Genomic DNA, 120583 nt, shown 5'->3' on the forward strand with positions numbered 1-120583 from the left:
ACAACCAAGCAAACAGGGAAAAAAAGGCGGGGGGGGGGTGTTACTAATTGAAGTTGGGTTTACAACCTGAAGGCTGGAAAAGTATTTCAGGAATTACCCCCACACCTTGTAAAACTTACCACTGGTATTACTAATCGAATAATGGATCTTTTCAACCTCAAGTAGCACATAAGGTCCCTCAGCCACTAAGCATGGGTAGGCAAAGGAGCACCCCTCCATCTTAGTAGGACTGCACGCCGAGCTGCAAGGGAAACGAAAGACAGTGCGCAACGCTGTGACGAGGTCAACCGTGCATCAGACTCCCCAGTGGTACCAAAAAGTGCAACTAATGTATTAGGATCCATGTGGTATCCAAGAATTAGGGACAAGGTTTGAAATATGTCTCTCCAAAACTCTTCAAGGTTAGGACATGTCCAGAACATATGGAAGCCTCCTCACACCCACGTTTATCACAGGAGGAGTCCGCATTCGGATAAATTTGAGATAATTTGACTTTGGAAATGTGGAACCTATGTACAACCTTAAATTGTAAAAGACAGTGGTGGGCACATAAGGAGAATTAACTAACTTGAGCATTAAGTCTCTGCAGACAATGACTAATTTAAATCTTGTTCCCAGGCCATTTTAATCGGACCTATTGAAGAACCTTTCATGCTCACCAGTTTGTCATATATAAGAGAAATAAACCCTTTACATGTTGGAACTAGAGTAAGGAGCATATCCCCTGAACTTTCAGCTGGTGCTACCAGAAAGTTTGGGTACTGAGATTGGAGAAAATGTCTGATCTGCAGATATCTGAAAAAAATGTGTTTGTGGGAGATTAAAGTTTTCAGAAAGCTGAGCAAAAGATGCAAAGTTATTATCAAAGAGCACATCACTGAAACATGTAATGCCCCTATCATGCCAATCTCCAAATATAGGATTGGATAATGATAGAACACAAAATTATTGAAGTTGTCTTCAGTTTGAATTGTATTCCAATGAATTTCTTTATTCCGCACCTAGTTTTGGTTTTAGTTTAATTTGAGCTCACAATAAAAACGCTCATCAGAACTGAACCACATGAAACACCCAGAGGCTCTTCGTGAAACACCTGTGTGGAAAATGAATATTTTTTTATTCCTAAAGCTCCGATTCATGCAGAAGAGAAAAAGTAAATAAAAAACATAAAATCCCATCATAAACCAGTCTGATGGTAACAAAGGTGGTGGGCGTGTATCAGACATGTTGGACTCTGCAAATATTTGTATACATTTGTAGATGAGCACACTTTCAGTTCTTTATCAGCATTTTACACAAACATATATTCACATACTAAAGCATTTGAACATTTAATGTATATTTTTAAATCCATGTGAAGGTGATTTTAACATTGTATTTAGAATTTCCCACCAGGTAGTTTTTGTTGCTCATTTCTGGGCTCAAGAAGTTTCTCGGGTTTATTTTATAATCAGAGTTTGTCCAAATTAATGAAATCATCTTTTTAGCTCATGAATGAAAAACATTTTCCAGCCAGGACAACGAAAGTTGGCGAGTCTCTCAGAGTTCAGGTTAATGTGGAGTAAAAACAGTCAAATGTTGGAAATCAGCAGAGACCATGGACCCTCTTTATACGACCTCTCTGTGACGTCAGGCTGCTGTGGGTCAGCTTTACATGGATATACAACAACATCCAGTCTGTGACCAGAGGACATGAGGAAACTTCAGACTCAAACTACACAAGTCCTTCATACAGTCCAGGTCACAGTCTGATGATCCTTTATTCATAAAACATTATTTGTTAGTGTGAACAGTACAGGCTCACAGGGTGGAGGAGGAGGGGTGGAGGTGACTTTTCTACTTTCTTTCATTTCTTGTAAACTTTCTCAGTTCTGTTCTCATCTTATCAAACCCCTCAATGATCTTCTGACTCTGATCAGCCGAGTTGATAATGGCGTCTCTTAACTTTTGATCCTCTTCAGGGGTCACAGTGACTCTGAAGATTTGCTTGATGAGCTTTATCAGCCCATCCATATAGGCCAGCAGGATGTTCGCTTCAAACAGAAGTCCTGAACTCATCTCTTTTAGGCGAGACACTCGTCTGAGGGTCCTCTGAAGCTCCTCCACATCAGTCACAGTGTTTTCAGCCTGAGCTTCAGCTGATTTTTTCTCCAAGTCTTCACACGTCATCTTTATGTCCTCCAGATTCTTCTTCATTGGTTCAACTTTTCTCATAAATTCTTCTCCCCACCTTTCTACTTGCTCTGCATGTTTACTCTCCGACCACATTTTTGTTATGTTGGATCCAACAACAGTAGCTCCACCTCCAACAGCAGTAGCAGCTCCAACACCAGCTACAGCTAAACTCAGTCCTCCAGTGAATGGAGCTAACACGAGCCCACCTAAGATGGCTCCTGTTCCGATTCCTGCAGTAACAGCTCCTTTTTTTCTTGCTGCGTCAGTTTTTTCTTGCATTTCTTTTACTTCATTAGAAATGCTCTGAAACTCTCTCACGATCATTCTCATCTGTGATTCATTCCTGTCAAAGTGTTGGATGAATAAAAAGGCATTTTTTCTAAGCTTGTTCAGTAAATATAATGAACTCTGTGCCATTTTATAGATTTTCCTTTGTGATGTGTAGAAAGGTTTCCTCTGCACAGTCTGATGACCCACTTGACCTCTGACCTTTTGCTTTGGATTGTAAATCAAACTGAGGTCTGGAAGACTGTGGACACAAACAGAAACACGTCAAACAATTCTGACATGAACAAAGTGAGCAGCAGAACAGACCGAGTGTCTCGCACACATGTTCAGATTAAAACTCACTCTCAGCTCTTTAATGTCGTGTCACAGACTAAAGATCACATCCTGTATTCATCCTGTAAATCCTCTCAGACCTCCTAATGAACATCAGTCAGGACCCACAGCTTTAGAGCAGGAAGAGATGAAACTTTAAAACTGTGAGGACGGCCCCGTTGGTAGATATGAAGCTTTATAAATGTGTCTGCATAATAAAAAAATGTGATCTTAGTGAAAATGGACAGAATAAATATCTTTGCTCTATAAACTAAAGAGCTATATGTACAGTAATAACCTCACACGATGAGTTTATCACTGGTTTTATTTTATTTATTTATTTTGTATATATTTAATACTTTTGATAGGTTTTCCATTTCTTTTCCAGTGGTCGTCTGTTAACATGAAGGATTATTAGCTTTCAGGGCATGAAATCTCAGCCAGGGATAAATATTGTATTTTGTTACTATAGATCAGAGTTTTTGCTTGGTTTTTTTTTACATCGAGTGTCTGCAGTGTTTAACAATAAAAGCATGATTAATAAATGGTGTTCTGTCCAATAAAGCAGAGGGCTTTTGTTTGAAACAGGAACATGAAGTGTTGCATTTGTAAAAACAGTGTAATAAAGATGGAATGATAAAAGGTCACATATGTTCAGATAATGAACAAAAGCAGTGGTTTTCTCATGGATTAAAATAAACTTCAGTGATGTCTGAATTCAAACTTAATAATTTCTACTTCCTCAGATGGAGGAAGTAAAAAGTGTTGTTCTGCTGTTCTTCAGCACCACACAGTTTGTCTTTCCACCATTTTCTTGTCTAACAAACACCCCTCACACTCTTAAAGTCCTCCTCATTATTACTCCTAGCAGGTTTTCGCCTGAGGAGGTCTGTTAACATTTTTTATGAGAATTTCAGAGAAACTTTTAGTATGAAGACAGTTTGTGAATACAGATCCTGGACATGTTTCTCTGTGTGTACCTGCTCTGAGGAAAACTCACAAACAAACATGGAGTCTTTTCCTGTCCAACAGAGACTCAGTGTCAGATATGTGACTCTGTCTCTGTGGAGTATCTGCAGCTGTGACAGAAACTCATGTGGTGTTGTAAAAAGTACCAGACTTCCCTCTGAAAGAAAACTGTATCAAAATAAAAATACTCAAGGTAAAATACACATGTCGCTAAAAAAAAGTCTTTTTTTAGCGACTTTTTTTTTTTAGAAAAAAAGTCGCTAAAAAAAGACCTGAAAGCGACTTTTTTAAGGGGCCTGAAAACTCGCTAAATATAGCGACAAAGTCGCTAAGTTGGCAACACTGCTCCTACCTGCTACAATCACTATGACATAACGAGCGGATTCTCACCTTTTGGTCTGCAGAAGCTGAGAGTCTGAGCAGCTCCGACGAGCCACTCTTCAAAATGTCTGAGCAGCTGAGATGTCCTCACTCAGTCCCACCATGAGGTTTGTTTCTGAAATCACATGGTCTCCAGTTAGCGCTTTTTTAAATTAATGTGGACCAATCAGAGTCACAGATGCTGCTCACAAACAGCATGAACTCTGACATCAGAGCATCGCCTAACTTTGAGGTTAAGTTTTCTGAACCAATGAAAGTGTCAGTTTAAAGAACTCAAAATGCACATTAAATGCCTCAATTATCTTAATAGAAGAAAAAGAAGCTCAATTTTAACAGTTCACCTAAATTTCTTTAGATGATAAAAAAGTATTGCTGTATTAAATGACAGAACTCTGTCCGCACGATTATAAGAAATAAATATTTAAAAGTATAGAAAATATTGTGGCTGTTCATATCTAAGGCTGTCCTCTAATTGTAAAAGTTTTCTTCATACACAGAAAATCTTCTCTTTCTTTCTGTTTTCTTACTGGGGACCAATTTGCAAAAAAAGAAAAGAAAAAAATCTATTATATAAAATTACTGTTTCATTCTGTATTCTTCTGAAAGTTGTGAGTATGTTTAACGTAACGAGTACTTTGGAGTATTTTGAAGAACAGAAATATTTAAATTTAAAATAAATACATTAAAATACCTCTGGATGTTTTTCTCTCGTGTTATTTGTGGTGTTTAGAGGTAAAGAGAATCTGAGACAGACGCTCACTTTCACCAGTAAGATATGCTTTAGTCTCCATGAGTCCGGTTATTGATTATCTGCAGCTGGACACATCAAATGGTAAATGGCCTGTATTTATATAGCGCTTTTTTTACTAGTCCCTAAGGACCCCAAAGCGCTTTACATATCCAGTCATCCACCCATTCACACAGTGGTGATGGTAAGCTACATTGCAGCCACAGCCACCCTGGGGCGCACTGACAGAGGCGAGACTGCCGGACACTGGCGCCACCGGGCCCTCTGACCACCACCTGTAGGCAACGGGTCAAGTGTCTTGCCCAAGGACACAACGACCAAGACTGTCCGAGCCGGGGCTCGAACCGGCAACCTTCCGATTACAAGGCAAACTCCCAACTCTTGAGCCAAGATCACCCAGACATAAAGGGAGTCCTCCTGTTCTGTGTGACACTGATGGGATAATCTGTGAGGGTTTTTCTCCTGTCTGTAACGTCTGTCCTCCTCTGGGCCAGAAACCAGCGTTGGCCCTCCATGCTGAAGAAGGTTTCTATCAAAGTCTCCTCAAGCTGTAAAAAAGACATTCTTGTTTAATTTTATTCACTTTGTAAAAACACAAAATTGTTCCAGTTTATTATAAAAACCTTAATCAGAACTGAAAAATGTGAAACACTCAGATGTTGTTCATACAATATGTTTATTGATCATCATGAATCATTTTAAAGCCTCTGAAGAAGAAACAGAAGCTTTTCTAATGAAATGGAGAAATAACTGGTCAGTGTTACAGAGTTCAGTCAGTTTAAATAAGCTGCTAAGCCTCTAACATAGAATTATTTCTCTGTCTGCTCACAGTCTCCTTCTTACATCATTAAACAATAATGATGTCATCATGTATTAAACTGTTTACCAGCTCCTGGTATTTATCAAACCTGTATCTCAGATCTGCTCTGCTTCCTTCACCCACTCTGCTCCTCATCTCCTCCAGTGTCTCGACCTTCTCTTTCTCCGTTCTGATTTATTCTTCTCAAACTTCTTCACATGTTTTATTGTCTTCTGAACTTGTAGGGTGTATTCCACATAGAACTGGCTGTCTTACACACGAGCATCTGCAGAAGACTTGTTGATACAAATTGTACATTTTCCACTTTTGATTTTCTCACAGTCCCTAGGTTTCTTTGCCTTTCTGCATGGCTTGTGACAGTTCTCCTCACGCTTAGTGCACCAGGTAACTCCATAACGTTAACTCAAATCTGCGTACTCAAATATTTTTGTATCTTTGTAGAACTTAGCTTCAGGTCCTGTAGGTTGATTGTTCCCCATGTTCCTTCAGAGCTTCTTGATCCTGTTTGATTTCTGCCTGTGTCCCTCAAGCCAGGTTGATTCTGTCTTTTAGGGTTCGGGTGCTGGCAGTGCACTAAGAAATTTCGAGATCAGTCTATAGTTAACCAAGACAACTGGATCAAGTATTACAGCCAACTTAAAACCCTGCTAATGCAGATAAATTGATCAAATTTAGTATTAAAGCATTAAGTCTTGTTTGATCAGTGTTGTAACTTATGAATGGGACCTGTGCTGGCTCATGTGTTCAAACTGTTATCCATTTAAATAGTTATAACCTGTTACTCTAACGTAAATAACAAAGTCATAATAAAAGTCATCAGTTATACTTTCATGTGCCAGCAGGTTCTTATCAGTCAGTCTGAATTGCTCAACATAATATTATTATTGTAATTTTGACCTCCAGATCAGAGGTCAAATGTGACTTTTATTTTCTTCATGTCAATGACTCACACCACACGTGTAAAAATCATAGTTCCCAGGTTAAAAGTCTTTTGTCTGTTTTCTACCAATTAATGATTAAGTTGATTCATTTGGTTTATGTTGTCCTGGTAACCTGGATAAGTGACACAAAGTGGAAGGATGAAAGCAAACATGGTTGAAACACTGATGTCACCTCCAAAATGGACCCAGAATAAAACCTGCCTCACACAGAGAAAAAATATCAATCAGATTATTTCAAAGAATAAATTAAATGTTTTTAAATAAATGCTACATTTTAATATGAACTGACTTCACTCAGGAGAAAGGAGTATACATCTAGATTAGATATAACTCAAAAATGAAACCAGTTCAGTTTCTAATGCGTCTCAGCTCTAATGTAAGATCATCACATTATGCAGAGAACTCTTTTCTGTATTGTTTAAATCTGAAGCTCCTTCACAGTTTGAGCTCCTTCGGCATAAAACCAGGAAAACCAGGCAGAATATTCCAAAGTTTTATTTCTCATCCTGTTCCGACTCTGCGCTCACTGGCAAATGGCATGGGATAATGAAACAAAAGGGAGACATTTATATAGGGTGCAAAACACAATAGAAGCTAAGAGGAGCAGCGGATTAAAGAGACAGGAGGAGGTTGTTGTCAGTAGAATACGTACAGGCCACTGCTTTTTAAATGGTACTCTTTTTAGGATAGGGAAACATCCGACTGGGTTGTGTGATGGGTGCACTGATATGGAGACGGTTGAGCATGTGCTCCTTAGTTGCAGGAAGTATGCCAGTCACAGGAGGGTGATGTGGGGGGAACTGAGTGGTGGAAGGGAACTTACGTTTGAACGAGTGGTTAGAGAGTTAAGTCATGGTGAAGGGAAAGTGGTGGTTTTTCGTTTTTTGAGAAATACTGGTCTCATCAAGAGGATCTGAGGATTCAGGAATGACGGACGATTAACAGCCAGGAGGTGGCAGTAATGCAGCAGTTTTCGATGCAAGCTGCCGTTAAACTTGACTGAAGAAGAAGAATCCTCTGCGCTCACGGTTCTGTCCTGTTTCCGTCCAGCAGGTGGCGGCACTGAGCCGAAGCGGAACCTTGCTGAGCCGGCGGGATGTGTTTCCTGCCGGACTTGATTCCTCGTGGCTCCTTCGTGTGTGTTTTCTCTGCGGCTCCTCGCGGTGCCTGCTGTTTACCTGTGTCTCCGTGTCTATTCGGTGCTCTCTCAGGTGTGCTGTTCTCCGGTGAGCGGACATGCCGGCCGGCGGCAGCTCTTTGTTCTCCGGTTTCCGGGTCCTGGGACTTTATTCCAACCACGTGCCGCACGCGCTCCGGTACCACTTGAAGCACCGGGAGTCCTATGTGGTGACGGCGGTCGGCCGGAGCTTCCACACGTTCAACGTAAGAACAGCCGCACGTGCTCACACACACAGTCTCACACTCAGTCTCACACTCAGTGTAAACCTGACTAAGACCGCTCGCAGGACGGGGAAAGGCCGAAACTTTATAACCGCTTATAAACACACACGGGGTTACGGTGGCTTTACTTTAGGTTATGACGTTATTTCCACTCACCGCCCACTTTATTAGGCGCACTTTGCTGGTACCGGGTTGGGCCTCCTGCTTTAAAATATTTTGGTCCATGTTGACATGATGTCATCACTCAGCTGCTGCAGATGTGTCAGCTGCATCCATGATACAGATGTCTCAGCACGTCCCAAAGGTGCTCTATTGGATTAAGATCCGGTGACTCTGGAGCTTACTAGAGTGCCGTGAATGCACTTGCATGTTCAAGAAACCAGCTTGGTATTAAATGAGCTTCATAACCATGTTCATCAGAAGATGTTGATCCTCATCTGAGCTTCTGCGCTCCCTCTGTTTATACTCCTACTGATCTATGCTCTGATTGGTGGATTGCTGGTAGGTTTTTTTAAAGTGCACCTGCAGCCTGAACACATTTTAAGACCCAGGTTTAATCAGGGTGGTTTGTAAAGAGTTATCCTTCAGTGATATGATAATCTTGTTATGACTGAGACATACAAAGAGGATCAGCGATGAAGGTTTTATTGATACCATCAGGAGTATTGTTTTATTTGCGGATTTCTGATCAGTTTCCTGTGTGGAGTCCATCCTGAGCGCCTGTTACTCTGAAAATAACCTGAATGCTGTGGCTGATATCTGTTGATTATTGATGATCTGTATTGGTCTCCTGCAGGTGAACAGGTTGGGGATCGTTGCTGTCAGTGAGTACTTAGATTTTTATTTTATTTTATTTCTCTCTGATTGGCTCTGTTGTGATGTACTGTAATGAAATTGTGATGTTGTTGTCCAGGTAACAGCCTACCAGATGAAATCACCTGTTTGGCAGCCGACAGGATGTTGGTGTTCGCCGCCACTGGACGGCTCATCAGCGCCTTTGCCAGGAACAAAGAGGTACCAAAACTGTAGCCAAACATTATCTTTTTTTTTTTCTTAATTTTAAATTCTGGCTTTTACTTTTTTTTTTTTAGTTAAACAAATTATTTAATTTTCAAACATAAAAACAATAAAATATTTATAATGTTTGGTGCTTTTGCTTTTCTGAAATTCAAATTAGAAAACAAAATATTAAATGTTATTTAAATAACTAATTAAAAAATCTGTTTTATTTCTATTTGAATAATTTTTTTCTTTATGGTCAGATAAATTTAAATTAAATAATAAAATTAAATAATAAAAACGAGCAGAAAATAAAAATGAACCAGTAGTTTGCTCTCCGTACAGGTGGTGATGCATTACAACGGTCATGAACAGGAAGTGCGCCTGCTGCTGCCTCTGGGTGATCAGCTGATCTCTGCTGACAGCGGCGGTGATGTCATCGTGTGGGATGTCCAGAGTGGGGGTGAGTCTGAAGTGGTGTGGCTTGCCCTGCACTCACCTGCTGTAGCATACATGTGCTCTTACCCATCATGCCTCACTCTCTCTGCCTCTCAGAGGTGTACCTGCGGCTGCACTTTGACCCATCAACCTTTGACGTATCAGCCATGATGCACCCGAGCACCTACCTGAACAAGGTGCTCCTGGGGAGCTCCCAGGGTGCACTGCAGCTCTGGAACATCAAGACCAGGTGAGGGTGTAGCGCTCGACTCTGAACACTGACAGAAACACACATTCAGAAATCCCCCGAGACTGTGTCTGATTTTAGGTTTCCTTCCATGTCTCTGTGATGGTCGCTGTGTAAAACGTGCAAACTGCATACAAACACCAATGACACAACAATGACACAACTACCATCAGCATGTTCAAAGGAGCCTCGACTGTCTCAGCTTGTGGGCCTTAGTCTCTTACAAAAGTATCTTCTGCTGCAGCATGCTGTCAAAAATAAATTATTTTAAAATCGTAAAAGTTTTTTATTCTTTTATAAAAAGTGACACACGTACATGTGTTTTAAATAAATATTTAAATTGTTGATGTTAATACTGTAAGCTACATGTGTATCCATATTCCTGCGTCAGTGTTAATGTTAAAGTGATGAGGTGTTAATAAAGTTGTTTGATCCTCAGTAAGCTGCTCTTCACGTTCGCTGGCTGGTCGGCAGGAGTCACAGTTCTGCAGCAGGTCAGGAACTTCACAGACTTTTATTGTTGGAAGTAAATACACACCTGATTCTTTTATTTTGAAAGATTTGTAAATGAACACTTAACTTTCCAGAGTCCTGCGGTGGATGTGGTTGGTGTTGGCACCGCAACAGGTCGCATCATTATTCACAACATCCGACTGGACGAGACATTGATGAGCTTCACACAGGACTGGGGACCAATCACATCGCTCTCTTTCAGAACAGGTACACGTGATGATGTCATGCCCGTGGCGCTCGCTGCCATTGGCTCCGTCTCTCTTCACGTATTCACCGTATCTTTACCTCTGTCTGTCAGACGGCCCTCCCATTGTGGCGTCCGGCAGTCCTCAGGGCCACATTGCATTCTGGGATTTAGAGCGTCACCAGCTCGTCACTCAGCACAGACACGCCCACAGAACGTCCATCGCCGGGGCAACGTTCCTGCAAGGAGAGCCGATATTGGTTACCAACGGCGCCGACAACGCCATCAAGGTAAAAAACAAAACAAGCGAGAGAGATTTATGAAAACCCTTTGATAACTTTCTAATGTTTAACTTTATTTTTAAATATTAAAGAAAATTTTAAAAAACACAATCCCACTAACAAACAACAAAAACCACGACAGCAAATAAAATTAAAACAGCTAAAAGTGTAAAAACAAAATGGAATATGAAACTACAAGAATAAACAGGGTTCGTACGGGTGCTTGAAATCCTTGAAAATGCTTGCATTTCAGATGTGGTGCTTAAAAGTGCTTGAAAGTGTAACTGTATTTCATTCACCACAAACAACTATCTGATTGAATAGTTTTCTTATTAGATAGAGAAATAAAATGAGTCGCAAAATGTAAAAGCAAAATTTCCCCGCCTGGGCTGCCTTGCATCTGTTTCAACGTGTGACCCCGCCCCTCCCTCGGTCAGTCGAGGATGAGTGCGCTAACATACCTGCAGGTTGCTGTTTTAATGAGTGTTTGATGGAAAACGACAGTCGCATGATAGGTGAGTTCTAGTAAATAATTTTCCAGTATGCGTACGTTACACACGCTATTTTAATGATGATAATAATAATGGATTGGATTTATATAGCGCTTTTCTAGGCACCCAAAGCGCTTTACAATACCACTATTCATTCACTCTCACATTCATACACTGGTGGAGGCAGCTACAGTTGTAGCCACAGCCTGGGGCAGACTGACAGAAGCGAGGCTGCCATATCGCGCCATCGGCCCCTCTGGCCAACACCAGTAGGCAAGTAGGGTAAAGTGTCTTGCCCAAGGACACAACGACCAGGACAGAGAGCACGGGGATCGAACCGGCGACCTTCCGGTTACAGATGCGATTCCCAACCCCCTGAGCCACGGTCGCCCCATTTTTTAAAATTATGATTATTATTTTGCTATCAAACTCACTGGAGAAATGATTGAAATGAACTGAGTGTGATGCAGTATGGCAGCGCTATTATGGAATATGCTGTGAACTTAGCTAACGTTACTTAGCAGTGTTAATTTACTCAAGTGAAAGCTTTAAACATTAGCCCGATGCATAACTAGCTAACTTAAGGCTTTCTGATCAACCCTCTGGGGTCGACGGACCCAGAGTCTCCATTTCAACTTGGGTCGAACATGTGGACTTCAAACTATATACCAGTGTTTAAACTGTGTTGATAGGCCACGTAAAACCGATGTGTTTTGAATAAAACAGTGGCGTTTACTCTGGGAGGAAACGGTATAAACGGCGTTTTCTATGGAGAGTGCTAGCAAACACGCTTTGCTTGTGAGTGAAAAAAGAAAAAACACTTCTTCCCTATTGGTGGAAAAATGTACCATGTCGACCAATCAAAAAATGATATGGCAACATGTGGCATCTGGTTGTTTGGGAAGAGGGGGAAGTGAGAGAGCACGAGTGAGCGAAAAAGAGAGAGAGAGTTTTGATACGTGAGAGATTTGTGACGTTTTCTGTGTTTGGAGTCTCAAGTTAGTGTGTTGTCTTGTGTAGTTAGTGTGTAGTTGTTGTTTTGTTTTGTGTGCCAGTTCTACTAGTGAACGTCACAGTTGCTGCCTTAAAGCAACCAAAGGCAGATTGCAGTGTAAACGCTGAGTGACACACCTGCTGTCAGACCTGCAGGTTTGCCCTGTGCTGTTCTCATCTGTGTTATAGTGACACACGCTATTTTTTGGAGTTGCATAAATAATTTGTGTGCCTTCTTATTTGATGCAGAGCACCTGAGTTTTCTGTAAATAGTTATAATGGTTATATGAATAACGTCTGAGCCTTGGCTGCGTTTTTAGGTAAATAGTACCATATGACTTTGTTGTTTGCAAAACTTGTGCATATTTTTAAAAAATGTACAATTTCAATTTGCATTACAAGTTATGAAAATGATTCCTTAAACATGCCTGTGGTTTTTACAGTCAAAAATATCACTTTCTACTCGTATTTTAAATTATGTCTGAATTTAGATAAATTGTGCTGACACATTATGTCAAAATGAATAAATAACAGATTGGCAGGATAAACAGTTTTTAAAGGTGAAATATAGAGGCCAAATCAAAAGTAGTCAGAAACAGCCAATAGACCCCAGAGGGTTAAAGGCTAAAAGCAAAGTTGTCACCAAGTACTGTTTATATTTGTGTGTATTGCTGCAGCTTTTTTGAGTATTAACTTGGTGCCTTTGGGTGAAATAATGGTAAAATGACTGATCCATATGGTCACAAAGAATAGCCACTTGTTTCTGTGCTACCAAAGTTCCCCCGGCTTTCATTCAAAATGTGTTTATCGTCAGCACCGACACATTAATCTACTTAAACATTATAAATGTCTGCAAGCTCACACTGAGGCCTGTGGGACACTATCAGCCACTGAGACAGTACACACATTTATGTGTTTTTGTATATGAATATTTCATACTTTAAGACTGCCTGTTTATTTAAGGGAGATACAAAATACATTGGAACTGTACATAATAATATCATGGATGATAAATTAAATAGATTTTAAGTAGATGCTTGTGCATTCTTAAAGTCTTATATGTTGAATTGAACTATGTTTGTTCAAAGCCTCCCAGTCAGTGCTGTTCTCCATGCCTGTCTGACTGTACATGATGTTATTAGCACAAATTCATCATGATCATGATTCATGATCATTTAGGACTTCAGCATTAATACAGACAACAATGTAGTTAGCAATAAAACAGTTTTATTGGGAATTAACTTAAAAAACAAACAAACATCTGTCTCCTATTTTCTGTCACACAGGAAAGAAGCATCAATATCTGATGAGAAGACTTATTTATTTCTTTTTGGGGGGTTTTTCAACAGGAGAAGAACATCTCAAACAAGCTGATTCGTTCACATTTTCACATCTTAATTTTTAAGTGAAATGTGCATTTTGAGTTTATACACTATGTGTATACGGCGACCGTTTCCTTTTGCAGTATTTTTGTGTGGTGCTTTTTTACTATCTCTTAACAAAAGGTGAACAAAGGTGTTTAAGTTCACCCTGATTTGTTTTAATTTTCACATGGTCTTACTGAGGTGATGCGAGTTGTTTTTTTGTTTTTTGTTTTTTTTGGGGGGGGTTTTACGGGGGGTGGGGGGATGTGCTTAAAAAGCTTGAAAAGGGACGTTGAAAGTAGGGCTGCTCGATTATGGCAAAAATGATAATCACGATTATTTTCACTGAAATTGAGATCTCGATTATTTGATGATATTTATTTAACAATAACAATGTATTGAATAATGGCTTTAAAGATTGTCAAAAAATAATATAAAATAGTGTGAAAATACTGATAACAGTGCAAATGTTTGCAATATAAAACATAAATGAAAAATGTAAACATTATGTTTAGTGAACTTTGCAGTGTTGCTCTGTGGTGCAGCTACGACACTGTAGCAAAGTTTACACACTGTGTCTACTTGATCCACGTCTGACTCCGTGAGCCCATAATGTTTCCACACCACTGAAGTTTTTTTACCTCTCTTTTCAACCAGCGGCAGTCACTCTCCTCTCCAAATAACTTCTGCTTAGCTTTCCGAGCTTCCCTCGGGTCCTCTTAATTGTTGTGACACGTGTTCGAAACGCAGAGAGGTGCACTCGATTTGCCACACGGAGCAGCGCGAGAGTAAAGCACGAGGGAGGGGCTAATAATCGGCTCAGTCACTTTTAATGATCGTTGAAAGCCCAGATCGTAATTTAGATTAAAATTCGATTAATTGAGCAGCCCTAGTTGAAAGTGCTTAAAAAGTGCTTGAATTTGATCCTGAAAAAGGCGCATGAACCCTGAATAAAGTGATTCCATTTAAAAACAACAAAAATACAACTTTTAAAATTAACTACATATAACTAAATAATAACTAAATCTAACTAAAATCAGAGACTACGATGAATAACCCTCTGGGGTCCAGGGTATAATTGGCCATTTTTGGCTACTTTTCATTTTCTCTCCATATTTCACCTTTAAAAACTGTTCATCTTGCCTTGTTTGGTATCAGTTGGTATCAGATTGTAGAGTTATTTTTTCATTTTGACATACTGTATTAACACAGTTGATCTAAATTGAGACAAAAAACATAAAATCAGAGCAGAAAAAAGTTATAATTTTTACTGTAAAAGCCACAAACATGTTTAACTTGAAATGCAAATACAAACTGTACATTGCACAAGTTTTGCAAACAACAAAGTTATATAGTACTATTTAACTAAAAATGCAGCCAAGGCCTCAGGTGTTTGTTTGTTTTTTTTGTTTGTTTGTTTGTTTTTAAATAACCATTTAAAACTATTTAAGGAACAATCAGGTGTTTTGCATCAAATAAGAAGGGACACAAATTGTTTACTCCAAAAAATAGTTTCTGTCCACTATAAGACCGAGGAGAACACCACAGGCATAAACCCTGCAGGTCTGACAGCAGGAGGTGGATCAGCCCTCCTGTGTTTTAGCTGGAGACAGAGTTAACAATACATTCTGCCTTTGGTGGCTTTTTTGCACCAACTGTGACATTGAGCAGTATAACTGACACACAAAACAAAACAATGACTACACTACACACTAACTACAGCCTCCAAACACGCTAAATGTCACAAATCTCTCACGTATCAAAACTCGCTCTCTCTCTCTTTCTTTCGCTCTCTCTCTCTCTCTCGCCGGTGTCGCTCCTAAAACTTCCCCCTCTTCCTAAACAACCAAATGTCACATGTTGCCATAGAATTTTTTTGATTGGTTGACATGGTAAACTTTAACACCAATAGACAGGGAAGGGGTGTTTTTTTCTTTTTTACTCCCAAGCGGAGAGTGTTTGCTAGCGCTGTCCATAGAAAACACTGTTTTTACCATTTCTTCCCACTGTAAACACCACTGTTTGAAAAAAACATTGCTTGTATTTTTTATGATAACTCTAGTTTTATGTGGCCTATCAACACGATTTAAAAACTGGTATATAGTTTGAAGTCTGTGCATTCGACACAAGCTGAAACTGAGACTCTGAGTCACTGCATCTTGACCAGAGGGTTAAAACCAGAGATCAATAAACAAAAAAAGAAGTATAAACAAGAACTGCAGTAATAATAAAAACAAAGCAAAAAAAAAAAACTCCCAACAAAAGTCAGACATTGAGGAAAATATAAAAAATAACTTATATTATAAAGAAAATAATGAAAAGCAACATTCTCAATTAAATAATTACAACAAAATATAAAACAGTAGAAAACCTTTTCCCCCCTCAGGTGTGGATTTTTGATCAGGAAGGAGGCGGAGCCAGACTGTTGAGGATCCGTCAGGGACACAGCGCCCCGCCCACCACCATTCATCACCATGGCAATGACGGAAAAAACATCCTAAGTGCAGGTAAGATCAGATGATAGTATACATATTTCTTTATTTATTGTGCCATTTTTATTTTTTCTGTGTCCTCCTGTTTTGAACCCGCTGTTTATATTTTCTGATATTTTTTTAACTTCTTTATATTTATGTTTTGTGTTGCTTTTGCCCGCCCTGCAGGTCAGGATGGGACACTGCAGTCTTTCTCCACCGTCCACGAGCGCTTCAACAAGAACCTGGGTCATGGTAAGCTCAGCCCTCCCATCAGACTCTGTTCAAAAAATGTGACATTTTAGAGTCGCTTTCTCAGACTCAGTGTGTCTGTCGGCAGCCTCTCGATAACAATAACACAAAAATGATGACACAGAAAACTCAACTCTTACTGTTCGACCTATTTCCTTTATTGGCTAAGAACATCCTCCTGACTTCACCCACTGCAGTTTCATGTTGGACACTAAATGCTGCTGCTTTAATAAAAATCTTCTTTTTTTTAATTGAGTATGGTTTATATTTATTTCTTTTAGGCTCTGTTAACAAAAAAAAGGAAAAGAAGAAGAAGAAAGGACTGACGTATGAGGAACTGCGACTTCCTGCCATCACAGCGTTCTCCTCCTGTGAGCACTATGACAAGCTGTGCAGAAGTCCATACAGAAAACGTTCCATTAAAGCTGACACTGTCCTTTTTCTGTTCACAGCTGTCACTCGTCAGTCAGACTGGGACGGCATCGTCGCATGTCATCGTGATCGCCTAGCAACAACCACATGGAACTACCAGAGGTGCACGATGGGAGCACACCATCTGCAACCATCAGGCTCACGGAGGGGTGCCATTGCTACGGTAATAGCATCTTTAAACCTGTGTTTCTCTAAGCTCCTCTCCTGGATGGCTCTGAGGGTCACATGACTTCCTGTTTCTGCTCCCAGGCTGTTGACATCACTTCCTGTGGTAACTTTGTTGTAATTGGGTCATCTTGTGGCCGCGTGGACGTCTACAACCTGCAGTCCGGACTGCATCGGGGTTGCTACGGTGACGATGAGAAAGGTGTGTTCACCTTTTTTTCCTGTGATTGCAGCACTGTCTCATTTTATTAACCCAAAGCCCCCGGTAACTGCAGTTTAATCTGTCATGCTATCGAGCCTTTTATGCAAATATGAACATGTATACACAGAAATCTTAGAATCTCAGCTAAATGCTCATATAAATCATTTCTACAACTACCAAACACAGCGAAAACAAGCGATGATTAAAAGATCAGTTGCGTATTTGCTAAAAAGTCCACTAAGCACAAACAATGGAGCCCCAAACCAACCCCACTTCATGTAACACTGTAAACAATGGCTCGTTAGCTCTCAGAGACCTCGTCAATAATTGCACAACGCCTGAATAGTGCTGTCATTTTTCACTTTTTGGCTTCAGAAGCATAAATCTTTGCACAGAAGATGTTTATGTGTTGATTAATGATTTTCTGGATTAAAATGTGAACTTGGGTGTCATTTTCGAGCAGGAAGCTCAGAAAGCCCTGTAGTAACAGGTTAACCCCGATGTCTTGCTCCTCCAGCTCACAATGGTGTGGTGCGAGGCATCGCCACGGATACCCTGAACCAGCTGACCCTTACCACAGGCTCTGATTGGCTGCTGAAATTCTGGCGCTTCAAATCGAAGAAGCTGGAAGAAGAGATGAAACTAAACGCTGCGCCGGCTAGCATGAAGCTACACAGGGAAAGGTAGCTAGGAGCTAGCATGATGCTAATAAACTGCATGATTAGCTGCAGTGAATGCTAACAATTAGCATTCCCTAACACTGCTCACTCTGTTTCTCTGTTAGTGGGATGCTAGCATTAGCACTGGATGACTTCACTCTGGTGGTTGTCGACATAGAAACCAGAAGAGTCGTTAGGAAATTTGCAGGTCACCACGGCAACATCAACGACATGGTGGGTTGGATGAAGGTATTAGCATACATACACTACGTCACACAGTATGCTAACAGGAAGCTAAATGTTTTTATTCCTCAGACATTCAGCCCTGATGGCCGATGGCTGGTTACTGTGGCAATGGACTGTACCATCCGTGCCTGGGACCTCCCCTCTGGAAGGTAAGACTGAAAATTTTAATGAGTGACTGGGACAACTAATCAGAGACATTAGCTGATCATCAGATCCATCATTTTCTTCTATCCTCAGTCTAGTCGACTGTTTCCTGGTTGCCACGGCGCCAGTGAGCGTGTCCTTGTCCCCGACAGGTGACTTCCTCGCAACAGCTCACGTTGACAGTCTGGGCCTCTACCTCTGGTATGAACTAATCACAATGCAGCCTTTGCTACAGCAACCAATCAGGGGCTTTTTTTCTTATTCACAATTGGTCATATGAAAGTCCATTATCAGCCAGTCACAGTGCAATTGTCCTCCTTTAGGACCAATAAGAGCCTGTGTGGGCCTGTGGGGCTCCGCCCCCTCCCAGCTGACTACCAACCAGTTGTGGAGACTTTACCGGGCGTCACGGTGGAGGAGACAGAACAGGAGGTGAATTCTGAGGAGGAGGAGGAGGATGTCTATCAGTCAGCTGAACAACTGGGGGCGGAGCTTGTAACTTTGTCTCTGCTGCCAGAGTCTCGGTGGAAGAGTCTGCTGCACCTCGATGAAATCAAGGTGAGGAACTGTCACTTTATTAGGAACACTGTGAGCAGCTGTGGTCTTTGATTTCAAAATCATTTTAGTGGGGAGGACAAAATATAAGAACCAGTGATAGCAGTTAAAACGTGAAGTGAAATGATCACTTTTTCACTTGGGTTGTTGCCAAAAATAAAAACAACATCATAATCCTGTGAAAAAGGAACAAACCTGACTGTGATTGATTCCCAGTCCCATCTTTGTATTTATTAAATCAAATATTTATGTTTTGTTTTTTTCATGTTCAGTCTGCTTCTTTTTAAAACCTCCCTGCAGCACATACTGTTGATTCTTCCACATACCAGCTTCACCTGGGAGTGTGATGAGTCAGCTCATGAACAGATTAATTCTTTACATGATCACAAATCAGCTGATGGTCTCTAAGGATTGAGTACTGATCATGTAACAACCTCTCACCTGTGTGATTTGGTGTTTGTAGAAAAGGAATAAACCCGTGGCGGCCCCTGCTGCTCCAGCTGCTGCTCCCTTCTTCCTGCCGACAGTTCCCGGACTCACGCCTCAATTTGCGACACAAACACAAACCGAGCACGAAACACAGGTAACATATGCCTGGGACCCGCTCACATCAGGACCCGAGTATGTTTTAGTCCAAACTGAGGATGTGCACTTTAATCATGTGTAAATAAAGTCGTGTTTCCTGTGTCTCAGTCTAAGGTGCTGAACTGGGGCGTGCTCTCTCAGAGGTCAGAGTTCATCTGCACTCTGGAGTCAGCTCTCACCACGGGATCATGTGAGTTGGGACAGGATTGGCTCACCTTCATGCTTTTATTTTTTAATACTAAAATCTAAAGCTGGTATTTAATCAGAATGTCAAAATAAAAGCTGCTTACTGAGCTGACAGAAAAACAAAATTAACGATAAAGAAAGAAAACAGCTTCATTTTTTTATACCTGAGGAGAGTCTGTAATGACAGTAACTGAATCAATTATCCAGTGATTGATTAAGACGTTTTTGTGGTTTTTAGTCCATATCTGATATTGTCCGTAACATTATACTTTTGTATTTTATCAGAGTATAAATAGATGGTTTTCATCAAAGTTTGAAACACAAACCTGAGTTCTGATCAGAGATCAATACTCTCTCTGCAGTTGATCAGCCGCTGCGTCTCCTGAAGGATTGTGGGCCAGCGGCGCTCTCTGTTGAGCTCAACTCTCTGGCTCCAGAGGGGGGTGGAGCCAGAGAGCTCCTGCTAGTGTTCATTCAGATGATTGACAGCATGTTGGCCAGTGGGCGGGACTTTGACCTGGCCCACGCTTACCTGGCGCTCTTCCTAAAGGTTAGCCAATCAGAACACACTCGTCAACTGTGCCATCTTTTATTGTGGAAGTCTCTTTACGATTTCCTGCTAACTTTTTTTGTTTTGTTTTTTTTTTTAGCTCCATCTTCGCTCTTTATCACAGGACGCCACCGCCATGGAAGCTTTGAACCACCTCTTGTCCCGGTTGGAGAAAGGTTGGGCGGAGCTACAAGCATCATTTGACCAATCGTTATGTCTGCTTTCATACGCAAAGAGCGCCCTGCTGTGACACACATACATACACTTTTTGTATTCTAATAAATTTGTTTTGGATTCTTCTTCTGTGTTTTTATTTCAACCATTCAATGAATCTTCTTAATGAAAGATTTCAATGCTGATGTGCTTTTCTTCATCACTTTCCTAATGCATGATCTCAATGGCAACATCTCAAGCTAAAGGAGAATAAATGAGAGGTTTGGTGTTTGAACTACACAGTGGATGTCTGCCTTATAAAAACTACAATATCCAGAAATTGGACTACAAAATGCATACCTTACTTCACTCAAATGTTTTTACTGAGATGTTTGAGCAGTTTTTATAAGCGTGATATTCAGAGTTCAGTTGTGGGTTCATCAGCCTTTCAGGAAATAAAAAACATCATTAATGAACATCTTTGTGATCTGAGTCTGTCTCATGAACATTTCTGTGGATTATGGGATTGTATCATCTCCTATTGCAAATAGTATGTAATAATAGAATAAAATAAAAATGGTAAATGGCCTGTATTTGTATAGCGCTTTACTTAGTCCCTAAGGACCCCAAAGCACTTTACACATCCAGTCATCCACCCATTCACACACTGGTGATGGCAAGCTACATTGTAGCCACAGCTGCCCTCGGGCGCACTGACAGAGGCGAGGCTGCTGGACACTGGCGCCACCGGGCCCTCTGACCACCACCAGTAGGCAACGGGTCAAGTGTCTTGCCCAAGGACACAACGACTGAGACTGTTGGAGCCGGGGCTCGAACCGGCAACCTTCCAATTACAAGATAAACTGCCAACTCTTGAGCCACGATCGCCCGAAAACATAAACCTTTAATTGTCCCACAGGGGGAAATTTGGTTGTAACAGCAGCAAAAAAACCCAAACACATATACATACAGAACAGGACATAAAATTTTTACATATTTACACAATCTGCACTTTTTGTGTATTGTACCTCTGCATTAAAAAGTGACATGTAACTTCCAATAAGTTAGTATATATAAACTGAGAAAAGTAATGTGCAATAAAGGGAGAATAGAAGCTGCTTATGTCAGAATTTAGGATTTGAGCATCTCTGATTGAGGCTGCAGAGACTTTGAACCTCAGTTGCTCCACCCGAGAAGTGGAAGTGGCCAAGGATGTGACACCTGCTCTTCTTGTCTAGCTTTTGCTCCTTCTGATAAGCATGTTTTTTTTTTAAATGATTCCCGTTCATGCGCACATTTACCATCACGCATACATGACAGGCACCACTGACACCCGACACTTTCACACGTGAAGTACAGTTTCTTTAAACAAAATGTGTTTTCAGGTAAAGAAGGAAATCTTTTCATAGTAGTGTCAGGAACAGTGGATGAATAAACCCCTTTGAGTCTCCGCCGTGTACAAACAGAGCATGTGTCTGTATTATCAAGGACATATTTACACACATTTGAGAAGCAGTTCTACCCACCAATATTTGTATGGGAGAGTGAAAACATTCTACATTAAGAGCTCGTTCAGTCCTTTTCTGTGTAAATGCCATTATTGTTCTGGGACTAAGGGATGTTCTGATGGAGGAGTGTTGAATTTTTAAAATCCCAGATTGAAATGCTGTTGTCAGCTGTGATGCTGTAGTTGGTTAACGTTACAGCATAGTCGCTTAAATCTGAACTATAGTGTGATAAATATTTAACTTGAGTGACAGTTACAGTCACCAGGAGCTGTTCCATAAACATGTTTTCAGACCAATGAAGATGTTTTCTGTGTGTGATGGTAATATTGTTCCATATCAAACATCTGGGAGGAGAACAGCTGTGCTGGTGCAGAACACCAAAGAAAAACATCTGCACACATTGGCATTTCTGGGTAGAGCCACAGGAGTCGCCCCCTGCTGAACACTATTTTCACACATTGGGAACATAAAAAGTTTTTTACATTAGAAAAGTTTCCCGATGAACACAGAAATGTTTTAATTATTCAACAGGTTCCCAACAATCAGAGAACACCTCTGAACAATGAAACGAGCATAAAACAGAGCCACCTTTGTTTTTCTTTCAGAACGTATTAAACAAAGAATGTTACTGAACAAAGATCTGTTCCCAATGTGAGCAGGTGACAATAGCAGGTGAAAAAAGTCAAATATAACAGGGCCACCTTTACACCACGTGACTCAACGGAAGTGACGTCGTGCTGCGTAAGCTCAACCAAGCAGGAAGGAAAACAAACGGCAGTGCGCATGCGCAGCAGCAGAAGCAGGCTGGTCTGACTCTGCCAAAAGTCCGAACTTTATTTTTGTTCGATTTTAAGAAACTTTTAATTTATTTATTGTTTTTTATTCGGTTCGTTTTCGCGGGAGGCTGAGGTCACGCAGCCTCCAATGTCGTCATTGCGCACGTAAACTGCGGCACGAGACGCAGGGAGAGCGCGAGACCCGCCAGCGTTTGTACCACCCGGAAGTAAGGAAGGAAAAGTCTGAGTGGAAGTTAGTAAAGTTTGATGAATTTTCTGTCGGAGGTTCTTAGACCTGCAGCGGAAAGCATCAGGTGAGCCGGCAGGTGAAAATATTCTAAATTATTTATATTGGTCAGTTTTACTGCTGCGTGACAAGTTTGACTTAAAGAGCAGCTGTTTGGTCTCCGGAGAGCTGACGGGCAGATTTTACTGCAGGAAACGTGTGAAAGTTTCCTGTGAGCAGGAAAATTGTGAAACATCCACAGAAACCCTGGAGACTTGCGCAGTTTATCCGAGCTCGGAAACTCACCTGTTCATCACGTGCTCACCTTTTAATGTCCCACAGAGGGAATGACACTCTGCTGCTGTACACGAGACACGAGGACAGGACATAAAACCAGTGAACACATCAAACAGTACAACATAAAACACATGGGAAACCTCAGAGTTTAGACAAATAATGTAAACCTAAAGAAAAAACACACACTTAAACAAACGTAACTTTATGGGTCATGCTCTGTGAGCGCTTCAATACTGTGCTTTCTCCTTCATGTGCACTAAAAAGTGAAAAGTCTGCACATATTAAATTTCTTCAAACGCGCCTTTAAACTCGGAGTTTGGAGCCAGAGGATGTTCTCCAGATGTGCGTCACATGATGCTTCGTTTCCTGTTCGCTAGTAAAGTTTTTGGCAGGAAATTTGTGCTTTTTTTAAATGAATCAGCTTACAGAAAACACAGAAACCAGACAGCAGCTGACAACATAAAGACTAAATATAACACAGCGAGTCTCACATTTAACTCTTTCCTCCTGAAAGTGTGCTAGGAGGAACCATTGAAGCTTTTTTCTGAAACATCACATTTCAGAACAAAATGACTGGATGTGTACAAGCTACTCTGGGGCGTACAGAGGAGGGCGTCAGATGTCGACTTTATGGGAGAAAAGCTTAAAAACTTTCAAACAGCCAGGTAAACGGTCTGTAATGTGCTGTAACTCACTCTCTGCTTTGGAGTGCACAGCTGGATCCTAGAGGAGGACTTCTGAGAGTCCGGCCTGTTTTTCCTGCACTGTGATTAATGATAATATTTTGATGTAAATGTTTTTATCTGTGTAAAGGAAAATTCAAATGTCAGACAGCAGGTTGTACTTTATATTTAAAGCAGAGATACTGCGTCATTTACTAATGATTATTAATAAGGTCTCAGTTCATTTTCTGCCTGCTCAGACTCTCTCTGCTCTCCTCTGCATGTTTGCTTTTAAATGTGTAAAGAGTTAAACTTAATACTCATATCAGATGATTTTATTTAATTTAAGTTGAGTTTTTACCTCGGTTAAATTTCTTTATTACACTCTGGACTTTATCATCATCATCATCATTACTGTTTACAGCACAGTTTGTAGAACTAGTAGCAACTTCATGAAGAAAAGTTCCAAGTGTGCAAAAGTGAGTGTGTGTGTGTGTTATTTCTTGTTAATAATATCAGCAGCAGTGCAGTAACCCTCCTGAACTCTATTAATGTCTAAAAACTTAGCCTGACTCCTCCCTCAGAGCTAACCTGCTGGTTTTGAGACTGAAAACTTTGCTTTTATGGAAATGACTGATCTTCCTGGACTGAGCAGTGACACAGAAATGAAAAACAGGTTCAGGAAAAGTAAAAAAAAAAAAAAAGAAAGAAAGTTATTTCAGCAGAAACTCTGAGTTCACTGTCCTCAGGAAGGAAAGTGCTCACAGCTGCACGGACAGATGGAAACATCCAGATCTCTGAAGGTCTCCGATATTTAAAAGCCCCAGCATGTTTAAAACTGAGTTTTCTTAGATCTTCTGATCATATCTTTTATTTCTTTAAAGATTCCCCCCCCCCTTTTTTTTTAAAAGGGAAAGACTATGAAATTCATCCTGCAACATGACTGACTTCCTGTTGTATGTTATGCAAAGCAGAGGACAAGTAAAGCGAGTCAGGAGTATTGCACAGAATTCATTAACAAGTCAAAAATCGCCTCTGTGAGCTGAGCCGCTCCGTTTGATCCATGGAGGCAGCGTCACTTCCAGACTAAGAAATCATGACTGAGTGTTTTCAGATGCTATCTCGTAGCCTTAGATCTGAACACCTGCAGCTTTCATGTGATTGGTCCTTTTCTTCTTTGTATTTGTGGCCATAAACTCTTTAATTATCGGCTGATAGTCTGTCATCGGTGTCAGCCAGTCAGGAAGTATTCAGCCCTCCTGCAGGAAGAGGTCACGCCAGGTGAAGCGACTGCTTTAACCTCCAGATCTACAGAAGAACAAAAACAGGAACCATGTGTTAGACTGCCAGGTCAGCCTGGGGTTCACCTGTCAGGTGTCCTACCTGTCGGGCAGACCCTGTCCATCTGTTGTGGTCCCATTGGTCACAGGGTCTGTGGAGTCTTTAAAGAGGTCAGACAGTGAATTAACACATCAAGCCTAAAAGTAGTCTGATTACTCTGCGGCACTAACATAGAGATGATCGTAAACTTCTGGGCCGATGCAGGCGGTTAGAAGATCAGTAATTTATTTTTAGTTTGTTTATTTTAGTCCCTCTGAACTCTTGAGCAGTGAAACATTACAGAAATAAGTCCTTCAGCTCTCTGAACATTTAACCGGTGCAGCTGTGAGAGCAGACAGCTGCTGGGCACTGATAAGAAAACATCAGTCAATAATTCTGATATCAGCTCTGAAATATTTACTTTGACAAACGGACTCTGAGGTTCAAAGTCTCCGCAGTCTGTTTGTGCTGACCTGACTTTAAACTGTGTTTCCTACTCAAAACGAGCCTCGACTGCACCGCTAAGCATGAACGATCAACCTGTTGTTTTATCAGTGAAATTAAATTAAATAATTTTATTTGGTCATTTTTAATACATTTCCAGCATCGAGCTCATGAGCCTGATTATTTTTGCACATGCACATTATAAAATAAGTGTAATGTATAAAAATTATTACATGACATACAACTTACAGTTTTCCTAAAAATCAAAGCAGAAATTATTGGGAAAAAAAAAAGTTAACTGATAGAAAATGTGTTTCTTTGTTGTCATAGTGATGAAGAGGAGTCGGATGTTGGCGGTTCTGGTGGGCGGAATCTTCTGCGTGGCTGTGATGTCACTGTACCGCATGCTGGACCTCATGCAGGGGTCAGAGTCTAAGCGATATGGGGAGCCACCTGGTGGACAGGTGGATGAGGTGCGTCCATAAGAGTTTTAATTTTTTTCACAATAAGAGCCTGTGGATTTTCAAAATAGTGTCATTTGTGAGAAAGAAAATTTAAACTCTTTTTTCACATTAACTTAAATTTTCTTTTTAGCTGTGATTCTTGTCATTATTCATAATAATAATAATAATAATAATAATAAAAATAAAATTGGCCCATAATAATAACAATAATAATAATAATAATAATAATAATAAGTGGTAGTGGTAACTTTTAAAATTATATAAATATTTCATTACCAAGGAAAGAGAAACGAATTCAAACTAATTATAAAAATTGAACCAATCAGATCTCTGGGGTTTTTTAGGATTTGGCCCACCTCCAGCAGAAGATTGACGGGTTGGAGCGTCTCCTTAGCGACAACAACCGATTGGTTGCCATGCTCCGTGACACTCTGCTCCAAAGCAAAGCATCAGCGTGGAAAAGAGCCAACAACAGTATAGACTCCGCCCTCGGCAGGAGGGGTGAGGCTCTTCCTGGCTGCCGATTGGCTAAAGAGATGAAGGATGGAGTGGACGGAGTTCAGGTCTGCAAAATTTTACATTTATATTTTGTTCTGTCTCAACTTTAGAAGATTTAACTGACAACATTTACTCAAGTTTTTCAGTTTTTAATTTTTTATTACTTTTTATTTAAAGATGCTGATATCAACACTTTATCAAACGGGAACCAGCAGTTTAACGTGTGACTAACATGGCTTTGGCGTGGATCGGCTGTAATGTCAAATGAATCAAACACTTATTTAAGATAAAAATTTATTGATCTTAAAAGTATTTGACCCTGAACACAGGCAGATACAGTGGGGCAAAAAAGTATTTAGTCAGCCACCGATTGTGCAAGTTCCCCCACCTAAAATGATGACAGAGGTCAGTAATTTGCACCAGAGGTACACTTCAACTGTGAGAGACAGAATGTGAAAAAAAAAATCCATGAATTCACATGGTAGGATTTGTAAAGAATTTATTCGTAAATCAGGGTGGAAAATAAGTATTTGGTCAATAACAAAAACAACTCAATACTTTGTAACATAACCTTTGTTGGCAATAACAGAGGTCAAACGTTTACTATAGGTCTTTACCAGGTTTGCACACACACAGTAGCTGGTATTTTGGCCCATTCCTCCATGCAGATCTTCTCGAGAGCAGTGATGTTTTGGGGCTGTCGCCGAGCAACACGGACTTTCATCTCCCGCCACAGCTCTTCCATGGGGTTGAGGTCTGGAGACTGGCTAGGCCACTCCAGGACTTTCAAATGCTTCTTACGGAGCCACTCCTTTGTTGCCCGGGCGGTGTTGTTTTGGATCATTGTCATGTTGGAAGACCCAGCCTCGTTTCATCTTCAAAGTTCTCACTGATGGAAGGAGGTTTTGGCTCAAAATCTCACGATACATGGCCCCATTCATTCTGTCCTTAACACGGATCAGTCGTCCTGTCCCCTTGGCAGAAAAAACAGCCCCATAGCATGATGTTTCCACCCCCATGCTTCACAGTAGGTATGGTGTTCTTGGGATGCAACTCAGTATTCTTCTTCCTCCAAACACGACGAGTTGAGTTTATACCAAAAAGTTCTACTTTGGTTTCATCTGACCACATGACATTCTCCCAATCCTCTGCTGTATCATCCATGTGCTCTCTGGCAAACTTCAGACGGGCCTGGACATGCACTGGCTTCAGCAGCGGAACACGTCTGGCACTGCGGGATTTGATTCCCTGCCGTTGTAGTGTGTTACTGATGGTGACCTTTGTTACTTTGGTCCCAGCTCTCTGCAGGTCATTCACCAGGTCCCCCCGTGTGGTTCTGGGATCTTTGCTCACCGTTCTCATGATCATTTTGACCCCACGGGATGAGATCTTGCGTGGAGCCCCAGATCGAGGGAGATTATCAGTGGTCTTGTATGTCTTCCATTTTCTGATGATTGCTCCCACAGTTGATTTTTTCACACCAAGCTGCTTGCCTATTGTAGATTCACTCTTCCCAGTCTGGTGCAGGTCTACAATACTTTTCCTGGTGTCCTTCGAAAGCTCTTTGGTCTTGGCCATGGCGGAGTTTGGAGTCTGACTGTTTGAGGCTGTGGACAGGTGTCTTTTATACAGATGATGAGTTCAAACAGGTGCCATTCATACAGGTAACGAGTGGGGGTACAGAAAAGCTTCTTACAGAGACGTTACAGGTCTGTGAGAGCCAGAGATTTTCCTTGTTTGAGGTGACCAAATACTTATTTTCCACCCTAATTTACGAGGTTAACATGTTTAGCATGTAGCTGCTGAATAAATAAAAAAGTAAATCAATGATGTTCAGCATCCAAACACAGGCTCAGGGAATCTTTCAGAACACACTGGTGTGGATGTAAACGAGCAGCTCGCACACACTGTGTCAGTTTCATGGATGTGTTCGTGCTTCCTGTTTACCTTTGGTTCCTTGACGTCACAGTTACGTGATTCTGGTTTGGCACCTCTGGTGAATACACTGTGAAAGTTCATCCTCCTCACATACTAACACACATTCTGATCTCTGTAGATTATAATACACTAAACTATGAAAGTTACTCTGGCACACATCCAGCCTGTAAGGACAGAAATGTCCTTTTTTCACTCTCTGAATATCTAGAATAGCATCCCAGCAAATATTTTTATGCAGAGTAACGGTTGTTTGAGTGTGTCCACCTCTAGTTTGAAAAGTCATGCTAACATCAGAGGGGTTACCTCACCGTCTGCTGGACATCCTCCTTGGACTTCCTGTGTTTGAGAATTGTCTCCTTTTATTGATTAGAACAAAATTAAATAAAATAATCTTGATGAGAACAGCTTGAAGGGTTCATAGTGCTGGAGTCTGGAGACAGAGAGTTTCTCTTATTGATAAAATCATGATAAAATCATCAGATGGATACATTAATAATGATTTTATTTTTTAGTTTAAATGGGTTTCGTAAGTTTGAATGAAGAACTGAAAGTTACAATAAATATAAATATTCAAAGGAAAACGTGTGTAAATCTTTATTAACATATTCAAAGTTTTTATTAACATAGAAATAAAGTTTTAATAATAACCCCTCCTCCATCAGCTGCTGGATGTTTATGACCTCCTGCCCTTCGATAACCCCGATGGCGGTCCCTGGAAGCAGGGCTTTGAGATCACTTACAAGGGCGACGAGTGGTCGGAGCAACCTCTGGAGCTCTTCCTGATTCCACATTCACACAACGACCCTGGTGAGTGAGACTCTGAGACTCTGATGGCGTGACGGTGGCTGAACTAACACGTGGAGGTGATTTGGTTTTTTTTGTTCTTGTTGTCACAGGCTGGATAAAGACGTTCGACGCGTACTACCACGACCAGACGAGACACATCCTCGACAACATGGTGGTCAAACTGAGCGAGGACAGCAGGTACGCCCACTTCCTGTGCACTGACGCGCCTCACAGACGGCTTCCTAAACCTAACACTAAAGTCAGGTTTAATATTAAAGCAGCATTTATCAGCAGATTTGCATCTTATTATATTAATGTTTTTATTAACCACAGAGAAGGTTTAGAGGTTAAAATCAACCTTCATAACCAGGCTAGCTGAAAACAACCCCACCCAACATTCTGTTCTCTGATGGTGTAAATGTATTTATTTATGTTTTTTTTTTCTTTGGTTTTCCCACCATGACACAGAAATTAGATCATTTTAGACACCTGTTAAAAATGTTTGGAGCTTTCAGAGTTTTATAAAAAAGTATGATGTGAAGTATGAGTTTTGCCATCATCCAATGAGATCAGGAATAAAATACAGATCAGACTGACGATAAAACAACAACAATAAAACACAAAAACAAAATCATGACGTGAAACAAAGACACAGCAGCACAGACTGACGTTGGTTTGACTCTGAATAGGAAGAAATGATCTTCATATTTTTCCAAAATAAAACTTATTTACATTAAGTTCATCAGAAGTTTGATTTCTTTATCAGTTTGTGCTTCGTGATGCTGTTTATTGATCGAGTTCCTGACAGATTATCGATCATGTCATGTTTTCTGCTCCTCAGGAGGAAGTTAATCTGGGCTGAAATCAGTTATTTCTCCAAGTGGTGGAACGACATCGACGACCAGAAGAGAGCAGCAGTCAAACGGTAACTTCTCCTCAAGCTTCCTTTCATTTTCATGTTTGTTTGGGGGTTTTTTGTTTGGTTGGTTGTTGTTGTTTTTTTTCCAGTCACTTCTGAACATGTCCAGAAAAACCAAAAGTAATTATTCTTCATTTCATTTTCTGAAAATTAAACAATTAACCAATGTTGTTTAAATACCAGAAACATCTGGAAAACAGGAGGAAGCACAAAAATAAAATGAAGTGATAAACACAGGCAAGGATGTGCAGAGCTCAGGAGTCGAGCCGCAGACAGTTTTGGTTCATTGAGTCTGTATCTGATGCCATTTCCCCCCTCTCTCTAGTCTGAGCGTCTGCTTTGAGTCTCATCTCTTTATAACATGCTGCAGACACCAGCCTCCATCCAAAAACCCAGCAGTCATCATTCTCGTCCTCTCTAGCTTTTTATCAGCACTGTTCATGTGCAGCTCGTCTGTATGCTCAGTTTTTAAAATCACAGCCCATCACAGCTTCCCAAATATTTGAAGGATTCAGAAGATTTCAGTGGACATGAAGCTCAGGATCAGGACTTTCTAATATAAACATAAAGCGCTCAGCAGCAGATTAATAACAACCTCGTGCTGTGGGGCAATCCTCTCAGACCTTCTCTTTTTTGAACATTGGGTCTGTTTTCAGCAACTACTTCCTGTCTTGTGATGGCAGCTGTTAAAACAGTTTAACCCTCATCCTCTATCTTCATTAATGCTAATGTGTTAATGTTAGTCTAACCAGAGCTCTGTAGCTAACCATCAAGTAGCATAATGTCAGCTAGCATGACTTCACTGACCCTCCAGACATGGCTGCGGTGTAGTTTTCTTCCTCTTTTACAACCAGAGTGATATCAGCGCCTTTCAGTTTTGTTGAAATCCTTCAGTCAGACCGTCGTACAAGATGTCATCCTTAGATGGATGCTAACCCCAGAAAATTGTGGCTGTCTGAATGTTAAACTTTATTGTAACAGCTGGGAGGAAAAAAACAGAAGCAGACTTTATTTTTTTTAAACTATAACTAAAATTGTAAGCTGTTTCTTGCTTATTCTGAATTTTCCTTTCAGTTTAATTTCAATTTTTCTCTTATGTCATATTTCCTTTAAAAGAAAAACTTGTAAGTTTTAACCTGCTTAAATAAATGTAACTACATTCTTTCTGTTAATTTTTGTAATTAAAAAAATATATATTTTCATCATTTGAAGCCATTTTTTCCCCTGTTTTCTGTTTCCTTTCGTGTGATTGGCCAGCCTGGTGGAGGCGGGGCAGTTGGAGCTGGTAACGGGCGGCTGGGTGATGCCCGATGAGGCAAACTCTCATTACTTCGCTATGCTGGATCAGCTGATGGAGGGACACCAGTGGCTGCAGAAACACCTGGGTCACATGACTCCCCTGTTTGGCACGTTGTTGTGATGATGTGTTTCCTGTTCGCGTGCTTAACCGTGGCGTTTTCTCTGTGCAGGTGTGAAGCCGAGGAGCGGCTGGGCCATCGACCCATTTGGCCACTCCCCCTCTATGGCGTACCTGCTGAAGGGGGCGGGGCTTCACAACATGCTCATTCAGAGAGTTCACTACTCTATCAAGAAGCACTTTGCCCAGCAACAGACCCTCGAGTTTCTATGGCGACAAAGCTGGGGTAAATAATGTTTTTTCAGTGATGGAAAAATTTATCATGAACAATACAAAACATTTGGAATTTTGACAAATATTTGAAATAATAATTTAAATGATTAAATATTGTAAGTCATTTAAAAATGTGGATTAAATTCAGATTTTTATTAAATTTTTTAATTTAATGGTGTTACTGAAGAAAATATAGTCAAAAAACTTTATTAATAACCAATAAAATACCAAAAGGAAAAGGGGCAGTTAGAGTGTTTAACTCTGCCCACTTCCTGTCCATCAGACTCCTCCTCCCGTAGTGACATCACATGTCACATGATGCCCTTCTACAGCTATGATGTGCCGCACACGTGCGGTCCAAACCCAGCGGTCTGCTGTCAGTTTGACTTCCAGCGGTTGCCTGGGAGACGGACCTTCTGTCCATGGAAGATCCCACCAAAGCCAATCACAGACCAGAATGTCCATGAGAGGTGAGCAGGAAGCGGGGCCAAAGAGAATAACAATATTATTATTATTCTGTTATTATTATTATTATTATCATTAGGTGTATTATTGAATTTTGGAGCTTTCTTCTTTTTAAAAGAAGGGTTATTTTATTTTATTTTACTTTCATTTTTAAGGAATTTTCGTGATTCATTTATTTATTTACCATTCAAATTTAGGCACCTTTTAAAATTGTTTTAAACTTTTTTTTTTTTTACATTAAGCAATTTTATTGAAAATAAATTGAAATTTTTTATTCAAAACTGTTTCATGGATGTTTTATGTTTTAACATAATTTCCACCTTTTTAAGTTTTTTATTTTTCTTCCTTTGAACTTTTTTCTTGACATTTTAAATTTTGATTGCTTTTTTAATCTTTTTTAGTTTTATTTTCCTTTTCTTCTTTTAATTTTTCCTTGACATTTTCTTTTTTTTAACCTTTACTTTGAATTTCAGGTATTCTAAGTAGAGTAAAGGTTATTGTATTATCATTGTCATTTTCTAGAATGACAGTGATAATACAAATAGTTTTCTAACAAACTTCATTAATTTAACATAGCAGCTTCTCTTCTTCTTCGGTTACTTTGCTGTATTTCTGCTAGTTTTGTTGTTAATAATCACTCTGATTGATCAGAGCTTCTATTGATCCACCTGTCGTCCTCTCAGAGCGCTCCTCCTGCTGGATCAATACCGTCAGAAGTCGAGACTTTTTCGCTCATCTGTCCTTCTTGTTCCTCTTGGCGATGACTTTCGATACGTTGAGTCAAGCGAGTGGGACGTTCAGTTCAACAACTACCAGAAACTCTTTGATTACTTCAACCAGCACCCAGAGCTCCACATCAAGGTGAGCTCCCAGGACACCTGGTTCCCAGGTGGGACCAACTGATTATCAACATTTGGAGACATTATGTTGGTCTTTGCTGTTCTTGAAGAGGCCCGAGTATGCAGCCATGTGGAACTCCACGTGTGATTTTTGCCTGCTAATATTTATCATTACTGCCTGACAAATAGGTTTCTCTTTGCAAAAATGACTCAGACAAACTTGACGCAGTTCCACAGGGTCTCGATCACTTTTCTAGAATATTTTATTTTATTTTCCATTTGTTGAATGTCACACTAATATCCAGTAAATACCCATGCAAAAGAGTTTTTTAAAATTATTATTATAATGAATCAAAACTCTGGCCATTGTTGTTTCAAAAATTGATGTGATTAAAAACTATCAGTGTGTTTATGTCTCATGTGAAAAATGGCAAACACAAATATGATTCATGATATCTAAAATATTCTGAAACAACATCTGGACATACAATACAAAAGTGACAAAGAAAGCAAATGAGGTTGTTATCAGTGCAAACAGTCAAGTCAGCAACATCAGCTCTTCGCTGATCGACAGCTTTCCTCTTCTCTTATTTTCAGGCTCGTTTCGGGACGCTTTCTGATTACTTCCAGGCTCTTCATCGGCGTCTGAGCACCACGAGAACGACTCTGCCGAAGCTCCGAGGAGACTTCTTCTCGTATGCTGACCGAGACGATCACTACTGGACCGGGTACTTCACATCCCGGCCATTTTACAAACGCCTTGACAGGAAGCTGGAGGCCACGCTGAGGTACCGCCGCTCTGTGTGGTTACACGATACACATCATGATGTTGTCTTTATTTTTATGGTGACTGTCTGAGTCTTCTTTCTGTGTCAGAGCAACAGAAATCCTCTTCAGCCTGACACTGGCTGAGATGCGTCGTTCCCATAGCGATGGTCGTCTGGCTGAAAATTTTCCAGCACGTGAGTACTTCCAGTGGCTGACAACGGGGAGGCGGAACCTGGCGCTCTTCCAACACCACGACGCCGTCGCTGGCACCGAACGGGAGCATGTGGTGGTTGACTATGGTACCAGGTAGTTACTTCATGTTAGCAAAGTAGCATGTTAAGATAATCGGGAAATAAAAGCAATACATTTAACTTATTAAAAGGTCAATCAAACACAAACAGAGCATTAATCTCTGCCGTGTGAAAGAACAGCCAGGTAAACGTTGAAGTTTGCAGTAGACACATTAGCAAGGAGGGTGGAATAATAGAAGAAAATATGTACAGCACTTTCTGTAGTGAATTGCTTTTATAACTTTTTTAAACTGACAAAAATGACCTGAGAAAATACAAAATACGGTGTTTAAATAAATGATATCTAAATGATTTCATTTATTAAGGGAAAACTGCTGATCTGTTCCTGTGTTTAAAAAAAAAAAAAAAAAGAAAAAAAAAAAAGTCCCTTTTTGTTAAAAAACGAATTGTGAAATAATTGCTCCCTAAACCTAATAACTGATTCTGCCAGCCTTGGCAGCAAGAACTGGAATGTAGCATTTGAGATAAAGTCTTGTTTTTCCCTTTTATCATAAGAAGTGATAGTGTTGGCCCATTCCTCTTTGCAGAATTGTAATAATTCAGCTACACTGCAGGGTTTCCTAACATGAACGGTCACCCTAAAAATTAGATTTTGTTTTGAGTCAGAGGGGTGAGTTGCTAGCGTGTTTTGGATCATTGTCTTGCTGCATAACCCACAAATGTGTGGTTTTATTAATTACAGCAACTCGTACGGGTCCCAAAGGACCAAAGCAGCCCAGACCGTCACACTACCACCCCCATCTGTTGCTCTGATGATCTTTTTATGAAGTGCTGTTAGTTTGATGCCAGATGTAATGGAACGGAATCAAGGTGCAGCTTTTTTTCCCCCCACAGAGTATTTTCCCAGCAATCTCGGGATCATCCATATGTTTTCTGGCATATGTGAGACAAGCCTTTTTGGTAGCAGTGGTTTTCCTCTAGAATTCTCCCGTGAGATCCTTTAGCCTGCTTCAGTTTGTAAAACAGTTTCTGTTTAAGTGAGTTCTGATTCAGCAGGTCTACCAGGAGTCAGGTCTGCGAGTGGCAGTGAAACTGAGCTCAACTTTCCAAAAAATGTGCTCAATCACAGTTACTTCATAATGAAACAAGAGGGATAATTACTTTTTCACACAGGATAACATTTTTTCTTAATAAATAAAGTTATAATTTAAACAGATTCATTTTCTATTTAAACAAATTGCCTAATATCAAAATTTGTTAAACATGTAAGTGTAACAAAACTGCAAAGAAATATCAGGTATGGGGAAAAAATACCTTTTCACAGCACATCAGTGTTAGCATCACCTGTATCTGTGTATTATTTTTAGCATTAGCCTGTTTTTTTGTCTCATTTGTTTCCTCCATGCTTTCTGTTGAAGGACGGCGTCGCCACTGGCAACGGTAACAGGTACCACCACATCTAGTGTGTGCAGTTAGCATTTAGCATTAGGCTCCCATGACACCCATTCATCTAGATTTAGCATCTAACACTAATAGTCCATCACTCCTGTTAAATAAGCGTGTTGCTGGCATGTTTTTGCCGTGTAGACTCTCAGTTGTCGTGTGTTTGGAGACTTTAAATATTGAACTGTTTCCTGAATTTAAAATTAAAGGAAAAAACATAAAGAAACAGAAAATTTTAGCTAATGTTTGTTTGTTTTCCAGGTTATTCCAGTCGATCCTGAATCTACATCAGGTGTTGCAGAGCGCCGCTCATTGGCTGCTCCTATTGGACAAGAGCCAATATCACCACGACCAATCAAAGCCCTTCTTACAAATGGTGACTTTTAACTTTCCTCTGGACTTCATATATTTATGAAGAATGTTTTTAATGCTTTCATCCTTTAACGTGATTTATATCCAAGTCCATGTTTTTATTCTTGGTGGAGCAGCTTAGTTCACAATAATCCTTCTTTATGTCATACTGGGCCTTGGTGCAGATCCTCAGGCCATCCTCCATGTCTTTACTCCTTAACGAGGCTTCACTGACTTTAGTAACTTTTGAAGTTAAAAGATGAGTTTAGAAAGTTTTAATGTTAGAAACGATAAACTGTTTTAATGTTGTGACTTTCCTCCAGGACGAAGTGATCTCGGCGCAGGACGCTCTGCCTCAGAAGACCACGCTCTCACTCAGTTATGAGCCGAGGTATGTGGGTGGAACTGAAGAGGCCTTTTTTTCCCCTTTTTTAAAAAAAATTTAAGGTGTGAATTTAATAATGAAATAATCCGGTTATTTTATTATTTTACTACTGCTGTTTAAACTGAGCTTTATTAATACTTTTCATATTGTGAATGTGTAAATTGAACAAAGGGGGGAAAGAGCAGATATAATCTCAATTTTGTATTTACAGTTCAGATTTTAGACGATCGTCTTTATGTCAAAACACAAAACAATAAAGTAGAAAAAGTGTCTTTAAAAAGTAATAAAATTAGTGAGAAAAAAATGGCGGGCCTCTGGGAGTGTAAATGTCAGTAACTCCTGTTAGCGGCTGACTTCAATCACAATCACTTCTATTGATTATTGGATTCTGCTTCAGGTCATTGATCATCTTTAACCCCACCGAGCAGCTCCGTAGCTCTGTCATCAGCGTCGTCGTTGACTCTCCGGACGCACAGGTTATTGACGCTGAAACGGGCCGACAAATGTCCACTCAGATCTCTGCAGTGTGGGCGGAGCCAAGCCGGCCATCCACAGACACTTTCCAGGTGAGAACCAGCTCACTGATCAGGTTATTGATCACTGCGGTTTGCTTTAACTTCCTCTTCTCTCACTCTAGCTCTCCTTCGTGGCTGAACTTCCTCCTCTGTCACTCGTCGTGTACCATGTGACCAAAGCATCCTCTGGCTCCACCCCTCGGGCACGCTACACAGTCCATCGTCGTGGCAACCCGCTAGATATCCACACCGAGCACTTCCAGGTGTCCAGCCTTCAAGGATCTGAGGCAGACACACCCCTGTCACTTAGCAACAAACACGTCCAGATATGGAGCTCACCTGAAACGGGCCTGCTGGAGGTCAGGATTTCCAAACTAAAAGTCTGTTGTGTGAATGTTGTTGGCAGACTTCCATGTTCTTAGTAACAAACTGTAAGAACTGATACATTCAGTAAAAGGGATTAAAAATAATGAAAATTCAAAAACATGACTATAAAATGTAAAAATCTGAGTCAAGATTGCTTCAGTCTCTGTACGATTACACCTTCAAAACCAGCAAAGAAGAAAACAAAATGTGAATAAAATCATGTGTGGTTAGATATCATCTTATTTTCAAAATAAGGTTTATTTTTTTCACTAAAGCATCTTGTTGACCTGCTTTTACTTTGAAATCCAGAAGCTCCGCCTGCAGTCTGGTCTAGTCCGTAAGATCCAGGTTCAGTTCCTGTGGTACGGAACCAGGACCGGATCCCGGGACAAGAGCGGGGCCTACCTGTTCCTGCCCGCGGATGAGGGGGCTCAGGTGAGACCAGCATGAACACACCTGAAACTCTCGCTCTCGCTCTGTCCTCTGACTTGTTGTTAATGTCTCCTGCAGCTCTATACATCCTCTGAACCTCCATTGGTCCGCATCTCCAGAGGTCCCATCTTCTCTGACATCACTTCCCATTTCCCACACTTTACACACACAGTGCGACTCTTCCACCTGGATGGTAATGACTTCATTCATAAATTTATAAAATAAATTATAAATGATTGTAAATATGAATTTTCTTTGAATAATTCTTAAGCGTCTGCTCTGCCTGCCTGTCCCAGGGCATGCTGGGAAATCCCTGGAGATTTCAAACTTGGTGGACATTCGGTCTCAGGTCAATCGTGAGCTCGTCATGAAGATTGTTAGTGACGTTGCCAGTGGCAACCGCTTCTACTCTGACCTCAACGGTTTCCAGGTTTTTACACAATTCTGCTGCTTTTATTTTGAAATGCAGTCCCTTCTGTGATTCCTTACTGAGTATTGATCTGTTATCGGTATAGATGCAGCAGCGTCGAACGCTGGCGAAGCTCCCCCTGCAGGCTAACTTCTACCCGATGACATCAGCGGTATTCCTGCAGGACTCGACGAGTCGCCTGTCGCTGCTGTCGGCTCAGAGTCAGGGTGTCGCGTCACTCAAACCAGGTGAGCCCACAGTTTACATCACATTTCTATTCTGTTTTAATAGTAGCAAAATTATCAGATCAGTAACGTTGCTGTTTAAAGAGTCACTGCAGTTGGTGTGTTGACCTTTGACCTGTGTGACTCCTTAACTGTGCAGGTGAACTGGAGCTGGTGTTGGACCGGCGCCTGCAACAGGACGATAACCGCGGCCTTGGGCAGGGTGTCACCGACAACAAGCTGACAGCGAGCCTGTACCACTTGCTGCTGGAGGACCGTGGGGGCGGGGCTAAGGTAAGGGACAGAAATAATAGTTGGCAGAAATAATAGCTAGATTTGTCGGTGGGGCCTAGTCTCACAGCACAGTGTTTTGTGAGATCAACGCTCATCACTTTTTCGCTTTTGCTTTTAAATCAAAGGTGACTTGATTACTTTGAGCAGAAAATACTCAGAGTAAAGTTCTCGATATGACACAGAAACAAACCGCCGTCGGAGCTTCGACAATAACAACAAATATTTTTTCTCACTCTGGTTTTATTGTGTTTTTGTTCTGACAGGAAGTGGGAGGAGCCTCAGTTGATCACCTGTCGCTGCTTGCCCACCTGGCCTCCCTCTCCCTCTGCCACCCGCCCATGACCATGGTTGCTTCCAGCAACAGCCAGCTGCCAAAGCTCCGCCCTTTCCAGCCACTCCACTCGTCGCTGCCGTGCGACATCCACCTGCTGAACCTGAGGACGCTGGAGGACACGCAGGTGAGATATTGCACCTGGAGTACAGGTATAAAATAAATGATGAGATAATAACCTGTGTGATGTCACTGCGGTAACGGTAAGGAAACACCTGTGGCTCAAACTTCCTGTCAAGGTTCTCGATCAGCGCGAATCGATCACCTGTCAGAAACGAGGTCATTTTTTTGTGTTTGTGTAAACAGGAAGCAGATACACCATCACAGGAAACCGCCCTGTTCCTCCACAGGAAGGGGTTTGACTGTAGCACCGCCCCCGAGCCGGCGCCTCAGTGCACGTGGAGCGAGCATGAAGAGGTGATGACACGCTCGCCATTTATTTAAGATTTAAAATGACATTAAAAGATTGTATGACTTAATTTTCTTCTTGTTGTGTTTCCAGGTGAACCTGGACGACCTTTTCTCTCCGCTTCAGTTCCGATCAGTCCGTCGGTCGGGTCTCACGCTGCTGCGAGCTGACGACGAGCCAGAGACTGCCCAACAACGGCATCCGCCGCGCATCGCACAGCTGCGGCCAATGGAAATCAGCGCTTTCCGCGTACAAATGGACTGAAATGCTGACGCTGCTGCAGCCACTGAGCAGAGATTGGTACTCATGGTTCTCACAATCAGAGAGCAGACAAACAGGGACTGAAAAAAGTCACATTTAAGGTGAAAAGAAGCAGAAAATTAAAAGATTTAACAGAGAATTTTTTTTTTTTAATCTCAGATGATTGTCAGACTCGGAGAGAAAATCTTTCAGGGACCAAAACAAAACAGGAAACAAATAGTAAGAAAGGATTCTTTCAAAATAAAAGCCATGATGTTTTCTAGTTTTAGTCCAATCAAAGGTCACATTATTTATTCAAATGAAGAAACACTGAAACTGTGACCGGTTGGTTTGTCCGTTCGGTGTCCAATGAGCGTGTGCGAGAGTGTTTCTATGGTGATGGTCTGTTACTGCTGTTTTACCTGTGAGAGTGGAAGTGTGTGTAATTTTGTCTCATTGCTCTGCTTCTAAATGCACATATTGATTTTTTTATTTTTTATTTTATGATTTAGTTTGTTGGCGCTGTGAAAAGAGAAGTTGCAGGGAATTCTGGGAAAGCTTTTTTTAATGTAGAGATTGTCTTGGGTGAAAGAAAAAAACAGAAACGATTTGTTAAAATGCTTTTACTGCTGGATAAATTTGTGTTAATATAAATAAAAAAAAGTTTTTTTATATTTCTGAATAATTTTTTACAATAAGGTTCAGAGTTCCCTGTTTAAGGACTCAGTGATGCTTTGTGTTTGAAGGCTTCAGTCTGGTCACACAGGTTCATTTTTAAGGTGGTAATTGTAATTAAATATCTTTAAAAATAGTTTCAAACCTTCAAAATTAAAAATAACAAAATTCAGGGTGGAAACAAAAAGTTGCATTTTCTTAAACGACTCGTTCCTTTTTTCTGCTTATCTCTTCCTGGGCCTGCCTCTCTGGATGGAGCCGCCACAATTACAGTTACATAAGAATTGAACTAAAAATCAGTGAAAACAGGTCTGCTGGAGCAATGAATCCAAATTGGAAATTTTTGGTTCAAATCATTGTCAGCATGTACAAGAGAAGTCCAACAGTGAGTGTCTAGCCCTCTGTAAAACACAGCGGCAGGTCAGTCATGGTTTGTGTCTGCGTTTGAGCCCGTGGTGGGAGATCTTTGGTAAAATTGGTGGATTAATGAACACAGATTTTGATTCACCATGTTAAACCATCTGGAAAGAACCTGATTGGCAGGAGCTTCATGTTTCAGTGTGACAGCGACCCTAAAACACACCGACAGTGCAGTAAAAGCAAATCTGAACAGAAAAAACACACAGTGGGACACAATCGGTCAAGAATCGGCCTCCCAGAGCTGCGTCATTAAACACATTTGGCAATTTATCTGGATACAGATGAAGACCAGTTAATATTTACAGTTACACTGAGGCTGAATTTGCAGCTTAAGGGCCCCCTAGTGGCTGTGGGATAGTCTGAAAATCGGGGAAAAAAACGGCTCAAAAACTAAGTATGAAAATAACAGGTTGGCTATGGTTTATTTATTTATATATGGCAGATCTGTGTGAGCTCTTTAGATAACTGTAAATTGTAAGCTTGGATCTTCTTAACTTGACTTAAAATAATAATATTTCTTCATTACATAACAACTAAAAATCAGAATAAAGGTACATACAAAGAAGACAACATGAAACATTAAAAAGCAATTTCAGGTTAATCCACCCCCATACATGCCAACCCTCCCGATTTTTTCAGGAGAATCCTGAATTTCAGTGTCCCTTCCGAAAATCTCCCAGAGTCACCATTCTCCCGAATTTCTCCTGATTTTCCACCCGGACAGCAAAATTGAAAAACCATGTCTCAGATTAGCCCAGCCACTTCCAGTTTCCAACAATGGCTACTACTACTGCAGCTACTTAGTTTTAATATTACTCTTATTACTCTTTCTGGGTCGCAAAATAAACTTTTAACATATTTTCATGCAAGAATGTAGCTGTGTAAACTTCAAATATAATCGGTTTATCAAGACCACATATTTTCAAAAGTGCTCTGACGGCGAGAACAGCGGACTCCCGGCACAATGTTTTCAACCCCCCCGCGCGGTCTTTCTCGCTACTCAGGTTAAACATGATATATAACCCACATAGCAAAATTGGTATGGCCCGGATCTGGCCCACACAATGTGCTTACACATGGCCCACATACCGCAAAGAATGACGGCCCTTTGGTGGCCCAGATCTGGTTTGCCAGAGTTGGCCCACACATGGGCCAGCACAAGGCCAGTTGCAGACACACTGGTGGTCCTGTGCTGAGCCACGTGTGGATTACCTGGCAAACCTGATCTGGGCCACCAAAAGGCTGTCATTCTTTGCGGTATGTGGGCCATGTGTAAGTTGTGTGCAGCCATGGGCCAGTTGCAAACACACTGCTGGCCCTGTGCTGGCTCAGAACAGTTTCAGCTCTGGCCCCAGATGTCAGCCTAATGTGTACCTTCATCAAACAATGTAATAAAAATTTGCTGGAACATGATAGTGCAAAAGAAACATGATGAAACTCTGTTCAGACAGTGAATAGACTGATTCTTATATAGCACTTTTCTACTCTCCCAGATTACTCAAAGTGCTCTCTACAACATGCCATGTTCACCCACTGTCTTTAAACTGAGTGCTTCCTAATACACGTTCACACTTTTGACATGCAGACTGGAGGAGCCAGGGATTGAATCACTAACCTTCTGTTCAATAGGTGACCTGCTCTACCTCCTGAGCTACAGCCACCCAGTGGTAAACATCAGTAAACCCTCACTAGGTTTTGGATAAAGTGTACACTCACAAACCTGTCAAACCTGCATTTGAAACGTTGGCCACCATAGCAGTATAGTATTGCAATATGGCATTTGGGTCTTCTAACTAAAATAGGAAAATAGGAACATAAATAGTGCCATCATTGCCAGACCTTGCCCACATCTGGTTGACATACACCCTGCCATGACAGGCATCAGGCAACAGGTCTGGCCCGGATCCGACATCAAGTGATGTTTTCTATGAGCCTGGGCCACATAAACCAAAAACCAATCGAGCCAGATATGGCATGCCATCACATAAACAGTGCTATCATTGCCAGGCCTGGCTCATATCTGCATGACATGCCACTTACCATGCCAGAAGTCAGCCAGCAGTGCCGGCTGAATAAACGTCAAACAGAAAACTGATTAAACAAAAGTGTGAGATGGTCGAGAATTTACTCCAATGCTGTGTTATATATTAGCGAGAGAGATAGGTGAGTCTTCAACCTGGATTTAAATAAACTGAGTGTTTCAGCTGATCTGAGACTTTCTGGGAGTTTGTTCCAGATATAAGGAGCATAAAAGCTGAATGCAGCTTCTCCATGTCTGGTTCTGACTCTGGGAACTGATAAAAGACCGGATCCAGATGACCTGAGGGATCTGGAAGGTTCATACTGGGTTAGGAGGTCACTGAGCAGATGGCTGAGTTTATTAAACTGCACCGAGACAGCTGATGACGAAAATCTGGCTAGACCGTCCCATTTCACAGCCTCACACTTCCGCCCTTCTCGGTCTTCAAAGGACCTGGCCCATGTAGACTGCAAAGGCCCGGTCCTCCGATGGATACAGCCTATGAATTAGGACAAAGCTAGGATTTAATGACTTGACTATCATAAGACTCCTTACTGATTAATTATTTGAATAAATAAATCTTTGATTTGATATATTTCAGTTGGTGTTTACTGAAAATATTGCTTCATGTTTATGAGAGCAAGGAATAATTTTGGGAGTTATGGTGACTTTTACAAAAAGGCAAGTGGAAACATAAAAGCATCTCCCTCCACTGCTTAACAACAAAGACTGGATCACATTAAAATTTTTAAATGTAATAAATGAAATCTAATCAATTGCTATACAATATTTAGATTTAACATTAAATGTCATATTTAGATTTAACAGTTCACACTGTTAAGACTTTTAAATGTAGCAGAATTAATATTTTGATCAGTCTCACTTTGCTATGCTTTATGGCTGATAAATAGAAGCTGCCATTTGAATATCTCTCTCTCTCTTTTGCTCTCCTGTTGCTGACTCTGCATCCGGGTTTCTGCTCACCTGACTCTCATACCTGTCGCAGGTAGGAGTCTTGTTTATGCCCCGTCCCCTCGGCCTGATCAGGTTGTTCCTGATTTGTATTTATGTTGGATTCTTACTTTCCTGGAGGCTGTCCCTCTGAGGTTTGTTGGTATGTCGTTTATTATTTTGTGCTGAAAGCTGAATTCTTTCCCTCAGGTGTAAACAGGTGTTCTGATTGTAGGCTGTAGCTGGGGAAGTCTGGCACTGGCTGCTTCTTCCTACGACCAAGCGACGCTGCTTCATCAATGAGAAACTTTAACTTGGATTTATTTCTGTTATCATCGCTCCCAGGTAGGCTAAATGCGCTGTGTGCGGGGTGGTAGCCGCTTCGTACCTTAAACGTGTGTTTAAGGTACGAAGAGGCTGTCGTCATGCCAACGTGCTACTTCTCTCTGCGCCATCCACACAGAGGGATTCCGACGCCATTTCTTTCTGAGCGATCCTTTTCCCACTGAGAAGCTGGAGCGTCAACGTCACATAGCGCTGCTTCAGCGGCTTCCAGCTGCTCTCTGTGCGACGTTCACGAGCCACACGCTGATGTTCCTTGTGGGCTATGTCAGCGTTCCTGGTGCCTTTAGGTGCACCTCGAAAATTCAGCAAACCATTCTCCCGAAGACATGGTTGTTTAAAAGGCTGTTTTGGTTCATTTTCCTTAGTTGGAATAAACATATCTGTAATCACTTTGATGTTCTTTTTGATGTAGCTACTTAAAACAGCTCAAAGCACATCTGTTTAGACAGGCATTTAGGTAATATTGATGTGTAGTAAACTGTTTTATTGGATATGCTATTATACCCTCTTTATAGTGTTTTATTGTTTCGTTTGATATGCTTTTATTCCCATGTGAAGCACTAAGACTCACCTGAGAGGTGTTATATGTGTTGAGACGAGACGCGTAAGTGACTGAATAAAAATATTGGTGGCGGCCAGTTGTACACCTCAGCCTCCTAGGAGATGCACCCATGGTATCAATTAAAAAAAGCATACATAGCCGTATTCTCAAATTATTGCATTTACAAGTTTAAAAAAAACTTGACCTCTGACCTTCAACCTTGTGGACAAGGTTACTTACATTCAAACTCTGAGATCTGAGATTTTTAATAGTCACACCTATGGTATCAATTTGAAAAAGCTACACCGCTTCATCCTCGAGTTATCGCATTCACACACTTGGGTGTCAATGTTTCCCACCTGGCAGGGTTGTGATAACACTCCATCAAAGGCTTCAGCTTTCTGAAGACTCAGTGTTCCTCAGGCACAGCTTCTACAGCCAAACAGGTAAGAATCAGCACACAATATCAAACTAACAGCTGACAGCAGGATGGAGACAAAGGGCTGGTTGGCAGACAGTACATAAACTGTGGAACTGAAACCAAATGTTACCCAAAAGGTAAATCTGTGTTTCTCTGCAGGAGTTTGGGAGTAAATCATATGGCCAACACTCATAAACATCAGTTTGAGAACTGATACTGACGCTGTTATTGTGATACCTGTGGGTGTGAATGATTTTCTGTTTCTGTTTTACAACAAAGGGAGGGAGAGGAGTCTTCCAGTACCGATGTTTTTTGTTTCATAGAGATGTTATAAAGTGGGTGATCAGGGTTGTTCAGGGTGGCTTCAAAGGTCTCTAGTGTGCATCTTTCCATCTCCACTTCACCTTAGTTATTAGGATAACAGGATGATTAAAAAAAGATGAAGTTTCTGAGCAGTTATGAATGTGATTCTTGGTCTAATGGTGAATGTCTTTTACAGTGTTAGTCAGTAGTTGGTTCATCCACTCTGCCTTTTCCCTTTTCTGTTGTGTCATTGCAGTTGTAACCTTGAGTCTAGTTTCAAAACATATTTATATTGTCTGGAGTGTTTCCCTTTGCAAAACTCTATTAAAAGTTGCAGTACTGCCTCAGGGTTGTACATCTCCAACTGGTTCAACTGCAGTTTCCATCCGTCTGTCAGACTGCCTGCAATAAGTACAGTAACGAGTCTGCAGGAATTTAACAGGTGGGTCCCAAAGATTATAGTATCCATTCGGTTTTCAGGTCAAATATAAATTATAGTCACAGTTTAACTTGGAGCTGGACATTAAGCTGGACATACAGCTTAATGTTTGCATCAGCTTAATGATTGTGACAGCAAAGAAAGTGATGCTAAAAGTTTCTGGGTGTTGACTCAGGAATGTTGAGTTGAATGCAGCTTCTAGAGTTTGCCCTTCTTTCATAATCACAAACTGTCATTTTCAGTGTTGTTGTGTAACCGAAGAATGCTCTTTGGTGTTCAGAATCAGAAAGGGTTTTATTGCCAAATGTTGAGCAGGTTTACAACATTAGGAAATTGCTGCGGTGCTTAGTGCAACCATACTGTCAGATAACGCTTAAATAGACATAAAAATAAGAATTAAAAGTGCTAAGTAGATAGATATATACATGAGTGCAGGTAGTGATCAGTGCCAAACATGGAATGATGCAGTGAACACAGCGTAGGGTCATGTGTTAGTGGTGGGAACAGTCATACGGTTATTGTTCATGAATCCAACAGCAGAGGGGAAGAAACTGTTCTTATGGCGAGAGGTTCTGGTGCGAATGGACCGGAGCCTCCTGCCTGAGGGGAGCAGGTCAAACAGACTGTGTCCAGGGTGAGAAGGGTCAGCTGAGATCCGAGCTGCACGCCCCAGTGTCCTGGAGGTGTACAGGTCCTGCAGAGATGGGAGTCTGCAGCCAATCACCTTCTCGGCAGAGCGCACAACACGCTGCAGTCTCTGTTTGTCCCTGATAGTGGCTCCAGCGTACCACACGGTGATGGAGGAGGTGAGGATGGACTCGATGATTGCGGTGTAGAATTGCATCATCGTCCGTGTTGGCAGGTTGAATTTCTTCAGCTGCCTCAGGAAGTACATCCTCTGCTGGGCTTTCTTTATGATGGAGGTGATGGTGGGTCCCACTTCAGGTCCTGGGTGATGGTGGTACCCAGGAAGCAGAATGAGTCCACAGAGGTGATGGGGGTGTCAGTCAGGATGATGGGGGGAGTGGAGCTGTGTGCTTCCTGAAGTCCACAATAATCTCCACTGTCTTCTGGGCATTCAGCACCAGGTTGTTGTGGCTGCACCAGGACACCAGACGTTCAACCTCCCTCCTGTAGGCAGACTCATCCCTGTCCCAGATGAGTCCAATAACGGTGGTGTCATCTGCAAACTTGATTAGCTTGACAGACTGGTGGGTGGAGGTGCAGCAGTTGGTGTACAGGGAGAAGAGCAGAGGAGAAAGAACACAGCCCTGAGGGGAGCCGGTGCTGATGGTCCGGGAGTCTGAGACATTCTTTCCCAGCCTCACGTGCTGCTTCCTGTCCGTCAGGAAGTCAGTGATCCACCGGCAGATGGGATCAGGCACATTCATCTGGGAAAGCTTGCCTTGGAGATGGTCTGGAAGGATGGTGTTGAAGGCAGAGCTGAAGTCCACAAACAGGATCCTGGCGTAGGTTCCTGGGGAGTCCAGATGCTGCAGGATGAAGTGTAGAGTCATGTTGATAGCATGTTGTCAGCATGTTGTCATTACATCTTGAACTATTCCCATTGGCTTGTTGGGTTTCTCAGAGTAATGTTGTAGACTTTTTACCAGTGTCCACTGGAGAAATGTCCTGTGTAGGTTAACAAATTACTTTTGCCGGCGAGTGATTAAGTAACATACTAAATTACTTTTATGAAAAGTAACAAGTAATGTATAAAACATTACTTTTTTCAAGTAACTACGCCAACACTGGTCTTTGCTTTACAATATAAAGTGTCTTGACTTTCTTTGACTGGGTTTTTCCAGTCTTGAATGTGTTTAACTCACCTGCATCAACGCTTATCCACAGTTAACCTGTCAGACGTGAAGCTGTTCACCAGACTGGGCAGAGAAAAACTTGTCAGTACATCCAGCTTGGAGGAAACTGCAGAAAATGGCCTTGGCTCCAGAAACAGCAGAAGGCACAGACCTGCAATGCTTATCTACAGTAATGGAAAAACTTATTAAAGATGCAGATTCATTCTTCCAACAATTTAACAGTCGTCAGTCAAGGATGAGAGAGATTGTAGAAAAGCTTAAGGGGATTTCTGAAGAAGTACAAAAGATGCAGCAGGTAGGATGCAGACAGAAAACTGCACCTACTGCTGAAGAAAGAGGAGCTGCAGCCATACGAACAGGAGTTGTTTTAGGAGCAACTGCTTTGGTTACAGCACCAATTTCTTTACCTTTAGCGGCAGGTTCTGCTGTTCTTGCAGGTACTATGTTTAAAATCGCTAAGTATGTGGCTGGAGGAGGAGCTCCTCCTGCTGCTGATGCCCCTGGTGCAAAAATAAAGCCAAAGAGAAGATTTGCAGAGGAAGTGGAAAAATTAGGAAAAGAATTAATGGCTATTGTTGAACCAATGAAGAAGAATGTGGAAGGAATAAAGACGGCATGTGAAAAGTTGGAAAAGGAATCGGCTGAAGCTCAGGCTAAAAATATTTTGACCGATATGGAGGAGCTTCAGAGGCTCCTCAGAAGAGTGTCTAAACTGAAGAGAATGAGTGCGGGAGTTTTGGATGACTTGGGAGAATTGAAACAGGCAATAGATGGGATAAGAGAACACATGCAAAAGGTCTTAATAAACAATACAACCCCTGAAGAAGATGAAAAGTTAAGAAATTGTATCATCCAGTCATCTAACAAGACTCAGAGCCTGGTTGATGAGTGTGCTGTAATGAAGACTGACCTCAGCGAGGTAAGTAAAAGCAGAGTTTCCCATCACACAGTAATCACTAGTAATCTCTAATCACAGTGTAACACTATGTAGCTTTGTGTTCACATTTTTTTTTTTTTTTTTTAAAATGATGAGTTCCATCAAGAGGAAGACCAAAATGTTGGACACTTAAGAAAACAAAAGACACACTACAAGTAACACAACAAGAGAAATATGACAAAGATGTAAAACTGAACACTAGATTCTGTGAACACAGACAACATGATGACTGACAGAGGGAAAACTCACAGACCAAACCCCCTCTAGACTCTTTTCATTAAGGAAACTTAAATTTCTTCCTGCACTCAGAAAAATAAAGGTGCCAACTGGAACCAAAAGTGGTTCTTTAGACTGATGCCATAGAAGAACCTTTTTTGGTGCCACAAAGAACCTTTCAAACAATGGTTCTTTGAAGAACCATTTCTTTCAGTGGTTCATTGAAGAACCTTTAAAGGTGCCCCAAAGAACCATCAAGAAATGGTTCTTTGGGGCACCTTTAATGGTTTTTCAAAGAACCTTTTTAAAAATGGTTCTTTAAAGAACCATTTTTAAAAAGGTCCTTCAAATGGTTCTTTAAAAGAACCATTTTAAAGAACCTTTTTTGAGTGGTTCTTTAAAAAAAACCATTTTAAATCTTTCAAAATAAAATGCATCATAAATTGAATTTGAGTAGGGTAAAATAAATACGAGCACAGCATAGACATATATTAATGGTTTATTGTCATTTTGTAGTATACCAAAAGACAAAAAGGCATTTTAGCCCTCAGCACAACATCACTACTAATACATGTCACATATTAGTGTTTTAAACAGTAATAATTAAATTTATTTGCTATACTATAAATAAATATATATAAATACTATAGCTACAGATAACACAACAAATAATACATGTATTGTTTAATTAATAAAACATCAGAAAGTGATAAAACACATTAGAAATAGCAATAGCTTCATAACAGACCAATAAATCAACACATTTTCATCAGCAGATGTTTGCATGTTCAGTAAAAATATTTCAACAACAAGTTTATGATTAAAATGATCAATGAACTTCAGCATTACGCTATGTAATGTACGTTTCATGTTGTACTCGTGGTCCTTTGTTAGTCCAGTTTAGGACAATGTCTCTGACGTATGTTTCATATCAAACATATGTCATATCAAAACAACGCCACACCTGCAGTTGTTTCAGTTTTTCACTGGTGTTTCCTGTCAGCTGGTCAACCTCACTCAGGCGGACATCCATATCAGCCAACCAAACGACAAGCTCCTCCCTTTGTGCTTCAAATCCCTCCCACTCTGAGACAAGGAGCTGAAAGAGAGAGAAAAGAGTCAATTATAAAGAAGAGAGAAAAGTGAAACCCTCCTCAGAAGGTCTGACTCGCATACCTGCAGTTGACCTGTGATGGACTCCAGTTTGGTGTTCACGTCATCCCTCGCCGATGCCAGCAGCCGAGTCTGCAGGGTGCCCTGGAAGAGCTGAGTTAATGTTCGACTCCTCCTGGTCAGGCTCTCCAGCTGGATGAGCCGAGGTCTCCCCTCTCGCTGCTGCCTCTGAACACAGAAACACAAATTGCATCTGAAGCAGGAGGTGCAGATTTTTTGCTATTCTTTTCTAAATCCAGGCTTGATCACGTGGAGGTATTTGGAAAACTTTTTTGGCCAGCGGACGACTGTTGTCTTGCAGAAAGTCAAATCAAACATATGCGATACACAATTAATTCACAAGAACACATTATAAAAAATAAGTCCAGTTCTTGCCTGATTTCAAGTGAAATCTGCATCAAAACAGGGTGACAGAAGTAAAACGAGTGCACAAAGCCTCACTTTGTACAAGCCTGCTATTACAGTTCTCCTCTATGCAGACGACTTTCCTGTTTTCAAGGCACAACTTGGATCTGCTGTACGAATCTTATGGATACACACTAAATGAAACAATAGTGTGCATGACTCCAGATTCTGATCCCTCATCCTAATATGGTCCCAACATAGCAACAGCAATAAAGCAGATGCTGAGGCTAAAAAAATACAAAGTCCATAAACCAATGGCTGACGTGGGTTTTATCATAAGGGTGATAAATATACAGATTTCAGTCTGTCTTAGAGATTTGATGTTCATTTACCTGCAGATGCACTATACGTACCTGCTCCATGGTTTTTCACAACATTTTGCACATCACTATTTAATACAGGAAGTAGGTGAACTAAAACAAGTCATCTTTCTTTGTGAGAGGACCATATTAATGAAACAAACCTCAATGACATCATAGGGATCCCTAAAGATGCTCCTGCTGCTTCTCTTCCTCCTCATCCTAAGCTTCCTTCTCCTTGTCCTCGCCTTCCATCCAATTGTAATTCAACCTAATTGTGTTTCTCCCCCTCCTCTTCCTCATTTTGTTGGAGCTGTGAACACAATTAATGTGAATCTGGATTAATTTGTGCAAACAAGAAAAATCTACAGCTTTTTGGTCAGAGGTGCTCTTGTGATTTAAGCCGGGTAGAGTAGATTTATGTGTTGATGCTACCTGCTTCAGCTCTGGCTGCTGAGTGATATTTACACCCTGGCTGGATTACAAACTTTAACCATGTGCTGAACTTTGGCCCAGTGTTGATACCTCTTGTTAGTATAACGACCTCTTCTTAGCTTGTATGTATGATGGTGGATAAATGAAATATACAAAAAAAATTAACTATATTACAAAAGAACATCTATCTTGGAAACATCAAATGACCGGAGCATAACTTGTCAACTAGTCCGAAACTAAGTTATGCAGGAACAGTCAAAGACACACCTTCTCATGTCACATTTCTATATAATTCGATTAGACAATAAAGAATTATCTAATCTAATTATTCATTCAAAACACTTACGCATAGGTGTATTTTATACAGCTCATACAAAATTAAAAGTACAGGTTCATGTGAGTATTTAATGTACGGCTCAGATCTACAGAATTTCAGAGTTTCTAGAGCAGACACAGAGCTCACGTCACAACAGGCTTCAGGCGCCATTTTAGTGACTTTAACAATATATTAAATTTTAATTCCGGTCTAGCTGACATTAGGTTATGTACGCAGCACGCAATTGAACCACATATTTTAGAAGCCAAAGGTTCAAATTAGCTGGGAGCAGCTTCACTTAATTATAACAGTGGTTTTGTTAGGAAAACAGTTGGATACTAAATTGCGCTGACCTCAACGGCTAACGTATCGCTAATCGCTACTGTTAGCACAACATTAACAGCAAGCTACAATGACGAGTAACAAAAACAAAACAGTAATAAGGTTTTAATGAAAATGTTTTACCTTTTCTAACAGTCCCAGAATCCACAGCTTCAAAGTCCAGCAGGTACTGAAGACTGTTATCCGTTTCGCTGTCACCGTCCGTGAGTTTTTTTTCCCGAAAGGTCAAGGCCCGCCGCTCGCACACTCTGTCTGCGCATGCGCATGCGCATGCGCATCCCAACGACTGACCCCCTCCGTCCGCTCCCGGGAGGTTATAGTATGACGTGTTCTAACGTCACTCTCTCTCTCTCCCTGTCATTTATTTGGCTCGAAACACATATTAACAAATTGCTCAGTGATGAACAACTACTCAGATCATTTACCTAAGCAGTGCGCTTTGTCAAAACGAAGTGTGTGTTCATTACACTGACATTCTGTTCTGCAATTGTTATTTACTTGTATTTTATAATTTGACTTTACATACTGCAGGGTGGTTTGTAAAGTTTACAATAACTAGTATTATCATTATGCTATATTTTCAAAAATATATAATAATCTCAAAAGTAATGCCTTGGAGTAGAAAATAGTAATGCTTTATTAAAATTTAAAACGAAAGTACAGTATTTGAATGTGTGTATTGTGTCTACTGTTTGCAAATATTTCTAACTTTTATTTGAATATTCAGTTTCCTACCATCTTCTCTTAAAGGGTAATTGCCAGGTATCCCGCCCTCCCCCTTCGCACACACATGCACACAAAGAAAACACACAGTATAATTCACAGCCTCATTATAGTGAATAAATATTTATGCCATTTACACCATCAAACTTAGATTGCTAAGGATGAAGAACCTTTTGTTCTTTAAAGAACCATTTGTAATAGCTGAAGAACCATCCACAAAATAAAAAGGTTCTTTGACGTATGATGGTTCTTTAAAGAACCATGAAGACATCTGAAGAACCATTTAAGAACCATAATTTTTCTGAGTGTGTGATAATTCACAAGGTGAAGCGCTGCGTTGCTTGTCCTGCTTCCTTGCATCTCTTCTCTCTCTACCTTACACCCTCACTGGGAAGATCTAAGATGTGTGGAAGATACATAAATTAAATTCTGTGCTATATCAAAGTAATGATAACAGCAACATTAACATTTACACAGACATCTATGAGGCTGACATGTTTTATAAAATTATCACCATAAAAGTCTTAATATTTCTGCTTCTAAATAAGCTAGAAAATTAATTTTAACTAGTAAATCTACACGTTTAAAGGCCAAGTAATTCAGTTTTGTAGTAATTAACCTAAAGAGACTATAATGCACTGACTGTACAGTACTGAAAAACATTTATTAAACCACCATCCAAGGTTTATGCCACAGCTGTCCTGACATAACATCATCAGTAAATACCAAAATCATCTTGTTTCTATGAGCTACATATAAATATATATGTTTCTATTACCAATGTGTTTATCAGTGTTAAATACAGAAAGGTTAAAAGGTAGAACTAACACAAAGCTTACAGAAAATTGAAAAATCTCAGTTTCAACAATTTATTCTGATCATTTCTAGCACAATGTGAAACTGAAGATGAGAGTATGATTAAAAAACCTCAGTCCATGTGTCATAATCATAATGTGCGTGCATCACTGCTAGAAAACTGTCATCATTTTGCACTAGAGCAAAATATTAATAACAAATATTTTCAATAACTCATTCACATTGAATTCTTCAGTAGTTTTTCTTGTAAAAGTAAAAGAAAAACTTTAATTTCAAACAACTGTTTGCATCACTATACTGCTACATCAGTCTTCCCTTTTCTTTATTTAAAAACCAGTGACAAATTAAATAGACTGGGTCCTTTATCAGAAATGCAACAATAAAGTTCAGTCTTATAAAAAAGAGCAAATCCGGAAACTTGTGAAGAAAGATGGAAAAATTGTTTAGTGAGAGTTTAAAACGCTTCACTCTTAGTGGCTGCAGTGAGCCTGTTTTTCACTGCGCAGCTTTTCAAAACGTGGTTGGAGGCTTAATACTGCTGCTCTCAAGTCATGTTCAGTATTCAGCCTCAGTCTATATTTAGTTTTTTAGTGAGGCAACAGCAGAAAATCCCATCTCACAGAGATAGGATGTTGTACATGGAAGCAGAATGCCCACAGCTCTGTCCTATGAGTAGATGCTCCCTCTACACACCAAGGCAGAATTCACTAAGTGTCTGAGCTGAAAAGCTCAGCCTGAGTGTATGTCAGAGTTGATCTCAATAAACTGTTTTCTTCAGCAAAAGTAAAATCAGCAGGTGCAGGTTCTGAAAAAATGCTCTCAGGGAAAAGATGTGCTCTTTAAGAAATGAGATCAATGTGCAAGCTCCCAACTCACTGGCTACATTTAGATACCCAGAGGAATCAACATTTCCTTCATCAAGTTGCCTGCTGTTCATCTCAAGTTTTAGAGTGCATGCATTGATTTTGTCTGCTATGAGGAAGATTTTTGTCTCTGCCTTGAAGCTGAAGATTTAAATCATTTAGCTTTCCAAATATATCGCTAAGATCGGCCAGCTTCATCATCATTAAGCTCCACCTCCAAAAACATCTGAATCTCCTCACCAAGTGCAATGAACAGTCACGCCTTAAGGGGCCTTGTTTATTGAAATTCACTGTGGCAACAACGTCAGTCTAAATTCTGGGCTAATCTGCAGAGTGCTTCTCTGTGTATGAAGCAGTGCATCCATTGCACATTTGGTGAGACTTGTTCTGTAAGATAACAGTCAAGAAGCTTAAAGAGCTCATCAGCTGTTGCTGTACTTGGGACATACTTGCAAAGCAACACATCCTCACACAGGGCCTCTGACATGACAAAGCGAACACAAGCAATCAAAAGACAGTCTTTATTGCTGTCTGTAGCCTCGTCCACCTGTAAGATGAAAACTTTGTCCTTCAGCGCATCCGTAGTTGTTCACTTAAAACATCACATATCCATCTTCCAACTGTGTCACTGGACAGAGAGAGAGCCTTTAATTTTGCAGCGCTTGTCTCATTGAGCATCGATGACACCATATCTAAAGTTGCTGTATGAGCTTCTCTGCTATCCTGTGAGGTTTCTTGCTCTGGGCAATTTCGTATGTGACTTTGTATGATGCCATTAGTGCTTTGCTGTTTACTGATGCAGATTTTAGAAAGCATCTTCCTGCTGAAGATATTCTCCAAATAGAGTGGATTGTTCATGTCACTGGGGTGTAATGTCCCTAAGTGTCTTCCTAATTTGTTGGGCCTCATACTGTCAGCTGGCAGACTGTTCAATCATAAGATACACTCGGGTCTCTCCTCATCATCTACCACACTCACCATGAAACCAAGAGAAAGATAAGATTCATCATCTTTCCTTTTTGGCTTATTTCTTTTGCTTACTATTGGCACTTGTTTGTCTCAGATGCAACACCTATTTTTCTTTTCGTAACTGCCAGATATCTCTTGATTTTGATGTCCGTCTACAGTGAATGAGCAGATTACTATACCTGAGATTAATTTCTTTGTTCTGCTGTAGAAACTGTCGATATTAAACATTAATTCCCACATAACTTTTTGTCATGTAGCTCACACTTTAAGAATCACAGCACTAGCTTTAATATCTGCCAAAAGAATCGCTAGACTGATATTTGCATCAGACCTTCTCACTGATCATGGAGGTGCTGTGGTTGATGTTTCAACTCAGCATCTGAATGATTGACATCTCTATTTACAGGTGAACCACAAATGGAGTGGGTGTGGTTTTCAGATTCATGTAAACACAGTAGACTGAGTGTGCTCCATGCTATCTTACTTGTTCATTTTGTGGCTCTTTTCTCAGTTTTTATACAACACAGACAAAATGTTTCGATCTTAAAATGCTGTTAAAATGCTCAGTCCTGTGGCAAATGTGTTTCTGACTCAGTAATCTCGCAGCGGAGTAAAACAGTAAAACAGTAAGTGGCCCTGAAAGTCAAACCCCCGACAGTCTGGGAGGTCAGCTGCAAACTCCCAGACTTGATAACATTCAAAAATCCACCAGCTGTAATCAGTGTATATGACTGAGCTTTTAGCTTAAACCTCAGTGTGTGACTGAAAAAGTTTGGATTCCCTGATATGTTTGATGGACATGTTTAGTCAGGTGGTAACTCTGTAAAAATTATGTCTCTCTTTGTGTGTCCACAGATACTAACTGAACATGCAAATTTTTATAGCCACCGTGCAGCTTCATTTATCCAGCACGCAGCTTCATATTTCCAGTATTCAGCATCATTTATTCTACAAGCAGCTTCTTTCCTCCAACATGGAAATTCAATCATCAAACATTTTTCCAGCCAAGACACAAAGGCCAGAGAGATTTTATTCAAGAGGATTTTTGAAGACATAAAAGAAATGCAGAGAAATACAGAAAGTCTGAAATCAGCAGGAGTTTGTACTGGAGAAATAGGAGCTAAAGTCTTAATGTCAGCCGCCCTTGCAGCTCCACCAAATCGAGGACTAAGTTTAGTTGCTGCTGCTGCTGATGGAGCTGCTGCTCTAGATGTAAATATACTAATTTCAGAGGATAGAAATTTCATAGAAAATGTTGAACTACTGAAAAAGAGCCTAGAAGAAATAAAGAGTACATTTAAAAAGCTGGAGAAAGAATCAGCTGAAGCTCGGGTTGAAATTACTCCAACTGACATGAAAGAGGTTTGGATATCACACATCTACGTGTTTAAACTGAAGGAGATGAATGAAGGATTGATTGAATTTGAAAAACTGCTACAAGTCATGGATAAACTAGTCACACTTACTGGAAGAACCATCAGAGTCCATCCAACCCATGAAGTGGTCAAAGAGTTAAAACAGTCTATCCTGCTGTCAGCTGATCAATGTCAGGTTGTTGTCAGCGAGTGTAATAAGGTGAAGATTCAACTTCTAGAGGTACGTAAAACAATATCTACGACCACACAATCATTCATACAACCATACTACATAACCCCTGTTGGAGTTTGAAGTGATTTAACAATTTAAAGATGGATCAAAATGTCCCAAATTTAGAATTATAAATGAAAAAATGCATCACATAAAGCAGCAGTTTGACTCTTAACTTTGTGTTTACAACAAAATCCCAAGCCAGCTCACAGCCAGTGATGAAGGGAGAGACGACTGTTGCAATGCTAATTATATTTATTACCAAGAAGTCAGTAAGAGCAAATGATGAGCATGTGTGGAATCAGAAGGAATCAAAAATGCATACGGAGCCTTTGTTTGGATGAGTGTAATGGTCTGGTGTGTTGTCACTGGAACACAAGAGTTAAAACAAACCAGCCTACAAGTGTGGAAACCAATAGGGAGTGAGAGAGCGTATTTGACCAGGGCTTTGGCTGAATAGTCCAGTTTGCTTAACCCTCTCAGGCTCAAATTAAGTTTTTTGTTGCTAATGCACAACCAAGTCCTGCAGTGGTACTTCTGAGTAAAATAAACTCATAAAATATGTATGTGGGGTAATCAGGTTGTTAGTTTCTAACTGTTGCAAATCGGCAACGTCTGCCTTGAGAGGGTTAAGAAGGCAACACACATAAATTATCTCTCACCCTTTCCTTGACCTTCTGATGGTGTCTTGGTGGAGTTACAACACTGAGGATGCTAACTCATGGCTGACAGTTGAGCTTCCAGACATCATATATTCGGAAACTGTGATCATTTATCATTTTTGATAAATGGGGTAAATTTGGACTACTCCAGTCTCAGATTTTTTTAGATGCACTTATTTAGTTTGGTGGTTATTCTGTAAAAATGTTCTTGTGTTCACAGGTTGCTTCTTTCGTCCGACATGCAACTTCATTCATCCAACAGTTCAACAGCAGCGAGTCACAGATGAGACAGATTGTGAGAGAGTTCCTGAAGATTGCAGAGGAACTCAGAGAAATGCAGAGTAAAACTGACACCGCGAGAAAAGTGGGAGTTGGATTTCTTATTGGCGGGATCTTAGAAGCTCCATTCACTACAGGAGTGAGTGCAGGTGCAGCTGCAGTTGTTACTACCAGTGTAATAAAAATTCTGTCAGACAAAGATAAAGCAAAAGAAGTAAAAACATGGGGAGAAGAATTCATGGCCAAAGTCAGACCAATGAAAGAGAACCTGGAGGACATAAAGACGATATGTGAAAAGCTGGAAACGGAATCAGCTGAAGCTCAGGCCAGAGACTCTCAGACTGATGTGGACGAGTTTCAGAGGATCCTCAGACGAGTGTCTCACCTGAAAGAGATGAGTTCAGGACTTCTGGTTGTAACTGAAACCCTGCTGGATGTTATGGATGACGTGGTGAAGCTCATCCAGAAAGACTTCAGAGTGACTGCGACTCGTGAAGAGGATCAAAAGTTAAGCAACGCCATCCTGCAGTCAGCTGCTCAGAGTCAGACAGTCGTTACTGAGTTTGATAAGATGAGAAAAGAACTGAGAGAGTTCACATGAACTTACAGACAGCAGCAACATCAACTCTGCTTCTAACCTCTGAACCTGTACTGTGTTCACACTAACTAACAAATTAAGTTTTATGAATAATGTATTATGTCATTGCGACGCTACACTATCCGGTCGACTGCTGTCTGCTTATTTCTACTCGTCTGTTTTACTTTGTTTCTACTTGAATAACTGAATGATTAATACATGAAAAATACATCTAACATATAATGTATTTGTAATCAGATATCTCTGATGATCAGGGCATAAACAAGTCGAAAAAGTGTCGTCTATGGATTACTAGATAGTGGAAAGGGAGTGGGATTAAATAAGGTTATGCTTCTTCCTGCTCCTTTTTGAACATGAAAGTTGTTGTTGTTTTGGTTTTTTTTGGGGGGGGGGTTGCATATACTATTATATATTGTACATATATTTATTAGTTTCAGATGTAGCCATTCTTGTATTTTGCTTGTTTACATTATTGTATTTTGCACAACTCTGTTGCTTGTGAAGCTCGCACACAAGAATTTCACTCACATGTGCTGTACCAATGTACCTGCACATGTGATGTGACAATAAAAGTGATTTGATTTGATTTGATTTGATTTGTAGTTGTGGTCCTTTTGTTTCGGTTTGTTTGTTTCTCTCTTTTTATTTCTATGTTGTTGTACTTTTTCAACATGTTCAAGATAAAGATTCAATTCAATTTTGAGCAAACCCACAGGACCCGTGGCTCAGGCTTGGGGCCAAGGCCAAAGTGCTGACCTGCTTCACACCTGCTCATTCTGAACTCTGAATTGTTAGAAAGGAGAGAAAAACGAAGAAGAAAATCCACTCACACTCCACCATCATGATCCATCGCCCTGACCTGTGGCAGGTTTGATGTTTTCATCAAGGTCAGGCAAACATAGCGAGAGAAAAGAGTTTACGAAGACACCTCTCTAAGGTATTCAGGCTGGCCTGAGCACCTTTTAAAGCTTCTGGGTGGAACCAAAGTGTAATGAAGGCAGTGGTAAAATTTGCTTTTCTTTTAGATGACAGGCTAAAGGTTGAGGTGATATATTTAGATTAGAGATTTAGACTAAATACATTTAATCTCTTTGTTTAGTTCATTAGTTCAGCTGATCAGGCCTGCCTGTATAACAATATGACTTACCAGTAGCAGTTTGTAAAGGGCCGTCAGCAGGAGTTTATAGTTCAAAGGAGAAGACAGAGACTGATTCCTGCTTTTTCAAACTTTTGCAAGTTGCACTAACCGTAAAAATACAACATCAAAAATTCAGATTAGCAGCCGGAATCAAATAACCTGAAAAGAGGCATGAAGAACCCCACGGCTGCTTACAAGAGGAAGACTGGGAACTACTTCTACAGCAGTAACACGGCAAATGTGGCAGTACAGATGTGATTCAAAGCTGCTAATGGTTACGCTTTGCTAGCGGATGAGTTGAACCACTCCTTTGCCCGAATGCTTGGAGCTACAAAGCAGGTCGTCACTATTGGCTGACATCACTGTAGCTACATCCGTCTTTTATACTGCCTGTGGTTATAGGTACAGGTATTCATCAACATTGAGATTGTTTAGAGGGTCACATGTGGACAGAGAGGACAGACAGTACATGTGGAGAGACACAGCGATGCTTCTAGTGACAGCACATATGGAGGAGCTGGGGCTGCAGGTACTATCTCATACTAACCTCTCCCTGTTTGTGGGTTGATGTGTCTTCAGTGCACCTGTTATTACTGTCAGTGGCAACAAAGCAGGTGAAATGGAGTCCCAGCGGTTTATGATTTCTAACCCGACAGACTGATAACTGTCACTGATGTTTTAAATGTTATATACCTATGTGGTATGTGACTTTTGTTGCCATGATGCCAGGTCTCTCTTGGAAATGAGATTTTTAATCTCAATGAGATTTTTTTACCTGGATAAATAAAGGATTAATAAAAATATGTCTGAAGTTTGTTTCCTAGACTCATGATTGAGAGTTCCCATGATAGCTCTCAGCAGCAGCGACTGGAAAGTGTTAAATCCAAAAGTTGAAAAAGGTGATCCTGCAGCCATATGTACTGTTAAATATCAACACTTCACCAAGTTTTTTTGATTCCTCATAAGCATCTGATGGAAGACAACACACGGCTCAGTAGATCATTTAAACACTTTTATTACTTCCGGAAGGGAGATGCGTCCTGCATGAGACTCTGACGCAAATCTCGAAAAGGTGGTGTGCGCTTAACAGTTTTATTGCAAGCTGTCCCACTCTAGTCGAAACAACAGTGTTACACATGCATTCAGTAGTCACGTTGCATGGAGTACTCAGAGGTTATTGTCTATTAGCTGCAAAACATCTTCACTGCGTCCTTGCCCTACTCCCTTCTAGTAAATTTCCACTGGCAGATGGTTCCCTGTTATCAACTCCTGCAGTCAAGCGTGGGCGAGAGTCTCCTACATTTCTATCACTAAAGGACACGTAGTCTAAGGCCTTTAATATCAGGACCGCTTCCATTCAATACTACACTATGTAATTATATGACACTTTGGTAAATATAAAGCACAGCATTGAGGCGCCTCAGCAATCTCATCTCAACAGTACATACATACAAATGTAAAGTGTACTTCTGATCACAGACAGCTTATCAAAGCCAGTCTTTCCCTCCCTCGTGTGTCTGCGCCTCATTAATAACCTCTCAGAAACCCACCAATACCATATGAACAGCTTTATCACTGTTTAAAGAACTGTGAATTACAGATTTCAATCATGGTCAAACTTTAAACTGGATTCCAGCAGTCCAGCATATCAGATCAAAGTTAATCACTGTTGTAACTGAACACAACATCTCCAAACTGCTCCCTGAGCTGTCCCTCTGATGTCCTCTAAGCCTCCAGTTTTTGCCCTGAGACCTGGATAGCTCCCTGTGTTCCTTTTGTTCTGATCCTTGTATCAGGTCCTTCTTGTCTCGTCTTCAGTGATTATCTCAGCATCTCATTAGCTCTCATGTATTTATTATGTAAATCTTCCTCTGTTAGTTGTCGCATCCTCCCTCGTGGTAGTGTGTTTCATTGCTCTGTGTTTCCTGTGGTCTCCTTTGAATCAGCTCAGCAGATATTTTTTTGTCTTCCGCCGGGCTTTCAGCAGTAAAGCTATATTTTTGAGTTCATTCCTGGTTTCCAGAATCCTGCCTGATCCTCCTGCTGAACCTTGACAGTGTTTGTATTTCTATCATCATCAGTGATAAAGATTAATCAATCAAGCAACGCAAAGAAGATCTGCTGTTGTTTAAAATTTATTTTCTGGTTAATGTCAAAAAATATTTTATTTACTATTGACTTTTATTTTCTTGCAGCAAGAAGGCCGTGAGTTCAATAGCTAGGTTTCATTTGACGTAGACGTGACGTCGACGTAAAGCGCGAAATTTGACTGGCGGTCGGAAGTGAAAAAGATAAGCGCAAAATCACAGACAGACAGTACGCAAAATGCCTATGTCCTGTTGTGTTTACGGATGCTCCAGTAGGTCGACCCGAGAAACTGATAAACGGTATTTTAGGGTACCAAAAATAGCCCAACGAAGAGGAGAAAAATGGAAAATTCTAACCGAAAAACGTAGGAAAAAATGGATTTTAAATTTACGTTTACAGTCGGGAGGAGCAGAGTCTGCCAATGCCCGTGTCTGCAGCGACCACTTCGTCAGAGGTAATGTTATGTTTGCAAACGAACTTATTAGCATTAGGTTGTCGTTAAATTCTCGTTTACTTAGTGCTTTTAAGTTAGTAGTCTAATATTGACTTGATTGGGACTATAGGCTGCCCAAGTGCTTTGGATGACGAAGAGTCGGAGGACTGGGCTCCGACGGTCAATCTCGGCTACGAACGAAAACCCAGATCGGAATCAGTTCTCAAACGAGAGAAAAGAATGAAGCTTAAGGCAGAACAGCATCGATGTGCAGAGGCGATTTTGGATATGCAACAGACGGCTGAGAGCCCGGATTTGAGCCTAGTGACAGTGGAGAACCCCGAACTGCAGCTTCCAGCTGAGAATCCACAACCAGAAGACTTCAGTGTGAATGAGACATTCACTTATCCAGGTAAGATATTGTGCTGAGATGTAAAACAAACAAGAATCATGTCAAAGAGAAAAAGATGCCATTATATCTAACCCTGCCATACAATTGCAATGAGCTGCAATCACTTCTCCATCCTCCTTTGCAATTACCCAAGTCTTCAGAGGTGTCTCGTTAGACCTCTGAGAATGGTTTACCTTGAAACAAACAACTGTCACTCTAACGAAGTCCTAAGGATGTGGCATGTTTGTTGACGTTAAAGCCGCTACCGCTAACTGTTAGTGTGTTTAAGATAAAGCAATATAAGAACAAACACTCACCCTTGCAAACACCAAACTTTATCCATCATGGAGACGTTTTGTTCCAAGGTTGTGGACCCACCCGCTGACAAAAAAATTGTACGCCTCCAGACTCTTGAAAGCTTTCATTTGCTGCCTAGTGTAGTAAGAAGTCTGGAGGACCAAGTAGTTGGTGATATCCACAGCCTCGATAGTAGGCAAATCCTTTACTTCTGTGGTGTATTCGGACATTTTCAAAGAATACGGATCACGTCCGATATATTTTTTAACTATCTGTTTATATCTCTCCCGAGAAACGGGGTCTAAAGTTGCACAATAGCTGCTCTCCTGACTCTCCACAGTGTCCTCCATGTTTACTTCCACCCTCCACTCAAAAATCGCGCTGCCTCCGCACGTCATCAGAACCACGTGACCGCAACCCAACTATTCCACCATTTGCATTGTGTTTGCATGTTCTCCCTGTGTCTGTGTGGGTTCTCGCCGGGTACACCAGCTTCCTCCCACAGATGAAGATCAAGAAGATTTGGCCTGCCTCATTTCTGTCTGCCGTTTATTTACTTTCCGGCTCTTTGAGACGTCGCGGCAAAAGGTCGAGGAAAAGCACCGGGTTTTTAAATGGACTAACAATGAGGTGGCGTTGTTGCTGTGAGTAACACAAAAGTACAAAGTTGCAAAAGCGAGTGAGAATTACAGAATTTGAAGAAAAGCTTTCCAGAGCATGTACAAACTGATAAAGACAGAGCTGTGGTTCACATGTAAACAAAGCTTAGCCATCACTGTCTGCCCCGAGGTATCTCTCTCTAGCTCTCTAGCTCCCCCTACAGTCTAGGAGTATTAACAACATAAAACACGATACTAGGCAAATAAGGATTTGCTGTTATCATTACAACTGACTGTGGGCTGTCGTGGGATGGATGCGTGCGCGCATTCCACACACTTGCCTTTTTGTTACTGCTGCATGTCGCTGGGTCCAGCAGTCGAATAGGGGGAAAGGAGGACAGGTGACTTTAGTACACGTGCAGCCAGCGTGTATTATCACTTCTATCTTCTGTCACTATCACTGTTTCGGACCACAAAGCTGGAGGTGAGGCATGTCGTTCCTGGTGTTAAATAGCGGGCTCCTGTCCCGCTTTGGGGTCACGTGACCTGTACTATGTTGTTTGGGTTCTTCCTCTTTTAACCATCCTGTTTAAGTCGCCTGCAAGTAGTTGTATAAATATATATGATTAATATGGAAACTATTGTTGGTAATGAGCAGGGAGACATACTGTTTTGTGGGAAAGATGGATAGACATGATGCCTGGTGGGATACAACAGGGTGTAAAGGGAGTTGCCCAGGCCTACACAGTCAGTTTATTGGTAGTTACAGTGAGGGTAACGTGAGGCCTGGCTGTTAAAACGGCAGACTTATGAAGAACTCACGTCAGTCAGTTAGTCTCTAAGCAAACTATTTTATTTTCTTATTTTTTATTTATTGTAAATAGTTCTTTTGTATTAAATTCCACCTTCAGAACATCTTCTGACTATGCCTGCATTTTTCCCACTAGTGAGTGTTCTCATGTTGAACCCACAGAGGATTAAAGGATTCATCCTCCTGATAAACAGTTTAATGCTGTCAGGTTTAAATCTTTTAGACTCTCGTCATTGAATTGTTTCCCCATACATTTACATAATTATTACACCACCTCTCTATTCTGACACATGCTGTTTCACAACTCACACTACTCATAACTCAGAAACACCTTCAGATTTTAGATCAGTAATAACATACGACCTTTAACAAGATGAGATTTTTAAACTACATATACAAATGTACAAACTTTAATAGAAAAAAGTTTTTTTGTGAACATTGATTTTTTTAAATTACTTTCCTAATTATTTTTGAATTACAACCTTTCTCTGAATATCAGTGTCATTACCTCAGCGCTGATCCTTATCTGCTGTCATTTATGTGTTTTTAGGGGTTCTTGTAAAAAAAATTTCTTAGATTTAAAGGCTCCACTCGCTCTTTTCAGTGAATCATAAAGCTTTAATTCAGAACAAGGAGAATAACAAATTCACATTCAGAATATTAAAACGTGGAGACAGAGATGGGGAACACAGGAGGGAACAGGAACTATAAACAAAGACTGCAACAAAACCAATAAATGACAAGAATCATGAAGTAAATTATTATTATTATTATTGTTATTACAAATGAAAGTCATTTTGCTCCTGGGAAAGACAATAAAGGCAGAGAAATGCTGCAACACAAAAGCTGGAATCAACCCAGCTGTAGGTACTGAGGTTACCTGCTTTGAAGCTGCACACAATATAAAATCAGCTGCTGTGAAAACAGGTTAACAAAGATCACAGCAGCTGACATTAAGGGTTTGCTGTGGGCTGCATCAGGCTGAGTCCCTGCACAGCGAGGCACAGAACCTCCAGCAGAACCTCTGGGGGCAGCTCGGGCCGGTCCCAGCCGTCACTCAACTCTTTCAGCTTCTGATCGTTCAAACAGATGAACTCGGCCGCCCAGCGGAGCTCCCCTCCCTCCTGCAGGGGGACGGGCAGGGACTCTGGCAGTGTGGCCCGACCGTCCTTCAGACCATCCACCTGGAGAAGCAGAAAGGGAGCTGTTGTCTGATCAGATTCAAACATGAGGAAGACTCCGCCCACAGGCTGCTGATAGTGGGCGGAGCTGCTGCTGATGTGCTGTTAAGTGTAGCAGGGTCTGTAAAATCACTGTAAATGTTCACTGGCTTAATTCAGGAAGCCCAACCACGTTCTGCACATATTCTTACAGCAAGCACTTGTGTGGAATAAGGTGTGATGAGGCTGTTGAGAGGAGCATGTAGATGAATGCAGATGAATGAGTGAATGGACCCACCAGCTGGTTGAGCACTCTCAGAGTATCTGGACTGCAGCAGGTCAGAAGTGGCGGCACTTCATCTGGCAGAGCTGCACAAACATGAAGAAGAAAGACAAAGTTTGATGACGATGTGACGAACTGAAACACTTTGCTTCAGATGTGTCAATAAAACTGTGAGCTAAGGTCTCACAAACTCCAAAATCACACCTGAACACCTTTATCTCAGCCCCACCACCTCCAGCTCACATACCACACCTGATGTGGAGCATCTACATGTTACTGGATGGGATAAATGTCTCAGAGCAGGTCAGCTGACTTACTGTCCAATGCGCTGACCAACAGGTGAACAGCATCCTTCACAGCAGTGGAGATGTTTGAAATATCGAGAAGGTCCATGAAGGAGGAGACAGCCTCAGACGGGACATGCTCAGAGGTTCCTTTAGTGCACTGGTCCAGCTGAGAGGAGCAGAGGATTATGATTATTATTAATATTATTATTATTGTTATTATAGTTGTTGTTGTTGGGTTGTAGTCATAGAAGTTGTAGTTTCAAACAGGTTTTAAGATTATTTTGTTTCAGTATCACTTTTTCCTCTGATAACTGATGTTTCCCTTTTTATTAACAGCGTTAATGATCAGCAGAACTGTTCGAGCACACATGGAAGACAGCAGGTGGGGTGGCGTTGGGTTACAAAGTGGCCTGCAGAAACTTTGGGCAGCTTGGTTGTGTCTCCCTGAACTACCTCTGTGCTTAGTTTAACATCATAAAGACCAGCCAGCAGGACTGATTTGGCTTCAGATAAAAAGAAGAAAAAACTGTTAAGATGACAAGGAAGTGTATTTTAAAATAAACTGAAATATCCAACACGTCTTTAGAAACCTGCAACACCGATGTTTATCTCAGTGTAAGTTGACCAGGCTGCAGTAACTGATGAAGATGGCAATGAGGCTTGAACCTTAGGAGAAGCACACACCAGACTCTGGTCAATATTCTTCTTACTGTTTGCTCCAGCAGAGAGAGAGTATCCCCATCCTCAGCAAGCTCGCTGAGCTTCTTCAGTAGATCATGACGGGTCGACTCAGGAAGATCTCCGAGCGGCAGCAGAAGATGATCCTTCGTCTCCAGTTCTGCAGCAAACACAGAAGCAGCACCAATCATACCATCAGTAAATGAAAGCAGCTTTTTATTGGAACCATAGAAACCAGTTTATTAAGCATCAGGTCTCAATGTCAAATCCCAGCAGACATCAAATTATTTATTAAAACAAGTAAAACATAATCAGGTTTTATGTCTCATGATTTCAGTTTTATTTAACACTTCTCTGAGTAAAACATGACTCATCACTCAAACACTTCATGCATGCGTATCTCACCAGACAAACCTGAATGACCTTCGATCAAAATAAATATTTATTTCAAGTTATTTATTGCAAACACAGATCAAAACAATTCCCATAATCTATTATGATTTCTCACATTACCATATTTAACGTATTTATACCTGATTGGTTAGTGAGTGGTTCCTGGATGACATGGTGCTGAGCAAAAAACCTCCAGGTGATTGTTTTGGTTCCTAGCAATGATTGTTCAAACAGATGACTTTGGGAGTCCCTGTTACTGCCCATAAAACTGTTTATGTTGCAGATGGCAGTTTTCCATACTATAGTTGGAATACTATAGTATTGGAATAGTTGGAATATACTATCTGTTTTTGCACTTCTCTCCATAATCCTCCTACATCCAATGGCAGAAATGTTAAAGACACATCAATGTGTCTGCACAACCTAAAGCTACCAACCGAGCTACTTTTTTTCACCTCAGACAGGTGAATGTGCACAAATAAGAAGCGCTCTATTGTTAAATTATGTGGTTATACAGGATCCATCACAGCTACTGAAACATTTCTATTTTACTCTTGTTTTTTTTTTTACATGTCCATCTCTGATATCATGACGATAAGGAGGAGAGTGACAGAATGAGCCGTTGTCATGTCTAAAATATTGTTAATGCTGATGCAGTGTTATTTAAAAAAATTAATCAATTCTAAAATTGTAAAAGACACACACACACACACACACACACACACACACACACACACACACACACACACACACACCTTCTTTCACTTTGTGCAGCATCTCTTTGGAGTTGATGGCATCGTTGGCAAACAGACCTGGAAACAAACCTCAGAATGATTAAAGCCACAAAAGGAAAAACAGCACAGTGTCTGATAAATGTCTGCTACATCCTAGATGCATGAAGGAGTGTTTCCGCAGGTCCTTCCTCCCTGCAGCTGTCAGACTGTGCAATCAAAACTGCTCCCAACAATCATAGATGTTTGCATGCGCTGTAACTGCAATAATTTAATCAACCGATTCGCGCTACAACCTGGGTTTGCCATCTGTAGTTAATTTTATTTCATTTAATAACTGTACAGTACTCTGTTTATAGTAACCATTGTCCTTGATGTAAATATGTAAGAACAAATTGTGTATGTTTCTGTTCTGTGTCCTGTGTACTGTTTGTTTGTATATGTGTCTTTCTGGTTGCTGTTACAACCAAATTTCCCCTTGTGGGACAATTAAAGGATTATTCTATTCTATTCTATTCTATTCTATTCTATTCTAAACTGTCAAACTTGATTTAATCATTCACGCCTCCCAAAAGTAAAGATCAAGGCAAACATGGAATCAAGACTAAATCTGACATTTATAAATGAAGAAGAAAAACCTTCAACAACAGAATCAACCTACCGAATAAACCTGTTTTATGAGTAAAGGGTTCGCATGTGATTTCTAAGATGACAAAAGAGACATCGTTACATTCAGTAACAGGAAAACACACTAAATCTACTCGGAAACATTAAACACAGTCATGTACTCTTACTCAGCTCCTCATCATCCATCTTTAGCTCCATGAGACCAAAACCAAAGGTGGAGTTTTCCGGCACAGTGAAGCTCGTCACCTCCTTCTTGTTGCCCTAAATACAAATAACACGATGTTGGATCTACTGTGAAATACTGAAACGTCGGTTTGTTCCTCAGACAGATCAGAAGAGTGCTAGAACAACGTCTTAATCATACAACATTAAATACATTAAAAGCAGGATTGTGCAGAAACTGTTTGTTTCTGTGGTGAATACTTGTTGCCTTATACAGCATTTAGAAACAAAAAATAAGAACAATGGACTCTCTTGACCTGCTGCTGTTGTTGCGCTGCCATTAGCAGAGCCTCTGGACTATCATTAAAGCTCATAGAATTAGTGAGCTCATAATTATATTATCAGTGCACTATTAGCCTTTCAAATCAAATCAAATTCAAATTCAAATTTTATTTGTCACGTACACAGTCATACACAGTACGATATGCAGTGAAATGCTTGGACAACTGCTCGTGACCCAAAGAAAACAAAAAAAGGAAAGGCTATGAATAAGATAGGAAATAAATATGAAAAATTAAAAAGAAAAATTAAAAAGGGTAAATTTAACTAGGAAGGAATAAAAATATAAAAGGTGCATGGCACCTTTGACGGTGCCATGCACTCCAGCGCTCTGGCTGGTCTGCCTGGGTCCTGGTGCACTTCTCTATCAACCAGGTGCTGGGGCTTTGGCCCGCTGGTGTCTGCTGTAAACTTTATTGTCATCTCTGCTACATATAGTACAGTATGTAGCAGAGATGAGACAACGAGGCTCCAGTTCCATTTAGTGCAAAAGAACAACAATAAATACAGGAAGAGTAAGAAATAAATATACACTTTAAGACTAAGGACAGGGGAGTAAATATACACTTTGAGGTAAAAAGGGTCAATAATAGTCTAAAATTTACAATTTACAATTGAGATTTAAAGCAACCTTGAAGTGGTTTAAAATGACCAACGCAGCAGCTTTACAGTTTACAGTATGAGTGATGAGGTAACTGGTGATAATGAGGATGGACTGATTATTCAGTCTGCCATCAGGTCGGCTTGTTTTTGACATGTTGATGTTTCTGTTCACATTAGATTGTGTTGCTCATTAAAGAACTGACCGGGCTGGCTGAGTGTTCATAGATGAGCTGATTCTCTGTAGAGCCCATACAGAACTTTTCACTTTCTCTGATGGCTTGTTGTGGTTTCAGGTTAAATTAGTTTGGCTCTATTCCAATGTTCTACAGTACATATTTAATCACCTCATACCATCAAAGTTCAGCTTTCACAGATAAACGTCACATTCACTCACCTTTATAAGAACATGCAGCATCTTTTGACAGGAGGCTGAGATGGACCCACTCTTGTTAGACTTTCGAATCATCTTGACAGGCCCGCTGTTGTAAACTTTCTGGTAAACAAAAGTCAGTTTGTCATTGTCCTTCAGTCCCAGTAACTCCATGTTTTCCTTCTTTATTTTCCTGGAAACAGAAAGCACCAAGAGAGGGAAACAGGTTAGGAACTGTTGGCAAAGTACAGGATGCACATATAGTTAGATGGTATGTGGTGTTTTTAATTACAAGATAAACATAAGCGAAAGTTAATCGTAATCTTATACACGCTGAGCTTATACGTACAGGAGTCACAGAGGGCTGTGGGAGCAACATACAAATAACTACGTGATGATAACCACGATGAATTATTGGAGAGAAGGTTGAACTAGTGACACGTTTAAGTATTTAGGTGTTTACCTGGACTGTCAGATACAGCAGGTTCATCATATGTGGATTTCTAACATTTCTGCTAAGTTCAGTTTCAAAATTTGACTGAAAGGGGTGAGAAGATAATTGTCACGCTCCCCGAGCTTGCCCTCCAGTATTTCAAGAGTCAGTGATAAAGAAGAGTCTGAAAATCTCTGAGGATATCAATCATATCCTTTATAAAGAGTATGAGTCAGTGTCCTCAGGAAAAAAAACCAAAACCCTGAGTTAATTGGGTACAAATTTTCTTTAGGTGATGGTGAAATTGTATGTGTGTTACCTGATATTACATGTTACCTATTATATCTCGTGTTTGTCCAAGAGAAATGTCACCCAAGACAATAGAGGCTAATCTAATCTAATCTAATCTAATCTGATCTAATCTGATCTAATCTAATCTAATCTAATCTTATCTGATAACCCTTTTAAGTTGCCCCCCGCTGGACAAAAGAAAGAATGCAGGCCTGGAAGTTATTTCCATGTTTACAGAAAGTCTGCTGCTGAACTCGAGCAGAGAGACGGACACTTACCTGCCACTGAACTTGTTCCTCAGTTTTTTAATGTCGGCTTTCTTTTTTATAATGCTCACAGGTTGTTCCAGTCCATCCACGGTATCACCAGTTGCCTCAATTTTGGCTTTACCCACAATATCATCTCCCCCACCAATTTCTCCACTCCCCTTTGTCTCCATAGTAGTCGTGAAATCCTTCACCAAGACCTCCTCCTTATAATCTGGAAGGAGCATCACATGAGTATGTTGGGTGTGTCTGAGTGGACATGTTTAGATGTCTTTGTGGGGACAGAAAATTGGAATGCTATTATACTTGTGGGGACCAACAGTCCCTTATGGGGACCAAAGGCCCAAGTGTGTGTGTGTGTGTGTGTGTGTGTGTGTGTGTGTGTGTGTGTGTGTGTGTGTGTGTGTGTGTGTGTGGTTACACACCTTTACATGTGTCTTCTTCCTCCTCAAGCTCGGCCAGCTCAGACAGGCTGAACTCCATGGGCTTGTACTTTGGTACGGGCCAGAATCTTCCCTCACTGACTTTGACCAGAGTCAGCAGATCCATCTTGTTATTTAAGTTGTTATTAGAGATGAGTTCTGCATCGGCTCCCACATTCTTAAGAACCGCGCTGGTTTCAGTTTGATACATCTGTGGACACAGAAGTCACAGAGCAGCTAAAAACAACTGGCAGTATTTCTACTACTTCCGTGTCACTTTACTTCCAGCTGGTCTCACTCCTGTACTGGACCACTTCATTTTTCAGTGTGTAGAGCTGATGTTGGGATTTTTTTTTAACTGAAACCTTGACGTCTTCCCATCATGCCTCCTCACCTGCACTTTGATACAAGCCCCTAACATATTAAAATATTAATGAATATTAATTATTATTATTGCATCAGCTAGTGCACATTTAAAAACACTCTGGGAATGAGTTTACCCCTCTTTATGAGTTCTGTGATGGATTTTGGAGTTGATCCCTCTATTTGTTGACTTTTCACTGTGGCGGCGGGGCATGAATTGCATGTTTGAGCTTTTTGAAGAAGACTTCGTCGTCTTCTAGCTTTTATGTTTTGCCTCTACAAACATCCTGACTGCTCAGCAATGTGTAAAAGCTCACTTTAAGTGATCCGTCATCATTGGCGGAGAAACTCTCTGTAGGTGAACTGCAGACTGGTCATACCAACTGTAACCTGTCTGTTCTTGATTTTTATATCAATAACTTTTTATAATTAATCTAAAATTTACATTTTTAACCAAAAATATTTTGGAACAGGAATGGATTCATCAGTTTTTCCAAAAGTTGCATAACCTTTGTTTCTGTTCACTGCATCAGTAATGCAGATTACTACCAACAAACAAGATATTATGTGTTATAGATGCATGCATCTATACTGATTTAGCATATAGTAAGTACATAGTTGTAGGGCTGGGCAACAAAAAAAATAAAATGATTTATTTAATCCTTTCTGCAATAAATCAGTTCAATATCATCTTTAATGTTTCCAAATCATGCACAGAAAATGCTGTTCGCATGTTTAAAGGATGACAACATGCTGATGAGAAAGATCACTTAGAGATCATTTAAAGTCTGAGAGGGAAAAAAAGTAGCCACATGAACCATACACTGTAACCAAGAAGCATCAAATATACACGAAATGCAGTTTCATTAGTTTTAAAAATATCAGATGTTAAATCAGGTAACAACCACAAACAAGCCTTTGTGACAAGCTTCATCAGTATTTTAAGCACATTTCAGTTTGATTGTCAGTTTATATAAACATTTTTATTATGATCCCATTTATTACCCAGCCCTGCATATGCATTTGAAGTCATATCATTGAGCAAACAACATTAAATTAAAATCTTTAAAAACTTTTGTAACTATTTAAATTTGACCTCTGTTCAATCTTTGCTTTTATGGGTTAATTATGAATGAATGAATTAATCTGAAATGTTAAGGTTAAACCGTCGGGTCTTACCTTAGTCACTCGAAAAACTGTAGTTAAAGTGCTTTAACTAGTCGCAGTGGTTTGTTGAGTTGAAATGTTTTCCTTTTGCTCTGCAATCTGTAATATGCAGCAGCCAAACCACAACTGATGGTATCAGATCAAAGAACACCCAACGCCAAAATAGACTTCACTGGAAAATCCTTGTTCCTGCTTGACTGGCACTAAGTCACACTTTGAGTAATGCAGTAAGGTCTTTAAAACATTTCCAAACCGTGAGCAAGTTATTCTGTTCATCTCATTTTTGAGATTTTCTTTTCTTTTCTGCATGTTGCAAACATTTATTTCTAAAATACTCTGGATGATGTACAAAATGTAAGTTACACAAATGAATGATCACTTTAAAAATGCATTTAAAAGAAAATAAATGACATGCAGAAATTTTTTTTTTTAAGTTTTCATTTTAAATTAGCAACATGTTACAACAAGACTGTGAAAGTCGTGTAATACTTGGAGGGGCAGGTGTTTGGGACTTCTTCCAACTAGTGAGGTTAATTAGAAGTAAAGAGAACATGTTTATGGTTCTGTTACGAAATACGTGGACAAATAATTCAACAATTTGAGAAGAATTTGAGAAGAATTTGATTTATTTGGATTTGTTTGTTTATGGGTCAAAATCTCTCGAAAAGGTTCAAAGGATCGAGAGAAATGCCTGCACACAGGGACCGGGCTGCACAGCTTGGATGTTGGTGATGTTCAGGTCCTCAGAGATGATTCTGTGGTGAAATATCTGCGTGAGATCATAAAACTCTGAAGACCATCAGCAGGGACTACAGCTCATCCGTGCATCCACACGTGAGGTTCAAACTCCACCACATAAAGAACATAAAGAACAAATAGAGCAAACACGTCTGTCTTCTCTGAGCCTGAGCTCATCTATGATGGATGTAGGCTTAGGGGTAACCTCTCCTCTCCTCTGACCAATTAGAGTCCCAGACTCTGCTGGAAATCATGGATGCTGGATCCTACAGGCTGAAGAGGAGGCGGACCATCCAATCAGTGCAAAGTCAGCATCCCTAAAGGTATTTGGGGGGCATTAGTGCACATGGCAGGGCAACCTGCACATGTGCAAATGCCACAATAATACAGATTTAGGAACGACATGTACTGACCCTCAGGTGTCGTTTTCAGGGACAGTCTTGGTTTCAGCGAGATGATGTTCCTATATTCCACAAGCAGTTCAGACCAATGTTCCCTCTAAGCTGCACGCATGCGCAATCGCGCACTGTTGGCATGGTCTGTGCGCACAGAAAATCTGCGTTGCACACACACACAAAAAAAAAACTAACCTGAATTGAAATTAAAATAAATACGTTAACAATTCATTCTTATCTGCAGTGTGAGTCAGTAAGTGACCGGTGACTGGCTGCTCCAGCCAATGATACGATTCACATTCGTATATACGCAGCTAATCAACGTCGTTGACAGGCTATGACAGCGTCCTTATGTGCCGACACCGGTGTTTTAGCTAACAAAGCGGCTGATGAGGAGTTAAGCCACGTTAATGACAACATGTACCAACTATTGGAGATGTGAGCAGGACAGACGGAACAATTGACGGAAAAAGTGTGGATTTTATAGAGATTGAAAATGTGATGTCATTCAGGGGTAAAACCGCAAAGGATACTGGGAACGAGTGGCAAGCGGTACTAGCGCACACAGGCTTTGTCATTTAATTAATATATTCTTAGTGCTTATTTTCTGATTATATTGTTTTATGTACTTTAATAATGAAGGTTTGTAAAGCAAGGCCACTTTTGACTCATAAACTAAGTGCTCAGCCAGACTGAAAAACAGGAAGTTAGTGTAGAGCTATAAAAGCATATTAATAAATGCAGGAAGCCAGACAGAAAAGAGGAACTTGTACCATATAAGGAGTTGTTTGTATCGAAATTGTGTGATGTGTAAAGTACCAAAATAACACCTATATGTGAGACATTCTTAGCTTCTAATGTTAGAGATCCTGCCACTGGCGTTGGGCTGTGCAGGGCTTTCCCTCTTCCGGAAGACGATTGAATAAAGAAATATAAATGTTTTGACCACTCTGAGTCAGGTTTTCTCTGTTCTATCATGGGGATCAAAGAATCGGGTTTTAATAGCTTTCACATGAAAACAGTCACACAGCGATAAAAAGAAACACAAAAAATCCCATTGGTCGAAAAATGTACCATGTCGACCAATTAAAAAAATGATATGGCAACATGGCATCTAGTTGTTTAGGAAAGGGGGAAGTTTTAGGAGTGACGGCGGTGTTTTGAGATGTGAGAGATTTGCGACGTTTAGCGTGTTTGGAGTCTAAAGTTAGTGTGTTTTGTTGTGTAGTTAGTGTGTAGTGTGGTCAATAGTTTTGTTGTGTGTGTCAGAACAATGAGGCGACTGCTGAATGTTACAGGTGTTACAGGAGTGATACATCTCCTGTTGTCAGGCCTGCAGGTATCAGGCTGTTGTTCTCCTTTATCTCATAGTGGACAGAAATTATTTTTTGGAGTGGCACAAATAATTTCTGTGGCATCAAATTTGATGCAGAACAAAATAGTTTGAAATGTTTATTTAAAAAACCGCCTTGGCTGCATTTTTAGATAAATAGCTGAAAGAACTTCGTTGTTTGCAAAACTCAGTAACTTTTTTAAAGAAGTAACTATATAATTAATTGCCCAACACTGGTCATTATATACTGTATTTTGCAGACAGAGAGTTACAGGACTCTCTCCCAGACCACAGACTCATAATACAAGTTACAATATTTTTACTTCCAATAGTGTTAACATACTACACAGACCATGAGCATGACTTTTTAAAATTTTCATTGTAAGTGGGCTAAAGCACTTAATTAAAAGTAGTCTACCATAACTGTAAATGCTGTAATTTGATTATTTTAATTAATCATGTAACATGGATTTGATGCTGGTGTGACCACAGTGCACACATCTGCTGTTGCTCACAGTGGTCCAAGGGATCGCTCAGGGAGTTTGTGTGTTTGCTCAGTCACATGAAAAATTAGAGGGAACATTGATTCAGACCATCACACACTGAAAATATGTGGCTAGCAGCTAGGGTCCTCACACACATTTACAGGGAGTTAAAATCTGAGCTGGTAAAGCTCAGTGGTTATTTTCCATTTCAGTACTTTAAAAATAAAATCTGTAAGAAGTTTTTTAGCAGGCCAAGCAATGACATCATTACCTTGACACAATCAGTGAGTTCTCTAAATCAATATCTGAGTCTGTTTTGCTCACGTAGTCTAAATGCATATGAACAACATTTTTCCCAGCATGCGAACTGAGTCTGTCTGGACTGAAGCCAGTTCGCCTCTTCATTGAAACTTCCATGGAAGCATCACGGCAGCACGGTGAAACAAAGCTGAGGAGTTGCTGGGCAGGTTTTATGTGTCTTTAACAGACAACATTCCTCATGTGATTGGCTGACTGACTGCGGTAGGCACACTGTTGGATTTGTGTCGGGTGATCATCAAACAGATGTGGGTGGAGGAAACACTGAGTGCTCACACAAGCACTCAGTGTTTGTCTGTTTTTAAAGCTGAAACTGTCAGACTTACCACGAAGAACATAGTCTGTTATAGTAACCATAGTCTTTGTTGCTGGACAAGTAGCCAATCAAAGGTTATCTAATAATACTTATAATTGGTTATGAAAACATTTGGTCAAAGTTTGTGTACATTAAGCACTTACGCACAATCAGAAGCGATGATGAAGGTAAAAAAATGAAGAATTACCAGCTGATGAGATTACATACATAAATCGTTCTGTGGAATCAACATGAAAAGATTTTATCAAGTAAAGTGGAAGACACATTTGTTTGTAGATAGACAGCCACAAATAATTCTCAATTTCAACGTATTGCTTTTACACTTTTACAAATAATCCCCAAAATGAAAAAGAATACAAATAACATACAGGAGAAGAGTCAGTGCACTTATTTTGTAGCCTCCGTTTAATTCATATTAAAAACTGGCTAAATGTAGATAATGAATGAGCCCACACGTGAAATTTACTGAAATATTAAATTTATTAGCACAGTTGCCTCACAGCAAGAAGGTCCTTTCTGTGTGGAGTTTGCATGTTCTCTCTGTGTCTGTGTGGGTTCTTTCCAGCTACTCCGGCTTCCTCCCACAGTCCACAGACATTCAGTTAGTGGGATTAGGCCAACTGGTTACTCTAAATTGCCCAAAGGTGTGAATATGCGTGTGTATGGTTAACTGTCTGTCACAAAACGGATGTGTGCAGGCAGGAGAAGGACCCAAAAGCAAACTCTGCAGAACAGGAACTTCACTCAAAAATTCAGCTTTATTTGCTGAACTGAAGAAAAAGTGATACAAAACAACACAAACTAAACTTGGAAAAACTAATGCACAGGGAGACACAGGGAAATTACACACAGCTATGAGGGAGGACAAAACACTGAACACAGGAAGACTGAGGACTGAAATACACACATGAGGTGATATGGAGAAGTGGCAACATGTGGGGGAACAGCTGAAACAAATGAACATAACGATGTCACAGGGGAAGTGTAAAACTAAACACAATGAACACAGGAACACAGGACCTCTTTCAAAATAAAACAGGAAACATAATAAAACGCAGACATGACAACATGAACTTGACAACAAAAGACATGAAGACATGAAACACATAAAGGACAAGGGAGACTTAACACAGGGGTTGAAAACACAAGGGGAAACTAATAAATAAATGAACTTAGAAAACCCAGTGAACTTAAACATAAACCATAAACATCAAAATAAACTAAAACCCAAAACGCTGGGTCAAAAGATCCAGGATCGTGACACTGTCTCTCTGTGTTAGCCCTGCAACAGGCTGCTAATCTGTCCTGGGTGTACCCCACCTCTCAACCCATGGTAGGTTTAATTATTATAGCATAATTTATATCTCATAGAAAACTGACATCCCTAAGTGAGGATTTTAGGAAAATGAAGATGTCAAGATTCACAAATCGAGGAAGAAATAAATCCTTTGAGTTTAGTTTTACCACAGAAAATGATTGTTGTGATATTTTGATACCATGATAGCATTTACAGGATATTGTTTTATAGTGATATCATACATGAAACTGTTACTCAATAAGGTCCATTTACTAGTTGTTTTTCTCTTTCTCTGTGACCCAAGAATTAATGTGTAAGACTCACAGGCTGGTACCCCAAGGTCGAAAACACCACAGAGACGAGACCACTTCCTTACTCCCATCCTCCCTTCCTTATTCTTTAGAAAAGGCTCGTTAAAGGCCAGGTGGTTTGTTTCAGAATTCACTAATGAAAGAACTGTGTATTTTGCTGGGATGATCATAATTTGTAGCTGAACTGATAAACTACACAAAGGATACTTCTCTGCTCACAAGGCAGGAAGACGTTTCCTTATTTGGTCTGTACCGGTTTGAACTGGGAAAGCTGACACACGAACCTTTTTTTCCTCTATATAAGCTGTTGTATACTTAATAAACCTTTGAGTCGATTGGGAAGGCAACCTAAAGCAGTCTCTGTTTTCTTGTTCTCCCAAGCTGCTCCCGAGCTCGTACTAACACGCTGAATGGCATACCTGAGTGTGACTTTAAATAATTAGGAATCTTAGAAGGAAAGGACAGAACTCTGCTTATCGCTCGTGCCTTGGAGGGAAAACTGGGATGGACATTTTTTTCCTTCAATTTGGTGTCAGAAGTGGGATTGACTGACAGAAGGTAAATATGCGTCTTTCATATTTATATAAAGACCGTATTATACCTCTCTCAGTGATCGATCCATAAAAAAAAACGGGATATGCTGACGAAGTTTCACTTAGTGATCCAGAGAGATACACTGACGACTTCCTCAGTCCCCGAATAAAGTAAATTAACCCTTGTGTGGTGTTGGTGGACCCGCTAGAGTTGTGGCATTCCAAATTAACACTATCAAACAATTTTATGTTAAATTACTATGAATTAATGTGCTTCTCGTTTTTCTTTTATATAAAATGTTATAAATAAATCAGTTATAATCAAGTGGAGTGAGTGGAAAGACACAACACATTTATACGTAAAAAAAAAAAAATTGAATTGTTTAATTTTTCTTTTGAAGAAAAAAACAAAACAAAACAAAAAACACGGGTCTCAAGGGTTAAAAGCAGTAAAGGTTAAAAGCAGAAAGACACAGGAAGCTCCCTGTTGTTTTGCGAGAAGTTGCTCGTTAAGTGAGAAGTTGCTCACTCAGAGAAAGCTAGCAAATAATTAAATTAACCTTAGATGTGCCATCTTTCAAGTGTGTAAACTCTACGTAGAGGAAGGAGTGAGTGTGAGTGTGTCTGACGTCACGGTGTTTTTGTGCGCTGTGTAAAAAATAATTGTTTTGATTGTGAGAGCTCTGATACTCCAGATCACCAGCTATTTGAAAAAAAAAAAAAATACAAACAGAGAGAGAGATGTGTGTTGATTAAGCAGTGATGATAATAATGAACATGTCTTTAGTCACTTTCAGGTGAAAAGCAGATCCGAATCAATTTTCCACATGCAGCAGTCGGAAGAAAGTTATAGTTTAACATCATTGGAAACATGCAGGCCAAGTTTCTGGCTGACTTATTTACAGCACCGTGTGTCTCTCAAACTCACAAGCAGCCCTCACTCCTCCCTGAAGACAAGGAATGCAGCTCCAAAGAGCAATAACATGGCAGATAAAGACAGCAGCAAAGTCCTAAGCAAAGAGTCCCAGCAAAGCAGCAGCAATGTGGACAAACAACATCAGAGAAGAAGAGCAAACCCATCATCCTGACTGATCGGATGAATGGCACTGTGTCTACAACAAGCTGAAACTTCACTGTGCATGTGAAGAAAACGTTTGAGGAGAACTGAACAGTTGGAGTTTGACATTTGCCACCTTTGGAGTAAAATGGCAAGAAGAGACAGTGGAACACAGGACGAAGCTGAAGGAGAACTGCCGGCTATTGGACTGTTGAAGTGGGAGAGGACAAAAGAGTGAGAGGACAACAGACAACAGAGAGGAGTGGTGAGAACACAAATTTTGTTATTAAATGTGGGTAATCAAACTTTGGGTTAGCAAACCTGGGGAAAAGAAAACTGACTGCTTAAGTGGAAAATTGAGACGGAGTTTTAAACACTGCGAGAATAGGAACATATACAAAATCACACAAAAACAAAACATGCATTAATCATACTAACACTCCAAACACAAGAGAACTCATGAAGATTAGACAACATTTTAAGTGTGTGAGTCTGTTTATTATCTTGTCCAAGTCACCTCGTGTGATGTAAAGACCAGTGGAACTCATAGCACATTGCATGCTCTGCTGGATATGCAGCTCCACAGACATGCAATGAAAATTAGCTTGTTATCTTTCATCAGTGTTAAAATAGTGTCAATTTAGCAGACACTTGTTATCAAATACTGAATTTATACAATGCAAAAAATTGACTCTCTGGGTTGCAGGACAGCAATTTAACTTTTGAAAAAAAAAAAAAAAAATCCTGGTTTGACCAACCAGTGATCAGACAATAAATTTAGTGTTAAAATGGTAAATTGGGAGAAGCTTCCTGCTTGATTGATGCAGCAAGTAATTTACTGTATGAGGGAAATTGTCTTTTGTGATACTATTTTGAACATGCTTTCCTGTTGTCCTGTCAACTTAGTGGGTTAATAGCTGATATGCAAATTAGTTGATCGTTTTTAGATTAATGAAAGGTGATTGAATTCTAGCACGAGTGAATGAGATGTGTTGGAGTGTGTTGAGTGGAGACTTTAAAACACTGAGTTTCCTGCTTTGATGTGCGAGTGAATTTTGTATTTAGCTACACAACTTTGAATACGTCAGAACAAACTTTTTTTGTGAAAATCGAATACAATAGATCTGTGATTTAGTGATGTTGATGAGGAGTTTGTGTCATGACTTAACAAGGCCTTTTTATTTTGATACTTTCACAGTGCACTGAGTTTTGTTTGATAATCTCTGTTATTTTCTATTTTTATCTTTTGAACAGGCACTGATTTTGTTTGTCTATTTCTTTTCTTTAAGCAGATCTGCACGTCGGGAATTAAAAGTGCTACACGTCGTCGAGAAAATTGTGTCAAGTGAGTTTTCTCCACATTAAAATGGGCTTTGGAGAAAGCTACTTATTTGGGACAATTATTAACTGAGTGTCCCAGCCTAAAAAGGGATTCAGCGATGTAATCCGACCTAAAGTACTTCTTTTTCTTTTTTGAAATGACGTCATTTTGCTGAAAGTGGAAACTAAATGCGACGACAGGTTCCACTATCAGCAAAGAAACAAACAAAGAAAGAAAGAATGAATGAATGTATGAATGGAAATAAAGAACAAACTGACTGACTGATAGAAGCTGACAAGACTTGACCACGACTCAAGGTTAACCTCCACCTAGACAGGACAAAGGGTGGATGAATCTATATGTGTTTTTTGTTACAGGAGCAGTAAGATGACAGCAACATTCGAGGGTGCATGATGATTTAACCTGTGAAATGCCACTTTCTCTGTCTGTGCATTTACTAAGGGTGCTATTCCCTATTTTGTGTTGCTCAGAGATCACTGTGAGAAATTGTATACATCTGCGCAAGCGCTAACATTGGTATTTTCTTTTCTACAGCATTACAGTTTTTATGTGTTTGATTATGTGGTTTATAAGAAGATTAGTTAATGTTTTTTTACTATAGGATTTTTGGGTTTACATGTGACTGACATTCTTTCCACAGCTAGGGTTGACTTTATGGTGTTTTTATGGCACCTCTGGAACCTGTTGACCCGTGTCTGACCTCAGTCTGACCACAGTCAACGTGTATTGCTTATATTTGTTTTTTCTGGGACTGCATGTGGAAGATTCAGCTGAAACGGACAAGTGACATGAGTAAAACAAATAAGAGATTACGTGTTTATGGAACAGTTTATTGTGGGCTCTTTGCTGGCCACTTTGAGTCCATAATAATAATAATAATAATTATAATAATAATAATAATATGTAAGTGGAGTGACTTTGCTTAAGAGAAGTCACCGATTACATTAATGTTAACTGAGCACATGGGATGATCCATGTTTGAGGCGAATTATGGTAATGATAATGATTTAATGATTTGAAAAAACCTGCACATGACACTTGTCTTGCCCGTGCTGAATGCTTATTACTTTTTTGAGATAATTGTTTATACGTGTGAAGTTTGATTTTATTTCCAGATCTTGTGTATGCAGGCTCCAGGTTTGGTGAGTTGACGCATGGTTGTCCATGCGTCAAGAGGTGGGGTCCAGAATTAATATTAAACAATGTTTACTATTATTGTTGCAGTGATTAGCTGTTTATTTACAGGTATTAAACCTATGCAAGTGGTGCATCCAGGTTCAGATGAGGCTTTGATGGCCTATAAGTGAGAGGAATGTTAGGTTTTGTACTGTTTATTGTCATTTATGCTTAGAAATATCTATATATGCTTAGGGTTTATAATTAGTTGTAGATTGGTAAAGGTTTGATCACCCTTGATAGTCTGCAAACTTTGTGTGTATCAGAGAGCACTCTGGAGCATGAGGGAGTTCGTGCCTTGTTTTACTGTTTTATGGTAGGACGTAAGTGCCATTTGCTTAGGCGAACTCTTGGCAGGTTTAGGGAACAGCGTTACTGAAGGCGATTGTCCGACTATGTTCACAATCTGGTAGAAAAACTGAATAATAACTATCAGAAAGTTTGTCTCTCTCAGCCTTTCCCCTCCACAGTTCCACCAGTGGAGACAAGGAGATGCGTGTTGGTGAAGTCCTAAAACCAAGGACACTCTGGGAGGCCGCGCGTGTTCCAGCCCCAGACTGTACTGGCAGTGACGAAGAACCAGCATCCTCACAGACGGACAACCTCAGTGGATTCATGCCAGCAGGGTTAAGACCAGCCCAATCGGACCATCTCAGGCGTCGGATCAAGCAGATGACATCTCCGGCGGGCCAACGCCCGGAACCAGAGCAAATAAACACACGGGTAGATGACATCTCCGGCGGGCCAGCGCCAGGATCCAATTCAATCCACATACACACACAATCACTGATTAACACACAACAGTTCTTGTTTCACATTTATGATTTGTCTTTATATTATGTTATTACATTCTGTCTTTATACTATGTTATCATTTCATGATAAAAGGGGGGAACTGTTGTGATATTTTGATACCATGATAGCATTTACAGGATATTGTTTTATAGTGATATCATACATGAAACTGTTACTCAATAAGGCCCATTTACTAGTTGTTTTTCTCTTTCTCTGTGACCCAAGAATTAATGTGTAAGACTCACAGGCTGGTACCCCAAGGTCGAAAACACCACAGAGACGAGACCACTTCCTTACTCCCATCCTCCCTTCCTTATTCTTTAGAAAAGGCTCGTTAAAGGCCAGGTGGTTTGTTTCAGAATTCACTAATGAAAGAACTGTGTATTTTGCTGGGATGATCATAATTTGTAGCTGAACTGATAAACTACACAAAGGATACTTCTCTGCTCACAAGGCAGGAAGACGTTTCCTTATTTGGTCTGTACCGGTTTGAACTGGGAAAACTGACACACGAACCTTTTTTTCCTCTATATAAGCTGTTGTATACTTAATAAACCTTTGAGTCGATTGGGAAGGCAACCTAAAGCAGTCTCTGTTTTCTTGTTCTCCCAAGCTGCTCCCGAGCTCGTACTAACACGCTGAATGGCATACCTGAGTGTTACTTTAAATAATTAGGAATCTTAGAAGGAAAGGACAGAACTCTGCTTATCGCTCGTGCCTTGGAGGGAAAACCGGGATGGACATTTTTTCCTTCAATGATTAAACTGATTATATTCAAAATAGTATATTTAAGCATTTATTTAATTGTATTATTACTGAATAATCCTAGAAACTTTAGAAAAATCATTAATATAGATGAGGAATAACAAGGATCCAGAAATGGAAGCTTGTGCAACTCCACAGAATAATCTGACTTTGCCGAAACAGCTCAAAACACATAAAAACTGACCTCTGTTGAACTTGAACTTTAACCATTTCTACATAATAATGCAATAATATATTTGAGTGACTTCTCCAATAAAATATGATGATCATCAACAGCTTTAGAGAGATCTGTGAACATACTAACGATATATTTTTAAGTGCAGAGACAACTGTGTTAGTCAGGTGACGCAGAACGTGGACTGATGTTTAGAGAAACCAAAAACTGGTGTTCGTAAAGAACAGAATTAGAATGTTAATTAAAAAAATTATAATAACCTTTTATAATATTTTTAGAAACCATGCCAAAATATAAATCTGTCTATATTTATTAAAACAGTGAGGCTCATCTGCATTGAATGGAGGAATAACTTGAGTAAGTCATCAGACCTGTTTTCAAAGGCAAAGTGAAAATGTGAAAATCTTTGAGTAAACTTTGAGTAAACATTAAGAAAACAAAAACACTGTGTGTAATGGCAAGAAATACTTGTTTTACAAAATGTTTTACATTTTTCAGGCACCCATGTAGTTCCTGAAAACTCCAGAAACCTGATTTAAAAACAAACCCTCTCTCATTAAACAAGGGTTCACCTGATGGGTAGCTGGATTATAAAAAGAAAACCATGTAATTAAATACAAATCACCAATCCTGTTATAAAAGGGTAATTAGTTCACACGAGCCTCGTACGTCCTTTGGGCTGAATAGAATAGTTCAAATAATTTGATCAGCTAATGTAAAGACAGTGGCTGCAGGCGTCACAGACCGTGATGGAAGTCAGCACATAAGCTGCATGAATGCATTAAAAGTGCAGCTACAGGGAGTGCAGAATTATTAGGCAAGTTGTATTTTTGAGGAATCATTTTATTATTGAACAACAACCATGTTCTCAATGAACCCAAAAAACTCATTAATATCAAAGCTGAATGTTTTTGGAAGTAGTTTTTAGTTTGTTTTTAGTTTTAGCTATTTTAGGGGGATATCTGTGTGTGCAGGTGACTATTACTGTGCATAATTATTAGGCAACTTAACAAAAAACAAATATATACCCATTTCAATTATTTATTTTTACCAGTGACACCAATATAACATCTCCACATTCACAAATATACATTTCTGACATTCAAAAACAAATCAGCGACCAATATAGCCACCTTTCTTTGCAAGGACACTCAAAAGCCTGCCATCCATGGATTCTGTCAGTGTTTTGATCTGTTCACCATCAACATTGCGTGCAGCAGCAACCACAGCCTCCCAGACACTGTTCAGAGAGGTGTACTGTTTTCCCTCCTTGTAAATCTCACATTTGATGATGGACCACAGGTTCTCAATGGGGTTCAGATCAGGTGAACAAGGAGGCCATGTCATTAGTTTTTCTTCTTTTATACCCTTTCTTGCCAGCCACACTGTGGAGTACTTGGATGCGTGTGATGGAGCATTGTCCTGCATGAAAATCATGTTTTTCTTGAAGGATGCAGACATCTTCCTGTACCACTGCTTGAAGAAGGTGTCTTCCAGAAACTGGCAGTAGGACTGGGAGTTGAGCTTGACTCCATCCTCAACCCGAAAAGGCCCCACAAGCTCATCTTTGATGATGCCAGCCCAAACCAGTACTCCACCTCCACCTTGCTGGCGTCTGAGTCGGACTGGAGCTCTCTGCCTTTTACCAATCCAGCCACGGGCCCATCCATCTGGCCCATCAAGACTCACTCTCATTTCATCAGTCCATAAAACCTTAGAAAAATCAGTCTTGAGATATTTCTTGGCCCAGTCTTGACGTTTCAGCTTGTGTGTCTTGTTCAGTGGTGGTCGTCTTTCAGCCTTTCTTACCCTGGCCATGTCTCTGAGTATTGCACACCTTGTGCTTTTGGGCACTCCAGTGATGTTGCAGCTCTGAAATATGGCCAAACTGGTGGCAAGTGGCATCTTGGCAGCTGCACGCTTGACTTTTCTCAGTTCATGGGCAGTTATTTTGCGCCTTGGTTTTTCCACACGCTTCTTGCGACCCTGTTGACTATTTTGAATGAAACGCTTGATTGTTCGATGATCACGCTTCAGAAGCTTTGCAATTTTGAGACCGTTGCATCCCTCTGCAAGATATCTCACTATTTTTGACTTTTCTGAGCCTGTCAAGTCCTTCTTTTGACCCATTTTGCCAAAGGAAAGGACGTCGCCTAATAATTATGCACACCTGATATAGGGTGTTGATGTCATTAGACCTCACCCCTTCTCATTACAGAGATGCACATCACCTAATATGCTTAATTGGTAGTAGGCTTTCGAGCCTATACAGCTTGGAGTAAGACAACATGCATGAAGAGGATGATGTGGACAAAATACTCATTTGCCTAATAATTCTGCACTCCCTGTAGAGGTGGTGGGAGTGTGAGTTTAAATTGGGACCTCCTTTGGTCTGAGCTTTAATTCTCAAACAGTCTCTATGCCGTACATGTATAGAGATAAAAACAAGCTCCAAAGCAAATAAATACTGCACTTTAGTTCAGTTTATTCTGTTTGTGAGGCACAAAGTACAGATTCATGCTGACTGCTGAAAATCAAACAGCATTTAGTTTCTTCACAAGGTTAAATGACCATAAATGGAGCCTCCGTCAAACCTCTGATCAGCAGCCTGCTGGAGAGGATTTAAGTGAGGGGGAACAGACAAATACACCAAGAGGTGGATAGATCTGAGGTGAAGACCACGCTCTGTCAGAAATACTGAGACGACTGAAGTGGTGGAAGGTAAGAAGCTTCACTGCTCCTGATGTGCTGACAGGGAGGGAAAAGGCTCAGTAATTAAAAGGGCTTTAGCCCAAAAGAAACACTGTGCATGTATCCCAGTATGTGCAGTCTGCACAGCAAAGCTTATTAAAATATGGGGTGGCTGTGTCTCAGGTGGTAGAGCAGATCAGCTACTGCTTGGAAGGTTGATGGTTTGATTCCTGGCTCCCCCAGTCTGCATGCCAAATATCCTTGGGCAAGATGTTAACCCCAACATTTATGTTTATGTTTATGTTTATTAGTTGCACTTGAGTTTAGAAGTGCTTGTATGAGTGGGTGTGAATGGGTGAATGAGGCATGTTGTATACAGTGCTTTGAGTACTCGGGGAGAGTAGAAAAGCACTATATAAGAATCAGTCCATTTACCAAATATGACACAGGGCTTAGGAGGAGTGGGCTCTGGTCTGCATGCCTAAATATCCTCATGCAAGATACAAAACACCACCATTGCACCATTGATACATCCAGAGTATGTGTGTGTGTGAGAATAGGCCAACAAGGTTTGCAGGATATACCAGTGCCCATTTTTCATTCAGAATGAAAGTGCTGCTAATTGAAATTAAATCCACACCTTTAAATGTGAAATACTGAATCATTCAGTGCCAGATTAGCTGAATATTTAACCTTTTGACTTCTTTGTACTTGCTGGACATTTAGATTAGAGGACATGATTCCCTCACAAACTCACAAATATATATATATATATATATATGAGTCCTGAATTAATCCATATTCATAAAAAGGATGTCAGCAATACTATAAAATATCTTTTTTAACCTCCTGAAATTTAATAATTTAGGCAAATAAACTGTTCCTGGAAGGTGCCAACATAAACCAGGTTGTGCTGTGGCTGTTTTACGATGTGGAGGCTCGTGCTGACTCTCACTCTGTTCTTCTTGGGATCTGAGGCCATAGTGACCTGCAGGGATAACAATGATCATGAGGTAGACTGGTGAGGAAACACTTTTATTAAAATCCTTTCTAAGACAGCAATGAACTAATCTTGTCTCACTCTTAACTTGTCACATACTGAGTCTCAGTAAAGCCTGTTTTTATTAACACTGTACAACAGCAGGCATTCTTTCATCCTCATTTTTAATGTGTAGAACAGTACACTAGAGAGCAATAGGAGGAGTGAAACAGACACGAGTGCTTAATGTGAGTGGGTTTTTTAACATTTTAAAACTAAACACTAACAGCAGAGGTAGAGTTGAAAATTTAAAATCAAAATGCAAACAAGTGCAAAAAAACAAAACAAAGAACCAACTCTTTTACTCTGGTTAAAGGTTATATGACTGTGCCGTCTGTCACTTTACCTGCCTCTCAGTGACAACTCTGTTGGAAAATTATGCTAAGGGTGTCCCCTGGGCATCAAAGAAAGGGTTTTAACCAAATGTTTTTAGTGGGAGTCAGTCAGGCTAACATTTATCCTTTTGTCTCTTTTTACATTTTATTTCTCTTTGTGATCAGGTACATCTTATATAAGGCACCAGGAGAGAAGATCCCAGATCCTCAAAATCCTCAAACTAAAATATATCAAAGGGAGATAAAATACATTTACATCGATTCAACACAAAGAGTGGATATGGTACCCGGTACAACTAACTATAAGACCCTCATCGATTCTTCTGCTGCCTTGGGCAACACGCTGAGGCCAATCTTGAAGTCAGTTAAAGACATGGTGAGAGTCTTTGGTTGGTTAAACACATAAAAGACAAAAACCAAGTTACCAGTGAACACTAATCTGTTTCAAAAATAAGTATAATTTTGTCTCTGCAACATGTGTTGCTAAGACTTTTCAGAGAGGATGTGTCACAATGGCAACCAAGAAAATGGAGCTTTAAAAAGTGGCAACTGTTGCATTTTAACCCAAACCTAAAACTACCAAACAGCCTTGTTGCTAAAACCTAACCAGGCAGATTACCTGAAAAACAGACAAAATCTCTGTCTAGAAGCTGGAATTAAAAGGTTGAATGTCATGAGTGTTTCTGCTGTGAGACTGTGTTGTCATGTAGGCCTGCTCTGTATGTTTACTTACAAAGTGTTAATGTAGCTTTTTTTTGCATCATTTGCAGCCACGAAACTTTGGATTCCTCAGTTACAGCGATCAGCCTCCAGGATGTAGTGCCAACACTGACATTTTTGGCCACAGTAAAGGTAAGTAAAGCTAGAGATTGTATCTTTTCACTAAGAACACACTGTCGCGAGTCCATCATATAAGGGAAATACTTGCCATGGTTCTGGGTCTGTTGAGCATTTTTAGTTTATCATATTATTGTGATTCTTTTGGTGATATTGTGAAGATATTGAAGTTTTACAGTTTAGTCTTGAGTTCAGTTCCTTCTGTGTTTCTGAGTTTATTTATATTTCAGGTTACTGGTTGCTTGTCTGTGAGGTTCCTCTTGTGTCGTGTTTTTCTGTGTTTAGCTCCTTCACCCTCTCTGTGTGTATTTCTCACTCTCCCTGTCTTAGGTTGTGTCTCTGTGTTTCTTACCCTTACCTGTTCCTCTCTTTGTGTTTCATCTTTTGTATCTGTTGGTTTACACACGTTTCTGTGTCAAGCCCATGTTTCTTAGTCTATGCCTCAGTGTGTTTCATGTTTTATTTTGACAGTTTTGCATCCTATATTCAGTGTGTTTAGTTTTGCTTCCCCTGTCTCTTTATGTCTAATTTATTCCTGCTGTGTTCTCATGTGCTTCCACTTCCCTTGTCACCCCTCAGTGTTTATATTGTCCCCTTTATCAGTTTGTGTGTTCATCTCGCTACTCCTGTTAGTTTTCTCTGTTGTCAGGGTTCTGGGTCTTGAACTTAACCTTTGAGTTTATATATTTTTGTGTTACTATGGTTCAAGTCAATCCTGTTCTCATGTGCGCTCCTTCCTCCTGGCTATGTGTCTTGTTGTTTGTTATAGTTTGCGTCTTAGTGTTTCCTGTTTTATTTTGACAGTCTCTCATTTCGTGTTTCGTATTGCTTCCCCTGTGTCATTATGTCTATTCATCCCAATTGCATTATGTGTTTAAACTTCCCTCATCACCCTCATGTGTATGTATTGTGTGAGCTTCCCTGTGTTTGTTGTCGGGTTGTCTGTTAACCTCCCCTGCGTCTTCAATTCCCAGATTTCTCCTCCTGTAGTTTTTCCCAGTTCAGGCTTTTGCTAGTTCTTGTCCAGTTTTTGTTATTGTTTGATTTATGTGTTATCAGACACAATAAAGGCTCGCTTTCTGTTCATTTCGATCCTGCCTCTTATTCACTTGCTTTTGGGTTCACACTACAACACACTGGCCACCTAGCCGTGACATCCATGTTCCAGGTTTTTTGGGGTTTTATTTTCCCCATTGTTTGGTTTTTACTCAGTTTATTTATCGTTATCTTCATTTTCACTTTCCTTGTTTGTGCTCCGCCAATAAACAGCTTGCCTTTTGTTAAGACTACATTTTGGGCCCTGCATTTGGGTCCTCATCACACTCCACTCCATGCCATCTGCGCATGCATTTAGGGACAATACTAGAAACAAAGTCTGTTGACTGGTTGAGTCATCCATGAGTGGGCTAGCAAGGAGTAAAGTATTTGATGAATGGGTATCCATTCTACTGTTTAATGACCAGCTGTGTAACTGTTCCGGTTCACAGGGGTTCTGATGGTTGAAAAAAACAATTATGGGGTCTGGCTCTTACACAGCATGCCTCAATTCCCCTTCAGAAGAGACCAAAACAAGTTCTGGCCTGAAAGCGGATTTAAAAATGCTCAGACGTTCATCTGTGTAACTTTCCCCTACGACCAGTTCAAAAACATCGGTAATAAGCACAATTTAAATTCTATACATTTCACAATTTAACCCCCAGAGGTTGATCTAAAGCTCACAGTAAAGATCTCCTTGATCTATTTCCAGGTAATCACCTGCAGTACATCGGAGCTTTTCCTTTTGACTATGATATTCCAAATGATTTCCATCAAGAGCTCATTAAAGCAACAAGATGGGTTCAAGTCAACCCACCAAGAACCTTACAAATGCTGACGTCAAAAGAACATCAGAACTTTTACAGCATTGCTAAACAACAGTCAGAACACTTAACAGGTGAGATGTCTGTATGTATATGAGTGCCAGCTTAAAGGCTAACCTTTTAAATTAAACAAGTGTGGGCCTTGTGTGGGGTTTTTTCAATTTGCTTTTATTTATTTGTTCAATAGTACTAATCAGAATCAGTTTGTAAGAACTGGACAGGATTAAAGGATTCTTGTCGTTTCTTGCAGTTGGAGACCTCTACTTCACCATTGCCCAAGTAATTGACAGTGATGTTGCTGTGCACACCTGGGGCTGCCAGGCTGGACGGGCCCCGTCCTATTGTTCAGACCCCAACCACAGAGTGTACAATATTCAAAATATCAATACAAATACAGGTGTGGGTAGTTGGACTCCTTCAAATGACCATTCAAAGTGGTGTGTGACCAAAAACCAAAACAAACACTGGACCTGTATTGCTGATGTAAACAGGGCTAAAACCCAGTATGAGAGGCGAGGTGGGGCGCTGTGCATTAACAATCAACGAATAAGAGACATGTTCCTGAATTTTGCTGAGCTCACTGAGGATTGTCCACCTACTATACGTCATGGATTCCACATCATGGACATCGACCCTGACTGTGGGCCAAGCCCTGATTTCAGCACTGATACTCGCATGGGCTGAATACAGCTTAACATCACTGTAGAGTTTCCTACTTTTTAATAAAATGCTAAAGGAAAAAAAGTTAGAGACACATTGGTTTAGTCATCACAGTTTGCCTGTTTCTGAAAAGATAAGTATTACAGCATGATTCACCGATTTTATTCTGTTTGATTGTGAGAACAAGATTTTTTTGTGTTGGATAAAATAAATTAATCTGACACCATGATTTGGTTTCTCTTTATCTCTGTTATTAACCCTTTAAAACCGGTCGGAGCGGGCATGCTCTGTTTTGCGTAACTATTTTTAAATCCCGGTAGCTCTGCAACCACGTAAGCTAGCGCAATAATTTTTTTTGCATATGAAACCGGAGGAGTTGTACTTACTTCTTATGCCATCAGCTTGTCCTAGGTCACAGTTTCCTTCCACATATAGCTTTGCAAAAACTGCATAAAAAGCGCTTGCACCAACAAAAACATAATATTCCAGAAACACGCTTTGCCGATCCGATCAGCTGTTCGTAACACTTCCTACATTGGAATAGACATCAGCGCGAACTTTTGCATGTCCTCCATTAACCTGCCCGGAACCGGAAGTGACATCATTTTGCGGAAATGTAGTTTTTTACCATCAGGGCCTTATGAGCCTATACTGGTGTTTTTAAAAGTTATGTTTGACTTTATGACTTTCTGTGTCGTTTCTGGGATGCTTAGGACTCATATTGCACTGCTGGAAATAGTTTATTTTGATGCACATGCTGCTTTTTTGCAAATTTGCACTATAATATTTATTTTCATTTTTCCTGCAGTATATAAAAAATGGTGTATTTCAAAAATAAAACTATGAAGACACTCAAAATAAATTTCCTGTGGTAGGAAACTATTTTGTGCAACTGTTTTGTATTTGCAGTTTTGAGGGATAAGCCTCTTAAATTTCTCTAACTAGAAATATATGTTAAAAAAGCAAAAACGATTTTCAATTTGTTTGTAGTTTATTGCACTTTTTTGCAATGTATGTAAGTACTATGCACTTAATGCATACATATTATTAAAATCTGGGCTATAATGGTTGTATTGATGTATAGCAACTTGAAATGCTCCCAAAAATAGCACTACGGCATGTAAAAATATAATATAAGCTCTGGCGGACTTGGTTCTATGGTAGGTCTTAAAGGGTTAATCTGTATTTATCACCCTATTCTCCAGCACCCCCTGGTGTACGAATAGCTGCATCTATCATCTTTTACACATACATGAGGAAGCAAATATGGTCTCAGTGTGATTGGTTGTCTGTGTCAGCCCTACAACTGTCGAGGGTCCATGGTGTACCGCCCCTCTTCCCCTATGACAGCATGGATAGGCTCCAGCCCAGATATGAAGAATGTGTTTTTCAAAAAAATAAATCTAATTTTGTTCAGTGTTCAGTGTCAAAATAATTCCAAATATTTTAACATAGTAAAATTTCAAAGAGAAACTAATTTATACTTATCTTTTTTATGGCCAATTTGGTAAGCAGGTGAACACTTTGGAGAATCCAGGATTTCTTTTTTTATTTTTTTTTATTTTTTTTTAAATCTGTCCCGTTTGGCTCTTTTGCCATCAGAATTATTGTCTAAAGGCGAAGAAAGATGCCCAACGGATTTACTTTACCAAATGGACCATCCCTGCCTTGCCGTAATGGTCAATTTGATTCACATTTTTTTTGTTTTTTTATTTTATTTCATTTTCACTTGCTAAATACGGGACAGACATGACTGGGGCGGGGGGAGGGAGAAAGAAAGAGAGCAAGGGTGTAGATTTCGTTTTGGCATTGGTGGGGACGAATGATTCAGGGTTTTTTTTTCCTTTTTGTCTTTGCTTCTTGATAACAAAAGGAAAAATGTACTTGCCTACATATGCTATTCTACATGCTTTTAACCCTTTAAGACCTACCATAGAACCAAGTCCGCCAGAGCTTATATTACAGTTTTACATGCTGTAGTGCCATTTTTGGGAGCATTTCAAGTTGATATACATCAATACAACCATTATAGCCCAAATTTTAATAATATGTCTGCATTAAGTGCATAGTAATTACATAAATTGCAAAAAAGTGCAATAAAGTACAAGAAAATGTAAAATCGTTTTTGTTTTTTTTAGCATATATTTCTAGTTAGAGAAATTTAAGAGGCTTATCCCTCAAAACTGCAAATACAAAAAAGTTGCACAAAATAGTTTCCCACTACAGGAAATTTATTTTAATTGTCGTCAAAGTTTTATTTTTGAAATACACCAATTTTTATATACTGCAGGAAAAACGAAAATAAATATTATAATGCAAATTTGCAAAAAAACAGCATATGCATTAAAATAAACTATTTCCAGCAGTGCAGTATGAGTCCTAAGCATCCCAGAAACGATACAGAAAGTCATAAAGTCAAACATAACTTTTAAAAACACCAGTATAGGCTCATAAGGCCCTGATGGTAAAAAACTACATTTCCGCAAAATGATGTCACTTCCAGTTTTGGGCAGGACATGGAGGACATGCGATAGTTCGCGCTGATGGACGTAGGAAGTGTTACAAACAGCTGATCGGATCGGCAAAGCGTGTTTCTGGAATATTATGTTTTTGTTGCTACAAGTGCTTTTTATGCAGTTTTTGCAAGCCTATATGTGGAAGGAAACTGTGACCTAGGACAAGTTGATGGTATAAGATGTAAGTACAACTCCTCCGGTTTCATATGCAAAAAAAATTATTGCGCTAGCTTACGTGGTTGCAGTGCTACCGGGATTTAAAAATAGTTACGCAAAACAGAGCGTGCCCGCTCTGACCAGCTTTAAAGGGTTAAACCATTTAAAATTACAATTGATAGTTTTATATGTGAGTTATATAATGCTAAATTACAATTAAACAAATGACTAAGTATTTTAGACTTTAGTTTACTTCAGCCATATTCAATATAAATCAGGTATCATACAAAAATAAAAATAACTTCAAATTCAGCAGGGCTGGACTGGGACAAAATATCGGCATTTTGACTAGTGACCGGCCCACCATGGTATTATAGGAAAAGTCATAAATCCTTTAAAGCCTTTATAATAAGCTTAAACCTACACCACCTTCCCTATTCTGGTATTCTAAACAGTAACACCTAATTTATAATTACATATACCTATAACTAATAGAGCTGCCAACTCCCAGCAAAAAAAGAAAAGAAAAAAATAGGGAACCACTCCCCCACCCTCTGCCTCAAGATGCTTAACTAACAAAACCGATTTAAATTTAATGCATGTATAAAACAAATGCACATAAATCTATTATTTTTCTCCAGTAATTAAATAGATTCAACATCTTTCTTCAACAGAATTGCAGACTGCACAGATGGTACCTTCCCAAAGTAAAGAATACTATAACTTACTAGGGTGTATACTAACTAGACTTAATATTTACTGAATACAATAATGGATTTCTATACATTGTACATCAGATGAAAACGTTGGTTGAAAGATTCAGATAATTATTTCTTAAAAGCGAGACATTTTAAATGAGAATAAGAAAGAAAAGTATTTCTTTGTGCCCCCCTTTCCCTGTTAATGGCCTAACTGGCCCCCTGGCAAAACTTTGCTAGATCCGCCCCTGCACAGTTACCAGCTGTCAGCTACATAGAAAAGGATCCTGGTGTTATTTGTCTCTCAGAAACAGTTCATAACTTCCCTTGAACTCATTCATGTCACCTAAAAGGTAAACCTGTTTCTCCATCACCTGTTCAGCTCTGATGATTCAGTAAGGACATCTCCTGGTTTCATCTTCATGTTTCCCTCTCACCACATATCCAAACCGACATCTTGACCAGCAGCTTTTACAGCTGCGGCTCCAGCAAACATCAGCTGATACGAGAAATTAATATTAAATAAATGCTAACAACAGCTGATCAAGTTTAAACGTGCTGCTGTTGTTTAATGTGACCTCCGCTGGTTTCCTCTTTCTGGCGCAGAGAGAAAAGCTGATCAGCTGATCATTGATCAGTTTTAATGATTGAATTAGCAACTTTCTAGCTGAAGTGGTACGGGACAAATCGCGTTCCTTTTCACCTTAACTTTAAAGTTTAACCTCCTCGGCTGTAATCGGTCCAGCCCAGAGTCGATCATGACCAACTGGCCAATCCACCACCATTCATTTATACTGTTAAAAAAAGAAAAGGAAGAAATCCCCATTGGCCCGATACAGTCATGACAATAAACGAATATGAGTTCAAGGACTTAACAACATTACTTCAGTTACATTACACCAATATCTCTGTTACATTAGCACTAAGGGAACACTGAATGACCTGGTGGTTTATGTCCATCTAAGATTACCACAAAGTAAAAGATCTCTCAGCAAAATTATGCAACATTTTAGCCACACTATTGCCCCGATCAAATCAATGAGTTGGGATTTTTTATTCTAAGCATGAGCTACTGTTACAGCAACAGACATTTATACTACTGGTGTCTCACACAACAACTCAATGTCCATATGTGAAGGAGCCAAACACATGCCTTCTCCTCTCGTTAACAGAGATAAACTGCTGGCATATTGGTTTTACATCTATACTGTCCAGTGTCTCCTGGTGGACATGGCATACAGCAGCATTGTTTAATCTCATTTGAGTCATTGTTGACTTTAGCCATGTTTTTAATCTTCTGAGAGCACTGAAGCTTCTTTCAGCCTCAACTGAGGATACTGGGATGACTAAAATCAGCCTGACAATTGTCATGATAATAAATACTAGTTAATCTATAGCACCAAATCATCAGTCAGTGACCCGTGACCTCGCCTCTTCACCTCTGTCTGAGCTACAACACGGCAGAGCTGCCTCTGTCACCTGATAAAGAACAATGAGACATTCCAAATACATGCAGTCACACATGTGCTTCAAATACAGTAATGAACCACCAAATCATCATCCAATTTCACCTGTGATCTTGCATCACTATTGCTCTCTGAGCTTTGTGTTGGTTCTTTTGTCACCTGACAAATAGGACATACATGACAATAAGAATAAAATGTGTAGCTGCTTCAGTGTTTCTGTCAAATTGTGCAGATCTTGACTCATCAGTAATGTTTGTAGGGTGAGTGCATTTTTACAACAATTTGTGTAAACTGCACTACAAGGTGGAATATTTGCAAAATCGTGACTACATGATATTTTGTCTCAAAAATTAACCCTATGAATATGTCAGTACCATTAGGATGAAATTATTGTGTCACCGACATTTTGACGTTAGACCTATAATTTTAACAGCCTCTGTAAACTAATATCCTGGCTCGCTCGAGGCTGCCGTTTTCTCCGACAGCTTCAATCAATATTAGAAATGCTACTCTGGGAGTGCTGCCTGCTGTGCAGTTAGTTTCCAAAACACGTTATTCATGGTTACATACAATTTTAGACTGATGTGGGCCAAAGGCTAGCACAGCCTGTAACGTTATTATGACGGACACATTTTATGAGTGAACTTGACTTTAAGTGACTTACAGGTTTCTTTGAAAAATACTTTCTTATATCCAGGTTCTTCCTTTTGGCTGTCATCCTCCTCTCCTCCTGGCAGCGCAGGATTGCCGCTGCTAAAACTAAACAGAGCTCACTGAAAGGCACAGCCAATCACATTGGCCATATTTGTCACATGACGTACACTGTAAAATGTAATATTGTGTTTAATTAAAAATATTAAATAGGCTGAACTCAATTTTTAACAATTTGTTATTAGAACTCAATTTAAGTAAGTTACCAGTACTTTTTATGCGAAAATGCTGATAAACTCAATTTATTTGAGTTGTCTTAACTTAGAAGAACTAAGTAAGCTGGAAGTTTTGCTTCTCAGTGCGGAAGGATGAAAGATGTGTTTTGAAAATGCCACGTGACTACCGTCCTCCTCCCTCTCGGATCAGTCCGCATGTTCATGGTGCCAGCATTTGTTATGGAATATGTTGAGCAAACCTGGAGAAGCGTCAGTTCAAGAGATTATTGTCATTGCTGTGGATCTTTACCTGATACACTGACTTGGTGAGTAAATGTTTACTCTTATTCAAACTGATTTTGTGGCTTCTCTTAGTTTAGCACCAGGTTTATAATCTTGCTAGCTAGTTAGTGTTAGCCTAGCGTTGCTGCTGCCGCTGGGCTCATGTTACTTAAACATTAACACCACAGCCTTAAAAACCTTACATAAAACTATGTCTGTGAAATTTTCTGTTGATTGTTTGAAATAAAAAAGTGAGATAAGAGCCCAGACAAAATTCTTCGGGAGGTGTGGTGTGGGGGGTATTTTCAATCCATAGCCATAACTAACTAACTAACTAACTAACTAAATAACTAATTATATATATCGTGTTTAACCTGAGTAGCAAAAGAGTGCAGGGGGCGTTGAAAAGAATAAGCCAGGAGTTAGCTGTGCTCCCGGACTCTATTGAGCCTTGACCTCCCGGCCAGCTATCGCGCTGGTGGATAACAGAGCTCTCCGAAAACGTGGAAGCACTTTTGCAAATATGTGATATTTTGATAAATTAAGTAGATATTTGAGCATTACACAGCTACATTCTCGCCTGAAAATATCTTAAAAGGTTATTTTGTGACCCAGAAAGGGTAGTCTGGGGAAAAGGAGGATCGCGTTTGTCGCAGGTTGTCGGAGCCTGTGTGTACGGTGGCCCCTAGAGACAAAGCATGTACAAACTCCAAAACACTTGCAAACTCCAAAACACTTGCAAAATCCAAAACACTTGCAAAATCCAAAACACTTGCAAAATCCAAAACACAACGGAAGTGCTCCAGGACGCTAGGGGCAGTGTTGAGCTTGATTTGCAAAATAAACGGCAAGTTTGTCTGTATGGGACGGTCTAGTCTCCGTCGCGCTTCCCAGGTTGCCTAGCAACCATGATACTAACCGCTGGAAACGTGTCATACAACTTTGTTTGACAGAAATGAAGGAGAACATATTTTGTTCATTTGTTTGTTTGTTTCTACAAGAGCTTTGTGTGATTTGATAAGTATCTGAGGCTGAGACTACAGGACAGTAAAACATGATTTTTGGGCTTCATTTCTGTACTGAACAGTCATTTTAAGATTAGTTAGTAAATAACAATTAGCTAATGTTGTTCATGAGACTAAAGTCATATCACTTTGGTAATGTAAATATAATATGGCCAATATTATAGTTATTATATTAATCATTATTAGCTATTACAGCAGTGAACATGAACTCTGTGTCAAATACTGAGCCTCAGTACAGATTCAAGTTGCAGCTATTTATATGTCTTATCACCTTAAATCTTCACTCAAAGACAAGTATCTTTGACAGTGCATATATAGGTGTATCATATATAAGAGACAAATCAGAATCAGAATCAGAATCGTGTTTATTGGCCAAGTATATGTGCAGACACATACAGGGAATTTGGTTCCGGTAGATGGTGGCTCTCAAGCACAGCAATGTAAATCTCACACACACACACACACACACACACACACACACACACACACACACACAAGTGTCTATATATACACATTACACATACATACACAAAGCTGTGTAAACCAACTATAAATAACGAATCTAAACTTATATACATAAAATACAGAAATGAATGAGGTGGAATGAATATTACAAAATGTACATAAGGTGCAGTTGCAGTCTGGCAGTGGGAGCAGTGTGACAGGTCAACTGTTAAGAAGGGAGATGGCGAGGGGAAAGAAACTGTTCCTGTGTCGGGTGGTCCTGGTCTGCAGGCTTCTGTACCGTCTGCCAGAGGGCAGCAGATCAAAAAGTCTGTGTGCAGGGTGTGAGGGGTCTGTGATGATTTTCCCTGCCCGTTTCCTGGTTCTTGAGAGGTACAGATCCTGGATGGAGGGCAGGGGGGCGCTGATGATCCTTTCTGCTGCCCGTACAGTCCGCTGCAGTCTGCTCCTGTCCTGTTTAGTGGCTGCTCCATACCAGACTGTGATGGAGGAGCACAGGACAGACTCAATGACCGCAGTGTAGAACTGGATCAGCAGCTCCTGTGGAAGACTGTACTTCCCCAGTTGTCTCAGGAAGTACATCCTCTGCTGGGTCTTTTTGAGGATGGAGTTGATGTTGGTCTCCCACTTCAGGTCCTGGGAGATGGTTGTACCCAGGAACTTGAAGGTCTTCACAGTTGACACAGGGCTGTCTGATATGGTGAGGGGGAGCAGAGTTGAGGGATGTCTCCTGAAGTCCACTGTCATCTCTACAGTCTTAAGAGTGTTCAGTGTTCAATGTTGTTCCTTCAGTATGTTGGCATTACTAAATTTGGCTCATTGCTTACATATATAAAAAGAAAATGTATAAGCTGTGATAACTGTTTCTGATAAAATGAAGAGTAGACTGATATATGAAATATTCCTTTATTGGGTGAGAAAATCAGACCATGTCATAACTGCTTTAAGTCACACAGAATAGATATCAGAGCCTTAAACAGGCTGACTTCTGCTAAATGGGTCAAACTGGGCAGAAAGTATCCAAACACATAACATCCTTATAGAATATGATGTAAAACTATAGATCAACTTACCTCAGAATATATAAAGCATATAAACAATTACAGCAATATGATGCAACAAACACAGCAGTGCTACTAATCCAAAATACTCAAAGCTTCATAGAACCGAAACAAACATTTATTTTTAGCTCCATTCTGCTGCTGATACATACTTTAGGTTTCTGAATATTACACTTGTTGCTGCCTTTCATAGTGTGTAACTTGAAGGCCCTGAGTACTTTCTCCCACACTGAAAACACTGGGATGATAAAATTATTTGAACATTACCTAATAAGACTGATTCAGGACAGACTGTTAGTTATTTAAAACTTTCCTAGCAGTCCTTCACAAACAGGGAACAGTCTGTCTATTCTCTCCATCTGTCAGCTGCTACTGGCTCTTCCTCCTCCTCTTCCTCACACACTGCTGAGTTTGTCCTGGTGGATCATCAGGGGTGCAAAGCCTCACAGATGATGTGCAGCAGTGTGTCCCTCAGTCTGTCCTCACTCTGGACACTTGCAGTTGTCACACATGGAAATCAAATGTGTGATAAGCTGCAGGATTCAAACACAAGTGTAACTTATAAATACATGTTCATACTTTTATTACACAATCAGAAAGAAAGAAACAGAGAGAGAGTGCAGGACAGACAGACAGGTGACAGTCTCAGGTGTATACACTGCTACAAAACAGCACAAGAGAATTCAGTGTTTGTGTTATTATGAAACAAGAAGAGTTCCCAGATGGTGCAGTGGACACATGTGTGACTCCTGTGATTAAAGCATCTTTCTTTCAGCTTAACGAGTGAACCGTCAGCTCGTTCAAACACACGTTAAAGTGCGTTTGTCTCGACACCACCGAACAGAGGCAGCAATATAACATAGCTAACATTAACAGTGCAGTGAATCCTGCTTGTGCCGTGATATTCAGGACTGCAAACCGAGCAGCATCACTAACTTTCAGCTTGTTGTGTTTGTGGATATATGACTGACTTTAATTATCCATAAAATCATCAGATTCTCTGTAAGATTAAAGTCAACTATTGAACGGCATATATTTTGAAGTAAAGGCTTTAAAACCAAGGTAGTACAAACATCGCTAATGTCACATAACTTTCCCGACATGTGGCCAACAGTAATGTTTTAATGTTCTTCATTATAAAAACATTCGCGAATAAATACGTGACATAATATTCAGTACTTACTTCTGAAAGTTTACTCTTCGGCGCCTCCGCTTCCGCCGTTTTTTTCGGCAAAATTATCCACACCACCGCCGGGCTATGAAATCTGCCATATGTTGGGCCATGAAGGCTACACCGACCCATCCTTAAAATTCAGGGAAATTAAGGACGCATTTGAGGGCCGTATTTCGAGCAGCCTTTGAATTGGGACAGCCTTCGTCATGTCGCTGTGACGTAATCGGCCTTAAAATGCGGCCTTTAAGGCTGCAGACCCCAAATCCGGTCATTGGTACTTCCTGGCTTATGTAGTTACTAGGTAACAAAAGCTCAACACTGCCCCTAGCGTCCTGTAGCACTTCCATTGTGTTTTGGAATTTGCAAGTGTTTTGGAGTTTGCATGTGTTTTGGAGTTTGCAAGTGTTTTGGAGTTTGCAAGTGTTTTGGAGTTTGCATGTGTTTTGGAGTTTGCAAGTGCTTTGTCTCTAGGGGCCACCGTATGTGCGTACTTGTAAGCGTGGCAATGGTGGAGGAGCGCGGCTAAAAAACTTATTACTTTTTCTGGGTCACAAAATAAAACTTTTAAGATATTTTCAGGCAAGAATGTAGCTGTGTAAAGTTTAAGTATCTGCTCGATTTATCAATACATCACATATTTGCAAAAATGCTCTAACGTTTTCGGAGACGTCCATTTTTTTCATGCTTTGTGGCAGCTTTTGAACATCTGTGGCATCTATTAATGTCAAATCTAGCCTTTATTTAACAACATAAGCAATCTCTATGTTACAATAATTGAACAGCCATTAAGGATCAAATCAGTTTCTGAAAAATGTTCTGTTTTTTCTCCCTCTGCTTGCTTCTTACTGTCTTTGAGGCTCGGGACCAGCACTCCCGTTATTGGACAGAAAGACATCAACTCAGTGGTAAGTATTTTGGTTTTCCAATACATTAGCAACTGTCAGTGACATTTATATTAATCAGGCTGAACTTTAATCATACTTTAGATCATCCTGTTTTACTTATTGTTTTATTTGTGCTTTGGTTTGGGGAAGTTTTGCTGTTGACTCCAGTTAATTCTACAAGACATGCTGTGTAAGTAAACAAACAACAACAGTTTGGTCTGCATTTCTTGAAAGATCACATTCCCCAAACTTAGTTTAGAGGATCTACGCTGTATATAGTGAAGTCTGCAAGTTTTCTAACAGCAAAATTTGTTTTGTTCCCAAATCATTTTGCACATCATTAGAATGAAAGTTATTGGCCATGTTTGCATAGCCCTTTTTAAAATGATGCTTTTATGACATTATTGTGTCGGTGGGGCTATCCACTGAATGACATGATGTCCTCGTGGGAGCTGACTAAATTGGAGTCTGTTTTATACCAAATGCAGAAAAAAATGTTTTAAGAAAGCAATTAAGTTCATGTCCATAAAAATATGATTGTTTTCTTGCAGGACACCAGGAGAGATGAGTCCTCCGTCACAGATGGTGTGGTCAGTGAAGATGGTCGCCTGCAGGTTCAAGCTCATTGCATCTCCAACCCACATCCACTGCCACTGTACTTAAGGGAAGTTAAAGACTTTCTTCTGCACCTACATTTGGATCACCTCGATCCATGATAGTCATTCAGGCAGTAATGGCTGGACTGGAAACAAGCCATCCTTAAAACATTACAACATTCCAGCTCATGTGTTGGAATGAAAAACAAATGTGTTGTTTAAATCAGAGACTGCACTTGTGACAGAACAACAAATATTTAGTTTGATTATATAAGTAATGTAAGTACAAAACAAACTTGTGGTAGGCCTAAACTTATTTTCAGAATAATTACATCTGAGACTTTGTTTCATTGTAAGATTATAACAGTGATGACAATATAATTGTTTGTTGTTCAGCAGAACAGTGTCCAGTATGTTGGCTGTTATACTTTGTTGTGTTTGAAAATAAAAGTTGGGCTGATTTTAACATCATTACAAAAAGTGTTGTTAATTATTTTTAATCATATTCAGGTTACCACAAATTATTTTTTCATTTAGTTGAACTTGAAATGTTTGTCAGTAGGTAAACAATTAAAATTGTACAGTCAGAAATATCAAGTTATTCTTAATACTGCAGACTTGCAATGTGTAAGTTGTCCTAACAGTCATCTTAAGTAAGCTTTACTTACTTTTTTTGAGGCAACGAGTTTCCTCAATTTCTTTGAGTTCTGGGAACTAACAAGGCTGTACACTGTACTCAAAATGAGTAAGTTGCCCTAACTTGGTCATCTTACGTAGACTTGATCCAATTTTCTTGAGTTCTGGGAACGAATGAGCTTGTACAGAGTACTCAAAATAAATAAGTTGTCCTAATTTAGTCATTTTTAACTAAGCTTTACTCAATTTTTTTGAGTTCTGGGAACTAATTAGATTTTACAGTGTAGGACTCCAGTAGAGAACGTAATTTAACTCTTTCTGCACCTCTGGGTGAATGAGATGCTGACAGACTCGAAGAGATCAAATTATTGGTGGGGACAATTCAATAATCGCTGGATATTGGTGGGGACATGTCCCTTCCGTCCATGCCAAATCTACGCCCTTGGTGTGTGCCATTATCTATGCTGAACCAGACATTCCAGCAATAGCTGGTGTCTTCCTTATGTGAGAAACACTGAGTGACAAGCAGATACAAAAGGGCTGACCTGTCACAATAAAACAGTCCCAGGTCAGTGCCACATATGCAGATGATACGCAGTTATATTTCCACCAGAAGGCAGAGAATACAAATGTAAATTAAATAACAGGAAGGCCTTACCAACGTAAATATTAAGAGTATTCATGATATCAAGAACTACAGTATTGATAACTGACATTTGTTAAGTGATACAATTTAATGCACCCTTTTCCAAATAGAAGTAGTTTTTGGTTCCCAACTGGCACGTTAAAAAAAAAAAAAAAAAAAAAGGCAGACAGTAGAGCTGGGCGATATAAGATTTTTTCATATCACGATATGTTTTTTTCATTTCAGGCGATAACGATATCTATCACGATATAAGCCAAATAACTATATTTGTAAGATTTAAATGTGCCGTTGCTCACAAGTAAAATGTGAAATAATCAGCAGCTTGTTTTTATTTAAATATTTATTTCCCATAATAAGTTCAACAGGGTAGATGTACTTAAGGAACATTAGACTTTTTCAGATAAATAAAGGCAAATATTGCAAACTACACAAAAGGCAGCCGCTAAAGCGTTTAAGTTTCAAAATAGAACAAACGAAACAGACTACTAAATTGTCAATTCCACTTAGAAACAAAATATTAATTCTAAAAATAAATCTTAGTTTGTTTTACAGAAGAACAGACAAAACTGACTAACTTTTGTCAATATCAAATAAACTGAGAACTAAAAGGAAATACTCAATCTCTCCTTGTTGTATAGCTTAGCTTTTCAAACAGTTTTAACAGTTACTTTAGTCTGACAAAAGCCGAATGAGCGCTTCCAGTCAGAGACTGAGGCTACGTCCACACGTACACGGGTATTTTTGAAAACGAAGATTTTCCGTTTTCGTTTTAAAAAAAAATAATCCCGTCCACACATAAAGGCAGAAATGAAGGAAAACGCTGCTATGAACATGCCAAAGCAGCAGGTGGAGCTAGATTCCTAACCGTGCAGAAATGTTGGCCAATCAGAAGTCTAGAAGCCTCGGTGGGAAAAAGTAAACAAAGCTGGGGCATAGAAGCAGAACAGAGTCATATGTGTGGAGGGACAGTAACTGTGTGTATATGTAAGCATTTAAACACTGCAGAGAGTAGAATTAACAGTATTGTAGAAATTCATTTCACCGAAACAATAACGCAAAAAACAATAGCGCACAGTGTGACGTCAAAAAATGCGCACACCTTTGACGCTGCGTTTTCTCCATTTTTCTAGTTCACACGTAAATGCAAAAACGGAGTTTTCAAAAATATCCACCCTGGCCGGAGTTTTTAAAAATCTTCGTTTTCAGTGACCAAAAACGCCGTTTACGTGTGGACGAAAGGTGCAAACGCATAGAAAGATCTGCGTTTTCAAGAATGCCCGGGTACGTGTGGACGTAGCGCATGCACCAGTTTATTGTATTTCCAGACTTGCTTTCAGCACAATTTACACTGCACGCTACTGTGTTTTTTGTCAGACTTGAAATAGCCGAAATACCTTCACACACACCATCATCTGTTTTCTCTTCGGTAACCTTCGGTCACGCTCGGTTGATTTTTCTAGTCGGCACACTCATTTCCTCTATTACCTGGGCGGCACGGTGGCTGGCTGCTTCCCAAACAAATACACATGTGCGGCTTGGCACTTGTGCTGTACGTAACAAGTCACGTGACGTGACGCTGCGGCTGTGATTGGTTCGGCTCTGCGCTACTTAATTTGGATTGGCTGTTTGTTTGTTTTTTAAGAGGACAAGAGCGGCGAGGTCTATCGCGATAGTTGAATTTTTCTATCGAGAAAAAGTTATATCGCGATACATATCGTTATCGTTCTATCTATAAAGTCAAGTTTTTAGTTTTTGTGTTTTACACTACGGGGCCACCGTACAGAGCTCACAGGAAATTTAAATCATTAAAGTTTCACTGAAGCCTTCCTGCATGCACACTGGCAGCGTCATAGTTTAAAGTCAGAGACAATCAGGGCGCCTTCAGAGCAGCAGCGCCCCCTGGTGTTCCCGATTTCTATGAATAAAAATGCGTGCATTTTAACTTCGGTTTTACATTTTAAAGCTGATGCACTCAGGAATCTTTGAGGTTTTTTGTTAGTGTGTAATTAAAATTAGTTTCTGTTTTTAGCACCATGAAGAAATTAACCTGATTTAATTTCGGACAAGACAGAATAAGGTAGAAAGGAAAGTGGGAACAAATTAGAGAACAGACATGCAGGATTAGGGTTGTACTTAAACCCAACATGGGCCACCTGCTCAACCAGGTAAGCAGATCCCAAACTGATTTATTAGCAGTAAATCAAAACTGGAAATTAATCTAAATAAAATAGTAAATAGTATCAAAGCTACTCATGCTTTTACAGATTCACATAAGACCTTATTCAGGATTAAACAGGGTCAAACCAAAGACACACATCCATCAATTAATTCTGAAGGAAACTTCTAGTTGGCCCATTAATAATCATCAACTTACACCCATCTGTATTTCTTTCATTTTTTGCAATTAAAATCTGATAATCTGTTAGTGTTTATAACTACTGATATGAAAACACATTTCACTTCAAAACGTGAAAGACACAGAACTATTAAAAATAGTCAGTACTGCGTTAATCCCCTGCATGCACTCCAGCAACAGTACTGCTGCAGCAGTACTGGTGTCTGATATCTGGCTGTACTTGCCTGCTGCTGTCATAACAGCTGTTATCGAGGGGAATAGATCAAATCAGTCTCTGTATCAGGCTGTAAACACGTTTATTTCTGCTGTAAAGCTGGGCATTTTAACGTGGGGCTGAGTCACTGCTGGAGCCTATAGTGGACATTGGTTTCTGATTGGCTGTCTGAACTCAGCTGAAGGAAGGTATTGGACACACCCTGGATGTTATTAAGGTTGCTTTATTGAGGTGTTAATGTGTTTTTATTATTAAGGCAACATGTACAGGAACAAAGAGCAAGAGGGTGGGGCCTGTATACATGTGGGTGGGGTTTCAGTTTCACAGTTTGGCCTTGTTCATGCGATTCATGAGTTTCTCCAACTTGATCGCCAGCGTCATGTCTCCTTTGATCTTCAGCTTCCCTGACATGAATGCCATCGTGGGCTTCAGTTTCCCTGAAATAACAAAACTGCAGCTTCACTAATGTTTCCTATAGTCATATTTTTTTTTTTTTTTTTTTTTTATTGCCATGGTGACAGGTTACCTGAAAACATCTTGCTGAAGTCACTGGAGTCCAATTTCATGACAACGTCAGCTTTGGTGGGGGGCTCACCCTGCCCCACGCTGCCCGAGCCAGTCTTCAAGTCCAGAAACCAAACGCCAGTGTGCTCTCCTTATATGGACATAAACAAGTGTTGAAGACACGCCCATAGAATCTCCTTATATGGACATAAATGTTAAAGACACACCCACTGGACTTGCCCCTTTAATTCCTTGTTACCTGACAGGTCAAACTGATAGATGCCCTGAGTAGACTTGACAACGTCTTCATTAATGACTCCTTTGATGGCATCAAACGTGGTTTCCACTGGGCCTCCAGAGGTGGGCGTGGCTGATGATGAGGATGGTGGTTTAAAGGCTGGGGTTGCCCCTAGGAAAAAATAAGAAGGTGTTAAAAATGGTAAAGACCCCAGGGCTGCTGGGATGTCAAAGTCAAAGCCAACGTCTTTATTTTTTTTTAGTTTTAGTCTTTTCACCAGGTGACTGGCTAAAAGAGCTCCAGGGTAATAAACTGAATGTTCCCATTTATTCTTGATAATGTCACAGTGACTGAAAGTATTTCTCCTAACACAAATTATTGCACTGCATTTTATTTAGATTTGAATTTGTTGAATTCCTTTGTTTTTCCTATTTAACGGAGTCCCTTCATAATTCTTTTTTTTACTTTATTGATCTATTTCTTAGACAGGACAGGTGTTCTATTCGTTACAGTGACTGTGTCCCAATTAAGAGACCGCACGCTTGAAGTACGCATTTTGAGTGCGATTACGTTACCCCCACGCGACGACGGCTGTCCCAATTCGAAGTGTACTTCAAATGCGTACTCCAAATGCGCCATCGATTTCCCCAAATATCAAGCGTGGTCCGGTGCACGCTTCGTGGTCCCATATATTGCACAATTCATAGCGCAGCGGTGGGTGTGGATAATTTTCCCGCAAAATACAGCAGAAGGGAGCGGCCGAAGAGTGAACTGTCAAAAGTAAGTACTGAATATTGTGTCACTTATTTATGTGCGAAAGTTTAATAATGAAGAACATTAAAACATTACTGTTGGCCACATGTCGGCAAAGTTGTGTGACATTAGTGATGTTTGTACTTTCAGCGTTTACTTGGTTTTAAAGCCTCTACTTCAAAATATATATATAGTCGACCTTAATCTTACAGAGAATCTGGTGATTTTATGGATATTTAAAGTCAGTCATATATCCACAAACACAACAGGCTGAAAGTCAGTGATGCTGCTCGGTTTGCAGTCCTGAATATCACGGCACAAGCAGGATTCACTGCACTGTTAATGTTAGCTATGTTATATTGCTGCCTCTGTTCGGTGGTGTCGAGCCAAACGGACTTTAACGTGTGTTTGAACGAGCTGACGGTTCACTCGTTAAGCTGAAAGAAAGATGCTTTAATCACAGGAGTCACACATGTGTCCACTGTACCATCTGGGAACTCTTCTTGTTTAGCACTCGTAATAACACAAACACTAAATCCTCCTGTTTGTAGCAGTGTGTACACCTGAGACTGTCACCTGTCTGTCTGTCCTGCACTCTCTTTTTCTTTCTCTCTGTTTGTGTAATAAAAGTATGAACATGTATTTATAAGTTACACTTGTGTTTGAATCCTGCAGCTTATCAAACATTTGATTTCCATGTGTGACAACTGCAAGTGTCCAGAGTGAGGACAGACTGAGGGACACACTGCTGCACATCATCTGTGAGGCTTTGCACCCCTGATGATCCACCAGGACAAACTCAGCAGTGTGTGAGGAAGAGGAGGAGGAAGAGCCAGCAGCTGACAGATGGAGAGAATAGACCAGGGGTGTCAAACTCAAATACACAGTGGGCCAAAATTCAAAACTGGAACAAAGTCGCGGGCTAACATTAATATTTATTGAAAAAAAAAAAAAAATCTTCCTCCAGATATAAGAATGAATCTTTTGTTATGGACTCAAACAAGTTTTGCTGAAAAACTGAATATGGAACAAGCAAAGCCTAATACTAAACGATATATATATTAGCTGTATAATACCAGTAGGCCAGCTCTAATAGTAATTTGGTATGGCTTCGTGGGCCAAATGTAATTAGGCTGCGGGCCAGAGTTTGACACCTATGGAATAGACAGACTGTTCCCTGTTTGTGAAGGACTGCTAGAAAAGTTTAAAATAACTAACAGTCTGTCCTGAATCAGTCTTATTAGGTAATGTTCAAATAATTTTATCATTCCAGTGTTTTCAGTGTGGGAGAAAGTACTCAGGGCCTTCAAGTTACACACTATGAAAGGCAGCAACAAGTTTAATAATAAGAAACCTAAAGTATGTATCAGCAGCAGAATGGACCTAAAAATAAATGTTTGTTTCAGTTCTATGAAGCTTTGAGTATTTTGGATTAGTAGCACTGCTGTGTTTGTTGCATCATATTGCTGTAATTGTTTATATGCTTTATATATTCTGAGGTAAGTTGATCTATAGTGTTACATCATATTCTATAAGGATGTTATGTGTTTGGATACTTTCTGCCCAGTTTGACCCATTTAGCAGAAGTCCGCCTGTTTAAGGCTCTGATGTCTATTCTGTATGACTAAAAGCAGTTATGACATGGTCTGATTTTCTCACCCAATAAAGGAATATTTAATACATCAGTCTACTCTTCATTTTATCAGAAACAGTTATCACAGCTCGTACATTTTCTATTTATAAATATATGTAAGCAATGAGCCAAATGTGTTGCCAACAACAATAATAAAAGAACAACATTTGTCTCTTATATATGATACATCTATATATACACTGTCAAAGATACTTGTCTTTAAGTGAAGATTTAAGGTGATAGGAAATATAAATAACTGCAACTTGAATCTTTGACACAGAGTTCAAGCTGACTGCTGTAATATATCCTGTAAAATATATATCTATTTATCCATCTATATATATCATAATAATCTGACAATACATATAATATTGGCCATATTATATTTACTAGAGATGGCACGATACCACTTTTTTATGTCCGAAACCGATATCATATATTTGGATATCGGCCGATACCGATATGAATCCGATATAGTGTGTTTTTTAATTAAAACTGTTTTTTTAATATCTTGCTGCATTTTGTATAAGTTCATACTCAAGTTTAAATAAACAACAACACTAAAGCTATTCTGTTATACCTGTATGCAAAAACTACACTGCACCCAAAATATTTCATAGTTCAGCAACACTGATCAATCTAATAAACTTAAACCTACTCCATCCATCCTCCCTATTCTGGTATTTTAAAGAGTACTTAGCATAAATATTAAGCAACCTAATTAATAGGGTTGCAAACTCCCAGCAAAAAAAATAAATAAATAGGGAACCACCCTCCACCTCATGATGCTTAATCGACGTAAAAACTTTAATTTGATGCAGTGTGAAAAAAAATGCACAGAAATCAATTATTTTTCAAGAATAATTAAATAGATTCAACATCTTTCTTCAACAGAATTGCAGACTGCACAGATGGAAAAAGTACTATAGCTTACTAGGGTATATTAGACTTAATAGTTACTATATACAGTAATGGACTTCTATACTTTTTACATCAAATTAAAACTTTGGGTGTAAGATTCAGATAATTAATTATTAAAAACTAGACATTTGAAATGAGAATAAGAAAGAAAAGTATGTCTTTGTGCCCCCTTTTCCCTGTTCATGCCCTATCGCCCCCCCCCCCGGCTAAACTTTGCTAGATCCGCCCCTGCACAGTTACCAGCCGTCAGCTACGTAGAAAAGGATCCTGGTGTAGAAAGTAATATTAAATAAATTCTAACAACAGCTTATCAAGCTTAAACGTGCTGCTGTTGTTTATCCACTGGTTTCCTCTTTCTGGCGCGAAGTGGGCCAAAAACAAAGAAGAGAGACGGACGACAGAAAAGCCGATCAGCTGATCATTGATCAGTTTCACGATTGAAGTAGCAGCAGGAGAGAGAGAGAGAGAGAGGCAGTCGCTCCATATATCGGTTGTTAAGCTTAACGCGGGAATGCTTTACAAATATTCAGAGATGAACTTACACACTTGCTTTACTTCTCTCTGGGATAACTTCCTCGGAGATGAATGCCAGTTTGGTAGCGAGGCTCCAAATGCTGAACCAGACCACAGATCTCGCACGCCACAGCCGCTCTATCACATGACCACACTGCTCCGACGTGCTACGGTTATGAGCCGAGTTACGCCGTGTTGCAAGTTTTGTGAGGTGCTTTTTTGATATTTAATGGATCGGATTACATTTTTTATTTCTCTCCGATATCCGATCCAGTAATTTAGGTCAGTATCGGACCGATACCGATACATAATATCGGATTGGTACATCTCTAATATTTACATTACCAAAGTGAGATGACTTTAGTCTCATGAACAACATTAGCTAATTGTTATTTACTCACTAATCTTGAAATGACTTCAGTACAGAAATGAAGCCCAACAATCATGTTTTACAGTCCCGTGGTCTCAGCCTCAGATACTCAACTAATCAAAGTGATGTCATGACAAAAATGAATGACCAACAAAACATTTTTCTCCTTCATTTCTGTCAAACAATGCTGTATGAAACATTTCTCGCGGTTAGTATCATGGTAGCTAGGCAACCTGAACAGCGCGACGAAGCGTATACCGTCCCATTTCACAAGCCTCTCACTTCCGCACTTCTCGTACTTATAGTACGCACCGTACGTAGTACGCGTAGTGCGCGTACTTCAAGCGTGCGGTCTCTTAATTGGGACACAGCCAGTGCCTGGCAGGCAGCAGTGTGTTTGTTTGTACCGTGCTGCTCCATCTTCTCCACCAGTGACTCTGGAGTCTCATCCAGGAAGAAGTCTGGCAGCAGAGGGTGACCCGGCTGGACAGCGTACTGGTCGAAGTCTTTGACGCCCTGCTCTCTGAGGAACTCCTCATCCACCAGGAAGTGACCCGTGTAATCTTTCGGACGGGATAGGATGGCGTAGGCAGCGTCCGCTATGATGTCAGCTTTCCGACACTGTTTACTGACACCCTCTCCCCCCAGCATGTCCATGGCTGCTGTCTGAATCGCTATGGCAACAACACAGAGCAGGGTTAATATTACAGAATAAGTGTTAGCATTGTTAGCATGCTAACAGCTGCTCACCCGTCCTCGGCCAGAGGGCGTTGACGGCAATTTGACCTCTGAACTCTTCAGCCATTCCCAGTACGCACATGGACATGCCATACTTCGCCATTGTGTAGGCTTAAAAAAAAACAAATCAGACATGTAAAGGTTGTACAGATGCATGATGGGACACAGGGCCAGATAGTTGCTATAGTTACCGGTGTGGTTCTTGAACCAGACGGGGTTCAGGTTGAGAGGCGGCGACAGGTTCAGGATGTGAGGATTCCGACTCTTCAGCAGGTGAGGGATGACCAGCTTAGACCTGAAACACAGACCCATCAAACACGTGTGACCACATACATGTTACTGTCCACATGTATTTGAAAACCTGTTCCAGTAACACAAGTGTTTTCCTAAGTGTCTTGTTTTCTAATCATTGAAAGACAAAGCTGTATCTGATTACATGAATACGCTACACTCTGCTCCAGTTCATACTGCCCTCTGCTGGTGTTGTCATGCTTTGCCCCACAACACAGATCTCACACAGTATCAGTTTAAAAGGAGGAGCATCTTTCTTTCTTCCCCCCCCCCCTCACAGGACTGTCAACCTTACACAAATGACTTTAAGTTTAAAATGTTAAAGTCACTTTCATGAGTGATACTGAGGGGAGGCAGGAGGAAGTGACACGCAGCTGACAGGGTGACACATTCACCCTCTGGAACCCAAAACACACAAAGCGCTCATCAGCCCACACCACGAGTTTATTCCCAACTCCCAGGATGAAGACACGTTTACATGTTCACAGCGATGCATGAGTTCTCTTTACTGTGAACAGATGTGGGCGAATATCAGCTGAGCAGCAAGATTAACTCATAACATCTGCCCTGAGTTTCCTTTTACACCTGTACTCATACCAACTGTCCATCGTGGCCTCACAGCCAACTTTTCACTGATGGATATGAGAAAGTTTCGCCTGAAATAATGATGTGTACAGAATAAATGGCTAAAAATCGAGTTGTCACTGATCACTCTGACCATCATCCATCAGCTCACCCTGATCTGAAATGACTTAATAATCTAAAACTGGACTAAATGCAGTTTAAATAGTTTTTGCACTATGAGCTGTTTAGACACCGTTCCAAGTTCAAATATGATGCAGTCATTAAATGCTGCAGGGCAAAATTTTAAATGTTCAACAGAGTCTAAAAATATTAAGTTTGACTCTCGAAGTCACCAAAGTATCTGTTTTTATCTGAGTCCTATACGCAGCCACTCTTTTTTATTTGGGCTCTTCAGCCTGTATTTTGACAGGCTAGACAAGAGAGCACGCAGGCGTAAACACACAAACACAGCAAATAGCTTGAGCCCAACTCAAACCAAGGCCTCTGAATTAGTCTCAGGGCAAAGGTGTAACCTGCTCAGCCTGCTGAGGAGTACTGGCAGCACTGGAAGGTTTTCAGCACGTATCGAGTTCTGGTTTTTCCAGTCTCATGAAACTCTGAGGACACGTGGCTCCTTAACTCCTCCTTAACTTGACTCACAAAATGCAAACCGTCCATCTCCTCAACTCCAATACTAAGTAATGACACCCAAATCACAGCACATCGTGTTTTGACGCACACAGAGAGCAGTGTACTGATAGTGTGGTAGATTACAAGCGCGACTGGTGTTTAGACCAAACCTGTTTAATGAGTGCTTCCATCATGCTCCGCTCATACCAGCGGCTCGTGAAGTTATCAGGCAGGAGTGTTTATGGAGAGCTAGATTATGATGTTATAGAAAGACTGCTGTAGCACCCATTTATGCTCATTGAGTGCCACCTAGTGTCATTTCAACTTTACAGCAGGACCATCTGAGGACAGAGGGTTAAAGAAGCTTAAACAGACATGCACCTCTTACTTGTGACTTCTCTACCTTCAACTTGGTGGGAAACATGATGTGAGGGAAGTATTTGAAAGCAGAAACGATAAGGAGACGTTTGGTGCTCAGAGAATTTGACTTTTAACCACACTATATGGAAATTTAAAGAAATAGCAACAGATGTCTTATTTCAGTGATCCAGTGAAACCATTCCCTGCTCCATGTCTACGATTTCTATAAGTGAAGAAAAATTCCTTCCATTCGTCAATTATCCTAAAGGGTGAAACACACATTACTAATGTAAACTGAACTCAAGTGAACGCTGAACTCACTTTGATAAGTTAATCTTTCATGATCTGAACAATTTCTATAAATCATGCAAATCGGTTATTACAGCAGTGCAACGTTTAACAACCTGCTGGTGGAAAATTAAAGGACACCAGCAGCATTTCCACGATGCGCTCCACTCACTCAGGTTTCTGAACAGCCTGATGAGACGGTGTCAGCTCGTCTCCTAAAGTGTGGTCTTCTTCCTCTGCTATGAGCTGATAAAAACATGTGGCTACTTTATTCCCGCTAAAAGCACTGAAACTTGTTTCTTTGATATTTAGCGCACTTCAGCTCAGCTCACGGTGCAGGGGTTTACAAATATACTTGGCAAACAACAGGTTGCAGGACAAAAACACCACCGGAGAGTTGTGTCACTCCATCAGTTTCAAAACTTTGTTGGTGAAACCGTTTGACGACCTTTATGTTTACTTTGGTGGTACGTGTTCTCATGAGGTGTAGTGTGTGTTTGGGAGTCACACCGTTTTGGTTTAAAGCTACAAGAAATGTAACTATGCTGTTGTGCTCACATCATCATCAGGTCACATGGAAACATCATCTTTTTTTGATCCACTGGATTAAAAATGCAGACTCTGCTCTTTATTTGCCCGTTGTCATGGTGAATCAGTGATGACAGCTTTCTTTTATCAACTCAGAGCTGAGTGATTAACCCTGATCAGCCTTTCTGGCACTCAAACAGTCACCTGTAACTCCTCACTGTAAACATACTTCCTGTATGTGAACTCACAGTTTACAGGAGACAAGCTGGTTACCTGCTCTACCTGTTCTCACCTGTCACAGACCTGGAACTACCAATCGTGTCTGCGTGTGATGGATGAGTTGCTGTAGCTTTAAGCGTCTTAGCTCACTTCCTGTTTAAAAAAACAAATGCAGGTATGTGCTCATACGTCAGGTAAGTTCCTCTCAGGTTGATTCCCAGCATCAGGTCGACCTTTTTCATATGCGTCTCCAGAGTTCCTGTCAGACTGATGGCACTTGCATTGTTCACCAAGATGTCGATGCCTGCCAATCAGACAGGAACTGATGATGTCACTGATAAGGTGGTGTGTTGCCAGGATAGAATTTACTTCCTGTTCTGATTAAAGGTGATTTTGAAAAAGTGTCTTTACCTCCAAATGCGTCAACGGCTTTCTGAACAGCATCTCCGATCTGCTGCTCATCACGAATGTCCACCACGCATGGCAATGCCTTTCCGCCCGCTGCCTCCACTGCAACATGCGCGCACACACACACACACACACACAAAATGTAAGTTCAGAGACAAAGGTTGCTCGTTACCTTATTGACCTGTCAGCGCCTCACCCTCCTGTGCTGCGGTGTAGATGGTCCCGGGGAGTTTGGGGTGGGGCTCAGCAGTTTTGGCAGCAATCACGATGTTGGCACCATCTCTGGCAGCTTTCAGAGCTATGGCCTTCCCGATTCCTCGACTCGCTCCGGTGATGAAGAGCGTGCAGCCAGCTAGCTTCCTGCAGCAGGAAGAAAGTTAACCTATATGCCAACACCTCCCTTCTCCCCTCAGTGAAAATAAGACAGAAGAAAATTAAAAGAACCTAAATAATCCGCCCTACATTTTTTATTTCTTGTTTTAAGTTAATTAAATGTTTAATATTCTTAAAATAGGAAACAAAGGAATGCGTTAATTTCTTTAAAAACAAATTAAAGAAATTTCATCGGTTTAAAAAACGGGCCATATTTGAGATTAAATTAATAAAATGTATATATTTGACACACACAGGACTCTGAATTGTTTGTCAATTCCAAATATGCAAGTTTCTGTTGGTTTTTAATAGTAAAACCTACACAGCAACATTGTTTTATTTTGAAAATTCACTTCCTGTAAGGTTAGCTTAACTACACTAGCGTTCAGCGGCTGTTCGAACAAAAAAATCATCTGAATAAGTCTCAGTCCAAAAACGAGCTTCAGGCAAACTTTTCCTGCTAAAAAACAAATAAAGGAGGGCGTGTTTAATTAGCCCGGGAGCTAACAGACAGAGGTAGTTACACGGTAGCTGCTGCTGCTACAAACTCCTACATCTGACGCTTTGAACGCTACAACTCAAAGGTCAAAGGGCAGACAGAGTACAGCCAAATTGCGAATTATTTATGAAAGACACAGTTATAACAGTTCGGCTCCACTATGGTCGAAAACGTTTATTTATATTAAAATGGCCACTTGTTAGTGGGTTGATTCCTTGGGATTGTCGAGTGGATGCCGATGCAGCTAATTAAATGTTTAAGCTGAATTCAGACTGATCACCTGTGACCAGACGCAGCAGATAAGATCCTGTAATTTAAAGCAATGCCACCAGCTCAGTTCCTCTCCCGTGAGGTACCAGTTTAAAACTGTTTACATACACTACAGTTCTACAGCTTTTCTCTGCTCTGAACTCTAAATCAGGTGGTTAATAAATGCAGACCACACAAGTTTCTGAACAGAAACAGCCTGTTTGCATGCAAGGGCAGAATCTCATCGTGAATAAGCAGTTGCCACCAGATCCAATACAATAACCTTGGACTTCATAATGCCTTGCTCAAAAAGACAGACGACAAGAGAAGAAGAACAAAGTATAGCAGATTTACACAACGGAACTCTTCATCATTAATTCGGCTGCGTTAAAACCCTCAAATCGAACCATTTTATTAATTTAAAACCTCCGCTTGTTCCAGGGCTGCGTAGCATTCCGTGACGACACTTCGGGCGAACCGCGGACTTCACACAGCGAACTTTTGAATGGACTACTGCGTGCAGGAGAAGGCACTCACCCTGTGTTCTGGAGCATGGTGGGGCTCAGGTGAGTTGAAATGTAGAGGAAGCGATCACAGTTTGTGCACAAATTAGCTGCGGGTCGTCTTCTTCACCTTTCACCCAATTCAAGCGCCCCACGCCACAGCCGGAAGTCATACATAACTTCCGGTCCGCATACCGACGAGATGCATCAATCGGACTATAATTTTTTTAATTGCTTAGAGTTTGCTCAAAATTCATTCACTTGTGTAAAATACTGCATTTTGTTCAGTTCAATTGTTTTCATATATAGTACAAAATCCCAACGGTGGCAGTCCGACACTAACACATGTATGCAACCAAAAACCATTTTTTTGACTGTTTCTTAGATTTTCATCTCACTGAAAAATTCAAAAATATATATTTTTTAATTCCATCTCGTCAGGTTTGCTAGCAGAACTCACGTTTTTAGTTTAATTAAGCGTGCAATGTCCCTTTTAAAACTGAAATTTGGTATCGTATACTTGAGTCAAAAAACCATAACCAATAATTATTTCTTACATTAATGTAATATTTCTAGAAAATGAAATAAATTGAGGGGGGTCAGTAGGAGTGGGAGGGTACCGTAGGTTTGGCGATGTGAGGAGCTCAGATGATCCCCAACAGGTTTGTTTTGTTCATAGGGAAAGGTAAGGAATCTCGGAAAAATTATGCATAGTATTGAAAATCAAATATTGATTTTTGTCATTGCTGTTGTGCTTTTTATAATGTCAACTCCTCATGTTTTGCAAAAAAAACAAAAAGAAAACAAAAGAAAACTGTACGTCATGGAGGCAACTGAAGATCATTTTTTGAGTCAACACCCTAAAAAACATGAAATTTACCAAAAGTATTCCATGCAGCTGAACAGTAGCGGTTTCTGATACGGGCGACACCGGCGATTGCCCGGGGCGGCATCGTGGTGGGGGCGGCATCACGGGCATCGGCAAAAAAAAAAATTGCTCGTAGGCTACTCATGCTGCCCCGACATCAGCCAGCGCATAGTGGGAATGGCGCAGGCACCAATCGGTTTTCTATCGCCCATTTGCTGGGAGTAACGGTGTGTTCACACCGAACGCGATAGAGGCAGGCAGAGCGTCAGGCTTAAGGGCGCCCTCCGTTTGCGAGGTGCGCCTACTGCTTGCGGCACAGGGAGGAGAGGGCGGGGCGGCGGGGGATTCTCTGGCTGGCTGGAGCAGCGTCTAATAACCAACTCGGAAAATAAAACAAAATAAAAAACAAACCAACGAACACGAAAACACCAGAGATCATGATACAGACTTATAATTTGCACCGATGTTTTTTCCAAATTCTATACGAGAGCCCTCGGTGCGCCTGCTTGCTGCTGAAGTCAAAGTAAACTTTATTGTCATCTCCGCTACATACAGTCCAGTAGAGAGACAAGATGACGAGGCTCCAGTTACAGCAGTGCAAGTAAACAAACAATAAATATAAGAAGAGTGAGAAAATAAATATACGCTTTAGGACCAGGGGTAAAGGGATCAATAACAATTTAAAATTTATAATTTACAGTTTGATGATTTAAAGTCTCACACAACCCGAGGGAGTGTTCGCCCAGGGCGCCAAACAGGCTAGGACCGCCAATGCAGCTGAATTTTTATTTTTTTTAAATTTTTTTTCAGACCTGTGTAATGCAAAGAAAACTGAAAACACCAAAAATCACATGGCTCCCTGTGAGCAAGCACTTTAGCGACAAAGGGAAGGAAAAACTTCCCTTAAACAGGAAGAAACCTACAACAGGGAGAGGTAGCAATTAGAGCAGGAAGACAGGACAAAGACACACTGTGTAAGAAGTTAAACGCCATCTTGTAACCAATTTATTATACATATATATCAGGGGTGCAACGATACTCATATCGATATTGAACCGTTCGATACAGTGGTTTCGGTTCGGTACGCATATGTATCGAACAATACAAAATTTTTAATTTATTTTATCAACTTTCCTTCTGACGATGCTGTCTGTGTTGAGCGCTCAGTGGATCTGCATTCGACTACACCGCCTAGGCTGCACTGTCGAGTGCAGATCCACTGAGCGCAGCGCAAGCTAGCAAGACAGAGGCCCTTTCTCAATTCTCAAGTACGCAAGTACGTACTCGCCGAGAACGCACGGGAGTACAGACTCGAGATTTGTACAATTGGAACACCAGCGTACTTGATGATGACACAGGTCCGGAGTTTTTACTGCTGTCCCCTCTTAATTTAACTGTGAGTAATATGTTATGAAGCTTAACTTTAATCACAGCCAAACCGGTTTACTCAGGAACAAATAAAACACTGAAATAAACCAAACATTAACATTTAGAAGTGATCTAAGTGACTTATATATCATGTTTAACCTCAGTAGTGAAATCTCTATTAATAAAAATGTATTTTTTGATCCAAAAAAAATGTTCATGCCTTTTTAATTTGTCATTTATTAATATATATATGCACACACACACACACACACACACACGTGTGTGTGTGTGTGTGTGTAAAAGTGAGTTGAAATCTTGGTTTGCACCAATAACTGAAGAGTTAGCAGATGTTGAATCAACAAACAAGAAATCAAAAACAGAATTGTGCTAAAAACTGGCAGAGTTCCTGTGTTTCAGAATATAAGACCTTATATAAAATATAAGACCTTATATAAGGTCTTATATTTTAAAGGTTGCAGTGAAGGTGAAGGTGGCAGTGCTGAGCAGACTGTGACCATGAAGCTAAAATGTTGCAGGAGAAACATATTGGACAGTGAGGATACTTTTGTAATCATGCTTGGACAGAGTTAAGCATCTTGGGTTATGATATTTGATAACAAAACAAACAAACAAACAAAAAAAAACTTCTAGTCTGAGCAGGAAATGTAATGAAAATCATTACATGTGCTTCCAACAGACTGACAAGGCTGGGCACACAAAACAAAAACAATTAGACCAAAAAGGACACAGGGAACAGTTTTCACTGTTGTCACTGATGTTTACAAACTGATACAAGGAGGTTTGGTGTCTGTCCAGGGTCCTCTTCAGAACTACATGTATAACTCACCTGTTTCCTCTTTAGCCACTCCTTTAGGGGCCTCAATCACCAATTCTCTGCATGTTTTCCTTCAGTACATCCATCAAATGTCTGAGGTCTAATGTCAAAAACACCTCAGACTTTGTCTCCAAACCGCTGAGCCTGAGCTCATGTGCCCTTTTCTAACCCCGCCCATCCTGCTCAGCACCAAAAGAAGAGATTTTAACATCTTCAGCTCACCCTCCTGCCTTTTTAATCAGTGCCACCGTCCCTGAACCATCCATCACAGCAGGTCTCACTACGAGCTTATCAACTCTCCCTTTCACACATCACCCACTCATCTCTGTCCACTCCACCTTCCTTGTGCACTGTCTGTTGCTTTGGACGGCTGACCCTGGGTAATTAAAGACTACCTTCACCATCAGATTCTGCTCCTTGCATCTTCACCTTTATAACTCACCTGATTAAACTGTATTGAGGCTTAGAGTTTGCATTATTAGGGGTGGTCCTCAGACAGGTGCTGTAGTTTCTAGCTACCTGCTAGGCTTCACCTCAGCTAATTTAAGTCCCTTTACTGGACCTGTGGACCGTGTTTGAGCGGTTGGAGCTTTTTATTAAATAGTGTTATAAAATCTGCTGTGGAGTCAAATGTACTAACAGACATTAAAAGTCTGAGGTGGAGTTCTGATGAGTGAAATTCTACAATTCAGCATTTAGCAGGTATCTGTGTCTGTACAGTAGATGGGTGATGTCATAGTGGCTACAGCTGGTCTGTCTTCAGTCAGATAAAGTTAAGAAAAAAGAAAAAGGATTACACTTCAGACAACAGTCCGATTAATTTCTCCAAAATATACTAATACTAGAGGTGGTAGTCCAATGTGGAACAGCCATGGCAGGGAAACCAAATATGACAGTCTAAAATAGTACAGCACTGCTCTCCCCTTTAAATATTAGGCACCCAAACAAGAACACTCAGGAGTTCAACAAAAAGTGTGAAAAAAGTGCTTCATTTTTTTATTGTTGTATTTTTTAAATAAAAGGAGTAGAGCTTTTTTTGTTCTATTTTCATAAAAGCTGCCAAAACTGGTAGAATTGCATTGCAATAATTTTTGCGATTGTTTTCAAATGTAGAATTTCAGATTTTTTCAAACACATATTATTTTACATGAATGAAGGCCTAATACATTTCAACATGTATTTTATTATAAATTACATTTTTATTTTACTTGA

The 120583-nt window shown here is 40.2% G+C and overlaps 6 protein-coding genes and 1 long non-coding RNA gene across 17 annotated transcripts; 4 read left to right on the plus strand and 3 right to left on the minus strand.

Annotated features, from left to right (window-relative positions):
• Nucleotides 1-7721: 7721 nt before the first annotated feature.
• Nucleotides 7722-20291, plus strand: wdr36 (WD repeat domain 36). Its single transcript, XM_040000548.1, has 22 exons — nt 7722-8017; nt 8832-8859; nt 8949-9049; nt 9380-9497; nt 9590-9722; nt 10159-10213; nt 10307-10439; nt 10531-10706; nt 15932-16052; nt 16206-16271; nt 16550-16639; nt 16721-16863; nt 16950-17067; nt 17585-17750; nt 17852-17960; nt 18042-18121; nt 18210-18317; nt 18440-18674; nt 19135-19254; nt 19365-19446; nt 19805-19992; nt 20093-20291. The coding sequence occupies exons 1-22, from the start codon at nt 7871-7873 to the stop codon at nt 20240-20242; spliced, it is 2667 nt and encodes an 888-aa protein (XP_039856482.1). The 5' UTR covers nt 7722-7870; the 3' UTR covers nt 20243-20291.
• A 2130-nt stretch (nt 20292-22421) lies between these two features.
• Nucleotides 22422-40009, plus strand: LOC120714259 (alpha-mannosidase 2-like). 3 transcript variants are annotated; one of them, XM_040000389.1, is made up of 25 exons: nt 22422-22743; nt 23516-23617; nt 25709-25851; nt 26187-26405; nt 28941-29085; nt 29175-29262; nt 29906-29989; nt 31241-31368; nt 31453-31626; nt 31897-32083; nt 32762-32939; nt 33515-33705; nt 33794-33991; nt 35641-35755; nt 36054-36121; nt 36513-36681; nt 36753-36989; nt 37306-37431; nt 37507-37621; nt 37725-37858; nt 37944-38085; nt 38222-38355; nt 38619-38813; nt 38993-39103; nt 39189-40009. In XM_040000389.1, exons 2-25 carry the CDS (start codon nt 23530-23532, stop codon nt 39357-39359), a joined length of 3540 nt encoding a protein of 1179 aa, XP_039856323.1. In that variant the 5' UTR covers nt 22422-22743; nt 23516-23529; the 3' UTR covers nt 39360-40009. The 3 variants fall into 3 exon arrangements, with proteins under 3 accessions (XP_039856323.1, XP_039856325.1, XP_039856324.1); XM_040000391.1 differs by lacking the exon at nt 23516-23617 and having other exon boundaries at nt 22422-22755; XM_040000390.1 differs by lacking the exon at nt 23516-23617.
• Nucleotides 24488-25369, minus strand: LOC120714260. The gene is made up of 2 exons (XR_005691388.1): nt 24998-25369; nt 24488-24922 (listed from the first exon to the last, which is right to left on the minus strand). It is a non-coding gene; the product is annotated as an uncharacterized LOC120714260 (long non-coding RNA).
• A 2949-nt stretch (nt 40010-42958) lies between the features above and the next one.
• LOC120714392 lies at nt 42959-58278 on the plus strand. 8 transcript variants are annotated; one of them, XM_040000579.1, is made up of 6 exons: nt 42959-43746; nt 44654-44733; nt 45343-45453; nt 47302-48189; nt 55620-56360; nt 57234-58278. In XM_040000579.1, exons 4-6 carry the CDS (start codon nt 47386-47388, stop codon nt 57891-57893), a joined length of 2205 nt encoding a protein of 734 aa, XP_039856513.1. In that variant the 5' UTR covers nt 42959-43746; nt 44654-44733; nt 45343-45453; nt 47302-47385; the 3' UTR covers nt 57894-58278. The 8 variants fall into 8 exon arrangements, with proteins under 8 accessions (XP_039856513.1, XP_039856512.1, XP_039856511.1 ...); XM_040000578.1 differs by having other exon boundaries at nt 45360-45453; XM_040000577.1 differs by having other exon boundaries at nt 42959-43564; nt 43637-43746; nt 44654-45453.
• Nucleotides 58279-64244: 5966 nt separating this feature from the next.
• LOC120714393 lies at nt 64245-72340 on the minus strand. 2 transcript variants are annotated; one of them, XM_040000584.1, is made up of 11 exons: nt 72235-72340; nt 70696-70903; nt 70283-70484; nt 69305-69473; nt 67974-68067; nt 67841-67882; nt 67204-67260; nt 66088-66215; nt 65408-65543; nt 65106-65176; nt 64245-64831 (listed from the first exon to the last, which is right to left on the minus strand). In XM_040000584.1, exons 2-11 carry the CDS (start codon nt 70901-70903, stop codon nt 64601-64603), a joined length of 1338 nt encoding a protein of 445 aa, XP_039856518.1. In that variant the 5' UTR covers nt 72235-72340; the 3' UTR covers nt 64245-64600. The 2 variants fall into 2 exon arrangements, with proteins under 2 accessions (XP_039856518.1, XP_039856519.1); XM_040000585.1 differs by lacking the exon at nt 67841-67882.
• A 13454-nt stretch (nt 72341-85794) lies between these two features.
• On the plus strand, nt 85795-90754 carry LOC120714605 (deoxyribonuclease-2-beta-like). Its single transcript, XM_040000920.1, has 7 exons — nt 85795-85978; nt 86817-86969; nt 87488-87698; nt 88093-88174; nt 89647-89811; nt 89907-90092; nt 90269-90754. The coding sequence occupies exons 2-7, from the start codon at nt 86878-86880 to the stop codon at nt 90700-90702; spliced, it is 1170 nt and encodes a 389-aa protein (XP_039856854.1). The 5' UTR covers nt 85795-85978; nt 86817-86877; the 3' UTR covers nt 90703-90754.
• A 14516-nt stretch (nt 90755-105270) lies between these two features.
• Nucleotides 105271-116474, minus strand: hsdl2 (hydroxysteroid dehydrogenase like 2). The gene is made up of 10 exons (XM_040000571.1): nt 116335-116474; nt 114874-115037; nt 114681-114779; nt 114459-114573; nt 111581-111684; nt 111402-111500; nt 111059-111325; nt 106483-106632; nt 106246-106374; nt 105271-106156 (listed from the first exon to the last, which is right to left on the minus strand). Exons 1-10 carry the CDS (start codon nt 116349-116351, stop codon nt 106041-106043), a joined length of 1260 nt encoding a protein of 419 aa, XP_039856505.1. The 5' UTR covers nt 116352-116474; the 3' UTR covers nt 105271-106040.
• Between the last annotated feature and the right edge of the window lie 4109 nt (nt 116475-120583).

The sequence above is a fragment of the Simochromis diagramma genome, unplaced genomic scaffold (assembly GCF_900408965.1).
Source record: "Simochromis diagramma unplaced genomic scaffold, fSimDia1.1 OVJJ01000596.1, whole genome shotgun sequence".
NCBI classification, from domain to species: Eukaryota; Metazoa; Chordata; class Actinopteri; order Cichliformes; family Cichlidae; genus Simochromis; species Simochromis diagramma.

Coding starts and splice junctions, on each gene's coding strand:
- LOC120714605 (XM_040000920.1), top strand. CDS start 86,878: ATGTGGAGGCTCGTGCTGACTCTCACTCTGTTCTTCTTGGGATCTGAG. Junction 86,970..87,487: donor AATGATCATGAGGTAGACTG/GTGAGGAAACAC, acceptor CTTTGTGATCAG/GTACATCTTATATAAGGCAC. Junction 88,175..89,646: donor CATTTTTGGCCACAGTAAAG/GTAAGTAAAGCT, acceptor TCCGGTTCACAG/GGGTTCTGATGGTTGAAAAA.
- LOC120714393 (XM_040000584.1), bottom strand. CDS start 70,903: ATGTATCAAACTGAAACCAGCGCGGTTCTTAAGAATGTGGGAGCCGAT. Junction 68,068..69,304: donor TGCTGCATGTTCTTATAAAG/GTGAGTGAATGT, acceptor ATTTGTATTTAG/GGCAACAAGAAGGAGGTGAC. Junction 65,544..66,087: donor TCTCTCTGCTGGAGCAAACA/GTAAGAAGAATA, acceptor TGCTCCTCTCAG/CTGGACCAGTGCACTAAAGG.
- LOC120714259 (XM_040000389.1), top strand. CDS start 23,530: ATGTGTACAAGCTACTCTGGGGCGTACAGAGGAGGGCGTCAGATGTCG. Junction 37,622..37,724: donor GCGACTCTTCCACCTGGATG/GTAATGACTTCA, acceptor TGCCTGTCCCAG/GGCATGCTGGGAAATCCCTG. Junction 38,356..38,618: donor ACCGTGGGGGCGGGGCTAAG/GTAAGGGACAGA, acceptor TTGTTCTGACAG/GAAGTGGGAGGAGCCTCAGT.
- LOC120714392 (XM_040000580.1), top strand. CDS start 47,386: ATGGCCTTGGCTCCAGAAACAGCAGAAGGCACAGACCTGCAATGCTTA. Junction 48,190..55,619: donor TGAAGACTGACCTCAGCGAG/GTAAGTAAAAGC, acceptor GTGTGTCCACAG/ATACTAACTGAACATGCAAA. Junction 56,361..57,233: donor TGAAGATTCAACTTCTAGAG/GTACGTAAAACA, acceptor TTGTGTTCACAG/GTTGCTTCTTTCGTCCGACA.
- wdr36 (XM_040000548.1), top strand. CDS start 7,871: ATGCCGGCCGGCGGCAGCTCTTTGTTCTCCGGTTTCCGGGTCCTGGGA. Junction 8,018..8,831: donor GGAGCTTCCACACGTTCAAC/GTAAGAACAGCC, acceptor GGTCTCCTGCAG/GTGAACAGGTTGGGGATCGT. Junction 10,707..15,931: donor GCGCCGACAACGCCATCAAG/GTAAAAAACAAA, acceptor TTCCCCCCTCAG/GTGTGGATTTTTGATCAGGA.
- hsdl2 (XM_040000571.1), bottom strand. Junction 111,501..111,580: donor CTGGTTCAAGAACCACACCG/GTAACTATAGCA, acceptor TTTTTTTTTAAG/CCTACACAATGGCGAAGTAT. Junction 106,375..106,482: donor CTATCAGTTTGACCTGTCAG/GTAACAAGGAAT, acceptor TGTCCATATAAG/GAGAGCACACTGGCGTTTGG.